Raw genomic sequence first — 127,676 nt, 5'->3', positions numbered from 1 at the left:
AGGTGATAGGGTTGGGTTCAGCTACAATGTTGCCCATGCTTGAATATTCTGGTGACAATGAATGAGAGATGTACAGGATGGCTGGTGGTCGCCTATTCTATAATGTGTCAGTACTTTCAGGAGAGGAGGGCAGATATTAGGAGCATTTTCATTGTAGGATTGTGTGGCCATTGAGATCTTTTGGGGGAGGGGGTAAAATACAAAATATGATATGAAAACTTTAGACAAAAATTACACTCGGGAAAATCCTTCCTCCTGACAATAACTGAACAACAAACGGAGGGCTTAGACTGGTACAGTGTGTAGAGTTTCAGAAGCTGATGATCTGTACCAGGCCATGAGTTGCTTACCTTGATTTTCCTTGTGGGGTCACAAGAAATTCCAAACAGAATAATAGCAGTTGTTTAGAATTTAGATTAGATTAGCCAGAACAGATTATCCAAACTTATATATCTGCCATTAATGTACAAATCCCTCTTGAATGCTGTCAACTCTATTCCTCAATATCCTGTGCGGCTCAGTCTCGGTGCTACCTGGGCCCAGTGCAAAGTTGAAAAATCCATTCGACAGCTGAGAAACAACAAAATGCAGATGGCATCCCTGTAAAAGTTCTGAAACATGGCAGAGATAACCTCCTGGCATTGCTGCACAACCTCACATCGCTCATTTGTGAAGAAGATTGCATACCAGGAGATCTCAGGGACGCTGTGATCATGACTATATTCAAGAAGGGAAACAAGTCTGACTGCGGTAACTACAACAGAGTCTCTGCTGTTGGCCACAGGGAAGATCATCGCAAGGATCCTCCTCAATTGCCTCCCCTCAGTGGCTGAAGAGATCCTTCCAGAGTCACAGTGCGTTTTTTGTCCATCAAGAGGCACCATAGACCTTATCTTCACTGTGCGGCAAATCCAAGAAAAATGTGAGGAATGGCGCCAACCTCACGAAAGCCTATGATTCTTTCAACTATGGAGGCTTTGGAGTATCCTCCTTAAATTTGGATATCCTCAGAAATTTGTCACCATCCTGTGCCTACTGCATAGTGACATGCAAGCTATGATCCTCAACAATGGAACCAGCACAGACACTATCTCAGTGAAGACTGTAGTCAAAGCTGTTTCATTGCACCAATGCTCTTCTCCATCTTCCTTGCTGCAATAATACACCTCATCCCCAGCAAACTACCCATAAGCATGAAGATAATTTATAGAACAGACAAGAAACTGTTCAAACTACGCTGCCTTCAATCCAAAATCAAAATTGCTCCAACCTCAGTCATTGAGCTTCAGTATGCAGATGATGCTTGTGGAGATATTCACTCAGAAATCGAACTCCAAATCACTGTCTACTCCTTCTCTGAAATATATGGGAAAATGGACATTTCATTAAACACCTGGAAAACTAAGGTCTGCTTCCACCCAACTCCCACAGTACAACACCTCCCCCGTTGATTAAGATCAATGGTGAAATCCTGGAAAATTGTGACCCTCCTCTCAACGAAGGCAGACATAGATGATGAAATTCATCATCACTCCAGTGTGCCAGCTCAGCCTTCGGCCAACTGAGGAAAAGATTATTTGAGAACCAGGATCTCAAATCCTAAAGTAAGGTCATGGTTTACTGGGCAATAGTGATCCCCGCACTCCTATATGCTTCGGAGACTTGAACAGCTGACAGAAGGCACCTCAAAGCACTGGAGAAGTATAACCATCGGTGCCTTTGTAAGATCCTGCAAACCCAGTGGGTAGAAGGGTTGGTCCAACAGCAGTGTCCTCTCCCAAGCCAAAATGTCCACCATTGAGGTGCTAATCACTCAAAACCACTGGTCAGAACATATCGCTCGTATGGACATCAGTCCCTGGAAGCAACTTGGTCCGTTGGCCCATTGAGCCCATCCCATCCTGGCATTTCTGTAGGCTGTTACATGCCCTCACCCCCAACAGTGCCACATAATCTTCTGGGGCAGGCAAAAAAAAACCAACATAAGCCTTACAGTAACATAGAAAAAAATTCTCTCTGTCAACTCAAAGGCAATGAACCAAGTTTCAGGGGACCATAGTGTCTGGGTGAAGACCCTTGATAGCCCACATACCTGTTATATGTGGAAATTAATACATGCTTAGAGACATATTCAGCATCCTTCTGAATGCTTGACATGAATCTATAATTCCTGCATGTGTTGACAGGCTTTAGCTGTCGATTTGCAAATGCTGCAGTCTGAACTCAATGTTTAAATGCAGTGCCCAGTGTGGCACTGAGCCATACAGCCTTGGAAAGCACCAGCTTTCTTCCCTGGTCTGAGCTGAGGCAGCTGATCGGCACATGCTGATGCAAGGGCACAGCATTTGCTTTCAGTATCTCAGGTGAGGAAGTGTGGAAAATCAGCCAGGGTTTCTGCTGATCTCTATCCAGTGACCCCCTGCTGGAAAGTACAGGTGTGTAGATGTGAAATGCAAATTTAGATTTGGACCTGGCTGCTATACTTTCACACAATTGAATATCCCATTGACTCTCACTGTCCAGACTCATACATGGAGAACGAACACTGGGATGAAGTATCAAGGATGCCTGTGGAACAAGTGGCCCAGCACAAATCGTATCATCAGATGAAAGAGGAAGAAAACAAGAACAGAATATAAAATAAATTAATAAAATGAAAAATAAAAAAGCAATGGTTGCAATGATATAGAATTAATTTCATGGGGTTTTTGCATGTCTTACAAACCATAATGTTGATGATTTCCAGAGCAAAATGTTACAAAGCAATCGTTTATGCTTTCTACAGACATATCTTAATTCATAGTTCATTCAAAGATTCTAAATCTTTTTGTTCTAAATTATATTGAGAAGGGTCAATGCAGTCTCGGAGTGAAAACTATGTCAGGATAGAAGGATTCAAAGGCATTTAAAACCAGGCCGTTCCTTGTTGCTACGCCTTGTATTAGCATGGCTCCCTCTATGGGTTTGTTGCTGTTATTACTCCACAGACAAGGATAGATGATGAAGACGCTGAAAATCCTTTAGCAGCGGGTTGCAGCACGTAGGTCAAGGTGACTTAACGCACTGCCATCAGCTATGGAATAGAGAATGCGGGGGATGCACAGGGGGTCAAAGTTCAAAGAGCAGAGAGCATTGGACATCAGGCTGAAGAAGGCTACAGAGGTAGGATGGGGAAAATTGGGGAATGTTATGATCCCCATGGGGTAACTATAAATCAACATAACCAAATTTACGGAATGAGCCCCAAATTAAGAAATTATGAACAAGATTCCACTTTTTGTAGCCTTTACTTATCATAACTCAGAACCAACACGATTTAACCATGAGTTAACAGGCAAACAATACTTCAAATAAAAAGGTAATTTGCTCTCTAAATATTTGATATAACAAAGATACATCTTACACAATCACAAGCATTCTCCTTCAATATATATGGCATTACATAGCTACACAGTTCTAAAATAAGCTGTTCTTTATTCATGCAGGGTAGGCCAGGAGTCCTAATTGACAACAGCCTTTACCTCACTGTTTCACGGGTGCAATTATCATCAGCAAGGCACAGTCCTACAAACCCTATCTTCCTCAGGTCACAACCATCCTGATGGTGTAGCTTTCCAGCCAACCCTGGTTCACGTTTGGCCCCTTCTGGAAAACACCCAGCTCTCTAGCATTTCCAAGCTATTCACACAGCTTTCCAGGTTCTAGAGCATTTTTAGCCCGTTTGCACATTGCCTCCAATACCACTGGTCTCCTTTTCTGCCAAGCAGAAAAATTGACCTCTTAATGATTTGCTTCTTCTCCTCACAAAACTTATGTTCCTCTTTCTCTGAATACTTTCTCTTTGTGTCTGCATGTGTGCTGATCACCTTCACCCTCCAGCTCCCCTGCTTGTATATCTGCTTTGTGTCTGCAGTTCTTCTTTGTGCCTGGCCACACAGCTTTTTTGTCTTAACTTCCTTTCTGTTGGTACTGCTTCTAGGTGAAGGGTTCCAGATCACATGGAACAGTATTTCTTATTATCCAAGAAAAGTTGAATTGATCCCTTTACAATTATTGCAAACCCTTAAAAGTCCTTTTCAAACATTCTGAAAAGCAATTACAGATTTCACAGACATTTTAATGAAATTACAAATTTGCCTTACTGTACTGCTTCTGGGTTAAAGGTCATCGCATGTAATAAGGAATTTGAATTCAGTGCGCTATGGAATGAGGAGTCAGTGGATGTTGGGAAAGGCAGGAGTGACAATGATAGGATAGGCTATGCAATAAGCAATTTTGTTGTGAAGGAAATGCAGCATGCAATGTATTTGAAATAATAGTGAATCATCCATTACCAACACTACTAGCCCTCTCCAACAAAAGTAATGTAAAGCATACAGTCAAAAATATTGACATTAATGACCCCTTCCAATCAGAGCTGCAACCATGTCTCAGGACAATTCCATGATTCGACTGCGTGGAGAAGATGCATGGAACTCATGCAAGAGAATTAGGGGAGATAGTTCATGCTCCTGTCCCCTATAAATTGTTTTTATGCCACTGAAACCTCAGGGACTTTGTCCAATGTAATACTGAGCCATACATGTCCAGAAAGGCCCAAATTTAATCTTTTTTTGAAATTCTTTTTCAGTATGTGGGTGTCACTGGCTAGACCAGCATCTACTGCCTATCCCTAATCTCCAGTCTGTCTTAACAACAACAACTTTCATTTTTCAGCACCTTTAACATAGTTCAGAAGAGATTAATGAAACAAAATTTAACACTGAGCCATACGAGGGGACATTAGGACAGGTGATCAAAAGCTTGGCCAAATATGGTAGGTTTTAAGAAGTGCTTCAATGGATGGAAGGGAAATAGAGAGGTAGAGACAATAAGGGAGGGAATTCTTGAATTTAGGGCCAAGACAGCTGAAGACACTTCTTCCAATGGTGAAGTGAGTCTCAAGCGGCCAGAATTGGAAGAGCGCAAATCTCTCAAAGAGTGGGGGGTGCTGGAGGAGATTACAGAGATGGGGAGAAATTTGAAAATGAGGATGACAATTTTTAAATTGAGGCATTGCCAAAGCAGTAATCAGTGTAAGTTACTGAGCACAGGGGTGATGGCTAAGTGGGACTTGGTTAAACTCAGCTTGAATGGCAGTAAGTGGCTTTACCATTGGGCGCAGCCTTTTCTGAGTTAGGGAGTGGGAAATTGGTCAGTGTTTCTGGTCCTAACTATTCAATTACACCCTGCACCACCCACACTACCCTGCAACACCACCGCACCCCCGATGGAAAATTCATGAATGGATAATGGTTGAAGGCAGAGCTGGATTTGGCTGTGATGTTCTGCTACAATTAAATAACCTGCCAGAACTCAAAGTCAAGGATCAGAAGTGAATGTTAAGTTTGGTAGCAAAGGGAGCTTAGTGTCTGTTGAACCCCCAGTAAGCTATCATCAACTTCAGGAAAGAACAAAGGGGAGAAATGGTAATATTTAAAAAATTATATTGAAGTATACAAAGCAGATAGTGAGACAGAGGAAAGAGGGAGTTAAAGAGACAGAACTCTAGAATTCTAAATGTAAATATTCTGAAATACAACAAAGCAAACAGTATATGGGATGTGACAGGAAAAGTATTCAGAAATGTGAAACTGCTTAATAACAAAGGATATTCAATGTGACAGGGTAACATACCTGCTGAGATCACAATCTGCTGCTTATTACATGTTCCATTTATAAACAACACAAAATGTAGCTTTCATTCTTCAAATCATGTGCATTGAACAGCTCTTGGAGCCATTTCAATCATGTGGTTCAATTCATACCTCTACTTCAACCTTGATGCATTTAAACTAAACCATTCACAGGGAGGAATTTGAAGGTTTCGAAGATGAAGAAGCAATTAGACAATCTATTTCTAGTACTACATGTTTAAAGGAAAGCCTCCACAATTAACCATAGGCAAGAACTGAGGCCTTGAGGCTATAACTGGCCCCAGCATGAGGGGAAAACTCAGCCAGGTTTTTCCTGATTGCTGTGCTATGACTCCTTCTAGACTGTGCCGTGTGGAATTGAGGGAGGACAGCATTGGACTCCACTATCATTCTTCCCATGGTTATAAGATCTGGTGATACTGCCATATAAAGAATAGCCAGTTGGATGAAGTATCAGAAAGTGCTCGTTGCCTGTGGAATTGAACTCAGAAATTAGAGAGATTGCAGCACTGGAGGCAGCCATTCAGTCCATCCTATTTTACTGGTTCTAGCTTTTCCACTGGAGCTATCAATGCAAATCCTATCTTCTCCTGACAAAAGCAAACAGAAATGTCGAAATTCATCATCATCTCCATCGTGCCAGCTCAGCCTTTGGCTAAATGAGGAAAACAGTATCTGATGACCAGGATCTCGAACCCGAGACTAAGATCCTGGTTTACTAGGAAACAGTGATCCCCGCGCTCCTATTTGCTTCAGAGACTTGGACAACCTACAACAGACATGTCAAAACACTGGAAAAGTACCACCAGTGATGCCTTTACAAGATCCTCCAAATCCAGTGGCAAGAAAGGTGGTCCAACAACAGCATCCTCTCTCAAGCCAACATGCCAACATCGAGATGCTAACCACTAAATACCAGCTCTTCTGTGAGGGACATGTTGTTTTTACGTGTGACACCAGACTTGCAAAGCAACTGCTCTGCTTGGAACTTGGTCATGGCAGAAGACTCCCAGAATGACAGCAGAAACATGTAGTCAAAGCTTCTATTAAAAAGTCAAACATTTCCACCAACACATGGGATCCTTGGCTTTCGACTGATGAAAATTGAAATGGTACCATCTGAGAAGGTACTGAGCACATTGAGAGATTTTGTCAGGAATGTACAGAGACGAAGTTGAGGTGTCAGACGGAATGCACAAACCTCCAAGCAACCCACCTATCCAACCTTTCAAACACTGTTTGCCCCACATGTGGCAGAGTCTGCAGATTATGCATTGGACTTACCAGCCATCTCAGAACCCATCGAACTGGAGTGGAAGAAAATCATCCTCGATCGCAAGAGACTGCTGAAGGAAGAAGAAGGATTTCCTTGTTTTTATGGATAATCCCCTTTGTCTTTCTACTGCAAACCATCTTCTTAAACCCCGTCTCTCCTGTCCCCTCCAGCCTTGCCTTTAACAATTGAGGCGATGAGATCATGGACTTCTTTGACACTAAGATTGAGAGCATCTGATCAGTTGCCTCTGGAGCTTCCCTTCCTCCCACTAGCCCACCAAGCCAAACTTCCTCTAAAGCTTCCTCCTGCCATAGCCCTGAACTTGCATATTCCTCTAGTTTCTCTACTATCTCCCCTGATGCTCCTTCTGAGCTCATCTTTCCATGAGATCCACTTCCTCCTTCCTCGACCCTATTCCCACAAAACTATTAACCACCCAACTTCTCCCTCTTGTTGTTGTCACAGCTTCAGAGGGCAGCAAGCTTACTACATCAGCTGTGAGTGAATTCTAGTTCATAAATGTTGATAAAATTCATTTGCTGAGAACTTGGTTTGACAAAGCTCATTGCTACAATGTTCGTAGACAGTTCTTGTTGTGCATAGGGATATCTCCAGGCATCCTTTGCACGTGCTACTATTTGATACCTGTCCATAAATCAGGTACAAAAACAGAATTACCTGGAAAAACTCAGCAGGTCTGGCAGCATCGGCGGAGAAGAAAAGAGTTGACGTTTCGAGTCCTCATGACCCTTCGACAGAACAGAGTAAATCAGGTATCTGGCATAAATTGTGATTTCATTCACTTCTGTTTTCTTTCCACTTTCAATTTTCTCACTGAACGTGTTGATCCATACCACAACAACATTAACAATAACTTGCTTTAAAATAACACTTTAATGTAGTAAGATGTCCGAAAGTGCTTAACAGGGCAGCTAGCAGGAAAAACGTGACACTGAGCCACACAAGGAAATATTCAGAAAGATGATCCAAAGTTTGGTCAAGGAGGTAGGTTCTAAGGAGCATCTTAAAGAAGGCTGAGAGATTTAGGGATGGAATGCCAGAACTTAGACCCTCGGCAGTTGAAGGCACTACCGCCAATGGGGGAGTGATTAAAATTGGAGATCAGTGAGAGGCCAGACTTAGATGAATTAGAGTTCTAGGGACGTTCTATGTCTGAAGGAGTTTACAGAAATAGGGTGGAGCAAGGCCATGGTGGGATTTGAACACAAGCTTGAGAATTTTAAATTTAAACTGTTGTTAGACTGGGGGTCAATGTAGATCACAGGAATAATGGGCAAAGGAGACTTGGTGTGAGTTAGTACAGGACATAAAAGTTTTGCATATGGATTCTACATGTGCATTCCACACATCCTGTACCATGCCCAACTGATCATTCTTTACCTATAAGGCCAGACAGTGACTGATCGCAGACTATGTGATCAATGTGTACAACATGATTGATCCCGATGCCATTCTTAATCAAAATTCAAACATGCACTTTTCAGCAAGAGTCCATTGTATAGCAATAAAGAGCAGGGAATACTAAGAGTTAGATAACCTCTTGACATTCACTGTCTAATTTTAAGTACCAAGACGTTGGCTGGCTCTTGGCTAAGTGTACACCAATAAAAAAATCAACACTTTCTGAAGGGGAAAACTGAAACATCAAAGAAGGAAGTAAAAAGAAGAAAATATGGAAAATCCCAGAAGCACACCATGGAGACTAAGTTTTTTTTTAGGTTGGTCCCTTCTTCAGAACAGATTCAATATGTTAACTTGTCTGTTATCTGCATGAACCTCTAGTATACTTCGAAATTTCCTGTTTTTGTTCCAGATTTCCAGCCTCTGCAGGATTTTTTAAATTAAGAAAACAAAAGGATTTGACAAATAAAATATGCATCAAATACTTAACAGCTCAACAAAACATTATAAAATTGATCACAATGTGTGCAATCAGTTGTTACAAAAGAAACTGATTTAACAGTTGAGCAGTAGGTCCCCATCCCCCTACAAAATGTGCTACAAAATGGTGAATAGGGTGACTTCATACTGTTATTAAAGCACTGATAATTACAATGTGTACTCACTAATCTGCAACCTTATTATTAACTCTGGAACTGGCAGGGTTTCCAGAAAATGCAACATACTAGGGATGCTTCTTCAAAGGAAATTCTGGGAAGGTGTTTGAAAATCTATCTGTGAGTTGAAGAGCTAAAATAACAATGCCCAAATGGTTCAGTTTCTTTAGCTGATCTCAGCTGAGACAGCATTGATATGCTACAATTGGCTTAAGTTGGGAGGGGAAAATCTGACAGGTGCAAGGAATTTATAGGGCAGTATTTTCCCGTCAGCGAGCGGGGGGCAGGACCCGCTAGCCAACGCATAAAATGACACGTGGTGATGTCGGGCAGGCATCCCGACGTCAACGTGTATCATCTAGATTTTCAGTTCGGCAGGAGCGCAGCCAACTCGGCTGCACGCCTGCCGAACTGTCAAAGGCCTATTAAGGCCAAAAACTAATTAAAACAATTAAATGAGCTGCTTGTTCAACCTTAAGGTTGGCGGGCAGGTGAAGAGCCCAGACGGCCTTTGGATATTTCATGGAACCTCATCCACGTGTGGGATGAGGTTTCATGAAGCATTTAAAAAAATCCGTAAATTTTTTTCCAAAATTTCATTAACATGTCCCAGCTCATGTGACACTGTCACATGAGGGGACATGTTTCAAAAGTTTAAAAATCCTTTATTTAAAAGTTTAACACAAACAAATCTCCCTGAGGCACAGAGAGGCCTCAGGGAGATCTCTGCACTCGAGCACAGGGAGCCACTCAGGGAGTCCCCCGCCCGCTCACACATTGAGCGCAGAGAGCTTCTGTGTGAGCGTCACGATGGGTGGGCCTTAATTGGCCCGCCCATGTAAAATGGCAGTGCGCCCCCAATCGGGTTTGCGCTTGCCCCCGACTGCCCCCGCACAACCCCTCCAACGGGGGGAAATTTCTGGCCATAGTGAACCTTTATAAAACATTGCGTCGTCCATAACTGGTGTATTATGTCCAGCCCTGGCCACCTCATTTTAGGAAGGACTCCTATTGAGAGATGGGTTGAGAACAAAAGGACACAGATTTAAGGTGATTTCCAAAAGAACTAAAGGTAATATGAGAAAAAACATTTTCACGCAGCGAGTGGCTATGATCTGGAAAGGATCGCCTGGGTATGTGGTGGGGGCAGATTCAATTGTGGCTTTCAAAAATAAATTGGATAAGTACTTGAAAGAAAAATGTTTGCAGGGCTATGGGGAAACTTGGAGAAGATTGGAGCAGAAACAAAGCAAGGAAAATTGGAAAATTTGACTTGAATTTGACTTTGAAAGGTGCCAGCAGGTTGAGTAAGCAGCTTTTAATATTCAAACTTTTGAATTTTCAATTGGCCCACCTACTTCTACAACATTCTCCCCTCCCTTGTCTCTCATCCACCTGACTCTGGCCATCTCTGGATTTCATCTCCTTTTGCTAAACTTTTAGTGGTAGCATCTACAATCATCTTGGGTCCATTTTCTAAAATGTTCTCCTACTACTCTGGTGTCCCAAAGAGCTCCTAACCTTCAAAGAGATCAATATGTACTTCTTTAACCAAACTTTCAGATACCTTTCCCTACTGTCCCACTAAGGCTTGACATCCATTTCCTTCTTCTCTGTAAAACACATTGGGCTGCATTAAAGGCACTATGTAAATGCAAGTTACTGTGGAATGTATCCCCCTTTTTGACAAGGGTTATGTTCCCTCTCCAATCTTGTCATTAGTCTTTTATTGCCTCCCTAACTTCTTCAATGTAATAGTTCTGTCAAGTGGAATGCTATCCCTGCATGAACAAGCACCTCCAGCAAAGACTGTGAAAGTAGTGAAATACAAGTTTCTAAATAACTTCACATGGAAAAGGGCATGACTTTTAACATCAGTGTGAACCAAAGGGTATTCAGATGTCACCTGGAAATATGACAACTGTGGTTGGATGTATTCCTAAAAGTTTCATTGCCTGATGTCCCACATTCCACTGACCTGCCCACGTACTCCAGCCATTGGTCAACCCAATATGTCCATCCTCATGGCATAGTGTCTTACCCAGGCCAACTGGAAACTCAATATACCCTTCATGACTCAATTGGATGATTCAAACACCCTTTCACCTCAATTCTTGTATTTTAAAAATGAATAAATGAATCTTCAAAGAAAATGGGGAAAATAGGACAATTGTTTTTGAATGCTAATCTGAGTTGCTTGCACTGACTCAGGGTGGGAAGATGGTGGTGTAGTGGCAATGTCACTGGTGTAATAATCCAGTGACCTAGGCTAATACTCTGGGTGTATGGGTTCAAATCTCACCATTGAAATTCAATTAATAAAATCTGGAATTGAAAGTTGCTGTCATCAATTGTTTTAAAAACCATTTGGTTCACTAATGCCCTTTAGGGAAGGAAATCTGCTGTCCTTAGCTAGTCTGGCCTACATGTAACTCCAGACCCACAGCAATGTGGTGGACTCTCAACTGCCCTCTCAAATGGTCCAGCAAGCCACTCTGTTCTGAGGGCAATTAGGGATGGGCATTAAATGCTAGCCATGCCAGCAAGGCCCACATCTCAGGGAAAAATAAATAAATTAATCTTCCAATTCCTGGAGGGCCAATGGCAAACCTGGGATATGGACTGTGATGTCATTTACCAGCTCAAAAAAGAATGACGTTATTGGGAAACGAATACCTGAATGCGATGACGCGAGCGATGACGCGATGGGTTTTGGTGCACACAGAGCAGTGACGAGGCGGCCGCGGGCTCTGCTGATGTTTTTGTTGCCGGTGAGAGGAGCCGGGTGGCCGTTACTGAACGGGGGGGGGGGGGGGGGGGGAGAGTGAATGAAGAGCGGCGCCCGTGACAAAGCTCGCGCGCTGGGCACAAACAAACAGTGATTTTTTATTTAAAATAAAAATTGCAATCAGATCCAGTTATTTTTATTTTTTTGGGGGGAATAAATAAATTCTTTCGTTCGCGGAATTCCCCCCCCCCCCATTATTAAATATTAAAACCTGTCGGGGACTGAATGGAACCGGACGGAGCGCCGACGGAGGCTGGAGGGGAGAGTGAAGGGCCGGCGCCTGAGGAGGCGGCAATTGCAGGAGCGGAGGGCGATTTGTGCCCGTTAGGTAAGAGCGGGGTTTTTTTTGGCGGGGGGGGGGGGGGGGGGGTGGAGGGGGGGTGGGGGGTGCGGGTGTTGGTGTTAGAATAATAGATCAGTCAGTCAGGGGTTGTTATCATGGCAGGCTCGGTGCTGGAGCGGACGCTTATCGCATTTAAGGGGGCCAGGTGCTTTGCCCCCAGGACTTGGGCTGCAGCTCCCATCATATCCCCATTAAGGGGGTAAGGGTCGGTGGAAGGTTTGCAGACTCCAGGATCGGAGCAGCCACATTCCCTCTCCTTCCCCCAGATGCATTCAACTACTAGGGGGGTGGGGGTTGATGTGAGGGGGTGGGGTATGTAACCGCATCGTAAGCCTCTTTCTATCGAATGCTCAGCTGACGTGGGGTTTCGCAGCTCCCTCACTCTGCTGCTTGAACGGATACCCTCTGCAGTATTGCCACATAGTGTTAAGACACCTTGCACATTAAAAGTGCTTTAAATATTCGGGGGTGGGGGGGGGGGGGGTGGGGTGGGAATCATGAAATGAACCTGACACTGCCCCGTCTTCTCAAAATGACCAAATTGCACAGAAGGAAATGTCTCAAAAAACAAGTAGGTAGATTAATAAAATGAAAAGGTCAGGACTGCATCAACCATTCCATGTATTTGTGGCATTAGTTACGAACGCACTATGCCGCTGGCACCCTGGTTTGATGTGAAGGGCATTACATTAGGGCAGGTGGAATACTGTTTGCCCATCAGGAATGTTTATAACGTAAACTGGGATCTGTGAAATAATATTCATTCGTCTTTCGGATTGCTTGTGTTAAATGTATGTTTGTTGTCTTGTTATGTTTTTCCGTGGAGCACCCTAAAAGTATCAATACACATTGAGAGACCATTTCTCCTTGTTTTCAAAAGGCAGAATCAGCTTTCTTTTTATTGATTCAATCAATATGTGGGCATCGCTGGCTAGGCCAGCATTTATTGCCCTTGTTCAGGGGACATTTAAGAGCCAACCACATTGCTCTAGTCCTGGAGTCACATGTAGGCCAGACCAGGTAAGGACAGCAGATTTCTTTGCCTAAAGGACATTTGTGAACCAGATGGGTTTTTAGGCTTTTACAGCAATTGACAATGGTCATCATTATCATCCATGGTCATCATTAGACTTTTAATTCCAGATTTTTATTGAATTCAGATTTCACCATCTGCCTTGGTGGGATTTGAACCTGAATCCCCAGAGCATTACCCTAGGTCTACTGGATTACTAGTCCTGTGACAATACCACTGTGCCATTGCAAAATTGGGTTGTTTGTATACAGTAACAAATAATCTGCTAATAAGTCATTCAGTGCAAAACTATAATGACCCAGGAGCCCTGAAGAGCCCATGGATCCCAGTTTGAAAAGCCCCTTAATGTACTGACGTGATTATTTCAAATCAATCTTGCATCAGACTGCTTTTGGAATGATGTATATATTTCATTGGAGAAATGTGCAAATAATTTTTCTCCTAAAATTTGTAACTTCCTGACACTAACCAATTAACGTGATGGGCTCATATAGAATTGTGTGTGAAACTTATTTTATCTCTGTATAGAAATGATTTTGATGTCTTTTGATTTAATAATAATATAGTAGGTAGGTTCTGAAGATTCAAAAAACAATCTACAGTTTTATGCTATGAAAGATAATTGTTTTTATCTTAATAAATATATATCTCAGCTAATGTCCCTGAATTTCAGGAAGAAGCATTATTGCAATAGCAAGAAAAGATAAATGAAGTGACTAAACCAGATATTTCTATAGTAATATATTTTCGGTGCTATAGGGTAGATTTTCTGAGCTTGACAACAATAACATGCTCTTATAAAGCACCTTTAATGTGAACCTCATAGGGTGCTTCAAGGGGGACAAATGGAGAGAGAGATTTTGAGGAGGCTTTTTGAAAATAGGAAGGCAGAATGAAAAGTTTAAAAGTGGTGAGATACATGTAAGTTCTGCTACCAATATTGTAGCAAAGAAAAAAGAGTTCAGTGTCAGAAGACCAGAATGCATGAAGGGACTCAAGGATTTGGGGGGTAGAGATAGGGTAGGACAAGGAGAGCCCTTGGAAGGATTTGTAAACAAGATAGAATATTTTGATATAATTTGGGAACAGGGAGATGGTGAAGGCAAGAGTGATGGCTGAGTGGGGCAGGATGTGGGTGGTGACCTGTTCTCAGCTTTAAAAATATGTAAAGGTTAATATGCATGATGGCAACAGAGGCGGATGTTCTCCTCCTTCATTGTTACTAGCAGTTAAACTAGTTCTTAATGAAGAAAAACAAATCTTTTGAAAAACAAAAGATACTGGAATACGGCTGGCCCTTCAACACCTAAAAGAGAGAGAATATCTTAGTCACATTCTCCCACTCATTCCTAAAACTATACGATGTGATACTTATTTTATCTCTGTATTGAATATTGTGAAAACGAATTGGATAATCCTTATGCTTATAGTATCCTTTTGTTGTGATCTGTAACCCATTGTGACTATCAGAGCGTTATTTGTGAAAGTCTACATAGTCATATGCTACATTGACTTGTCAAATATTATTGGGGTAATGATTCCCTTTTGCTACTGACATAGTGATAACCTGAAGAAAGTGAAAGAAAGATTGATATGTGTTTCTTAATGTTCATTTTTGAGGAGCTTCCAGGAGCATAGGTAGTGTCTGAGGAAGAGACAGTCAACCATTTCCAGGAGAAATGGTGTGAAAGGATGGTGTGTATTAAAATGGCAAGAGGATAAGAAACCTTAAATTCTGAATGTGCATAGCTTATTGCTTATCACCTGGAGGAAAAAAGAAGTTATCATTTCAGGTTTGACCCAACCAATAAAGTTAACCTTTCCTCCTTTCAAATGATGACTGGTTTGGTTTTTATTTTCGATAAGATGAGTGCTGTTGTGTTTTTAACTTTTCTGTAATATGCGACCTGCTCACTAATTCCATTAATTTCATTTGAAAGAAAGTACTTGCATTTATATCATGTGCATGTATTTCTATGATGCCCCAAAGCATTCTACAATTAATTTGTTACTTTTAAAGTGTAGTTAGTTTGAGAAAAAACTGCCCCACAATGCGTAAGGGGATGAATACCCATTTAATATTTTTTGTGGTGTTGATTGAGTGATAAGTATTGGTCAGAAAACCAGGAGAACTCTGCTCTGATTTGAGTAGTGCAATTGGACATTTTGCATCCACCTCTGAGGGCAGGCGAGGCCTCGGTTTAATGTTTCATTGGAATGATGAGACCTCCGACAATGAAGTACGCTCTCAATGGAGTGGGGTTTAATTCTACATCCTCCTGAATTACAGCCAGCAGTGCCATTGTTTGAGCCAAGCCTGACATTTGTACAAATTTTAATTCCAGATCATTTGCAGAAAATTCTGCAGTTGTTGCCTGGTTAGTCTCGACCTGAAGAAGCAGAAAGTGCAGCATTTTTTGCAGTTTTACAGTGGCTCTGACTTGGTGCCAAGATGGAGTGGTTTCAATTTGAGGAACCTGTTTACTGTAACTGAATTTGCTGCTTACCCCATCCATTTCATTATGGCAGTTAGCAACACTTGGCTGACACTTCATTATATAGAACTCTCTTTTCCTGTCAAGTTTATTTAGATTCCATTAAATAGACGTGAGTGTGTGTATGCTCAGGATTTGTAGACCAACTGCATCTGGCTTCATTCAATAGGAGCTCAACTTTAAAATCCTTTCTTATATTAAAATCTCATATTATTTGCATATTTTTTTCTTGTTGCTCTGCATTGATTAAAGCATAACTTAATCCATTGTCAGTAAAATGTAATAGCAGATATGCAAGATAGACATACTCTGTCTAATTGAACTGTGAAAAAACATCTGACAGTACAGATCTAAATATTGTCTCTAATTTGAGGTGCTGACTGAAAAGCATCATGTAAGAACATAGCACAACATTAAAGTGTATTAGTTTATGGCAACAACTAAAGAGCATTTGTATGAATTTGCTGCATCATCCTACTGATGACACTGACAAATCAACAAGGAAACTGTAATGGGGAGCTCTGACTTGATCATTAATTACTAAAATGATGCTTGCTCCATGTTTTTTTGAGGATTTAGTGCAATATTGTGGGTTGAATGTTCCTCAGTGAATTCCAGGAATTAATGATTGATGGCAGCAAGGATCTACGTTTGTTTCTGTTGTTTTGTATTTTAACAATCTTAGTTACCAAAGTCATAGAAGCTTTGAGGTGTGATATTGATTTAGTTCTGCTTCTTGTGAGAATAATACAACTTAATTGTCAACAAAGTCTATATATGTCAAAGGGATTTAGTTGATTTTAATAGTGACTATTGTTCATTTCAATTGTATTTTTTTCCCTAATTTCTTCCCTGGTTTCTTTATTTTAGAATGACCAATGAGGTCATGCATACTCAAATTGCAGTGCCGGGACTAGAGTTCAATCCATGACTGCAAAAGGAATCCAGCTGCTACTGTTTGCTCGGTCTTGTAAGATGATTATGTCTCAGTTGTGGGGGTCATTGTTTGGTTTCTCAAATGTATTGCAAATTCTTCAATCTCTGTTGACTAATGCCATTCCAGTATTTGCTCATGTTGAATGTATTGGCCCAGAGCTTGTGATTATGAAATAATGTGTTTGCAGTGAATTGTGTCAGCAAGTTGATGTTAAATAGTGAAGAATTGGTGCTTTCAAATTACCAAAAAGAACAGAGATGATTGTGGTATTAGAATAAGTTGGAAATGTTGGTCAATCAAGATCCAAAAGAGAATGATAGGTTAATATTTCAGGTTTTAAGAGCTCTAGTTAGTGTTTCAGGTAGAACTGTACATCAGAGAAACCTGATACATTAAGCTTTCTTCCCTTTTGTATATTGATTGACCCATTGTGCATTTCCAACATTTTTTAAATTTTTATTGACTTTTAGCATTGGTAGTTTTTAAAATCATTATTGCTTTGTGGTAGTCATGGTTAATATAGTGGGATGATAGGAATGGATGACTTGTGATAAGGAGCAGCAACAAATTGAGTGGTTTATAGCACAGGATTATGTTTTAATTTGACTCCAATAGTGGAGCTGAAATAAGAATTGTATATATGTAATGTACTTCCTGAATTGTGTAAGGACTGCATTGAAAACATCACCTCTAACATTTCCTAAGAATGGTGTTAATTTGTTTTTTCTCGCCTTGGTGGTACTGCCACACCTCCCTCCCCATAGCTGACTTGCCTCCCTGTACTGCCTGCTTGCTGAGGTACAATTCTATGAGTAACTGTTGCAGATTGACGTTTCACCCAAGTTGCCAAAGCTTGTGAGCTTTGACAGGAAAGGTCAATAGATGGTATATTCGCCTAGTGACATAACCACTATATTAGTAATCTAAAGGCCTGGACTAATGATCCGGAGACACGAGTTCAAATCCTACTGCATTAGATGAGGTATTCAAATTCAGTTAATTAAGTAAATCTGAAATAAAAAAAGCTAGTAACTGTACTAAGTGACCATGAAACTACTGGGTGGTTGTTAAAAACTCATTTGGTTCATTCATGTCCTTTAGGAAAGTATATCTGCTGTCCTTACCCTTTGTGACCTATATGTGACTACTGACCCACAGCAATGTGGTTGGCTCTTAACTGCCCTCCGAATTAGCTTAACAAGCCACTCAATTGTATTTGGATGACAATAAATGCTGGCCTTGCCAGCACCCATTATGAATTTAGAAAAAAGAACCCCTGTTTGGCAGCCAAACAGACATATCACATTGAACCCATCCAGTTTACGTCTGTTGTTCCAGCACTGACTACTGGATAGTGATCAGGAGCAAAGCCTTAGCCAAAGTATTCTGTACTTTACCTGGGCATAAAAATCAATTATTATAGTGCCCTAAATGCAGTCCTAGATCAGTAGCTCAACGCAGACCAGGATTGAAACATGGAATTATCCTACTTTCCATGCTTCTGCTCACACGATAGACTCATTGAATCATCTGAGGGAGAGAAAAACAAGTTCTTTAAATTTTTATAAGATGGTGCTGACAGTTTAATGGAAGAAAATATATATTCATATGCATTTATGAACTTTTGTATAGATAAGTTTGAAGTAGTACATCACAGAATCTTTACAGTGCAGAAGGAGGCCATTCAGCCCATTGAGTCTGCATTGGCTCTCTGAAAGAGCATTCTACCTAGTACCATTCCTGTGCCTTATTCCTGTAACCTTGCACATTCTTTCTTTTCAGATAGCCACCCAATTCCTTTTAAAAATACCTCTATTGAGCCTGCCTTCACCACCCTCAGGAAGTTCATTCCAGACTCCAACCACCCTTTGGGTGAAAAAATTTTACCTCATCACTTTTACTCCTTTTGCCAATTATTTTGAATCTATGCCCTCTAGTTCTTGATACTCCATTAGCAGGAACAGTTTCTCACTATTTATCCTGTCCATATCCCTCAGGATCTTGAATACTTCTATCAAGCCTCTCAGCATCCTTTCCTCTAAGGAAAATAGCCCCAACCCCCTAGAGGGATAAGGACATGCACTTCTAGGGATCTTAAGTGCCTAATGCACACAACATAAAAAGTTGCAAAAAAAAAGTTTATTAAACCATTTTAAAACAAAAACATCTAACACTGGGGTTCATTTCTAGAGGCAAATAATTGAAAAGCAGAGGAAGTTGTGTTAGACTTGTTTACAATCTTGGTTCGATTACACTTGGAAAACTGTGAACAGTTCTGGCCTCCATACTATATATAGGATATAGAGGCACTGGAGAAGTTGCAGGAAGATTTATCAGAATGATGCCAGAACTGAGAGCTTATGCCTATCATGAAAGATTGAACATGCAGGGACTTTTTTTCTCCAGAAAAGGAAGGCTGAGTTGTGACCTGATGGAAATCTTCTAGAATATGAAAATTTTTGATAGGGTAGATGTAGAAGAGGTGTTTCAGCTTTCTGGGATGACTAGATGAGGTGAGGTTGACTGCCCTTGACATCAGGGCAGCATTTGACTGAGTATGGCATCGAAAGGTCCTAGCAAAAATGGAGTCAATGGGAATCAGAGGGAAAACTCTCCACTGGTTGGAGTCATACCTAGCACAAAGGAAGATCATTGTGGTTGTTGGAGGTCAGACATCTCAGTTCCAGGGCATCACTGCAGAAGTTCCTCAGGGTAGTGTCCTAGGCCCAACCATCTTCAACTGCTTCATTAATGACCTACTTTCCATCATAAGGTCAGGAGTGGGGATGTTTGCTGATGATTGCACAATGTTCAGCACCATTCGCAACTCCTTAGATTCTGAAGCAGTCCATGTCCAAATGCAGCAAGGCCTGGACAATAACCAGGCTTGGGCTGACAAGTGGCAAGTAATATCCCACGCCACAGAAGTGCCAGGCAATGAACATCTCCAACAAGAGAGAATTTAACCATCGTCCCATGACTTTCTATGGCACTACCATCGCTGAATCCTCCACTATCAATTCCCTGGGGGTTGCCATTGACCAGAAACTGAACGGGTCTAGCTATGTAAATACTGTGGCTACAAGAGCAGGTCAGAGGCTATGAATCCCATGGGGAGTAACTCACCTCCTGACTCCTCAAAGCCTGTCCACCACCTACAAGGCACAAGTTAGGAATGTGATGGAATATTCTCCACTTGCCTGGATAAATGCAGCTCCGACAACACTCAAGAAGCTTGACTCCATCCAGGACAAAGCAGCTTGCTTGATTGACACCCCATCCACAAACATCCACTTCCTCCACCACCAACACAGTGGCAATAGTGTGTACCTTCTACAAGATGCACTACAGGAACTCACCAAGCTTCCTTAGGCAGCACCTTCCAAACCCAGACGACTGCTACTATCTAGAGGGACAAGGGCAGCAGACAGATGGGGACACCACCACCTGGAAGTTCTCCTCCAAGTCACTCTTCATCCTGACTTGGAAATATATTGCTATTTTTTCAGTGTCACTGAGCCTAAATCCTGGAACCACCTCCTCCCTACGCCACATGGACTGCAGTGGTCCAAGAAGACAGCTCACCACCACCCTCTCAAGGGCAATTAGGGATGAGCAATAAATGCTGGCCTAGCCAGTGGTGCTCACACCCCATGAATGAATTTTAAAAATAACGTAGGGGCCATAAGTATTAGATGGTCACAAATTAATTCTTTATGGAATGCAGGATTTACCCAGAGTAGATAAAACATGGAACTTGCTACCACAGGGAGTAGGTTGACTAGCATAGATGCATTTAATGAGATGCTAGATAAACACATGAGGGAGAAAGGAACAGACAGACATGTTGATGGGATTAGATGACGAGGTCTGGGGCTCGTTAGAAGCATAAACACTGACGTAGACTTGTTGGGCTGAATATCCTGTTTCTGTGCTGAAAATTCCATGTATATAGTGTGTCCATGATCTCAAGATGTCCCAAAGCACTTCACAGCCTATGAAAACTTTGAAATGCAGCCAGTGTAATAAATGCAAAAGCCAAAACTGCGTACAGCAAGTTCCCACAAGCAGCAAGGAACGAATGACCAAATTATCTGTTTTAGTTAGTAGTTGAGGGCTAAATGTTGGCCAGGGTATCAGGGAGCACTTCCCTGCTCTTCTTTGAATTGTGCCATGGGATCTTTTATGTCCATCTTAGAGAGCAGACAATTAACATCAGTTTAACATCCCATTCTAAAGAGGACATCTTTATAGTACTGCACAGAAGTGTTAGACTGAGATATGAATAAGATATATTAAAATTTATCAGGAGACAATCTATTACACTTTTGTGGAAAGTGAAGCTAAAAGCTGTTTATGTTGCACATCCAATTAAAAATAGAGTCCATGTGGATCAAAGTATAATGATGCTTGAAAATATCACCTTGGATTCTGCGGATGTAATTGATTCTTTGTTTCTTGTGGGCTATTTGCAACATCATGAAGATGCTGACAGTGGAGCCTTCAACAATAGAAAACGGATGCTTGTACAAAGCAGTTATGTGTTGAGAGAAAAGTGTAGCTGTTTCTTGATCCATCTGGATAAGAAATTACAAATATGATTATGAAAACACATTAATTCAGAAAAAACATAACTCACTAAAAACTAGATTAGATTGATAAGCTGATTTTGTATTTTGTTTGGTTTACTTATTTTACTACATATTATGTAATTAGGTTTTCTGGATTAGGGGAGAATTTTTGAAAAGACAACTCTTGAAACTGGAGCTTTTCAGGCTTACATCAACATACGATTTATGTTTTAGGACTAATCCAAATAAACAAAATTGTCACTATTCTAGATAATTTCAGATTTGGTTTTCCTTGTTAAATGGATTAGTAGCTTTGAAACTCTGTTTAGAATATTTTTTATTCAATCATACACTCTTAGATTTTATTAAAGGGTGTGTATAACATTTAAAGATAAAGCTATATCATTAATTTGGTATTGTACTCCAATTGAGGCCATTGACAGAGTCATTAAAGTAATTAATGCCTCTTAAGTTTGGCAGACAGGCCAGGCCAGGAGCCCTGGCAAGCATTAGAAAAGACATGAAACCTCATCCATGGGCGGGATGAGGTGTCATGTAAGTTTTAAAAAATGTAATTGAACTGTATTTAAAAGTGATGGACATGACAGTGCCACATGAGGGAACATGTCAGGGAATTTTTTTTTCTCTATTTTTAAGATTTTTTACTGTAGAGCTGATCTCCCTGAGGCAGCATTTGCATGCGCACAAAAAAGCGCACTCTCGGCTCAGGCAATCCCCCCTCCCATGCACAGGGAGCGCATAGCGCTCCCGTGTGGACATCACGCTGGGCAGGCCTTAATTGGCCCACCCATGTAAAATGGTGGCGCGACCCTGATTGGGGGTGCCGATCGGAGATGGCCTCCTTGCGCCCGGTCTTAAACTTCCTCCCCAAAAGTCATTTCATATAGTTCCATGAATGCATGTGAACTTATTGCATAACTGCCTTTCCACCACATCCTGTCCATGAAATGTGGTAAAATTAAAGGTTTATTGGAGGAGAAAGCCTATTTCTTTTGGTCAAGGTACATCAAAAAGAGGCTAGAAATACCCTTTCACAAATCAACTGAAAATTTGGTTAAGAGCCTGTGGTAGAAATTTTATCCTCAAAGGAGGTTATATGTACAGTAATTAAGTACTGATTAGTGAGTGATCTAGGGAAGTATGGTAGACGGAGGTAAGGTTGGAGTTGTAGTGCACAGTATTCAAAACAAGACCTAATTTAGTTTTAGTGACTTTTTCAAACTGGTTTGGACATACATTGAGGTTATGATAGCTCTCATGTCTGAAAGATTCTGACAATTGTAGCAATTTTTTGGTATCCTGGTACTACCAAGTTAAATATATTTTAAAGAAAATTCTGCAGTTTTTTAATTTAAAAAACATAGCATTATGTTCTAATCATTTACAGGACAGTGGACACAGTGCATCTAGTTAGTTCAATTATTGTAAAACTGAGAAATTGATGTAGTATCATAATCCTAGTACTGTGCAATTGAAGTTTGTATCACATTTTTAATGCCTAATTACAAAATAGAAACTGGAATTACTACACCAATACAATTATCATGTGATAGGCTCTTGAAGGATTCCGACTTCACTGGCATATGTCCATCAAAAGCACTTATATAATGGATCGGAATCCTTAGTATAACAAGAATCGTGTGATATTTCCACTCTGAAAGCTTATGGAATCAAAATGATGTGGCGCAGAAGGAGACTGTTGAGCCCATTATGTCTATAGTATCTTTTTGAAAGAGCTACCTAATTAGTCCTACACCTGTCATCCTTCCACATGACCCTGTAATTTTTTTCCCTTCATGTATTTTGAAAGTTTTATTCAGTGCCTTCCAGATCACAACAACTCACGTTAGAAAGAACAATTCTAGCTCTTTGCTCATCACTTTAAATCTTTGACCCCTGTTTACCAACTCTTCTGCCACTGGAAACAGTTTCTCGTTATTTACTCTAGCAAAGTTGTTCATGATTTTGTACACAATTTCCAGCTATTAGTAAGTTTATATAGTAAATGACCCAGGATGTTTCATAGGAGGTGAGGGAGAAACTGAACATCAGGGAAAAGTTAAAATGTGGGTTAAGGGAGATGCATAAAGGCCTGCTTGAAAAAATGGGTTTTGAGGAAGGTTTTGAATGTGGCAGGATTTCAAAAGAGAATTGAAGTTTAGGGTTATGATGGTTGAAAACTATGCCACTGCTAGTAAAATGAAGGGAATATACAATGGAGAAGATTTGGAAGGATTGATAATGCGGCCTTGCATGTGGGGCAGGGAGTGTGGAATAGTGTGCAGTTATCACAAACATCTTCACCTGTGACTTGTGATGGATGATAGGCTACTGAAGAAGCAGTGTAAGATACTTGGGCCTGAGGAACTCTTGCATCGGTGAAATGATTGGCCTCCAATAACGACCGCCATTTTCCTTTGTGTCAGATATGACTCCAGGCACTTAAGAGCGTTCTCCTAGTCCCTACTGACCTCTGGTTTCTTTGTTCAATGCTTAGTTGAATGCTACAATGTCAAGGGTAGTTGCAGTCATCTCTCCTCTAGAATTCAGTTATTGTGCCCATGATACTGTTGCCTTTATATTCATTAGTTCACATGTTTCTTTGCTTTAGAACTGCTGGTTAGAGGCAGCTTAAGAACACTTTTGCAAATGTATGTACACTTTCTGACCATACTCATCATTCATGATGTTGCACGTAGGAAAATGCTGTAGAAAATATCTGTTCTCAGTCTCGCTCACTTTTAAATAAAGGCTGGCAGTCTCTTCATTGATATAAGATTTATTTTCTCTGCTGCAACACATTTGAAACTGTGATAGTAGCATAACATCTGATATAGGGAGATGATTATTTTCAAGACTGTCTGAACCTGTTATATAACTGTCTACAATATGTCCCCCTTGCTTTTCATTTCTGTTTGGAAAATTATGTTCAATAAAATTATTTAACGTGTCCATTTTAAGTGCCTGACTTAATAGGTGTTTTGTGTGTTAACATTTCTCTGATAAAAGGACACTTGTTGCTATCTTGTGCAATGATGCATTGAGCTTTCCTAAATTTAATGTACTTCAGGTATGGCCTGAGTATTGCAGAATATGTTTTTTCGGTGGCCTGTGGATAAAGGTAACATGAGCAGTAGCATTAAATCATACACATCAGAAAATCCTAGTTTAATTTCCTGTTTGCTAATTTTAGCTAGCCAGTAATTGGGATGCTGTGCAATGTCCCTAGACAAGTAAAAAGTCACCAGAATTCACACTCCAGATCACTGTCACCTTTGCTGGAAAGTGTCCATTTCCTGTTGGTATTCATAGTCTAGGCCTAAAAGGGAACAATCACCATTTAGGTGCGGTACCAGAGAAATGTTGTCACCCATGGAACAGTTCAGGCAGTAGCTGAAGGCGGAGTAAAATGGGGAAAACAGTTACCTTCAATAATATGGAGAATAACTTTCATATTGCACAAGTAGCACCTCAGAATCCTGCTTTCACATGTCAATTGTGCCACCTCTTTGTGTAATTGACGATGGACTCTTCCTCATTCCTGTTTTGATTTATTTGTCCTTTGTAGATCCTAAGGAACGATTATTTAAGTTTATAAATGAGAATGTGAGTAGTTGATGGGAAGCAGTTGTAGTATTAGACATTTTCTGCAAAATACAAGTTTCTCTGATTAGACAGGGTAAACCTCTCACCTTCTAATATCTCTCTGTGGTAACCCAGATAGTTTTAATGGGTGTGAAGTGTGGCTTTGTGGTTTAGGAGCAGGATGCCACAACTAATGTTGCCTGCACATTTAAATATAGTGTGATTTTTAAAGTCAAATTTGGAAATAGTAGGGGGTGATGATTTGGAGGTGTAAATTATGGTAAGTATGTGCTAATCTTTAGAGTTTTGAAACTGGTTCTTTAGTAACTTTGCAGCAAGTGCTACTGGTTTAAGAATAACTCAACATGAAGGAGTCTGAGAACAATTTGCTGCTGTGCCTCTTTTGATGGAGCAAGGTCCTAATTTCTGTTTGTTGTTAAAGTTGCTACTTTCTACTTGAAGGTTGGAGACCCAAATCAAAGAAGCCTCCAAATTTTAAATCAGATTGAAATTGAAATTTTGAATAGCATAAGTTTACTTTATGATGCTATTGTGTGTGCATTTTATCAGTTTTCATGATGCCTCAATGTGAAATGCATTTTCCCTGTGTGAACAGGGTTGAGCGTAGAAAATTAAGCCAGCAAAGTCGCAATCTGGCAACTACAATTATGTACAGAAAAAGGTAACTTGTTTCTGTTTACTTTTGCACATGATACTTAATGGGGAATGAATTCATTTTTTTGCTGTGAATGCAGCCTGGATTTTCCTTTGGGCAACTTTTCTGGCATCTAAAACACCTGTCCCTGGACAGGTCAAGGTTGATTTTGGTATAAGTAAAATAACTTCTACAACTCCGTCATTCTCCAGATATTGCTCACTTGTGCAGTGCAAAGTCTGTTTCCAAACGAAGTGTGAGTTTCTGTATCCTGTGTGAAGAAAACCCTGTTTACCATGATGAATATACTGGAATTAGTAAATCTGAAGTTCTCCAACTGATGGACGAATAGTCCTTTTCGACTTTACAAGAACAAAATGCTGCAGATGCCGGAAGTATGAAATAGAAACAAAACCAGAGCTGACAAAGGGTCACTGATATGAAATATTAACTCGGTTTCCGTCTCCGGACCCACTGAGTGTTTCTAGCATTTTTGATTTTTATTTTTGCTGGGTTGCAGTTCAGGTTATAGCTCCAAATCCACTTTATTAAACAGTAAAATCAGTAAGACCTAAATTTGAATAACAACAGATAAATGGATTGCATTGATTCCCTTAACTTACAAAATCATCACACAGGACTAAGTCAGAAATTCTCTAGCAGTCCTCGAAAGAAAGAAAGAAAATTCCTTCCCTAAGTGTCTCTGCCTCTTTCCCCCTTTAGGTGTTGCTTAAATCTGACTTGTTGACCAAATGTTTGGCTATCTGCATAAATATCTCCTTATGTGGCTTGGTACCAAATTTTGTTTGATCGTGCTCCTGTGAAACTCCTTGGGACATTTTACTACAATAAAGGCACTATATAAAAACAGTTGTGGTTTTAATGGTATGGCTATCTGCTAATTCTGCATCCTTTAATTGACTGCCTGACTATGCAGACAACTGACTTGCTTATTGCAAATCACCTTGCCTCTGGCACTCTCTTCCACCACCTATAGCTTATCGATGAGCATTGATTTTTTCTTCAAATGTTAGAAAGAAGAAGCAAAGAAGCAAATGAACACAGTTACACGATTTACATAGGTAGGAGCTATAGATAATGGGAATCATTGTCCAGCTATTCCATCTTGACCTGTTGCCTCCATTTTTGCAGTAGCTAATTTAAATTTATTCTTTCTTTGCTAAGCAGTGTACTCAGTGTTTGTCACTGACTAGGCTATATTTATTGTCCATCACCGCTTGACCAGAGAAAACATTCCAGTGAGGAGGTGATGGTGAGCTTTTTGTTTCATTTCAATTGTTGAACTGAACAGTTTCCTAGCCCACTACACGTCATTAAGAGTCAACCATGTAGTGTGTAACTGGAATCACATGTAGATTAGCCTGGTTAGAGATGGAAGATTCACTTTCCTGAAGAACATTATTGGGTTTTTACAACAGTTCAGCATCTTTTGCAGTAATCACCAAATGCACAAGATACAAACTGCTATGAAACAACGTTGAAAGTGTACAGTCTTTTCTCATTTGTGACAAGCCATATCACTGATCAGTCAAATTTAGTATTTGTACATAGTCTTACTTCAAGGAGAAATGGAACCTTCGGAGCATCTTCCAGTCCTGAGAAAGGGTCTTGGACCTGAAATATTGACCAACTGACTTCTCTTTCTCCACAGATGTTGCCTGACCTGAGCATTTCTGGCTTTTTCTGTTTGTATTTCTAGCACCTAGTGTTTTGCTATTTAAGATGCAGAGTGATAGAATTACTAGTAGTATAGAAGTAATAGCTTTAATCTTTGTTGTTGCATACAATGTGTTCTGAAGTGATTTGAGAATTGTTATTGTAAATTTAGTTTTATTATGTATATTACCCTGATCACAATGTAGCAATTCGCACAGCATTGTACACATTGCTTGCTAGTTCCTGTGAAGCTCTCATGTGTGTCTCATTGGTAATTCAAACTGGTCTGCTGTGTGCCTCTTCAACTCAATAAGGAAAGCATATTGTGTTCTGCACTTATTCTGGCTTTGAAGTGCAGACCCTGACATGCACTGCTGTCTACAATGTATGAACCAAGAATGTTAAAATATGAATGAAAAATGACTTCTTTGAACAGCCACAATCAAAGTGAAAGTCTTGAATCAAAATGTACTTATTTTCTCGCAACGCCTCTAGTACCTCAGTATTCTGGTGTTCCAACCTCAACCTCCATTCCCTGTCCAAGGTCCTTGAATGAGTTGTCGTGCCTGCCACCTCCCCCCACCCCCCCACTAAAATCTGTGCCCATCTCTTCCATAAAGTGCTTCTAATCAGCTTTCTATGACATTTTATGATTGTAATTGCAGTATATTATTCCTCCTCAACCTCGTTGCAGCTTTTGACAGTTAACCACACCATTCTCCTTGAATATCTTCTGTTGTACAGCTCCAAAAGAAAGCTGCCACTCTTTCTTAGCAAGAGCATTGCCTGTAGGACACCTGAGGATCCAACTGTTGGTCCTCCTTCCTCATCCACATGTTGAACGTTACCAACATCAGAAGACATTCAAATCAACTTCCAAGTGTACGCATATCTTGCACAGTTCTACCACTGTGTGCAACCTTGACCAAAAGACAGCATGACTAACATTGAGATTTGGATGAGTCATAACTCCTCTCAGCTGACCATTTTGAAGGCAAAATTATTGTCTTTGATAACCACTATCACTATAAATTATCTTTGTCACACTAACTCCACTTCCCATTTCCACCCACCTCCCCAACCCCCGCCCCCATCCTTCCGGGCCAACATCCATCACAAAGACAACCAATTTTCTCTGTCACAAACTTGTCTGCAAGTAATGTCAATGTGCAACATATGCATAATAGCTTGGATGAGGTGCTAAAGAGTACTATAGGATCATGAGAGATTCTGTTAAACAAGGCACTTCAACTCCTTTATCTCATCCTTTCAAAATGCCAATTATCAAGATAGTTTTGGATGAAGGTTCCTTCAGGAGATGAAAGAAAGGAAAAATATTTCTGAAGTATGAAAATAATTTGTGCAAGAATTCCTGTCATTTTAGCCTTAATTGCCTTTGACATGTAGTCAGGTCCTTAGAGTGGAGGTTAGTGCAGCCTGGAATTCTTTGAAACACCATTGGAACATACAGATTTACTTGTTCCAAAGAAGAGTCATATTGGACTTGAAATGCTAACTCTATTTCTCTCTCCACAGATGCTGCCAGACCTGCTGAGCTTTTTCAGCACTTTCTGTTTTTATTTCAGATCTCCAGCATCCACTGTACTTTTGCTTTTAATACATTATTACTTGTTTCACTTTTTAAGCTTAGTTTCTGGGCTTGAATTTTGCTATGGAATGAAGAATAGGTGGATAATTGAAGCATGAAGCAATAACTTTGGTTAATTAAAAATTCTTACCAATTTTCCATACCCTTCTTTACTCTGGTTTTTTCACCGAAGTGCTTATTGTTCAGCCTTGATGATGAATGTTGATGAGCTAATAGACTTTTGGGGGTATCAAAGCCAAACACAAACCCATTTTACTCTCTGTTCATGCTTGTATACTTCCAGCAGATTTTGCAGGTGTCCTAACAGGTATGGCACTTATCATCCCTCCTTAGCTTACCAATATTGAGGTCACTTTTTCAATCTTAATATTGCTGCAGTGGAGAGTTTAGCTCAGACAGGAAATTCAACCTGTGATTTTCGTCGTTAAGTTAGCTGAGTTTTTGAGGGGAGTGTGCTTTAATTCAATCCCTGGTGCCATTACAGATGGATTCAAATCAATGGTTAAGTGGTGAAGTTGTTTTGCACTGGCATAATTTTGTGCGGTATGAGTTGATATTGTTTCTCACTTGATTCTCAAATCGGGAATGAGCAGAACTCTGCATGCGCATTCTCCAATGCATATAAAAACACTCTGTAGCCAGTGTCCATTGTCTGATATTGGAGGATCCTGCCAGCTCTTAACAAACATCAAGACTTTGAAGTCAGTGTAACTATCAATGTTTGTTTGAGAAGGAAGAACCTTCCCTTCCCCATCTCGTCTCTATGACGATGATGTTGCAGATATCTGTTGGGTTATACTGAGACAATACCAGTTCAGTTGGAAGCAACCAGAAAACTGACCTGCCAAGCACTTCCAAAATGCACATTTTTTAGCCTTTACAGTCCAAATCTAATCATTCTGTACTTGTCCTTGCATTTTGGATCCTCTTAGTGCTCATGTTACAAGAACAAAGATTACAGAAAAATGAATGTGACTGGTTCCCCTTTACGTCCTCCTGTGCAAATTATTTGCACATTGTCGGGATGAAACCGTGCAATACACCAGCTGACTGTTGACTTGCTGGAGTGGCAGAATTTGGCTAGTGAGTAAAATCTGAATGCAATACAAATTCCAAAGATGGATGCAATTTTAAAAATTCTTTCATGGAATGTGAATGCCTCTGGCAAGACCAACATTTATTGTTCATCCCTAATTGCTCTTGAGTAGCAATTGATATTTTTATTGTGCAGTTATCAGTGGAAGTAAATTTTCCATTAATGACATCAAATACAATATTGTTAGTCAGTAATGTCAAATATCTTAAATTCTATTTGATAAACATTCTCCCTTTGGTTTCAATATGGTAAACATATTCTTCTTGTACCGTAATCTTGTTGGGTCTGGTTTTTTTTGGTTAATGGAGTGTGACTATGATAGTTTGGAGTGAAATAACAGATATCACAGAGTAATTTAGTTTTTATAAGATGACACTGAAAAATATCAGGTTGGGGTTGTACTTCAATTGACTGGAAAGCAGTGTTAATAACTCCCTTGCATTTATGTAGAGGATGCAATACTTGGTGGATTTAACGGTCCAAGTTTGTTGGCTTGTGTAGTTGCTGCCTAGGTTGTTCCTGAAGGTCATAAGGGGAAGGGTTAAATGAAAGATCAAACTACTGATAAAATCTGACGCTGTTTAGTCTGTTGCTTAGCTGTCAACAGTAGACTGTGAAAATCTGAATTGAAAATCAAAAAAGGAGGACAACAGTGTCCTTAAGTTTTCATTGTGTGATTTACCAATTTGCTACCACTTTACAAAACATTGCAGCAACTGCATATTTCGATTTGAGCTGGCAAATTTATTAAAAAATTTTGTTTGGTCAAAAGCTATTGCAGTAAAAAAAAACTATTTGTATAATGTCTTCCCCATCTTTCCTAAAGATGCTGTTGTGTTGATGTTTCCTGGATGCTCTATGTACTTTGCTCAATCGCCATTTCATTTATGAGCCCAGACATTGAATGTTAACAGGCTATTCCACTCTCGGGGACAGCACATTCAAGTCTCACCCTGTCCTCTCCTGACTTCCATACTCTCAAAAGTGCTTTTTAACAGTGTGTGACTGGATAACCTCTGCCTTTCTACTACTAATCACCTAAAACTATGCCCCACTGTCCCCTCAACCCTCACCTCCAACTAGTGCAAAGAGATTATGGACATTTTGTCATTAACCTTGAGATCATCCATTCAGCTACTTTGCCCCACCCCTGATAAGGCCAAGGTCGTGGGTTATTTCAGGATTGGGCTGAGTCAACATGGATTTATAGAAGGGAAAATCATATTTGACAAACCTGTTGGAGTTATGTAAGGATGTAACTAGCAGAATAGATAAGGGGGGCCCAGTGGATGTGCATTTGAATTTTCAGAAGGCTTTCGATAAGGTCCCACAGAAAGGGTTAGTAAACAAAAGTAGAATACTTGGGAGTTGAGGTAATATACTGGCATGGATTGAGATTTGGTTAACAGGCAGAAAACAGAGTAGGAATAAACTGGTTGGTAGACTGTGACTAGTGGGGCACCGCAAAGTCAGCGCTTGGGCCCCAATCTGTATCAATGATTTGGATGTGGAGACCAAATGTAATATTTCCAGGTTTGCTGATGACATAAAATTAGTTGGGAATGTGAGTTTTGAGAAGGATGCAAAGAGGATTCAAGGGGATTTAGACATGCTAAGAGAGTGGGCAAGAACATGGAAGATGGAAGAAAATTGAAAAATGTGAAGTTATCCACTTTGGTAGGAAAAACAGAAATGCGGTGTATTTTTTTTTAAATGCTGAGAGATCGGTAAATGTTGATGCCCAAAAAGACCAAGGTGTCCTTGTTCATGACTCACTGAAATCTAACATGTAGGTGCAGCAGGAAGGCAAAGGATATGTTGGCCTTTATTGCAAGAGGATGAGTACAGGAGTAAAGATGTCTTGCTGCAATTGTATAGAGCCTTGGTTTGACCACATCTGGAGTAATGCATACATTTTTGGTCTCCTTACCTAAGGAAGGATGTACTTGCCATAGAGGGACTGTAGTGAAGGTTCACCAGGTTGGTGAAGGAATTTCTTCACTTGGAGGGCAGTAAATCTTTGGAATTCTCTACCACAGAGGGCTGTGGATGCTCAGTTATTGAGTCTGTTCAAGATAGGCATTGATAGATTTCTAAATAGAAAAGACATCAAGGGATATGGAGATAGTGCAGGAAAATGGCAGTGAGGTAGAAAATCAGCCATGGTCTATTTGAATGACTCCTGCTCCCATTTCCTATGTTCCTAGCCCTTCCCCTAGCCCCTAACCTGTCTCTTTCTTCATTTTCTCACCTTCACTGCTCATCTTTTCTATGAGACCAATGTCCTACTTTTCTTGAGCCCTTTCGCGCTAATCTCTTCACCATCCAATTTTCCTGTCTGGGTTCCTTGTCAGTTGATGCGCTTCCCTTTCAAGGTTGTTGTCATCAAACCACTGACCCCCCCCTTCTGAAATCCCACCCTCTGCTTGTGAAAACTGCTCTCCATCTATAAGATCCCTTTCATCTCCAAACATGTTGAACTTTTTGCTTTCCAATTTCAGCTTGTTGCTTTCCAAAGCTGTGACCAACTTTCCTGCAGTTCCGTTTGAATCTCTCCAAATCAGGACCTTGGCCTTGCCACAGGACTGAAACTGGCATAAGCAAAGTCACAAATGATGATCTCTGTGATTGTGGTCTTGGTGCATTAGCCCTCTCCTATCTCATGCATCTTTTGATGTAGTTGATCCACACACCATCCTTGTCGAATACCTCTATACTGTTGACTGAGCAATTGGAACAGCCTTTGCTTGATTCTACTTTTATCTGGCTGATTATAAACCAAGCATCTCCACCCCTACAAGCCCTATGGACCTATCCTTGGTCCTTACCTTTTCCTCATTTATATGTTATCCTACATTTGCAGATATGGGGTCACCTTCCAAGGCATGGTGAGAATACACTTCTACCTTCCTTCCATTTCTTTCATACTGTCCTTGTGCTGTTTGTCTGACATCCAGTTGAACCTTGGGAAAACTGAAAAAATCATCTTTGGTCCCTGCCACAAACTCTCTACCCTTGAAATCATTTCTATTTCCATCCTCAGCCTCATGTTTGCAACCTTGGTGTTTTATTCAACCCCGAGTAAGTGTATGACCTTGTGTTGTCTTCATCAAAAAGACCTTCTTTCTTACACCTCTATAACATCACTTGCCTCCTCAGTCTATCACTGATACCCTAATCCATGCCTTTCTTACCTCCAGTTGACATTTCCAATGCTCTTCAAGCAGCCACTCATCATAAACGCTCTGTAAGCTTCAGTGCATTCAAGTAGTGCCTATCTGGCATCGTTATCTTGCTCGCCAATCAGCATTGTCTTCATCCAATGTAAAATTCACAACCACTTTTTTTTTATTCATTCGTGGGCTAGGCCAGCGTCTATTGCTCATCCCTAATTGCCCTTGAGAAGATGGTGGTGAGCTGTCTTCCTGAACCGCTGCAGCCCATGTGGTGTAGGTACACTCACAGTGCTATAGGGGATGGATTGCCAGGATTTTGACCTAGTGACGGTGAAAGAATGGTGATATATTTTCCAAATCAGGATGGTGAGTGGCTTGGTGGGGAATTTCCAGGTGGTGGTGTTCCCATGTGTCTGCTGCCCTTGTCCTTCCAGATGGTGTGGCCATGGGTTTGGAAGGTGCTGTCTAAGCAGCCTTGGTGAATTACTGCAGTGCATCTTGTAGATGTACACACTGCTATCACTGTGCATCAGTGGAGGAGGGAGTGCATGTTTGTGGATGGGGTGCCAATCAAGTGGGCTGCTTTGTCCTGGATGATGTCCAGCTTCTTGAGTGGCTTTGGAGCTGCACACATCCAGGCAAGTGGAGAGTATTCCATCGCGTTCCTGACTTGTGCTTCGTAGATGGTGCACAGGCTTTGGGGAGTCAGGAGGAGAGTTACCTGCTGCAGGATCCCTAGCCTCTGATCTGCTCACAGTATTTATATGGCTAGTCCAGTTAAGTTTCTGGTCAATGGTAATCCCCAGGGTGTTGATAGAGGGGGATTCAGCGATGGTAATGCCATTGAATGTCAAGGGGTGATGGTTAGATTCTCTCTTGTTGGAGATATTCATTGCCCGGCACTTGTGTGGCGTGAATGTTACTTATCATTTTTCAGCCCAAGCCTGGATATTGTTCAGGTCTTGCTGCATATGGACATGGACTGTTTCAGTATCTGAGGAGTTACGAATGGTGCTGAACATTGTGCAATCATTAATGAACATCCCCGCTTCTGACCTTTATGATGGAAGGAAGATTATTGATGTAGCAGCTGAAGATGGTTGGGCCTAGGACACTACCCTGAGGAACTCCTGCAGCGATGTCCTGGAACTGAGATGACCAACCTCCAACAACCCCAACCATCTTTCTTTGTGCCAACTATGACTCCAACCAGTGGAGAGATTTCTTTCTGATTCCCAATGACTGCAGTTTTGCGAGGGCTCATTGGTGCCACACTTGGTCAAATGCTGCCTTGATGTCAAGGGCAGTCACTGTCACCTCACCTCTGGAGTTCAGCTCTTTTTTCCATGTATTAACCAAGGCTGTAAGAGGTCAGGAGTTGAATAGCCCTGGTGGAACCCAAACTGAGTGTCAGTGAGCAGGTTTTGGTAAGCAAGTTGCACTAGGTAGCAATGTTGATGACCCCCTTCCATCTGATGATTGAGAATAGACTGATGGGGTGGTAATTGGCTGGGTTGGATTTGTCCTGCTTTTTGTGTACAGGACATCTTCTGGGCAATTTTCCACATTGCCAGATCGGTGCCAGTGTTATGTCTATATTGGAACAGCCTGGCTAGGAGTGCGGCAAGTTCTGGAGCACAAGTTGCCAGTACTATCGCTGGAATATTATCTGGGCCAATAGCCTTTGCACTAACCTGTGTCTTCAGCTGTTTCTTGATATCGCGTGGAGCCAATCAAATTGGCTGAAGACTGGCATCTGTGATGCTGGTGACCTCCGGAGGAGGCTGGGATGCATCATCCACTTGTCACTTCTGGCTGAAGGTTGTTGCAAATGCTTCAGCCTTATCTTTTGCACTGATGTGCTGCTCTCCATCATTGAGGATGAGGATATTTGTGAGGCCTTCTCCTCCAGCTAGTTGGTTAATCGTCCAACATGACTAGCGCCCAGTCTTGAGTTGCTAGATCTGTTTGAAATTCAACCCATTTAGCAAAGTGTTAGCACCACACAACATGGAAGGTATCCTCAATGTGAAAACGGGACTTCGTCTCCACAAAGACTATGCAGTAGTCACTCCTACCAATATGTCACGGACAGAAGCATCTGCGGCAGGCAGGTCGGTGAGGATGAGGTCAAGTATTTTTTTCCGTCTTGTTGATTCCCTTACCACCTGCCACAGATCCAGTCTAGCAGCCAAGTCCTTCAGAACTCGGCCAGCTCGGTCAGTAGTGGTGCTACGAAGCCACTCCTGGTGATAGACATTGAAGTACCCCACCCAGAGTACATTCTGTGCCCTTGCCACCTTCAGCGCCTCCTCCAAGTAGTGTTTAACATGGAGGAATATTGATTGGGTCTGGAGTCACATGTAGGCCAGACAGTTAAGGACAGCAATTTCCTTCCCCAAAGGACATTAGTGAACCAGATGGGTTTTTACAGTCAATGGTTTCATTTAACTCCAGATTTTTAATTCAATTCAATTTGAACCCGGGTCCCCAGAACGTTACCTGAGTCTCTGGAATACTAGTGCAGTGACAATACCACAATGCCACTGCCTCCCCTAGTGTTTAATTTTTGTTTCTCTGTCTCTAACCTCTCATGTGTCCATGACTGGCCGCTGACACTTCAGCTGCCTAGCTCTGCAAATGAACCTGCCCCCGCCCCTAGCCCTCCACTGCAAGACCCTTCTTTAAAAAAGCCACGTGTTTTGCCAAACATTTGATCATCCCGGTGAATGTTTTCTTTGCTTCACACATTGTTTTGATTAAACATTTGAATTGCCTTGGGATGTTTTTCTACATTGAAGGAACAGGTACTGTATAACTGCACGTTGTTACAGGGTGATGTTTACTGCCCATTGTGAAAGTATCACTTAGACTAATTGTGGTTTGTGTGCAGAGTACTTATTCATTACTACAATATGTGGATAGCAACAGCAGCAGATTACTAAATGCCTTTTTGTTGATTGATCAAACACAGTGGGTTGTTTAGAATGATAAGGTTACAGTTATTGCCTCATAGACTGTCTTCCTTATTGATTATTTTTGGAAGTAGGATTTATATAATCTTTTTAGAATGTTTATTCTGTAAATATGGACCAAAACTATTGCTAATGAAGTCAGTTGGTTAATTATTTTAAAACCCTTTTGACAGGTTTAGTTCCAGTTCTAGCTCTTCATACTGCAGCACACAGCTGGGAACTGCATAAAGCACTGAGCATGTATGTGAAATAGCTTGTGAAATGAATTAGTTGGCAGTATTGTATGTGGCTGTTCTGCTATCATATGGTTATTCTGGATTAGAGGAATGTTTGATACTCGATGGGCTGAAAAAGATAACTTCAACCTCCTGTCCCTGATAATTTAGCAGAGGAAGTGCTTGGCTTCACAGAGTAAGAGGCTCCAATTTTAAATCTTGGTCTGTGCTAAGAAGCTAGTTTCAGCTAACCATTTGACCATAGTGCTCTTGATTTGAAAAAGAACAACCAGTGACTCTTCCTGCTTGCCAGGTAATGATTCTTGCAGAGAAATGCAAATGCTGAAAACCTGAAACAAAGCAGAAAGTCACAAGAGAGGATGTAAGCAAGGATGTGATATCAACCATCAGGTAAGTTGCTTACCCCTGGTTTAACATCTTGTGGCACCTCGTGAAGAGCTGGGGAGGCCTCCTGGTTTCCTGACCAACATGTAATGCTCAACAAACACCTCCTTAAAAAAAACAAATTAGCCGGTCATTTACTGTTTGTTGGACCTCGCTGTTTTGGGGGAGAATTTAGTTGCTATGCTTATCTTACATTGTAACAATGATTGCGCTTCAAATGTACGTCATTAGCTGTGAAGCACTTTGGAAGCTGCTAATGCGATATATATGCAAGTTCTTTATTTGAATAATGCAGTGGGATTTTTAACACCCACCCAAGCCAGGCAGAAGGGGCATCAATTTAACATCTCTGACAATGCAGCACTCATGTTATTTCTGTATGTGAGCCCTTGCTGTGTACGGATTGGCCAGCTGCAATTTTTTAATATTTGTTCCTGGGATGTGAGCAGCAACACACTCATAAGAAGTAATGGGACAAAGGTCTGCCCCTGTTACTCGCAACAGTAATTTGCTGATTCCACTAATGTTCCTTTGAGCAGTTGCCAAGTGAATAAGATGAATATATAGTCTATAGTTTTAATAGAGCTCTTTCACTCTCCCAAAGCTCTGTCAACTGTCTGCTCTAATAGCAATCAGTTGCTGTTTTTTTTTGCTGGACTGCACAGCATCTCAACTCTCTGAAATCCCAATGTTGGATTGACTATGGTTGGGTGCCCAGACAGTCTTCTAAGGTTTGTCGGTGAAGAATAGGTGACTGCAAGTGCTTCTTGGACATTAATATAAATTATGTATTTCAATAAAGGTATCATTTTGCTTGCCATTAATGGTATTTCCATTACCAATGTCCATTGTACTACAATCAAAACGATCAGTGATTTTTTAAAAAAGGCCAAAAAAACCTTCAGATGCTGGAAACTTAAAACAAAAGAAAAAGTGGAAGCACTAAGCAGAGTAGGCAGCATCAGTGGAGAGAACACAGCCATTGACATTTTCAGTGTGGGCTTTTTGTCAGAGCAGTGCATTAATTATGACCCGTAGTTAGCTGTAATAAGGGCAATGAACAGAGTTCACTGTTAGTTAAACTTGCCCAGTTAACCTCAATGATATTTGCATGGCAGTCAGGGAAAAGTTTAAAAATGCTTATTCTAAATTTCAAGTTTAGAGAAACATCAATTAAATCTTGAAAGAGTGAGACTCCACACTTGTGATCAAGGGATATGGGGCGTGGATGGGAAAGTGGAGTTAAGGCCGGTGATCAGCCATGGTATTGAATGACGGAGGAGGCTTAAGGCGCCGTATGGTCTACTCCTGCTCCTATTTTATATGTTGACATGTGTGGACAGACAACATCCAAAGTGATTTGTTGTTTGGGAAATCTGGGAGGTTGCATTGCTACCGAATGGCGTGTAAGAGCTGGCTGGCATCTAAGTGGATGGGCAGTGGATTAGGTTGCTTCTGAGAAGGGGCAGAACATGGGGCAACAAGGTGAGAAGCAGAGAAGGATAAGTAAGAGAATTAGTGGGGACTGGGGGGTGGGGGGGGTATGGTTTACAGCTAAGGCAGTTTATTGGGTTGTGCTTCTGCATTGAATGAAGACTGAAGGTAATAGTTGGCCTGCATGAGGAAGTCAAGTCTCGGAGAACCATAATGGGACTATAACTTTTTTAATACTTTCAAAGATATTAGCTTACCTTGTTTTACTTACTGATACCAACCACAGCTGCTGGCCCTCACAATGGAACCTTAATAATTTAGGTTACGTAGAATTGCAGCGTGCACAACCAAAGGCTGTTTCACAATATCAAAGTTGTTCATTGGCCTGAACCCAAAGTGCATGCAGGCTATTGTTTTTATATCTTCAGTATAATTTTTCAAGATACTGCTCAACATATTGCTTTGCCAGGTAACATTTTATGATGTCTAAAATTGGAAAATCTGCAGGCTTAATTGTTAACACTGCTTTAAATGTGTTTTTCCATGCATGAGCCTAATGTAGGAGTTTCCAATGTATTTTGAAATAGAATGTGTTATTTCACTTAGTGTTTAAAATGACTTTCAGCAAATTTTCCTAGCACAACTAAACTATTGAAATTTGCCTAACGTTCTGAGCAATAGCATCATGATCTTAGACACTTGGTTTAATTGTGATTTTCCTGGTTTAAAACTTTCAGTACTTTACAGAAAAACTGGCAGAGTGAAAACACTTAGATAATATTTCCAGTGAAAATCTGGATTTCTTTGTAGTTCTCTGTTGCCTCCCTATTTAGTTAGGTGTTTGCAGTCAGAACACTGCTGTTTGTGTCTTGCCTCGTGAGAGATAAGCCGGTTTTACGTGATATAAGGAAGAGGTTTATTATAGTTGAGAGCTGCTTAGAAGTGAGGTAGTAATTTTCTGTGCAGGTCAATTCATAACAAATCTGCCATGCAATCTGCTCACATTTCATGTGGAGAAAGGAGAAGCAGTTCTTCCAGTTTTTGTGCTCATGAAAATGATGGGCAGTATTTAACAGCCATCTGGGCTGCAGCTTTCAGAAACTTACAGATATAGCAAGCTAAGGCTTGTCCTGCTTGTCATGGTTAATGCTAATTAAATTTTGGAGCTTGAATCAGTTGACGCCAAATCTGTGGCTGTCTTAAGGTTGCATTTTGCTTCACATGCCCGTTTGAATTTAATATAATGTAACTTTTTAAGCTTGATCAAAGCAGGCTAATGTAAATGCATTTTGGGTATCAAATGATGCATAAATTCAGCTTGTAATTTCTAAAAGGCTGAATTAACGCACATTCAGGGGATAAAATGTGTTAATGATTTAGTTCTTCAGATTGATGCAGAAAGGCTCCATCACGTCTCCCAGTTAATATCTTGTCTACTTTTGACACCCTCCTTTCCCTCTGCAAGCTTTCTTTTCTTGAAGTTGTCAACTCATTCAGGTGCAACTCCATGGCAGCCAGTTGCTGTTAAATAATTTGCCAAAATGGTCATTATTCATATGAACTTTGACATTTAGCTTTGGCAGAGTATTCATTCCTCAGGGTTATTACAGACGATCCATTCTCATTGAATGTCTGCATATGTTCACTTCACACAGGAGGTTTTGGACACTGATTAGCAGTAGGTGCCTTGGCTGAATATGATCTTCCCAATATTGGGGGGTGGGGGTGGTTGTTCGGGATGGTTGTAGTGCCCCTGCTGCTAACCTGGTTAAGATCAGAGACTGAATTTGAGACCTGCTTGTTCTGCATAGCTGAATTATTAGAGGATAAATCCAAAGAGCTTTTTGTTTGATAGATTTTTTTTCACCAAAGTAAGGAGAACCTGAATTAAGTTATGTATTGGAGATTGAGCAACAGCATTATTTGTTGAAGAATGAATTTTGGTCCTTGGGCAGTTAATTGTTACCACCACTTGTCATAGGTGAGGATGAATATTTTTGAATATTTAGCTAATAAGACCCAGAAGTTGGCCTGTTTGGCCTGGATAGGCTTTTTAAATGGTAATTTCAAAGATCAGCACATAACGGAAAAAACCCTGCGGGACAAAGATGAATAAGTTGTGACCAGCAGCTTTTCAAATTTATAATTTGGTGCTTGATTGAAACTAAAGGAAAGTGGGTGAGCTTCATATGTTTTGCAAAACAATTAAAGGGAAAATAAGATAATACAAAAGCTATGAACCAGGTGTTTATAAATTCAGAACAGGCAATGTTGGTGACACTCACAAACTTTATAGAGTTAATGAAGACTGAATGAAATGTATGTTTGCAATTTGCAGGACATACATTTCCAGTAACTCTGTACACACTATAGTGTAAAAACAGTAGCTTGCCGTGGGTGTTGCCATTGCTAACAATTTTAATGTGGATAGAGGCGTATCCATGAAAGGCCTGTGAATCTGGGTTGCATTTTTTTGGGGAGGGACAAATCACTGTAACAGACCATATGACCAAAACAATTGCTTTTGACTGTGCAGCTCTGTGAAAAGTAGGTTAAAATCTTGAGTATATCTGGGACTTATACATCGAGTAGGAATATAATGTGTGTATTAGGTTTATGACTAGTAAGAATATATGTGTGCTTAATGTTAAAATGTTTTTTCTGTTGTGGCTACTTTTTCTTTCACTTGACTTCCGACAAGAAAGGAGTTTGTTTGGCTTGTTTCCACACCCATCCTTTTTCAATATTGACCTATCTTTTTCGTTGCCTTTCCTGCTGTCTTCAGCCTTTTAAAACCCAAGCCTTATGTCATGTAATCACTACTGCTTGATTTATCTGGCCTTTTCAAATGGTTCTTGCACTCATCTAGATTTTCTTTCAGCTAACATTTGGGGCTAAGTGGAAATTTTGCAAGACCTCACAATGTAGGCTATGCCTGGTAGTGCGCCAAAAGGGTCACCCATTGGTGTGCTATCAGAAACCTACTTGCCAGCTGGGGCGGTTCCAGTTGGGTTCACTGTGTCTGCTGTTTATCTAGTGACCCTTCTGGAAAATAGTCATGTGAAGACTCCAGGAGAGGAGAGAACCAGTTTGGCTCTTTCTATTTTTCTTCCTTGTTCTAGCCGCACCCATCCCTAATCCAGACAGAATACCCGACCAGCATTCACTATCTGGGTTTGAATAATGAACGTGAATCACATAACATAAGCATGACCAACGGTCACTTGGGTAAGATGCTGGAGAATGTCTGATACCATGAACTGTATTTTAGCAAGTCATAAATGCCTTTGAAAAAAGATGAGAAAATTTACAAAGATACTATTAATTCATACACGCAATCATTTTGTCCTGATAATTTAACAAAGCTGATTCCTGGTGTAGAAAAATATGCAAATATCTTGACCATTGAATGTGGGGCATGGTACTGGCAGTTGATGGATCAAAGCAAGTAGAATCTATAGACGTTTATGTCTACATTCTGCTGTCTGCAAAACATTCATTGAGAGGAGCTCTTTTGCTTGCTGAAGTTTGATCCTGAATATTCAGTGCTAAACATCACAAGAAATTGGAATTGGTTTGCTTCCAGATTTCCTGGTTGAAAAGACGTAATAAAAGTTAAATGCTACATTTACCTTTTGAATTTGACCCTGAATACTGCTGCAGTTCTTTGTGCTTAATCTAATTTCCACTTTGACAATTGAACTCCGTTAAATGGCCAAAGTCATTGCCTATTGGGCTAAAGTCACTGAGTTATTCACTGTGAAGATCGACAGTGCAGTAACAGGGAATGTTCTTTAAAAAGTATGTTTCCTGTCTGATACATAGAATCCAAAAAAGCTCCTATCCTGAATTGGCTCATCTGAACTCCAAAGCTGGGGGAAATGCAATTATGCTCAGTGCCCCTGAATTAGTGGAGTCAAAGGTGATCCAGGATTCCGTCTTCCAATCCAGTCATGTTCGCACATTGCATTCATTTAAGTGAGGGCAAGGTCAGGCTGAACTGTGATGGTGTGTCTTGGTACAAAGACCTGCTGGCACGTGACAAATGGCCCCATGGATAAAGCGTCCATGAGGGCTGCCAGAGTTTGTGGAACTTACTGTAGTATGGTTCACTGTCTTCAGGTGAGCAGGAAAATACTTGTGTGTGTTTATATCTGATATAGTTTTTTAATATCAATTATATCAATCTTGATTTAACTTGATGCACAACAGGTTTGAGGGGCTGAATGCCCTACGCATGGAAGAGGTCATCAACAGTGCTATCAGGCAGCACTTGCATAGCAATAATCTGCTCACTGACACCCAGTTTGGATTCCGCCAGGGCCACTCAAGCTCCTGATCTCATTACAGCCTTGGTTCAAACATGGACAAAAGAGCTGAACTCGTGAGGTGAGAGTGACTGCCCTTGAGATCAAGGAGCCCTAACAAAACTGAAGTCAGTGGGAATCAGGGAAAACTCTCCACTGGTTGGAGTCGTACCTAGCACAAAGGAAGAAGGTAGTGATTGTTGGAGGCCAGTCATCTCAGCTCCAGGACATCACTGCAGGAGTTCCTCAGGGTAGTGAACTCAGCCCAGTTATCTTCAGCTGCTTCATCAATGACCGACCTTCCATTGTAAGGTCAGAAGCGGGGATGTTCGCTGACGATTGCACAACGTTCAGCACCATTCGTGACTCCTCAGACACTAAAACAGTCCATGCCCAAATGCGATAAGACCTGGGCAATATGAGGCTTGGGCTGACAAGTAGCAAGTAACATTCGTGCCACATAAATGTCAGGCAACGACCATCTCCAGCAATAGAGAATCTAATCATCGCCCCTTGACATTCAATGGCATTACCGTCATTTAGTGCCCCACTATCAACATCCTGGGGATTGCCATTGACCAGAAGCTGAACTTGACCAGCCATATAAATACTGTGGCTACAAGAGCAGTTCAGAGGCTAGGAATCCTGCGACGAATAACTCACCTGACTCCTCAAATCCTGTCCACCATCTACAAGGCACGAGTCAGGCGTGTGATGGAATACTCTCCACTTGCCTGGATGAGTGCAGCTCCCACAACACTTAAGAAGCTTGACAATGTCCAGAACAAAGCGGCTTGCTTGATTGGCACCACATGCACTAAACATTCATTCCCTCCACCACCGACGCAGAGTAGCAGCAGTGTGTACCATCTACAAAATGCACTGCAGGAATTTACCAAGGCATTGTAAACAGCACCTTCCAAACTCACGACCACTACCATCTAGAAGGACAAGAATAGCAGATAGTTTGGAACTCCACCACATGGAACTTCCCCTCCAAGTCTCACACCCTCCTGACTTGAAATATATCACTGTTCCTTCACTGTTGCTGGGTCAAAATCCTGAACTTCCTTTCTAACAGCACTGTGACTGTACCTACACCATATGGATTGCAGCGGTTCAAGAAAGCAGCTCACCGCCACCTTCTCAAGGGCAATTAAGGATGAGCAATAAATGCTGGCCCAGCCCACAAAGCCCTCATCTCGTGACTGAATTAAAAAAAAACACCTGTTTCTATAATCTTAATTGTTACAGTCTTTATTTACGTTCAGGTCTGATGCTGCAATTTATGTTTTGTCTTTTTCTTCACTTACAGAATCTTTCAGTAGAAAAACATTCTTGGCTGAGGTAAGCAGCATTTACTGCTATACTAATTTCCCAGATAAAATTAGTAACGATCAGTACACATATGTAACTAACATCTTTAATATTTTGCATTCTTTTCAAGATGCCTTCTTCATCTGGAAATATAGATGCACCTGCAGGCAAAAAGATTGGACACAGGGGAGTAGATGCTTCTGGGGAAACTACATACAAAAAGGTATTCGGTCATTGCATTATATATAAATTTAATTAAAATTAAACGGGCTTTTCTAGTCTGTTTTGTTTATTTTTATTATTATTATTGTAGTGTCACAGGCAAATAGAGTTGCTTGCTTACCCAATGTAGCTTTTTAAGGGGGAACACCTTATTACTAAATCTGAGCTATAGTTCAAATTGCCGAGATAAAAAAAAACTTTAAATATCAAATTGCAAACAAAAACTAAAAATTCAGGAAATGTTCCAGGTCCATCAATGTCTGAAAAGAGGAGAGAGATTAATATTCAAATTAAGTTCTTTTGCCAAAACTGAGAAGCTTGTGTTCTAACCTGAAATGTTAAGCCGTGTTACCTGTTGAATCCTTAATGGTCTGTGTGTTTATTTTTTTCCTGGCTGCCTTTTTACATTACAGAAACTGGCTTGAGTAATTTTAACAACTTAATCTTTCCAAGGTAGTGTGGTTAAGTGCTGGACTTTCCCTTTGCATTAATTGAGCCATATTCTGTAGTTACAAGGTTACAAGGATTCACTGAGTACAATTATTTGCAATGCTTTCAGGATATTGTGGAGTAGAGGTTGTACTAAAAACTTTGGCTTTCAGTGGCCATGCCAGTCAGAGACTCAGATCGTTTCAGTAAGCTGGTCCATGTCGGTTACTGTATATTGCGGTTGTTTCGATGCAGTCTATGATCTGGTTGCAAAATATGTAATTTTCTGCAATGAAGTAGCAATTTTTCTTTTTCTGAAGGGTCTTTGTCTGTTGAGACCCAAACCTGTGACTTTTGAGGTGTAAAGTGCATACACTTGAATGTTTAGCAATTTAAGTGGTGCACTGAGTAATTGTTTAAAATAAACCCCATAAATTTTGACACCAATGTATGTCAGTTGTTTTGGTTGAATGGCATAAGGTACGGTAATTAAATTGAATTCAACCTTCCTTTGATTTATATCCTTCATTTTTAACATTAAACCGATGTACAAAATGCCAAAAACATGTTTGACATGTTGCTAAGATATATATTTTTTTACCCGCCTTTATCAGCTTGTTGCATGGTTTCCTGCCTGCTGGTCTCATTACATAATCCAACTAAGCATCTGGGACCAAAACAAAAATACCTGGAAAAACTCAGGTCTGACAGCATCTGCGGAGAGGAACACAGTTAACGTTTCGAGTCTGTATGACTCTTCAACAGAACTAAGGAAAACAGAAAAGAGGTGAAATATAAGCTGGTTTAAGGTGGGTGGGGGGGGGCGGGGGGGGGGTGGAGGAACAGGTAGAGCTGGAAAGAGGACCAGTGATAGGTGGAGATAACCAAAAGATGTCATAGAAAAAAGGACAAAGGGGTGTTGATGGTGGTGATATTATCCAAGGAATGTGATAATAGGTGACATTAGGGGTAGAAATCAGGACGAGCATGATACAGATAGCCCTAGTGGGGGTGGGGGGAAGGGATCAAAATAGGCTAAAAGGTAGAGATAAAACAATGGATGGAAATACATTTAAAAATAATGGAAATAGGTAGGAAAAGAAAAATCTATATAAATTATTGGAAAAAAGGGGGATCAGAAAGGGGGTGGGGATGGAGGAGAGAGTTCATGATCTAAAATTGTTGAACTCAATATTCAGTCCGGAAGGCTGTAAAGTGCCTAGTCGGAAGATGAGGTGCTGTTCCTCCAGTTTGCATTCAGCTTCACTGGAAGAATGCAGCAGGCCAAGCTCGGACAGGTGGGCATGAGACCAGGGTGGAGTCTTGAAATGGCAAGCGACAAAGAGGTCTGGGTCATGTTTGCGGACAGACCGAAAGTGTTCTGCAAAGCGGTCACTCAGTCTGCGTTTGGTCTCTCCAATGTAGAGGAAACTGCATTGGGAGCAGTGAACGCAGTAGACTAAGTTGAGGGAAGTGCAAGTGAAATGCTGCTTCACTTGAAAGGAGTGTTTGGGCCCTTGGATGGTGAGGAGAGGGGAAGGGGGCAAGTGCATCTGGGGTCAAGGCCATCAAATGGTTGAGTTTAACCTTGCCTTCAAAGAGCCGTGTTAATGACTAAAGCAAGATAATTATGGACACCCTGTTTATAAAACAAAAGTCTTATCTATGGAAATGTTCTTTTGTCAATACTTACTTCATTCGTACTAAAGATAATACAGATGTGTGTTCAGTTGAGAAATTTGTGCTAAGCTGATAAGCAGTTTCTGATAAAACTGTCTGCAGTATTTTTGCTTTTGGCTGAAGTTCTCACAGCAGTAAAATCAACTGTTGGTCTTTTTAAATCTTTTATTCCTTGTTGATTTTACTCAAAAGCTAGACAAGCTGTTGAGACTGAAGAATACAGCCTGCTGCGTTGCTTCGTACAGTTAAAGGTTAACCTGACATATGTATGTTGCAGACAACCTCATCCACTCTTAAAGGAGCCATTCAGCTGGGTATTGGATACACAGTAGGAAACCTCAGTTCAAAACCTGAGAGAGATGTACTGATGCAAGACTTTTACGTAGTTGAAAGCATATTCTTTCCCAGGCAAGTCCGTCTTTACTGCAAGTAAAAATTTTTGTGCATGTGACTGATTAAAGCATGCAACTCTTCTCATTCCTTTTTAATTAAGATTGTTTCTGTAACTATTTTAGTTGCTAAGCAATTTGACTACTGACATCTAACCAGAGGTGAAGTCCAATCATTGCAATCTGAAATAAAAGCAGAAAATGCTGGTAAAACTCATTCAGGTGCTGGAAATCTGAAATAAAAGCAGAAAATGCTGGTAAAACTCAGCATGTCTGGCAGCATCTGTGGAGAGAAAAGCAGAGTTCACCTTTTGAGTCCATATAACTCCTCTTCAGAGACTCTTTTGAAAAAGAGTATGCAGACTTGAAGCGTTAACTCTGTGCAGAATTTTTCCATCGGTGAGCTGGGAGTGGGGCCCGCTTGCCGACACGGGATGACGTCGGGGGGAACACCCCACGTCATCCCCATTTAAATATTCAGGAAGGTGGACGGACAGCGCAATCAGCTGTCTGCCCGTTGACCTGTCAATCTTCCTTGGATTTTGTACGCATCTGGTTGGCTACATCTTGCCAGTTTCCAAAACCACAGTCCATCACAGCCTCAAGCAACGCCATTTCCTCCTGAGCTGTCCAGTTTGGATCCAAAATGGGAAAATCAGATGTCATTATTTCATAACTATGGTCACTTTGATGCTTCTTGTACTCAAACCCTCTAGTAAAGCACTGTAAACATATAAGCAGTGGAGGATGTCCATAGTCTGCACACTTTATGTAGGATTCCATCAGGTAGGAAGAGCATCCACGACATGGTGGTTGATCAAAGGGGTCACTGCAAAACGGCGCCAGCCGGTCCATGCTTCACAAAGCGGCGCCGACAGTGGAGGGGGGGGAGGAGAAAATTAAACCAGACCGCGGTGACGATCTGGCCCAACACTGCTTCTCTCCCCCTTTTCTTGTTTTATTTACGGTGCCGGGCGCTGCTGCTCCTCCTCCTCATTGCCCGGCTCGCCGCCGCTGCCCGGTTACTGCCATTTTATTCCCCTCCCCCCCTCCCAACTCCACACACACACACACACACACACACACACACACACACAAAGCCATTGACAGGATAATTAAGCCAATTAAAGTCCAACCTTAAGACTGGCGGGCAGGCCAGGAGCCCCAGCGGGCTTCTGAAAAAATATGAAACCTCATCCACCGGCGGGATGAGGTTTCATGTCTGTTTTAAAAAACTTTAATAAAGTTTATGTGATATTTATTAACATGTCCCATCTCGTGTGACATTGTCATATGAGTGGGATATGTTAATAATTTTTTATTTTTCTATTTTTGAAGTTTATAAAACTTTCCAGCGCCCTCCCTGAGACAGCACTTAGTCTCAGGGAGATGTGCGCTCTTTCGCACACATGCATGAAAGAGCGCACTCTGACAATTGGGGAATCCTTCTCCCCCACCTCGCACAGGAAGTGCATAGCACTTCCCGTCAGGCCTTAATTGGCCTGCCCGCTCAAAATGAAGGCGGGGCCCGTTTCGGCAGCGGCGATTGGCTGCCCGCCCACTGCCGAGCCAGTGGGGCCCGCCCACCTGTCAAGGGCAAAATTCTGCCCTCTGTTTCTCTTTCCATAGATGCTGCCAGACCTGAATTTTACCAGCATTTTCTGTTTTTATTACTTTATAATAAGATTGAGTTTTACTCGCGCTGATGTCTGAATCACTGATCGATATGTTGGAAGCTCCAGAGGCAGTGTTATTAAATTGCTGCATTGAATGAGAAATGAAATGGGAATTCATTATGCTGTAATCATATATTTTAATGCATCTATGTGTATGTAAATTTTTTCGTAGTGTATAAACTAAGATGAGCACTGTTGAGAGTATTGGTATTGTGCACTGCTTTCTGTGTACCACAATTGTCAATGGGTTTAAATGCAGAGAGCCATGTTGATCATTTCACCAGTGCTTTGTTGGACTATGCTACAAACAAGCATTACATTTAGCTATATATGGCAAGTGTCATACAATTTAATTTGATATATCTTGGCACTCAATTTTATTTTTTAAATTTACAGTGAAGGCAGTAACTTGACTCCAGCACATCACTTCCCTGACTTCAGATTCAAGACCTATGCTCCAGTGGCATTTCGTTACTTTAGAGAGCTCTTTGGAATTCGACCAGATGACTATTTGGTGAGTTGGATTATTTTAAATGCTGGGTATTATACATTGTGTGCCATAGCTCCTTTTCAGTCAGATTGTGTTTGGGATGAGAAAACAAGATCATTCTCTCTTCGCAAATTGCATCTGATGTTCTCATGGGATTCAGTGAGGGTAAAAAGAGTGGATGGGTTTGTGATTTTTTTATTTACATCTTCATGTTGTCACGCTCACGTAATTACATGGATTTATGGAAAAAGGGCACTTTACTTTTGAAAACAAAATGGAGAATGGACACACTGCTTTGAAATAACAGGGGGTTGAGAGGTCAGCTGACCTCTTTCTTTTAGTTTTAGGGACCAACAGCGCAGAAAAAGGCCCTTCGGCCCATCGAGTCTGCCTGGTCAAACAAATACCTAACTATTCTAATCCCGTTTTCCAGCACTAGCCCCATAGCCTTGTATGCCTTTTCTACCAATATACATGGAATCAGACCAAGCTGGAAGCTGACCTACTTGTTGGCCTACTTAATGGCTACTGTTACTATTGCCCAAATACCTGCAGAAGATATTTCACGATGGCCTTGCAGGCTTCTTGGCTTCAGAGCAGAATTTCACAGATTGGGCATGAGAAGAAGCACGTCCTATCGTAATGCAATGCAAATGGGTACAATTCAACATTATTGTGTTGCATTGCCGAAGTCGTCAGAGATCATTTTTGTGGACAATCGAAAGCAGGCACTATGATCCCATGACAAAAACCAGGTTGTGATAAAGAACATTTATTAGGAGACGTTTTGAGAGCAGCGGCAGAGAGACCAAGATGGGAACAGATCCAGGCCAGCAAGAGAATGACTCTGTCTAAAATCCAGCAGCAGCAGAGCCTTTGCCTACAGATTTGAGGAACACTACCAGGTTTTTGCTACAGGGGTTCGACTGGAGTGAAGCCAGAAACCTGTTGCTGCAAGCAATAAGTCACTGCAAATCCATCGTCATACACTTCCAATCTCCATTTCTTCGTTGAGCCAAAAGGAAATCCTAGGTCGGCAACATTTCAAGACTGCTTCTCAAAAGAGTCAAGGGTGACAGTAAAATGTTGGACTCTTAAGTTCCTAAGTGCATGTTACTTCTTTTGTAATCCCCTTTTCATGTGTCGGTGTGAGTGGGTGCTGTTGCGAATACATTTGGATGTTGAGTAATAAATATTTATCCTTTTGTTTTAAACTAATGAGAAAACTTCTGCCCTGATCAGTCAAGAGGGGGAACCACCTACCATCTCTCCCCTGTCCGTAACACTTGGACATACAAGATCACAATAGTAGAATTGAAAACTTTGCCCTTTCCAATGTGGACTGTGTCTGAAGAGAGCTGTTTGAATGATATACCCCTAGGATGAGGAGTCTAATTGCACGCCTGTAGCAGATGAAGAGTGAAATTTGAGGAGAAAAAATGAGTACCATACAACTTTATAGTATGTTGGTTTTAAATCTGATTTTTCCTATAGTGTTTGCTATTGGTACCAATGTGTTAAATGAGCTTACCAACCACTCTATATACATACATACATACGTTGGATACATACTTTCCAATGGTGTTGAGTTCTACCCCTATCCCTGACCCCCCAATAAAACTTTGCAGCAATTAAGGTCACGTCTAAAATGTATGAATCCTTTGCAGATCAACTTAATGTGTTGATGGCTGATGGTTCAAGTCTGGCAGGTAATTTTTGTGCCTGCTTTTAAGCTTAACATCAAAGCTGCTCCCTGGTGTCTTTCATAAAATTATGTTCCCATACATCTTGCACATTGGGCAGCATTTTCCTCCTGTTGGGGTAGGGGGGTGGGTGGGCAGATTTTCGAATGGCGCCTCGAGTTGGGGGCGCGCCGCCATTTTACGTGGGCGGGCCAATTAAGGCCTGGAAGCTCTGTGGGTGGGGGGGGGGTGTGGTGGATTTCCTGAGCCAGGAGTGTGCTGTTTCGCGAAAGAGTGCACAGATCTCCCTGAGGCAAAGTGCTGCCTCAGGGAGCTCTGCTCAAGTTTGAAAACTTTAATAAAGAGAGAAAAAAAATATTCCTAGCATGTCCCCTCATGTGATTTACATAAGCAGGGACTTTTCAATTACTTCTAGGTAAACATTTTATACTCATTTTAAATCCCTCATAAAACCTCATCCTGCCCATGGATGAGGTTTCATGTTTTTTTTAAAGGCCGCCTGGGCTCTTCGCCTGCCCGCCAACCTTAAGGTTGGACAGGCAGGTCCATTAATTTGGCTTAATTACTTTTTTAAAGGCCATAAGTGGCCGTTGACATTTCAGCTACACACCCGCTGAGCTGAATATCTAAATGACGCGCGGTGACTTTGGGACGCATGCCTGACGTCACCGCGCGTCATTTTACGTGTTGGCGAGTGGGCCCAGCCCCCCCGCTCGCCGGTGGGAAAATGCTGCCCATTATTTACTTCTCTCATCTCTATACTGGTGCAATCACTATCTTTAAATCAGCTAACAATGGCCATGGAAAATATTTCCATTTATGGATTTCCACATACAAATTAGAAACCATCCTGTGCTGTCCCTAGACAGATGGTCAAATGGAGCAAAACCAGTAAACTAACCTTTAATTTCCAGCTAATAAATCCTGTGAATTTGTGTTTCTTTTTAGAAAGTTTTCAAATCACGATGCTTAAATAACTTGACTGTGGTTAAAGAGAACTTAACTGTTAGCTGTAGCCTTATTACTGCAACAATCTTATAAGCTAAAACAAACACACATTTGAAGGACATCACTTCTGTCTTTCTCCATCTTAACATTCATTTAACTACTGACTAATGTGCTTCTCTAATTATCTTCTAATATCTTCAGACTTATTACTTTTCTAACTTCTGTGTACCTAGGAAAACTGGCTGATCAGGTGTCAAAACTCTTAACAATCGACACAGCTAAGCCTATCTTTAATGTGTTTTTACAGTTAAGTTGCATGAGCATGGGCTAGTAAGGGGAGAAGCAAATCAGTTACATTTGCTTATCACTGTCCATCACCCTATGGAAAATATCAGTGAATGGATGTTGGTTAAGGATATAGGGTACCGTTATGTTTAGCTATGATGCCCTATTGTTTCGCCTGTGGATTTCTCACCTTCTAAGGTCAGATAAAGATGACTACCAGGGTTGGTAGTTGGTGGGCTTATGGGTTCTGTGGAACCCTATCCCAACATAAGTCAGTAGCTCCATGGAGAGATAGTGGGATAATAAGTTGTACCATGTACCTTGTAATCACTGCCAGTTGCTCTGAGAATCTTGATTGGAGTATTTCATTGTGCTTGAAATATCCTGTACTTTCATTGGGAGGATTATTTGAAAATAAGATAAACTGATATTGAGCATTAATTACTAGTTGTGGCCTTTGTGTTCAATTGTGCCATTATATTTATAGCATTAACTTTAAACTGATCGTTTGGTTGACTTGTGTCTGCTTGTGGAAATCTATAAATGGAAATATTTTCCATGGTCATTGTTAGCTTAGGTTGATTTAAAGATAGTGATCGCACCAGTATATTGAGATGAGAGAAGTAAATAATTAAGTTATGTGGGAATTGCGCTGTGCCATGTTATGCCACTATAGTGTCCCTCTGGCACCTTGCTTGTGGCCATTCTTACCGGTTAGCCAAGACTGCGTGTTGGATAGTGTTCCATTTGGGAGGTCATTGCAGTTGACTCAGATCCTAATCTGAACTGGCATGTTCACAGACATACCTTTCACTAAGAGTCACCACAGATATAAGCACTGGGAACAGGAGCCCTGGTAGATTTCCTCTCCCACTCCCACCCAGTAGAGGAGCACTTGAAAGCAGCTATTAGTTTAGAACAGATAACTCAGTACAGACAAGTTTTAAGAGTGGGATTGTCCTGTCCTTTCCTGTATGACTCGGTACTTTTATAGTGCTGAGCTAGTTTTTCACTCTAAAATAATTATGAAGTGTGCATTGGTGTGTTTTCTGTTCAGAGTAACTTTTTTTTGTTAATATTTTCTGATTTCCTTGGAAATGAGTTCCACTTAAAACGCTAGGAAATGCCCTTGGTTAATCTACCCTTTATGTCATATACAACTAGTGTATTATGAATCCTCCCATCCCTGAAATGTCAATCTAAGAAGATCTCAGTGATAATATATGTTACCAATAAATTTGTAATTTATAATGCATAAGAATTTTTTTTAGCCACAATTCTGATGCTTACCGTATGATAACCCTATGGGCTGCCCTGCATATAAATCATACTCAAAATGTGGACCTGCCCTCCATGAGAGAATTTTCACTCCCATGAAGCATTGTTAGCTTAATCTGCTTTGTCTTTTGCTTATCAAAAAGGTGTGGTTTACATGCAATTGTAGACCATGTAACCACCTACCTTGATAATTTCCCAAAAAGAAAAGTGCTTGCAAACACCCAGTCAACTGTTCCAGATGCCACCTAAGGTTTGAAAGCACCATCCACTAATGAAAGCTGCTAGCAGCATTGATGGAACCAAGCTTTGCTTTTTACTTTGGGAGATAATGCAGACATACCATCTCTGACACTATTATATTTTCTACTACCCGAGCTGTTAAAATTATTTCTTAATAGCTTTCGTGGCTCGTTATGCGCTCTGATCTGCTTTTTGAACAAAAGCAAAAAGGCTGGACAGTCAAACTTATTCCTTTGGAAGCTGCTTCAGTTTCATTAACTCCAAGCAAGGGGAAAGAGAACTAACCTGATAAGGAATGTGTTGACCAGTCTGAGTCTCAGGTGATAATTAACCTTTGGTACTTATTCATGATGGTGTGTCACAAATGCGGCTGCACACCTGAAAGTGAGACGGAATTGGGGAAAAAGTAAAATTAATGCGTAAAGCTATTTTAGTACTTGTGACGCAAGGACCTTCATGAATTGAGGCTAACATCAAAGCAAGCAATTTAAATGCAGAGAAAAGCTCCATTGTGCCATGAAACTGATCAAACTAGAGTTACCATATTTTCCAGAATCTTGTTCAACCTTGAAATATGATTGGGAAGAATGTGGATTGAGTCATGGATTCTACTGATGTTTGCTGCGAATGAAAGTCCATTGAAATATTAATAATGTATTCATGAGACACAAGCAAAATGGTAAAAGACATTTTTAAAAAATGAAACAGACATTGGATGTCTGAATGGCAGTTTAGAAATTTTCAGATCGCTCACTCAAATGGTATGTCTCAAATTTGGATAGGTGCTAATAGAAGATCAAACCCGCCATTTGTGATTAATCCTTCAGCAACACAGTTGATAGATTCAAGATTGACATTTGTTATGACCAGTCTCCGGGCGAGGCCCCTCCCCAATTGGTTAATTTCCCGAGTGGCACCCCAATGTTGTTATGCTCCCGGATGAGGAGGAATGAGCTGGCTAGCCTTCTTTATTCAGCTGCCTCCCCCCCCCCCCCCATCGCCCCGGTTGGTCACAACCCCTTTCCCTGTGGATACCTTTTCCCAGTCTAAATGTATTTTCTTTAGAAGGAGCCAATTTAACCAGGCTTTCTTGAGTCAAAGAAAGAGTAAGTTTATTAGGTACTAAAAACCAGAGAAAAATAATAAAAACACAAAACACATACACACTGATCAGAAGTGCGAAGTTAAGAATCCAAATAAAAATTTTAATAGATATACGAATCAGCCTTTGGCTTGTCCATGAGGCGTAGATGCCGAAATGTTGTGACCATTAAGTTGGGTGATTCCAATAGAGCTGACTTGGCAGTTTAACAGTTAGTTTGGAGATACTTGGTTCTGTAAGTTGGCTGAAGAAGCTGCCCTATTTCCTTTTTGATTGTGACTTTGCTGAGCCTTGCCTCCAGCAACAGAGAGAGAGACTTTGCATGCAACTGCAGTGGTGACTAGTTGGTGTTCTTGTGCTGTCACTCTCATAGCATACTAGCACACATTGCACTACTCTACAGCTAGCTTTTTAACCCATTTTCCCCTGTGTATTCTTGTAAGGGAAAAAAAAAGTCTTGCACCCAGAGTCTGTTTTCTTTGACCTCTGACCATTTTACACATTCTAAGATATGGATCAATGAGAGATGGATTTTAGATGCCTGCTGAGACATGGTATTCAGTCTTTTGTCTCTGCAAAAACAGGAGATTAAAGTTCAGTCTTTTGCATCTTTCCTATCTTCTTTTAAGTGTCTCTGCTTGAAGAAAGCCATGACACCTTTTCAAGTGCGACATTTCGTGTTCTATCAAGACAGGTCTGTCAGTATAATCCATGTAGGATTTTTCCAGAAAATGGTCACTTTACATTATTTTTACATTTGCTCAGTGCCTTTGCTTGTATTTCTTTAAAGACACACATGTCTCCCTTAAAAATTTTAAAATGCCTGTAAGTAATTTTTGGTTGTAATCAGCTTTTCCTGACACAGAATAAATTGATTTTTATCATGCCAGCTATTTTAGAGTTTGTCCATATGCTGAAAGTCCAAGATAGTGACCTGAATCAACCTGACATATTTGCATAAAGGGAGGGAAGGTACTTGTCATTAAAATTGGTTAGGCCCTTGGTACAATCTCATTTTGCATTAAGTATATTAAGTATCTAATCAACAAGCAAATTTAGAGCTTTATTTTGAAGGCAAACAAAGCTGAAGACCTGATATCTTGTCTGGAACTGCTTGTGTAATTGACTATCTATAGTTTCCATCGAGGCAACATGGAGACCACTGATAACACACACAATAGATGGACATCAGGCAGTAGGAAACCATACTTCGTGGGATTCTCTGGAGATGGACATTTGAGCTTTTTACAAAACAAACTTTTCTGAACATGTGTTTTCTTTGGTCAACACTAAATGAGGGAATGCCTTGAAAAAGTGTTTTTCAGGCCATTAATAAAAATAATTTGGGTGGGAGACTTTGTGGTAAATGTATTGACAAAAATTGACATGTAAAGCTGGGCCCTAGATAAGAGTTTGCTTTTTGATGTGTTCCCTCACAGTATTCATTGTGCAATGAACCTTTGATTGAACTCTCCAATCCTGGTGCCAGTGGTTCTCTCTTTTATGTGACTAGCGATGATGAGTTTATTATAAAGACCGTTGTAAACAAAGAAGCAGAATTTCTGCAGAAGTTGCTTCCAGGTTATTATATGGTGAGTGAATTTTCTCCCTATCACCTCCCCCTTTCCCCTCTCTTGAAGGCATTGACTGTTGCCCGAATATAACTCCACAGGTTCTATCTGCTGTCTGGCACGTCAGCCAAGTAGCTCATCCATGTTCACATGAGGGCTGAGTGATGAGAAAGTTTTATCCTATTTGTACGTGAGAGCTGATACATTGAGTGCCACTGGCTGCCTAACTGTGGGGAGGAAATGCAATCTCTGATGTCCACAGACTTTTCCATTTAGGGTCACCTGTAGATGTAAACATAACTAATGTTAAATATAAAAATGAAATGACATCCAATTGACTTGGTGGGAATGATTTTGGAAATGCTCCAGAAGCTGGAGCAGAGGTTGGCGGCCTGTAATTTGGTGCTGCTGGCTGGCTTGTTCCTGCCTTAGGACGATTTTTGGTGAGACTAGCTTTGGGGGGGTGGGAGTGTGGTATTGGTGGGGGCTGGCGGTGGTTGTCGCTACCTACCTGTAAGCGGCAGGTAGCCACTTATGCCTTTAATGGGCCTCTTAAGGCTATTATGCAGATGGCCACTGGAATTTTGCAGTCAGGCCCCCAGCTGAGGCCAAATCCTGCCTGACAAATGGATGCTGCAGACCAGGGGTGTAGTGCTCCATCTACCATTTCACCTCCATCTTGAGGCACCCTCTCTCACCTGTATACATCTGCTATACCCATTTCCGATGGGCTGCCAATTTTTCAGTGCTGGAGGATCTCCTGTTGGCCTTCCAGCCTCGGGAGCCCATCCACCATCCTTAATTAGAAAGCGAGTGTGCACCCTGGCCACTAATTAGCCCGCTCATTAAAAACGTTGGACATCAGACACCAATGTGATGTGGAATTGGGACCCCATAATGAAAATTTAGCCCAGTGTCTTGGCATGTGTAGAGCATTATACTGTTGTCATTTGAAGGATAATATTGGTTCATTCATTACACTGATGCATTGAAAATAGTTTCTCTATTTTGCTCCAGAACCTGAATCAAAACCCAAGGACTCTCTTGCCAAAGTTTTATGGACTGTATTGCGTCCAGTCTGGTGGTAAAAACATCCGAGTGGCAGTGATGAATAATGTGTTGCCACGAGTGGTGAAGATGCACTTGAAGTATGATTTAAAAGGTTCAACCTACAAACGAAGAGCTTCAAGGAAAGAACGTGAGAAATGCAGGCCAACATTCAAAGACCTGGACTTCATGCAGGACTTCTCAGAAGGGTTGTTACTGGACACAGATACTAACAGTGCTCTGGTTAAAACCCTACAGAGAGATTGTCTGGTAAGACTAGAGTCAGGGTTATACAGCTAGACGGGGAAAAATGATTACCAATGATAATACCAGTAGTAATATGACTCAACAATAATGTTCTGGCGAAGGCTCAAGGAATTGATTTGGACAATTATTGATTTTGTACTTGCAAGTAATACTCAGCAAGGATGAAGAACAAGAATATTAAAAGGTACAGGAGGCAAAAAAAGCAAGAAAGTGAGATTAGAGAAGATAATTCCTGAGAAGAGCTGGCACCACTACTGAAATTATGATCTGATTGTGTGTTACTATCTGGAATGCGTTTCAGTGATTCTTTCAGGGTGGGGGATGTTAAGAAAGGAAATTGGAAGAAGTATTTTTCCAACACATTTTCAAGCTTTTTGTGATTGTCCTGTGAACAGTTTGTCTGGCCAATGTGTTTCTCCAGGCGATATGGTGTGGGTGCGATACAGCCACTGCTGGCCCAGACATCAACCAATGGGTAATATTGTGCATGCTTCCAATTTAATGTAATTAACCTGAGATTGGATGGAATATTGCAATTTTACAGCATGTCTCTTATTTTAGGTTCAATATGTTTTTATAATATTTTTAAAATTTTGTTCAGTTTAATCTATTGGAATATTTTAATTCTAGTTGTTGAATTTTGTGCTATCAGACAAGTTCTCATCTTGAATTATTTGATTTCCTCTCATTCCTGCTTTATTGAAGACTAATTTTTCTGTGACTTCTCTCCTGCAATTTCAACAGGTTCTGGAGAGCTTTAAAATCATGGATTACAGCTTGTTGTTAGGAGTTCATAATTTGGACCAAGCAGAACGTGAGAGACAGTCTGAGGGGTCACTAAGCACCTCTGATGAGAAGCGACCCATTGCACAGAAAGCACTCTATTCCACAGCCATGGAATCTATTCAAGGTGGAACTTCACGGGGCGAGTCCATTGACACAGATGATACGTACGTGGCATGTTTTTATTTAAAAATCTTCATTTTAATTTTTGTTTTTAAATGGCGGTGCATGGTGTGCTTGACATTGATCATGTAGTGTTTTTATCAACTGCCCTGAGTAAATACAGCATGAATCAAACTTAAAGCTATGCTGTTTAATTTAGGTACTTCATTCTGAACCTTTCAAGAAGACCCTCACCCTGCACCAGCTGCACCAGTGAGAATTTCTCTTTGTCTTCCCAGCTATTCTTGTGGTCCCTGAGCCTGCCAATTAAGTTGTTAGATAGTTTGATTCCGTATCCTGCCTAAACTCATTTTGAAAAAGATCCCTTATAACTCTGGCATGACCTTCATCCAAAATTACCTCTTGCAGTCAAACAAACGCCCCAGCATACTGTTATGATCTTGATCATGTTGGAGACAGTAAACGCTTAAAGAAGAAATCCGGACACCCAGCAATTAACTGACAGAACTACGCTGCAAAATTTCATGTTTTTAAACAAAAACAATCTTTGTGTATATATGAAGAGAAATTAAACCACGCGAACACCATTAACTTAACACTATTGCTTCTAAAGACTTATGCTGTAAACTGAGTTCTACCCCCCGCGCCCGCCCGCCCACCTCCCCCCCCCCCACCCCCACAACCCTCAAAGAGTTCCCTTTTCTTAAGAAACCTTGAAGGTTCATTCACTTTTCCTGGGACCATCCCAAAAGGTATGTCTCAGCCCTTTTGGAATTTACTTTAATTCACATCGTATTCCAACTACTTCTCTGAAGTAATTCTATGGGAGGGACATTCCATTAGATTTTTTGCTACACAACTCTCCACCTTTTTCTTTACTAACCTCATGACTTAGGCTGCTGCAGCTCCTTGTTCAAGTTGCCGACTGATATATAACTGCTTTCCCACAGCTTTCCAAACTAACTCTACTGACTGTTTTCTGTCACAAGGCTCCATGAAGATCACTGTAGATTTCTTCCAGTAGCTGAAAACTAGAGCTAATGTTCTGGCTACATTTTCTTCATGAAACCCAAACTGAACTGCCTCTTATCTGTTCCCAAACTGAGCTGCTTTCTTTTGCCAGCAAATATACACAAATTAAACGAAAGAACCTTGTAACCAAGGCTGCACCTTGAATCACTGTCTCTGCGGAAATGTGACACACAAGGCCTGTTCCCAGGTAGAAATGCCAATAAACTTTGGAATTAAAAGGTAGTTATTCTTCATTCTGGGAAATCATATAAATAAATAACTTATATACAAAGACAGGACAATTGCTTTTGAAACTTATTGGCACCATTACGAGGCTAAGAGTAAACTCCCTGCTTTTTATGATTCTAGCTGTTAACCTCTTAAGTCAAATGGCCCCAAACTTTTAAGTGTAATAGCTCCAAGCTTGTTTGAATTGCATTTGCTTCAAGGTTGCTGATCAGTTTCACAATCAGATGCCTCAATTTCTTACAATTAAAACTTAATTCCTAAAACTAGAAGTCATATTCTAAAATAGGTAAACCATGAACTAGATTTTCATAACAGCTTAAAAAAATCGATGCTGTTCACAATCCATTGCAGTTTGTACCAATGTGAGGCATTGATATCATGATGTCTGAACATTCAAGTCTTGAACCATGATGATGCTGCTGGGAATTATAACTTAATATGTTTAATTTAGTGACACTGTGTTGGGAGAAGAGCAGGAGGAACACAATAGTGTTTGGTAGCCTGTCTCAGCCAAGTCCTGAATGAGGTGATCACTGCTTTCATGTTCAAGAAATTTCTCATTGTGGAAAGTGACTGAAAGTTAGGTTCAAGTGTTGAAACATCATTAAAAAAATTCTTGGAAGAAATGCTCCTTGTTCCTGTGAGAAATTTGTTTTTCATTACTGTAGAATGTCATGTTATTAGGTTATGAAATAGCATTTACATTTTCTCCTCTCTTTGTTAGGATGGGGGGTATACCAGCCGTTAACGGTAAAGGAGAGAGACTTCTCTTGTATATTGGTATCATTGACATTTTACAGTCTTACAGGTAGGCTTTCATTTCTACTTATATTCACTGAATAAAACCAAGTGCTTGGGCGGTATTTCATTTTAACATCGATGTATGGGAAAGAATTATAATGCAAAACGCTATTTTTCAAATTTGATTTTCTCCCTTAGATCTTGACTGATTTTTGTGTACAGTTCTATGGGTGGCCCCTGGTACCTCACCAACTGGCCATTCATGTGAGCGCAGTGATTGAATGTCATGCAGAAGGTTTGGCGAATAGATGACATGGCAGCTAAGCTTAATTCTGTCCTTATGATGATACTGGTACACTTCAAGCAGGAGCTGTTGGGCAGCAATCAGGAGCTGGAAACTTGCAAGATTTTTGTTTGCTTAACCCAGATGTGCTAAGACCAATTGTAGGAGCCCAGCTGCTAACTTGACTGAGTTTCGCTAGCTCCAATGATGGAATCTGAGACCTTTCTGACCTATGTAAATTGGATCCTCACTGATTTTGTATTGTGAGTCACTGAGGGCTCATTACAATTTTTAATATTTTTGCTGTTAATATTCTTTTTAGTCCTGAACCTGTTCCATTAGTACACTTGATGTCTGGAAGTCAGACTTAACACTGAAGAAAGCCCAAAGGTTTCTAGCACACACGATGCACTGAGAAGGTATTGGAAAATAAGCAATCATAGCAGTAAATTTGTACACAGCATGGTTTCACAAATAGAAATTAGATTAATGACCAGAAATTCTGCTTTAGTAATACTGCTTGAGGGTCAAGAGAGCAGTCCACTACTCTTCAAACAGAGATATGGGATCTACTACATTCACCTTGGAGGGCAGCAGAAGTTGTGTCACTCAAAAGGTGACATTTCCTCAGTGCTGCAGTGAAGTTTTAGCCTAGATTATGTGCTCAAGTCTCTAGAGTGCTTAAAACTGCAACCTTTTTATTCCTGTGAGAGCGTTAAAGTTTATTGTATTGAAAGGATGCTTTCAGTCTTGACTTAACTAGATGATATCAGGTTTAATTGGAACTGACAGTAATCTCATTACATAGATATTTGCTTTCAGGTTAATCAAGAAACTGGAACACACTTGGAAAGCACTTGTTCATGATGGTGTAAGTTTTCATTTTAAAATGATACAACAGATAAATATTTTCTATCAATTTTATCATATATGTTAACATTTAAACAAACAAACCTAATATTACTTATAAGCTGATTTAATATTGCACGCTTCCTGTTTCCCACTATTGTAGCTTTCAATTGAGGCTCTGGTTTTTCATCTAGGATTTCGCTTTTAGCTTATCTTCCATTTTTTAAGGAGAATGAAGCAAGTAAATTACTGAAAGCCTTTTAACACAAGATGTAGCAAAATGAAAAGGCACTGGGACAGATGAGTTTGTTTATCCTGAATTGGTGTGCAGCATGGCCTGTATGGTTTGTGGGGTCCAGCTGTTATGAAGTGTATAATGTGTCTACTATATCACATATTGCAGCCAGCCTTGACTCTGGTGACATTGCTGTAATGTCAAGGTTGTACTAGTGTCCTCAGTGATACAAAGCCCACCTGTTTTGATGATGGTGCAGCACTATCTATGCATATCTTTTTTAATTCATTCACGGGATGTGGGCTTCACTGGCTGGGCCAGTGGCTATTGCCTGTCCCTAGTTGCCCTTGAGAAGGTGGTGATGAGCTGCTTTCTTGAAACACTGCAATCCAAGTGGGTACACCCACAGTGCTATTAGGAAGGGAGTTCCAGGATTTTGACCCAGTGACAGTGAAGGAATGGCGATATATTTCCATGTCAGGATGGTGAGTGACTTTGAGGAGGACTTCGAAGCGTGGGTGCTCCCAGCTATCTGCTGCCCTTGTCCTTCTAGGTGGTAGTGGTCGTGGGTATGGAAGGTGCTGTCTAAGGAGCCTTGGTTAATCCCTGCAGTGCATCTTGTAGATGGTACACACTGCTGCTACTGTGTGTCGGTGGTGGAGGGAGTGAATGTTTGTGGAGGTGGTGCCAATCAAGCGGACTGCTTTGTCCTGGATGGTGTCCAGCTCCTTTAGTGTTGTAGGAGCTGCACTTATCCAGGCAAGTGGGGAGAATTCCATCACACTCCTGACCTATGCCTTGTAGATGGTGGACAGGCTTTGGGGAGCCAGGAGGTGAGTTCCTCATCACACAGTTCCTAGCTTCTGACCTGCTCTTATAGCCACAGTATGTTGCAGCCAGGTTGAATGACAGGAATTCTGGAGTAGGAATTGAAAAAATTATTCCATGAATTGGTGAGGCATCTTAATTGAGTGGAGTAAATTTTGTGTTTTAAATAATGACTTTCAAATGAAATATTGAATTCTGCTAATGAGAGATTATGTGGAGCAAATGTATCTGGGCACTCAAAAAAAAAAGGGTAATGGAAAATAAGGGAAAAGGTCTGATACCATCTCATAGAAAGCAGGTTTGGAGTTTTGATCTTTCTTTAGAACACTTGATGTAGAACAGATCTCCTTGTATAATGTTCCTTAGCAAAACATTTTGGAGCTTTACTTAATTGGAACACTAAGGAAGAATTTTGTAGTGGTCCATTCAAATGGTAATTCCTCAACTAATGTAAAATGAATAAAGTAAAATTAACAATATTTTGATATCATGGAATACAATGTTAACTGATATTTTGGAAGGTTAGAAATGCCAGAGCTTGTTACAGCTGTCCAATAGTTAAGTCCTTCTAGTAAATTTTAAATTGGTAGAACTGCATGCTGCTAAAAAGGTTGTTATGTATGCAGAATTCAGAGTTCTGACTCATGTTACATTGACACAGTGCAGCCAGACTGGAGTTCTTGATTCTCCCTTAGTGTTTTTCCCCCTTTTCTCTGCATAGTTCCTGTGGCAGCTGTTGGTCTGTAACACCTCATCAAAGAGGCCATTCTTAATTTGTGTTCCTAGACAGCAAATATGAGTAGACTATTTGACTGTAAAGGGCATCACTTGATCTGGACCTTTCCTTGCCTGATGTTTACACAGTAAAGATCACTTGATCAGGAGCAGGAGTCGCCTCCATAGCTCAGGAATATTGAGGCCAGTTGTTGCCCTGGCAGAGATCATCTTTCTAACTCAACACCAAGCTAATTTTAGAAACCAACTTCTTAGTTCTATCATGCTTCCCTTTACCTGGAGTATGTATTGTCAGATAGCCTTTACTGTTTTGCCCCATGAGTCAACTGTCACTAACCACTTTACTGAGCGTACAAAGTGTTCATGCCTTCTGCGTACCTTGGTGCCTGATAATGAACTATTTTGATGATTGATTGTATGTAGCTACAGTAGTTAGTTCTGACTGCTCTAGGTTTGCTAAATTAGCTGCTCTTTTACAAAATGTAACAATTGAGTAATATTATCCTTCCTGTTTGCATTTATAGGACACTGTCTCAGTGCACAGGCCAAACTTCTATGCTGAAAGATTTTATAAATTCATGAGCAACACTGTCTTCAGAAAAACTTCATGTACGTAAGAATTGTGTTCTAGTTAGAAATTAAATCTTACACTGTAGTACTTCACATTGATTACCACATGAGCTGAATTAGAAAATCCAAAAAAAAAACGTTTTTTTGGAACATTCCTGTGGAGTCTACATGTAGCAGCACCCTACAGTTCTTCGCCCAAGTAACCATTCATCCTCGGTGAGTTTGGACAGAGAAACAATAAGTTGTTCTACTGTATGGATATTCCAGCTGAGTTTGATCCTATCCAAATGCATCAATTTCCAGTAGAGGGTGGGTATCAGTGACCCATCCTTGCTCAGGATGGGTGGTGGATTCATTGGAGCTGATTTAATATCCCTTTGACTGCAGTACTGACATCAGCTAGTTCAGCACAGGTTAAAGATTGAACTTGTTGTTTGAATGGTTTAGTTCCCCAGGCTGGGTGCATTTATCCAGTGAAAAATAAACAATTTTGTTTATGTAGATCATATCCCATCCCTCAGAAATGTGTGAACATGCAGGATTAATTACCTTTTCTGAATGCAGTGACTATTATGCATTGCAAATGTCTCAGCTATTTTGTGTGTAGCAAGATCCTGCAAGTAACACAGTGGAATAGCTTGTTACTCTCTTTTTTCTTGAAGGAATAATGTTGCCGACTATGACATGCCCCTGTGCAAATAGTACTATAGGATCTTTAACCGTGATTTATGTTAACCTTAATGTCTGATACGTCTCATTCATTGATGTTCATTTAGCATTTCAATTTCATAATACGACAGCCCTGAAGTCATCCCCATCCAAGAAAGGACGTGCCTCTCTACCAGTTCCTAAATATATTGGTCCTGGACAAGCCTTTTCAGCCAGTCAGATTCCTACAGAAGATGAAGATAAGCGGTATGACCTGCGGGGAGCCAGGAGCTTCCCAACTCTTGAAGATGAAGGTAATTGCCCTGCAAGAAATTACTTCCCTTTTTTGGGATCCCCTTTTCATCAATAATCTTTTACTTTAAAAATATAGGAAATAGGAGCAGGCCATACAACCCATTGGCCAGAATTTTCCCGTCAGCGATTTGGGGGCGGGGCCCGCTCGCCGACGGGAAAATGACGCAGGATGATGTCAGGAGGAACCCCTGATGTCATCCCGGTCCCTTTAAATTTTCAGGAAGGCGGGCGGACAGCGAAATCAGCTGTCCGCCCACTGACCTGTCGGTGGCCAATAGAGGACATTGACAGGGTTATTAAAGTAATTAAAGGCCCTGCCCGTCCAACCTTAAGGCTGGCGGGCAGGCCAGGAGCCCCAGCGGGCTTCTGATAATACACGAAACCTCATCCACTGGTGGGATGAGGTTTCATGTTCCTTTTTAAAAACTTTAATAAATGTAATGTTATATTTATTAACATGTCCCATCTCGTGTGACATTGTCACATGATTGACATATTAATAATGTTATTATTCTATTTTTTAAGTTTTTTTAGACTGTCACTAATCTTCCTGAGACAGCACTTAGTCTCAGGGTATAGTGCGCTCTTTCGCGTGCATGCGCGAAAGAGAGCACTTTCACAGCTGGGGATCTCTCTCCCCCCCGCCCCCCCCCACCAGCACAGGAAGCACATAGCATTTCCTGTCAGGTAGGCTGCTGGGCGGGCCTTAATTGGCCCGCCCACTCAAAATTGCGGCAGGCCTCATTTCGGTGGCGGGGGTTGGCTGTCTGCCCACCGCTGAGCCGGTGAGGCCCGCACGCCCACCAAAGGCAAAATTCTGCCCATTGAGTCTTCTTTGCCATTCATTAAGATCATGCTGATCTTTGACCTCAACTCCATTTTCATGCCTGATCCCAATATCCCTTGACTCTTTAAAATTAAAAAATCTATCAACTTATCTCTTCAGTTGAGCCCTGAGCATCTACTCAATTGCTGAGTATCCAAAGCCCTCTGGGGACTTCCAAAGATTCACAACCCTATTCAGTCAAGAAATTTTTCCTCATCTCAGACTTAAATGATTGATCACTTTATCCTGAGACTATGCCCCCCCTGCTCTAGACACTCCAGTCAGGGGAAATAACCTGTCAACTTCCCTCAGAATTTGACTAAACTATATCTTTTGACGTACTGTTTGTGACAAAAATGAAACCTTTTTGTCTGTAATGTATCATGTTATTGGTTTCCCTTTTTCTATTGTGATACATATGGAGTTAAGAACCATATGGTACAGCTTTTCTTTTATACAAAAGCCTCTGTATATAGAGTTTTTATGTCTGGCCAGATGGCTGAGGAAGAGGGTAAGACATTTAATTCAAGTAGAAGCATCTTATGAAAGTAACATAAGTTTGATATGAACTTACAAAGCGACAGGCAGGAAAAATACCCATCTGATCCACCAAGCCATCCCCAAAGCTGAGATGCTGAAACATGAATATCAGACACCCCCTATCCAATAGTAACTATATAAAGCACTGGGAGAGTTAATTTTGGGAGTGGGGGGGGCATAATATGTGGAAAATTCCTTTCTGATCTCTTTTGGCAATCAAAATGGTTCAAGAGATCACATCGCGAAGCTTTTACTGCATCTCCCATTTTTCTAAGGTATGATCTCTTCCTCATTCAGGAACTGAACCAGCTATTGCTTGAAGGTGTGCAGAATGCTAATATTCGCCAGCGTGAGATAGAAGCTTGTTTCATCATTTACAGTTCCCTGGAAAAAGAACTGCTTAACAATTAACTTAGACTTGCCCTTGTGTAACTTATCCCACTGGCCTTCTCCAATCTATCAGTGCAGTCTTGCCCATTAGCTATTTTATGTACCCCTATCAAATCACTCCAAAGATTTCTGAATTGAATGGACCCAGCGTTCTAAGTCTATCTTATTATCTAAGTTTCTTTGTGTGGGAATCATTCTTGTGCCCCTTCCCTGAACCTCTTCCAGTCAAGAACCTTTAAAGAATTATAAACTAAAGTACCAAAGTTTTCTCTTTTGACCAATTTCAGGTTTATTCCATATAAAGTATAAGTATATTTGGTGTTGGCCCTGTCCAAATGAATACTACTGTACTTAAAGTTAAATGCCATTTACTGATTTGACCCATTCTGCCACGCATCTAAATCTTTTTGCAGAAATTTGTTCTCCTCTGCTCCCAACACTTGCACAAATTATTTTATCCACAATCTTGCAAACCATTACCAAAATGCCTGTATCCAGGTAATTGATGAAGATAGTAAACAGCAATGGCTCTAACACTGATCCCTGAGGGACAGTTCTGGTAAATGGCATCTAAGCAGATTCACAGCCTTCGTTTTGCCTAGCGGAATGTAGTAAAATTTTAATGCATTGTAGCAACTTTCCAAAGCTGTACAACTGTACAAATTTCTGGCTTGCAGAGTTGCTTATTGTGAGGGGCCTGAAAATCCAAGAAGACAATGTCATCCAGTAACTTAGTAAAAACAATTCTAGCAAGTTTGTGGGATGCAAACTTCTTTTCTAGAATCTCTGTTAAGTGTTTCTGATGACTCCCTAATCCAAGAGATCTTAAAACGCATCTCTTGTGATCTATTCAAACATTTTACTTACAACTGACAGACTGATGGGCCTATAATTCTCTGGTTCTGATTTCTCTCACTTCTTGAAAATTAGAACTATATGAGCACCCTTCCGATTCAAGGAAACAATCCCAGATTTTGGTAAGGTGTTGGTAATGCAAGTGTCCTATATCTTTAACCATCATTGGGTTCATGTCATCTGGACCCAGCAGCCTAATCTATTTTAAAGTTTTGTATTCTGAGTAATATGTAAAGAATAACTAATACATTGTTAAAAGCAGTTAGGTGAGCAAAACATTAAGCTGAACAGAGTTCCTCATCACTCATTTTTAATTTAGATAGTTCTGTTTCATGCTGTGGTAGTTTTTAAATTTGTCAACTTTTGTAGGACTGTTAGGCCGGCCAGACCTCCTTCCTTGCACTCCCCCTTCATTTGAAGAAGCAACTACAGCTTCAATAGCAACAACCCTGTCATCAACAACATCCTTGTCAATAACAGAACAGTCACCGTCAGAAAGCTCAGAGCATCATCACCGCTACAGGTATGTAGAGTGGTTTTTATATCCTTTGCATAAACTTATCTTCATTAACCAACCTGTCTGTCAGCCTCCCTTACTCTTCAAAAAATCTTGATCAAATTTTTGACCACCGCTGTTAATTATTGCATGACAGTTCAGTGTCTGTTCCTTTCTTCATTTCTGTCAACAGGGACCTTGGTAGTTTGTTATCTCCTCTCTATTCTGCTGTCATTCTTCCTGTTACCAGACTGGAGGGAAATCTGGATTCTTAATCTGACTGTTAGATGCTGCCTTTATAAACTGTGCATTGGGAAGCACACTTTATATATAACCCTCCATTTAAAGAAAAGTAAATCGTATTCCTTTTCCTCTTTAGGCCTCTTAACCTGTGAACATCAGCAAAAATGAAAAGTTCCTGTTACGTGTCTCCTATTGCATATGCAATGACTAGAAATGTGCTTGTTGCTACTATAAGTTTCAGTACCAGACTATACAGTTATATTCAGGTGACTCTTGTAAGATTTACCAAATGAAGTGTCGAAGTTATAATCCGCATAAGTTTTGGAAGATGATCTTGGTTCAGGAGATCAGGATGTAAAATCTATTTGGGTGGTGATGAGGAATAGTAGGGGAAAGAAGTCATTAATGGGAGTGATCTGCAGGCCCCCTAACAGTACCACAGTTTAGGATAAAGCTTACAAGAAGAAATAGTGGGTGCTTGTGATAAAAGGACCGCAACAATCATGGGTAAGTTTAATCTACATATAAACTGGAAAAATCAAATTCATAGAGTTCATAGAATACTTTTGAGATAGTTTCTTAGAGTGGCGTGTTTTGGAACTGACCAGAGAGCAGGTTATATTAGATTTGGTATTGTATAATGTGATTAAATAATGACCTCAGTAAAGGTGCCCCTAGGGTACAGTGACCACAATATGATTGAATTTTACATCCAGTTTGAAAGGGAGAAGAGTTGATCTAAGACTAGTATTTTAAACTTAAATAAAGGCAGCTATTTGGGCATGAAAGCTGAGCTAGCTGAAGTGAACTGGGATACTGGGCTAGGGGCTAGACCAATAGAGAAGCAATAGCAGACATTTAAGGGGATATTTCAGAATAAGTATATTCCTACTATAAAGAAACTCACTAAAGGGAGGACCCACCATCCGTGGTTAACTAAAGAAGTTAAGGAAAGCATCAAAATTAAGGAAAAAGCATATAACTGCTCAAAGGTATGGCAGGTCAGATGATTGGCCAGATTATAAAGAGCAACCAAGAATGACAATAATGTTAATGAGGAGTAAGAAATTAGAGTATGAGAGGAAGCTAGCTACAGATAATTAAAAAAAAGAGTAAGTAAAGTGAGCATTGGTCCTCTGGAGAGTGACAGTGGGAAGTTAATAGTAGATAAGGAGGAAATGATTTATGAAATGAATAAATCTTTTGCTTCTGTCTTCTTCATAGAGGATACAAAAGCATCCAGTAATAGCTGCAATTCAGGAGGTGGAAGGGAGAGGGGAACTTGGTGAAGTTACAATCACTAGGGAATTGGTACTGAGCAAACTGATAGAGCTGTGGGCTGACAATTCTCTGGGCTCTGATGGATTTCATCCTAGGACCTTAAAAGAGGTGGCTAATGAAATAGTAGATGCATTGGTGTTAATTTTACAAAATTCGCTAGATTCTGGAAAGGTTCCATCAGACTGGAAAATAGCAAATATAACTCCCCTTCAAGAAGGGAAGGAGGCAGGAAACGAGAGGCGAGTTAATTTGACGCCTGTAATAGGGAAGGCGTTAGAATCGATCATTAAGGAGGTTATAGCTGGGTACTTACAGAAACTCAAGGTAATTGGGAAGAGTCAGCATGGCTTTGTGAAAGGGAAATCATGTTTAACCAATTTATTAGAGTTTGAAGGAGTAACATGCGCTGTGGATAAAGGAGAGCCTTTAGACTTGCTGTACTCGGATTTTCAGAAGGTATTTGATAAGGTGCCATATCAAAGGTTATTGCGGAAAATAAAAGCTTCTTGGTGTAGGGGTTAATGTATTAGCATGGATAGAAGATTGGCTGGCTGGCAAAAAACAGAATATGCATAAATGGGTCTTTTTCTAATTGGCAGATGTGACAAGTGGAGTCCTGCAGGAGCCTGTACTGGGGCCTCAACTTATTTACAATTTATATCAGTGACTTAGATGAGGGAGTGAAGGCATAGTAGCTAAATGTGCAGATGACACCAAGATAAGTAGGAAAGTATGTTGTGAAGAGGACATGAGGTTGCAGACGGATATAGATGGTTTGAGTGAGTGGGAAAAATCTGGCAGGTGGAGTATAATATGGGAAAATGTGAAGTTGTTCACTTTGGCAGGAAGAATAAAAAAGCAGAGTATTACCTAAATGGAGAACGGCTGCAGAATTCCGAGCTGCAGAGGGATCTAGGTGTTCTCGTGCATGAGTCACAAAATGTTAGTATGCAGGCGCAGCAAATAATTAAGAAGGCTAATGGAATGCTATTCTTTATTACAAGAGGTATTGAACATAAAGGTGAGGTTGTTATACTTCAGTTTTACAATACATTGGTGAGACTACATCTCGAATATTGTGTGCAGTTTTGGTCTCCTTATTTAAGGAAGGATGTAAATGCATTGGAAGCAGTTCAGAGGAGGTTTACTAGATTGCCACTGGAATGAGCAGCTGTCTTATGAGGAAAGGTTGGACAGACTGGGCTTGTTTCCACTGGTGTTTAGATTGTGGGGTGACTTGATTGAAGTATATAAGATCCTGAATGGTCTTGACAAGGTGGACGTAGAAAGGATGTTTCCTCTTGTGGGTGTGTCCAGAACTAGGGGGCACTGTTTGAAAATTAGGGGTTGCCCTTTTGGACAGAAATGAGAATTTTTTTTCTCAGAGGGTTGTGCAACTTTGGAATTCTCTGCCTCTGGAGGCAGGGTCATTGAATATTTTGAAGGCGAGGTAGGTAGATTCTTGTTAGACAAGGGAATCTACTGTGGGCAGATGGGAATGTGAAATTCGAAACACAAGCAGGTCAGCCATGATCTTATTGAATGGCGGAGCAGGCCCGAGGGGTCGAATAGTCTTTTTCTGCTGTTTTGTATGTTCATATGCCTCTGAATGGGAAGTCAGCCAAGGTCGTTGCTCCTGACTAATATTCAGTGACTCCTGCAGAGAAGTGTTTGTATGGGAATGTTGTCTGAGGACTAAATTGACATCAGCTGTGAGGTGGCCCATGCTTGATTAGCTTGTCAAGATCCGCTGTACCAAAGGAGTTTTGGCATCTGTGAAACCATATTCCAACAAGTTTCTGAAATAAAAACCAAAAATGCTGGAAATACTCAGCAGCTCTAGCAGACCTGACACTCTTTTTCTCTTTGTACAGATGCTGATGGACCTGTTAAATATATCTAGCATTGTCTGTTTTTATTTCACATCTACAGTATCTGCTGTATTTTGCTTTTGTTCCAGCAAGAGTTGATGACTCTGCAAGAGAGGAGGAGAGAGAAAGCAGGCTAATCCGTAAAATTCAAGTCTGACGACTCTTCTAACAAAATAAAATGCTGAACTCATAAAATTGAGCACTGCTCAATTATTTAGAATTCTAGCTTCTAACTGATGCCAGATGCTACAAAATCAAACTTTCTTTAATTTGACAGTTTTTGTAAAACATCTACATAAATCAAAAGGTATGAGGCTTGTCTTGGATTATGTGTACAGGGCAACTGTATGTGTCATATTAGCATAATACAGGAATCCCCATGTTTTTCTGAACTCAACAAAATTAGAGTTTCAGTGGATTGAATTGCTGTATTATAAATACAAAGAGCTACTTGATATTGTAAGGCTTACTGTTCTGGCAAGTTCCCTAATGGATTCATGTTTTTGATTTGCTGCTAAAGAAACTGCATTTTGTTCTTGATAGGTTCAGCAATCTGACTAGTTTACTGCATGAACCATTGTTTTTAAAAACTATTTCTGTACTGATTTTATCCCGTTCTCTCCTAAAGATGCTGACTCTTGTTATAAATGAAACTATACCCCAACAAAAAGTTCCTGGTGCCTTGTCAACTGGCCACTCCGTGTGTAAGCCTGTTCAGAGTGCCTGCAGGCTATTCATCATGGAGGCATCATACTCATGCTCATGCTTTCCATAGCTGTTACATTGTAGCAGTTGGCAGCAGGAACACTGACTATCTACCTCCTTTCTTTTTGTGCTGAGGAGTAATGATCAATAACAGGACAATGTGGTTGCTCCAGTTGAGAAGTAATAATAACCCTAGGGATGGAATCTGGAAGATTCTGGTCTGTATAATTCAGTACCATACTGTATTGGCCAGTGTCTCCCACTACAAATTTATTGGAGCCTAATCATCGTATTTGAAAGTTGGTGTATTATTGGTTTATAATAAGCATCTCTAGTTTTAGCAGCCTTTGCGTTGTAGGTTAAGTTTAATTTTGAGACCAATTCATTGTGCGCATTTTACAGCATTTATCCTTAATGTAATTGTATTTTTCCATATGCCCAAGCCAAAAGTTAACAACTTTTAGTGCTTGTAAAGTTGTATGTCTCTCAAAGTCAAACTTAAATTACTTCCACCCCCACCCCCCCAACTCTTCCATGCACTTGTGTAAATCACTGCAGGTTTGATATTTTCTCTTCTGCCTGATGAAGTTTTACTTGCACAGTAAGATCGGACTAAAAATATGTTCTTGGCTGCCCATCAGTTTGCTCATGGTAATTTGTTGGCCTGTCGTCTTTAGGAATGATTTAATATTGTTTTCCCATCTTTACTGCAGTAAAGACCGAGCTTTGGGAAGCAGGAAGTGCCTTGTGTGTTTTAAGGGGCTGTAGAAAGTTTACAGATAAATTTCAGTCATATCCATCTATAAAGGCTTAGGTCCTGGCCATCAGCCTGATACCTGGTTATTCATTATTTGAGTGAGTGGTACTAAATTATTACCTAACATTATATGTAATTTATTTATGCTCACTGCTGCATTACTTTGATTTTGTATTTTGTTTGAAATAAAACAGCAACTTGCATTTATATAGCACCTTTAACATCCCAAAGTTCCTCATAGGAGCATTATCAAACAAAATTTAGCACCAAACCACACATGGAGATGGTAGGAAAAGTAGCTTGGTCAAAGAGATTTTAAGGAATGTCTTAAAGGAGGACAGAGGCTGAGAGCAGGAATTTGATAACTTGGGGCCGATTTTGTTCTTTATCTCTTTGATGTTTGTATTTTATTAGGTTTAAATTGCCCATCTTCCCCTTTTTTGCTCCACTCCAAAATGGTCATGTCCGATGTACCATTCATGAATATAATTTCTAAAATGCTAGGTCTCAAAGTGTAACTGTGGGAAAGATGCACTTCTTCACTATGGCTGTCCAATCCCTCTACACCTCCATCCCCTACCAGGACGGTTTGGGGGCACTCCACTTCTTCCTTGAAAGGAGGTGTGAACGATCCCCATCCTGCCAGCACCCTCCTCTGCCTGGCTGAAATTGTTCTCTCAGTGAACTATTTCTCCTTTAACTTGTCTCACTTCCTCCATATTAAAGGTGTGGCTATGAGTACCTGCATGGGCCCAAGTTATGCCTATCTTTTTGTGGGGTGTGTCGAACATTCCTTGTTCCGGTCCTACTCAGGAACCCCCACAACTGTATTTTTCAGTACATCAATGACTGTATCGGTGTCGCTTCGTGCTCTCATCTGGAACTGGAAAAATGAATCAATTTGTTTCCAATTTCCACCCTTCTCTCACCTTCAAATTGCCCATCTCCAATGCTTCCCTTCCTTGACTTCTCAGTCTCCGTTTCTGGGGACAGATTGTCTGCCAATATTCCTTACAAGCCCACTGACTCCCACTGCTACCTTGGCCACACATTCTCACACCCTGTTTTCTGTAAGGACTCCATTCCATTCTGTCAGTTTCTCAGTCCCCGTCATCTACTTTAATAATGTTGCATTCCACAACGGCACTTACGACATGTATTCCTTTTTCCTCAGCCGAAGTTTCCTTCCCACCCCACTGTGGTTGACAGGGCCCTCAACCCTGTCCTACCCATTTCTCGCACTTCTGCCATCACGCTTCCCCTCCCTCCCAGAACCGTGATAAGGTTCCTCATCATCACTTTCCACACCACCAGCCTCTTTATTCAAAGTATTATCTTCCACAGTTTCCACCAACTCCAGCATGATGACTTCTTCCCCTCCCCTCCTATGTCAGCATTCTGAATGGACTATTCCCTGTGCGATAACTTAATCCACTCCTCTATCACCCCAAACCTCATCCCCTTCCCACAGCACCTTCCCATGCAAATGTAGGAAGTGTAACACCTGCCCCTTTACCTCCTCCCTCCTCATTGTTCAAGGCCCCAAACATTCCTAGGTGAAGCAACGATTTACTTGGATTTCTTTCAATTTAGCCTACTGCATTCACTACTCAGAGTGCAATCTCCTGTATATTGGGGACATCAAACACAGACTGGGTGACCGCTTTATGGAGCACCTTTGCTTAGCCCACAAGCATGATCCTGACTACCGGTCGCTTGCCATTTCACCATCTTGCTGTAATGCTCATGTGTCTTTCATTGGCCTGCTACCATGTTCCAGTGAAGCCCAATGCAAGCTGGAGGATCAGCATCTTAGGAACTTTATGGCCTTGTCAACTCAACATTGATGTTCAACAATTTCAGACCATGAAGCCTGTCCTCTATTTTGAACTTTTCCCCCCCTCCCCAAGTGCCAGCCTGTATCTTGTCATGTTTTTTGGTTCAGACAGTGCTGATATTTATTCTGCTATTAATATGTTCTGCTATTTTGCTTTCAGACAGTGCTGACATTTATTCTGATATTAACACTGACGCTGGACCAATGCTTTGTGTCTTTAATACTATCATTACCACTCCCCTTGCCTTGTGTTCCATGACATCTTTGTCATTTAATCTCCCCTGCTCTCTAACCTATCCCTGACCTTCTCTTTTGTTCCACCTGCCACCACCACTCACCCTGCTTTTCAACAGCATAAGACCCATCACATCTCTACCTCTTCAGTTCTGAAGAATCATATTGGACTTGAAACATTAACTCTGTTTCTCTCTTCACATCCACAGATGCTGCCTGACTGGCTGAGTTTTTCCAGCACTTATTGTTTTTATTTCAGATATCCAGCATCCACAATATTTTGTAGGGAAGATTGGTTGTCCAATTTAACATTCTGTAACAATGTTATATTATAAAAGAAAAGAAAGACTTGCATTTGTATAGTGCTTTTGATGACCACTAGAAGTTAGGTACTTTTGAAGTGTAGTGATTCTTGTAATGTGGGAAATGTGGCAGCCAAGTTGTGCTCAGCAAGTTCCCACAAATAGTAACGTAATAATGTCCAGATAATCTGTTTTTTTGTGATGCTGATTGAGGTTTAAATATTGACCAGGACACTGGGGTTAACTCCCCTGCTCTTCTTTGAAATAGTGGCACAGGATTTTTTTCATGTACATGAGTAGGGGGCCTTGGTTTAACGCCTCAGCCAAAAGACAGCACCTACAACAGTGCACTACTCACTCAATACGGCACTGAGTGTCAGTCTTAATTTCTATGTCTAAGCCCCAGAATGGGACTTAAACTCAGAACCTTATAACTCAGAAACAAGTGTCTATCAACTGAGCCATGGCTCATATACATGCAAAATGACTTGATCATTTTGCATGTAGATGAACGTATCTTCTCAGAAGGAGACTGTTACATATTTAAGTTGAGGTCTCATCCTTCTACTTTGACAAATATTAATTTTCTAATGTTCGTGGCAAACTAATCTCTATTGTTACTGTTTGTTCCATTTATTTTGTATCTGTTTAGGAAAACTACGCTTTCATCAGCACAGGATGTTGGGTGAGAATCAAACTTGCTCATTTTCCTTTCGTATTGTATTTTTTTTCTTGTTGCCTTTTAAGCTGAGGGTTGTGCTGATGAATGGAACACTTGGCTGGATATTGTATAGCTAGATATCACCAGGTCCAAGCTGAGTATTATCAAATTGGGCACAATATGGACCAGTTTCGGTGTTGGGCTGGGTATAATACAAACGATGGGTATTTTGTAATTGTGTTTAGTATAGCCAGTCTGGGCATTGTATAGTTCTGTACTGCATGCTTAGCTTGGATATTGTCAATAAATTATGCAACACGAAAGGAGGCCTTTTGGTCCATCCTGCCTGTGCCAACAGTTTCAGAGTGCTGACTAATAGTCTTTCTCCACACTCGTGGCTTGAGAAAGTTTTTTTTCTCACCTCACTTTTTTGCTTATTTTGCCAATTACTTTAAATCCATTAATTTAAATCCCCCTCATTCTTGATCCTTTCATGAGTGGGAATAGTTTCTCCCTGTCTCTGTCTACTCTGTCCAGACCCCTCTTGCTTTTGAATACCTCTATCAGATCTCCTTTCAGCTTTCTCTTTCCAAGGAAAACAGTCCACACTTCCCCAGACTATCTACGTATCTGAAGTTCCTCATCCCTGGAACCATTCTCGTGAATTTTCTCTGCATTCTCTTGAATGTCTTCACATCCTTCCTAAAGTGTGGCGGCCAGGACTGGATGCAGTACTCCAGCTGAGGCCGAACTAGTGTCTTATACAAGTACAACATACCCTACTTGCTCTTGGACTCTGTCCCTATTCATTAAGCCTAGGATACTGTATGCTTTATTAACTGCGCGCTCAATCTGACCTACCACCTTCAATGACTTATGCACATATACACCCTGATCCCTCTGCTCCAGCACTCCCTTTAGAGATATACCCTTTATGTTATCAATCCATGTTCAAAATGAATCACTTCGCATTTCTCTGCCTTCATCTGCCATCTTTCTGCCCATTCCACCAACTTGCCTACATCCTTTTGAAGTTCTACACTATCCTCTTCACGGTTCACAATGTTTCCAAGTTTCACATCGTCCCCAAATTTTGAAATTGTGTCCTGTGCATCAAGGTCTAATTCATTATATATTATATATTTGTATACAAAAATATATATCCTATATAAGTATTTATATATACTCTGATCCCTGGGAAATTCCACTACAAAACTTCCTCCAGCCTGAAAAACATCTGTTAACCACTACTCTGTTTCCTGTCACTCAGCCTATTTATATCCTTGTTGCTACTGCCTCTTTTATTCCCTGAGCTGTAACTTGCTCACAAGTCTGTTGTATGGCACTCTATCTTTTGCATTGTCCTCATCAACTCCTTCTGTTACTTCTTGAAAAAACTCCAAGTTAGGTAAACATGATTTTCCCTTGAAGAAAGCCAGCATGGATTTCTTAATTATCCCGCATTTGTGCGTGTGACCTATTTGTCCCGAACTGTTGTTTTTGTTGTTTTCCACCACCGAAGTTAAACCGACTGACCTGCAGTTGCTGGGCTTATCTGTACACCCTTTTTGAACGAGGGTGAAATGTTTGCAATTCTCCAGTCCTCTGGCACTACTTATGAGTCTAAGGAAGACTGAAGAATTATAGCCTCTGCAATTTCCACTTTCTCATACCTCACTATCTTTTAGTGCATCTCATTCGGTCCTGGCGTCTTATCAATTTTAAGTACAGACAGCCTATCCAATACCTCTTTGTGGATTTTGGACCCATCTAGTGTCTGAAGTACCTCCTCTTTCACCATAGCTTGGGTAGCACCTTCTTCCTTGGTAAAGACAAATACAAAGCATTCATTTAATACCTCAGCTGTGCCCTTGCCTGTTTGTGTAAATCCCCTAATTGGCCCTGCTTCTGCTTTTACCCCACCCTTTTACAATTTATATGCCTGTAGAAAACTTTGGTATTGCCTTTTATGTTGGCTGCCGGTCTCTTTTCATTCTCTCTCTTTGCTCCTCTTATTTGCTGTTTCAATTCCTCTCTGAATGTTCTATATTCAGCTTGGTTCTCCATTGTATTATCCACCTGTCATGAGCACAGTTTTTCTCCTCCCTCTCTCTTGTCATCCAGGGAGCTCTGGATTTGTTTGCCCTATGTACCTCCATATACCTTGATTGTGCCTGAGCTATCTCTTCTTTGAAGGTAGCCCATTGTTCAAGAACAGCATTTGTTGCCCATCCCTAATTGCCCTTGAATTGAGTGGCTTGCCACATGATTTCAGAGGGCAGTTAAGAGTCAACCACATTGCTGTGAGTCTGAGGATGTCAGATTTCCTTCCTTAAGGGAAGTGAACCAGATGGGTTTTTTACAACTGATAATGATTTCATGGAGTTGAATTTTCCCCCCGTTAGGGAGCGAGCATCTGACCAGGTCTGCGCCGCCAATTTAGGCCCACCCAACATGACGCTTGCCCAGAAGCACTGAGCTCTCCCTGTGCGAGCCTCAGGGAGATTTGTTTAACTTTTTAAACATCTGAATAAAGTAATTAAAAACTTTTAAAACATGTCCCGTCACGTGATAGCGTCACATGAGCTGAGACATATCAGTGAATTTTTAAAATAATTTTTATTGACCACTATACTACATTACCACAGCCTCTGGATTGTTCTTTGTCCTTTTCCATAGCCAGCCTAAGCCATATGATACAATGATCACCATTCTCTATATTTTCTCCCAGTGACACTTGATCCACTTGGCCCATCCCATTCCAAAAGAACCAGGCCAACAATGCTTTCTATCTCATTGGACTGGAAACATACCGCTGTAGAAAATACTCCTGAAGACATTCTAGGAACTCTTGCCCTCTGACAATTACACTACTACTACTATCCCAGTCTATCTTTGCGTAATTAATGTCCCCCCATTATGACTACTCAATTTTTGCACCCCTAATCTCCTTGCAAATTTGTTCCTCTACATCCTTCCCATTAATTGGTGGCCTATAGACTACATCGAGCAATGTAACTGCACTTTTTTTGTTCCTTAGCTCTAGCCAAATAGATTCTGCCCTTGACTTCTCTGGGATATCCTCTTTCTTCAGCGCTGTAAATGCTCTCCTTAATCAATAACCTTTTCTTCCTCTCCTATCTTCCCTAAACACCTTGTATCCAGGAATATTTAACACCCTCCTTTGAGCCAGGTCTCTGTTTTAGCCACAACATGATATTTCCACTTGGAAATCTGTAACTCAACAATCTTATTTGTCACACTTTGTGCATTCATGTAATGCACAGTAAGCCTGATTTAAACTTTATTTATTTAACCTACAACTATTAACTTACAATTCACTATTCTTGCACTTTATGTCTCTCCCAGTTTTCTGTGCACCTTGGTGTTCCCCTTTGATATTACCTGGTTCCAGCACCCCTGCTAAGTTAGTTTAAATCCTCCCCAGCTGTACTGGCAAAACGCCCTGCAGGGAAGTAATTCCCAGCTCTATTTAAGTGCATCCATACAGCTTGTACAGGTCCCATCTCCCACAGATCTGGTCCCAGTGTCCCAAGAATTTAAAGCCTTCCTTCCCTGCATCATCTTTCCAGCCATGCATTCATGTGCTTTATTCTCCTATTTCTATATTCACTTGGGGATAATCTGGAGATTATTACCTTTTGAGGTCCTGATTGCTAATTTTCTGCCTAGCTCCCCAAATTCTAACTGCAGGACCACATTCCTCTTTCCGCCTGTGTTGTTTGAACCAATGTGGGTTAGGACTGCTAGCTGTTCAGCCTCCCACCCTCAGGTGCTCTGCAGCCGCTCAGTGATGTCTTTGATCCTGGCATTAGAGAAGCAAAACACCATCCTGGCCTCATGTCTGCGGTTGCCTATCTATTCCTCTATCGAATCACCTATCACTATTGCTTTTCCAGTCTTCCTTGTACCTCCCTGTACAGCTGAGCCACCCGTGGTGCCATGGACTTGGCTCTGGCTGCACTCCTCAGATGAACCATCGCTCTTATCAGTATTCAGAAGTGAATACTGGTTGGTGAATGGGATGCACTCAGGGGACTCCTCCATTACCTGCTGATTCAGGAGGATACAGTGGTGTTGTGGTAATGCTGCTGGACTTGTAATCCAGAGACCTAGGCTAATGCCCTGGGGACATGGGTTCAAATCCCACCATGGCAGCTGGTGCAACTTGAATTCAGTTAATAAATCTAGAATATTTAAAAAAAAAAACTAGTCTCAGTAATGGTGACCATGAAACTATCATCGATTGAATTTAAAACCCATCTGGTTCACCAATGTTCTTTAGGGAAGGAAATCTGTCATCCTTAGCTCTGACTCTCAGACCTACAGCAATATGGTTGACTCTTAACTGCTCTCTGAAATGACTTAGCAAGGTCAGTTCAAGGGCAATTAGGGATGAGCAACAAAATGCCCACATCCCATGAAAGAATAAAGACGTTCCTTTTTGGCTGTCTGGTGGTCACTCATTCCCTTCATACTCTTAAGTTGTGGGTGACCACATATATAAATGCACTATCCACGAAGCCCTCGATCTCATAGATGCACCGCAGTAACCCCAGCTGCTGCTCAAGTTCTGAAACCCGGAACTCAAGCTGCTGCAACTGACAACGCATCCTGCACAAATAACTATCCAGTACACAGGAAGTGTCCTGGAGTTCCCACACAGCACAGGATATACATGCTAGAGGTTAGAGCACCCCTGCCATTCCTTTATTTATTAATTAGTAACCTTGTTACTGCTAATAAACCTCACTACTGGAAATAAACTTTACCAATACTAATAAACCTTACCAATGCTAATAAACCTTACTACTATTAATAAACCTTGCTAATACTGATATACCCTAACCCTTAATACGCCTTACTAGTGATAATAAACCTTACTTAAGAATAGAAGATAAGACTCACCAGTTAACTAGTGAGTACGCTATCCTGAAGCTGTCCTCAACCAACATTCAGATGTGCACTTCCAGCAGCCATTGTTGGTTAGTGATCAAAAATAGAGCTTGAGCTGTTCGAGCCAACCAATGCACTGGACCCCCAACTCCCACCCAACCTTCTGGTTTGTATAGCTTTGTTCCACACTGATTTTGCCACCTGAGCAAATGGGGAAGTGAGAATTAGAATGCAAGAATACAGTCTTAATCAACAATGCCTTTGTAAAGGTATTGATTAATTTCTCTAATACAGAAGCCAGCAAAATAGTATAATCTGTCAGGATTTTTTTCTGTTTAAATTTTCTGTCTGCTCCTAGGTCTGATGAGATAGTCACAGAAGCTGACTTGCAGCAGGTCACTGTTGAGCTGGAAGCAAAGTGCAGCATCGAGACTGAGATTACAGCTGAGGAGGAAGCAGCAGAGGAGGAGGAGGATAAAACGTTAGTGTGTGTGTTTACTGGGGATATCCCATTGTTATTAATTGTGTTATGTATAACAAAATTCACTTTAATTTCTAACCTCCAATATTATTTGAGTATTTTCCCATGGAATAGCTAATGTTGAACCACCTCCTAGTTCATTGACATCTTCATTAGCGAACCAGATAAACATCTTTTGAAAGTTAAATTAATGAATGTATTTGATTCGTACAAGGTTAGGAAGGAAATACAGATTTTTAAAAAAAAATATGGACAGGAGCAAAGACAAGTTAGTCAAGAATGTTTGTTGAAAAAGAATCCTTTTTCTCAATATTGGTCAAAGCAAAAATGAGCCTGTCATTTACTTTTTCTGAATTCAGGTCAGGGCAGTGCACCTGCTCCACCATGAAACAAGGAAATGCCTCCTAAAATGACAAAGGCAAGTGCCTTGACCCCCTCACATAAACACAAAACATTCAAGCACACTCAGATCTTCAAATATCCAAAGGTTGAATTTCCTTTTATCTTTACACATTCTTGTGCTGGTTTTAGCTCAACTTTTTTTAACTTATGTGAACAGGAGATCATTTGGAACAAAGCTATTTTAAGGCACCACAGTTCAAATTACATTACTGCGTTAAAATTAATTTATTGACATTTCAATTTCCTGAAGATAAAGCTGCCTTTTAATGGCTTCCAAATGCAGGCACAAGGCATGTCTATTGGGTAAATAATATCTTTTATAATGAAATGCAGGTTTTGTCTTCAGTACTGAACAGATCACAGCTGTTAACCTGTCATTCTAGACAGTATCATTGGGGTAACATCTTGACAGTACCCATCAAAACACTGCATCCCTCCCACCATCATGCCTACAATTCTGGTCACATTCTAAACATGAGACATCTCTTGATTGAAATAGGTAGTTAGGGCTTCAGATGGTTAAAGTCATGTTTTCTTTATTAGTTGATGGGATTTGGCACCACTGGCAAGTCCAGCATTTGTTGCTCACCCATTGTGTTACGTAGGGAATTCAAGGATTTTCACCCAGGAATGCTAAAGGAATGTTGGTATAGTTCCAAGTCAGGAGTGTAACTTGGAGAGGAACTTGAAGGTGGTGGCCCCATGTACCTGCTGCTCTTGTTCTTCAAGGCGGTAGATGCCGCAGATTTGGAATATGCTGTTGAAGAAGCCTTGGTGATTTTCTGCATTGCATCTTTTAGATGCTACACACTGTAGCCATGGTGTGCCGGTGGTGGAAGGAATGAATGTTTAAGGTGGTGGAAGGGATAACACTCAAGGAGACTGCTTTGACCTGGATGGCATTGAGCTTCCTGATATTGTTGGAGCTGCATTCATCCAGGCAAGTGGGGAGTATTCCATCACACTCGTGACTTCTGCTTTGTAGATGGTGAACAGGTTTTGGGAATCCGGACTTGAGTTACTCACTGCAGAATATCCAGCTTCTGACTAGCTTTAGTAACCATGATATTTATGCGGCCAGTTAAGTTTCTTGCCAGTGGGGGGCCCCAGGATGTTGATGGTGGGGTTTCAATGATGGTAATGCGATTGAATGTCAAGGGAGGTGGTTAGATCCTCTTTTGTTGGAGACAGTCATTGCTTGGCACTTGTATGCTGTGAGTGTTACCACATATCAGCCCAAACCTGGATTTTGTCCATGTTTTGTTGCATGAGCGCATGGACTGCTTTATTAACTGAGCAGTTGCAAATGGAACTGAATACTGCAATCATCAGCGAGCATCCCCAATTCTGGCCTTATAATGGAGGGAAGGTCATTGATAAAGAAACTGAATATGGTAGGGGCTCAGATACTGTGCTGAGAAACTCCTGCAATGAATACAACCATACCCATCTTCCATGGTGCTAGTTGTGGCTCAAGCCTAAGGAGCTTTTTCCTCCAATTCTCGTTGATTTCAGTGCTACTAGGGCTCCTTGATGCCATACTCAATTAAACGCTGCCTTGATGTCAAAGATAGTCACTCTCACCTCACCTCTTGAGTTCAGCTCTTTGTCTATGTTTGGACTAAGGTAGTAATGAGATTTAGAGCCAAGTGGAACTCAAACTGAGCATTGGTGTGTAATTGCTGCTTGTTGGCAATACTTTTCGTCACTTCTCTGATGATTGAGTGTAGACTGATGGGGTGGTAATTGGCTAGGTTAGGTTTGTCTTGCTTTTTGCTGGCAGGGCCTTCCTGGACAATTTTCCACTTTGTTGGGTAGATGCCTGTGTTATGGCTGTACCAGAGCAACTTGGCTAGAAGTTTGGCTAGTTCTGAAGCACAAGTGTTCAACACTATAAACAGCTTGTTGTCAGGGTCCATAGCCTTTGCTGTATACAATGCCTTCAGCCATTTCTTGATATCATGTGGCATGAATCAGCTTGGCTGAAGACTGACATCGATGATGCCAAGGACCTTGGGAAGAGATGGCAATGAATCATCCACTTGGCACTTCTGAATAAAGGTGGGTGCAAATACCATTATTTTTCCTTCTCTTATGCTAGGCTTTACCATCATTGGTGATGGGGGTGTTCTTGAACCTCTTCCTCATCCTCTTAATTATTTCATTGTCCACCACCATTCACAACTTGACCTGACGGGACTACAGAACCTAGATCTAACCTTTTGGTTGTGGGATTACTTAGCTTTGTTTATTGCATGCTGTTTGGCATGCATGTAGTCCTCTGTTAGATTGGATAGAGTAGAGGATTGGTAAATGGACAGGAAGCAAAGAGTGGGCATAAATGGGGCATTTTCAAGTTGGCAGGCTGTGACTAATGGAGTGCCGCAAGGATCAGTGCTGTGGCCTCAACTTTTTACAATCTATATTACTTACCTGGATGAAGAGGCTGAAAGTAATGTATCTAGGTTTGCTGATGATACAACGCTGGGTGGAAAGGTAAGCTGTGGGAAGGACACAGAGGCTGCAAAGAGATATAGACAGGTTAACTGAGTTGTCAACAAGATGGCAGATGCAGTATAATGTAGGCAAGTGCGAAGTTATTCACTTTGGTTGTAAGAATAGTAGAGCAAAATAATATGTCTAAGCGTTGATGTTCGGAGAGACTTGAGTGTGCTCGTACAAGAAACGTAGAAAGTAAGCGTGCAGGTACAGCAAGTAATTAGGAAGGCAAATGGCATGATGGCCTTTATTGCAAGGGGATTGGAGTACAGGAATAAAGAAGCCTTGCTACAGTTGTACAGGGTTTTAATGAAACCACATCTGGAATACTATGTGCAATTTTGGTCTCCATATTTAAGGGAGGATTTACATGCTATGAAGGTGGCACAGTGAAGGTTCACTAAATTGGTCCCTGGATGGAGTTGCCCAGTGTTGAGAAGCTGAGTAAATTGGGCCTATATTCTCTGGCGTTTTGAAGAATGAGAGGTGATCTCATTGAAACATACAAGATTCATACAATGAAACAAGAAGGGGCTTGATAAAGTAGAGGTTGAGAGATTTCCATTGGTCAGAGAATATAAAGCATGGGGGCACAGTCTCAGGCTAAGGGACAATCATTTAGGACTGAGATGGGGAGAAATTACTTCACTCAAAGGGTTGTGAATCTTTGGAATTCTCTACCCTAGATGGTTGTGGATGCTCCATCGTTGAATACATTTAAGGCTGGAAAAGACAGACTTTTGGTGTCTTGGAGTGAAGGGATATGGGGAGCAGGCAGGGAAAGTAAAGTTGAAACCCAGGATCAGCCATAATTGTATTGAATGGCGGAGCAGGCTCAACAGGCCATCTGGTCTACTCCTGCTCCTGTTTCTTGTGTTCTTGTGTTGTAACTTCAAGTTGGCACCTCTTTTTTTCAAATTATACTTGCTGTTCCTGGCATGCTTTCCAACATTCCTCATTGAATCAGGGCTGATCCCCTGGCTTAATGGTCACGGTGGAGCATAGGACATGCCAGGCCATGCGGTTACAGATTGTGATAGAACAGATTGTGATAGAATACAATTCTGCTGCTGCTAATGGCTCTGCACCTCATGGATGTCCAGTTCTGGGCTGTTAGATCTGTTCTGAATCTGTTCTATTTAACATGGTGTTAGTGTTACACAGTACTATAGACAGTCCTCAATGTGAGGACACTATAGTATTGTGTGACACCAACAAAACTTTGTCTTCACAGGACCTGTGTGATGGTCACTTGTACTAATACTATTATGAATCGATTGGTGAGGATAAGGTCAGATAGGTTTTTTTGTCTTGTGTTGCTTGTTTAACCACTTGCTGCAGGTTCATTTTGGCAGAAAAGACCTTATGGATGGCCAACATGGTCAATAATGAGGCTACTGAGCCACTCTTGACCCCGGACATGTAAGGGCCCCATCAGAGTACATTCTGTGCCCTGTTATCCTCAGTGTTTTCTTCCAAGTGATGTACAACATACTGGTTCCATCAGCTGAAGGGAAGTCTGGTGGTAATCAGCAGGTGGTTTATTTGGCCATGTTTGAACTGATGCCATAAAACTTCATTGGATCTGAAGTTAATATTGCAGACTCCCAGGGACACCCCTTCCAGACTATATACCACTCTGCTGCCATCTTTGTTGAGTCTGTCCTGCCAGTGGGAAAGGGCATGCCCAGGGATGGTGACAGAGGTGCCTGGGACATTACTGAAAGATACGGTCCTGTGAGTATGACTATGTCAGGCTGTTAGTTGACTAGTCTATGGACAGCTCTCCCAATTTTGGCACAAATCCCCAGATGTTAATGAGAAGGACTTTGCAAGGTTGACTGGTCTGAGTGTGCCATTTTGTGTCAGAAGCATCAGAGGATGCTGAGTGGCCCATCCAGTTTTGTTCGTAGATGTTTTTGTAGTGGTTTGATACAAGCAAGTGGCTTGCTAGTCCATTTCATAAGAGTTAACCACATTGCTGTGGGTCTGGAGTCACACACAGGTCAGACAGGTAAGAGTGGTAGATATCCTTTCCTAAAGATCGTTAGGGAACTAGATGGGTTTTTGTGACAATCTGTTAGTTTCAAAGCCACATGGTTCGTATTAGCCTTTTACTTTAGATTTTTTTATTTAATTAATTGAATTTGAATTTAAATTTAAATTTCCCAGCTGGGATTTGAACTCGTGTCTCTGGATCATTAGTCCAAGTCAGCTTCACATGATTTGAGTATTGTGATGTACTACAAACATCTGAAAGTGATGGACAGAGAAAGGTCAACTGGTCCATCATTGCTGCCCCACAGTCATGATGCCTGGAGCAGCACACACCACATAAGCTAGCATTGAATTGCAAAGGCTCACTACTTGTGGGGGATGGGGGTGCGACTGTTGCATAGTTTAAATGCATGTTCCCTAGTCACCCACAATCTAAATGTAGCCATACAATGCAATCCTTTTGTTATCTTATGAACCTCTATCTGGTCACCCTTAAATATGTTACTATGAAGCAATTTGACTCAGCTCTTTAAGCATATCTGAGGTTGTTTCAACCATGAATCATTCTCATAGCTCCCCTCTGGCCGTTTGCCAGGCCAATATACTACCTACCATTTGAGGGTACCAAAACTGAGCCTAGTACTCCAGACACAGTTGTTAAGAAAGCAAGACATTGTAATATTTTTCTTCTGTTAAGAACCCTGTCATATTTCTTATGTACTGGAAGACAGGCTGTTGGGGATCTAAATATGGTAATTGGAATAAGAGCCAGTGACTGCCAGAGTCTAAAGCCAACAGTAAGAAGTGGTTTTGATATCCTAAGAACCAAGAGGAACCTCAATCAGTTTTACATAAACCAATAACAGGAGTAGTTTTGAATTGGGTTGTTTTAGTTCAAAGGGGGATATTTGCAGGTTGTAAAAAGGTGCAAGTAAATAAGGTAAAAATTGGATAAGTTTTTTTATTAAAAAACCCAAGAGCTAAAATAGAGTCTAATCAAGTCTGAGAAGAAAGCATTTCTAAAGAGACTAGTTGAAACAATAGATCAAAGAGAAGAAATGGTTTTAGGGAAATACTGAAGCTTATGTGAGAGGGTAGCTGTTTATTTCTCCCAGGAGACAGCAGGATAGCTGGTCAGAACTCCCAGAAGACAGCGTGAACAGGCAGACCGGGAGAACCAGTTGTTGTCAGCCTCAGAGGATACCCCAAGGAAAAAAGGCATTTGTGGTAAAAATTACTAGAATTCTATAGATTTTAAAATCTATAAGGATAGTTGCTGAACAGTAAAGAGGAAGGTTAACTCTGAGGGTAGTTATGTTAAGACCTTGAGGGACTGTTTTAAAATACTGTTTACTGTATGAAGCCATTCTTGTATTTAAGTGTAATTGTGTTTTTTCCCCCTTATTCTTTTAATAAACAGTTAGTCCACTATAAAATCATCACATGTAGTCCGGGACATGATTTCCTGATTTCAGAACCTCTCCTCATACTGTACAAATTGCAAAAACCATTTTCGCAGCTGTTTCAAGTTTCCCTTTGGGAATTGGGAAGCTCGGCATTTACCATTAGTCGTGCCATAACACGGTCTAATTAACAACCTGTATAATAATATAATATGTCCTTTGATTTGTATTGATTGGTTCCATTAATACAGCCCTGTTTGCTTTGTCTGTGGCTTTTCTGCATTGGTTGTTCAGTCATCTGTGCACAATAACATATAGATCTTTTTCTCTCAACTGCCTTCAAGTCATTCTCTGTAGATGATGGGTGTATTCAATGTTGGCCCTATCTAGATGTATTATACAACTTTTATCTAGATTAAAAGCCATTTGCGATTACTTGGCCCATTCTTGTAGTATTAATAAATCTTTTTGCAGAGGATCATAGTCCTCTACTGTCTTAACACGTGCATAAATGTTATCATCTGCAAACCTACTGGCCAGTGTAAGGCCCACAGCTCACTGTCCACTAATATAAATCCCCGAGGAATGCCACGAGTTATTTAAGTAACCTTGAAGAATCTGCTTGGATATCCATTATATATCTTTTTATGCTGATAATTGCCAAGACAACAGTTATAGGAAATAGGTTATGGAGCTTTATATGTTACTGTTGCAGAAAGAAGAAAATCTTGATTTTTGTGTGATCCTGTTTGCTTTCTGATGGGTCTGATTTAAGCATGTGCTATAATGTGCCACATACTTTGGGCCAAATCAGATCCCAGAATCATAAAGTGCAATGAAGATCTGCCCAAACTTGGAACCATAGAAGGATTACAACCCAGAAGAACGCCAATTCCCTGGAAGATCTTAGTCCCACTATCCCTTCTTTTGCCTCGTAGCCCTGCAAAATGAAAGCTATTTCCCTTTTTGGCACATAGGATTTTTTCTTTTTACTCAGGATCTTCTCCCCATTGGGGAATTGAACCCCCAGTATCTTGCACGACAATTAGGGATTAAAAAACCCAGTATACTCATGAATAAGTCAATTTATGCACTCCACTCTCATTTTGTTGCTGCTCAGTTTACACACTATCCAATTAAAAGCTCCTCCACCTGACTAAACTTGACTCTTCAACTTCCTTTACTGAACTAACTTTTCAGCCTCCTTGCTAGCTGCCAACTCTGCATTCTTGCCATGTGCACACCAACCCAACTCTAAATCTGCTTCTCTCATCATCTATGAGCAACACCATGGGAAAGATGATATTGTGTTTATAATTTGTTCAAAATAACAAAAAGCAAGACTTCACTGAGCAGAGCAGGGCTGTAAAGAGCGAGGCTTCAGTGGGCAGAGCTTAAATTTAAGGAAGTAGTCTTTTAGTTAAAAGCAAACAAAAAGCATGGCAAGGGAGCTCAGTCCTGTGTGTTATACGGCCTGCAACATGTGGGAATTCTCAGACTCTCCTTGCAGTCTGAATGGCCACATATACAGGAAGTGCCACCGGCTTGACCAGCTGGAGCAACGGGTTTCAGAGCTTTAGCTTCAGCTGGAGACACAGCGGTGCATCTGTGAGGCTGAGGATAGCACGTTTATAGATGTGGTCACTCTACAGCTTAAGGAAGAGCAGTCAGAGAGGGAATGGGTGACCATCAGTCAGAACAAGGGAGGCAGGCAGGTAGTCAGGAAAGCCCCAGACTGCATCTCACTCAAGAACCGTTTTTCTGTGCTAGAAAACGATGAGGGTGCAGGTTCCTCTGGAGTGTGCAGCCAGAGCCAAGCTCACGGCACTGGTTGGCTCAGCTGCACAAGAGGGGAGGAGTAAGAGTGCAAGAGTAATAGTGATAGGAGATTCAATAATGAAGGATGCAGACAGGCACTTCTGTGGCCATAGATGTGACTCCAGAATTGTGTGTTGCCTGCCTGGTGCCAGGGTCAAGGATGTCACGGAATGGCGGCAGGGCATTCTGAAGGGGGGGGGAAAACAGTTAGAGGCAGTGATTCACATTGGTACCATTGACATAGGTAGGAAGAAGGATGAGGTCCTGCAACAAGAATTTAGGCAGCTAGGTAGCAGATTAAAAAGCAGGACCTCAAAGGTTGTAATCTCTGGATTACTCCCTGTGCCATGTGCTAGTGAGTATAGGAATAGGAGGATAAAGAGGATGAAGACATAGCTGAAGAGATGGTGCAGGAGGGAGGGCTTTATTTTCCTGGATCACTAGGTCTGTTTCAGGCGAAGGTGGTGCCTGTACAAGTCGGACGGGTTGCACCTGAACCGGAACGTGACCAACACCCTTGCGGGGAGGGTTGTTAGTGCTATTGGAGATGTATAAACTAATTTGGCAGGGAGATGGGATACAGGGTGGAGGTACAATAGGGGGTGACACACAGCCAAATATAGAAGAGAAACTAAATCAGTCTGGAAGACACAGCAAATATAGATGTGTTAAGGCACAAGGGAATAATGCAAAGCTGGATTGCATCTATTTTAATGCAAGGAGTCTTACAAGTTAGACAAATGAATTGAGGGCATTGATTAACACATGGGATTATGATATTGTTGCTATTACAGAGACATGGTTGAGGGAAGGGCAGGTCTGGCAGCTCAGTATTCCACGGTATAGAATCTTCAGGTGTGACAGATAAAGTGTAAAAGAGGAGGTGGCATTGCACTATTGATCAAGGAATCAATTACTGTAGTAAGGAGGGATGGAGGGAAGGTTCCTCAAATGAGGCCATATGGGTAGAACATAAAAACAAAAAGGGGGCAATCACTTTGCTGGGAGTGTACTACAGGCCTCCAAACAGTCAGGGGGAGATAGAGGAGCAGATATGTAGGCAAATCTCAGAGAAGTGTAAAAATAATAGGATAATAGTAGGGGATTTCAACTTCCCTAATATTAACTGGGATAGTCTTAGTGTGAAAGACTTAGAGGGGGAGGAATTCTTAAAGTGCATCCAGGAGAGCTTTTTGAGCCAGCATGTAGAAAGTCCTACAAGAGAAGAGGTGGTACTGGACCTAATCTTAGGGAATGAAATCAGGGAAGTAGTAGAAGTGTCAATGGAGGAGCATTTCAGGGACAGTGACCATAACTCTGTAAGATTTAAGGTAGTTATGGAAAAGGATAAGGATGGACTGGAAAAAAAGGTCCTGAATTGGGAGGCCAATTTCAAGATGATAAGACAGGATCTGGCCAAAGTGGATTGGGAGCAGCTACTTGTAGGAAAGTGTACATCAGACTAGTGGGAGTCATTCAAAAAGGAAATAGAGTGTGTTCAGGGCCAACATGTTCCCGTAAAGGTGAAGGGTAGGACCAATAAGTCCAGGGAACCCTGGATGTCAAGGGATATAGGAGTCTGGATAAGGGAAAAAAAGGAGGTTTATGGCAGATAGAGGGCTGAAAACAGCTGAAGCCCTAGAGGAGTATAAAAAGTGTAGGGGAGGGGTACTTAAAAAAACAGTAATTAGGAGAGCAAAAAGGGGGCATGTTAAAACACTGGCAGACAAGATAAAGGAAAATCCCAAGGTGTTATATAAATAAGATAAGGGAAAGAGGATAACCAACAAAAGAATAAGGCCCATTAAGGACCAAAGTGGCAATCTGTGCATTGAGACGGAGGACATAGGTGAGATTTTGAATGATTACTTATCATCAGTGTTCACTTTGGAGAAGGATGATGTAGGTGTAGAAATCAGGGAAGGGGACTGTGATATACTTGAACAAATTAGCATTGAAAGGGAGGGAGTATTAGTGGTTTTAGCAGGCTTAAAAGTGGATAAATCCCTAGGCCCAGATGAGATGTATCCCAGGCTCCTATATAAGGCAAGGGAAGAGATTGCAGGGGCTCTGACACTAATTTTCAAATCCTCTCTGGCCATGGGAGAAGTGCCAGAGGACTGGAGGACAGCGAATGTGGTACCATTATTCAAGAAGGGTAGTAGGGATAAACCAGGCAATTACAGGCCAGTGAGTCTAACATCAGTGATAGGGAAACTATTGGAAAAAAAACCTGAGGGACAGGATTAATCTCCACTTAGAGAAGCAGGGATTGATCAGGGATAATCAGCATGGTTTTGTCAGGGGGAGATCATGTCTAACAAATTTGATTTAATTTTTCGAGGAGGCGACTCGCTGTTTAGATGAGTGTGGTGCAGTTGATGTAGTCTACGTGGACTTCAGTAAGGCTTTTGATAAGGTCCCGCATGGGACAATGGTCAAGATAGTAAGAGCCCATGGGATCCAGGGCAATTAGGCAAATTGGATCCAAAATTGGCTTAGTGGCAGGAGGCAGAGGGTGATGGTCAAAGGTTGTATTTGCAATTGGAAGCCTGTGACAAGTGGGTGTGCCACAGGGATCAGTGCTGGGACCCTTGCTGTTTGTAGTGTACATTACTGATTTAGACGTGAATGTAGGAGATATGATCAGTAAGTTCGCAGATGGAGTACTGTGTGCACTTCTGGTCGCCACACTATAGGGAGGATGTGATTGGACTGGAGAGGGTGCAGAGAAGATTCACCAGGATGTTGCCTGGGCTGGAGCATTTCAGCCATGAAGAGAGACTGGATAGACTATGGTTGTTTTCCTTAGAGCAGAGAAGGCTGAGGGGGGACCTGACAGAGATATGCACAATTATGAGAGGCATAGATAAGGTGGATAGGCAGAAACTTTTTCCCGTAACGGAAGTGTCAGTAACCAGGGGGCATAGATTTACAGTAAGGGGCAGAAGATTTCAAGGGGATTTGAGGAAAAATTTTTTCACCCAGAGGGTGATTGGAATCTGGAATATGCAGCCTAAGTAGATGGTAGAGGCAGGAACCCTCACAACATTTAAGAAATATTTAGATGAGCACTTGAAACACCATAGCATACAGGCCTACAGGCCAAGTGCTGGAAAACGGGATTAGAATAGATGGGTGCCTGATGGTTGGCACGGACAAGATGGGCCAAAGGGCCTGTTTGTGTGCTGTATAACTCCATGACTCTATAATATTAACTCAAATTTTGTGATATGAGAGGGCCTGAAGTCCTTTTTCCCTGTTGTATCCATTTGAAAGACTCAAAAATCTGATCCAATTAGAATTTTCCAGCACACTAGTAAACTTTACATCTGCAGGACAAACTATAATGCAAACTGTTGATGAGCCATTGGGTACGTTTAAAGCATTGGAACTAATTGCACTCATATCAATAAATATGCAAACAAGGATTAGCATTTGAGATTTGTGGTTCATTCCACCACCTGTCTTTGGTTATGCTTCACATCTGTCAGCTTACTCATTTACACGCCTCTTTATGATGAACCTAACATTACATTTTGGATTGAAAAAAATTTATTTTAAAGGGTAGACCATGAGACCTTTTCTTATCTGGTTCAGTATTCAAACTTGGTGTGTTTGTGAAATACAAAGTTTAACTGTGAGCACAAATGCAACCATGACCAGTATTTAAGAACAATGTAGTTGTGCATCTTTTAGAAATAAGCAGAATATGGACATTTCTCTAAAGTTGACTGAAGTTTTCTGAGTGTGATAGTGTTTCAGAAATTGAAACAAGCTAATTTGACCACAAAGCTAAATTTTGGAAATTCAATTTTCCTGCTTGTGTAGTTTCTTGGTTACACTATAATGTAACTGTGTGTTTGCTAGTATGCTGTCTTTTTGTTATACCTGTATGTGCGTAAGCATGCTGTACCATTACTATACTTGAATGAGTTTTAGCATACTGACCCTAGTACTATATCCAGGTATGTATCCATTGTCTGTCCACGATACTGTCCCCAGTATATTCCAGTGCATATTGGCACTCTGTCCGCAGCATTATAACTGTGTATGTATGTTTGTCTATTAGCACATTATGCGTGTGTACAAACAGAATACGTATCCAAACTGTTGCTTCGAGGTCACTTACATTACTAGTAATGTTATCCAGGGATTGATGTTAGTCCCAATACTGTTCACTATCTTTGTAGGTCAATAGGTTTGTTGATGATCAAATTTTAAGTGTGTAATTGCATGCATGCATGTGTGTCCACAGTGGGTCTCTTCTGAACCTTAAATAACAATTTTTTTTTAGGGAAGTCCCTTCAGCATCTGCACGAACAAGTTCCACTGTAACATTAGAAGCAGACACTGTGAGCCAGATCTCTGAGGCAGCTAGCCATGCCTCTGAGGAGGCAGAAGAAGATGAGGAGGAGGAGGTTCCAGTAACAGACATATATTTTGTGAGTATAACAACCCTTCAGCTTGCTGAAACGAACATTTTTGACTGATTTCATATGTAGGCGAAACGTCTTCAGTCAATAAGATGGTGTACAAAGGAATTTGAACATATTGAGCAGTCCTCTACCAGAGGAAATTAACATTTTTGATTAAAAAAATGTTTTAAGAATGAAGTGCCCAATGTTGTAGGTGTTTTTAAAGGATTCAATTAAATTTCTACCTACATGAAGTATTTTTGCATATATTAATGCAAAAATAGAAGTATAACTCAGGAAACAACCAAAGCCAGCAATGCCCTGATGTGGGAGACACCTCCAGGGAGACGTCTCACTTAGATTTGTGCCAGGTACATAACTCCAGCCTAAGAGCTGGTTTTCCCTAGCCTTTCCTTCTAATTACAATGATATCAGCTGTATTTGAATCAGTGAATCACTTTCCTTAAGCTACATCATGCATGAGAGTTTTGTCAAGTCTATCTCAATTCGTCACCTTCAGTAGTGGGATATTTTAGAATCATTTGGAATTGGGTGGGCTATACAAAATTAAAACTTATTTGGAAGCTTCTAAATGTTTTAAACTTGGCAAAACTGCACACCTTTGAATATCAGCTGTTATGGAGTATGAGATTCTACCCTGTGAAATTACATTAATTTTTATTTAGGGTCTTCATCTTTCACATTCTTTACTCGTATCACAGTTGCTAATCTAGCAGCATGGTGCCCAGATAGGCTGACATTTGACGGTATTTATGGTATCTGTTGACCCCCAAGTGAAGGCTCAAACTGTGCATGTCTATTGTTTGATGACCAACTTCTGACTGTCATTACATTAGTAATCTAATGTCTGAGCTAGGCAGCTGTGTGCTAGGCACAAAGGCACTTATGATTGACTGGCCAGTTTAGCTTGTTATTGAGACCTAGAAAGATAGACCTGTCATTCAGTACAAGGATTTTTCTCACTAATATCTTCACAATAACACTTTTCTACGTCCTAGGCCACTCACTTGAAAGATTAATTGTTTGTGCAAAACCATTAATTACCATGGATTACATTTTTCTACATCAAAAAAACCAATTGTTCCATGTGTGAATGCTGTATTGTGACTCTTCTTTGCAGTGGTCATAGTTGAAGATATATTAATTCCTTCCATCTTATGCCTTCACCCTTTACCATTTGTCAACTGGCTTGATCCAATTTCCGCACTACCCTTAACCTTCTGTAGGCCTCAATTCCTCCTAGAATCTTGTTTATGTCCATCTTTAAGTGTTAAGTAAGCTTGCTGGACAATTGGGAGAGACTGGCAATCACATTTTTGAAGGAGCATTGCAAAGAGTGCCACTCGAATGAGGCGCACCCTGTTCTTTCCCAGAATGCCATATTTCGTAGACCTCAGGACTGCAAATAGGTTAAAAATTAAGAGTTTTGTGAAGGTTAATGTTATAACTAGGCATCTAGGACATTTTTGTATTCTCGCTTTACTTTTTGTTGACATCACTTTACATTTTCTTTCTTTTCTTTGTTTTCCTCATTTACATTGTTTTAATTCTTTCTTTCCACCATTGCTTTCTCCTTTCCTGTTTGTGCATCGTGTTTTTCCTCACACCATCCAGTTTACGGATGGAAAGTACTGGATTTACTCTCCACAACGCAGTTGTTCCCGAGCCACTTCAATTTCTGATGAGAGTGTAAGTTAGTTCTTTTTAATTTAAAAATCTTCCTGAGTGTTGCCGAATTGATCTACCAGCACCCCTGTTTTATGCTCAGCATTTATGTGTTCCTAATTTTAGTTTTAACCTGTTCACTATATCATCTTTATGAAAGCTTGAAACTTGTTTTCAGACCATAATGGTTGGTAGTGGAAACCTAGAACAGTGCTAAATCAGTGTCGAAACTTGGGGTGCATTTCCATTGCAGAAAATCAGTTTCTGCTTCTCCACACCAAAGTTGGTGTGTCGATGGAGTTAGATTAGCAAAATTCTGCCGCTGACATCTAGAGGTGAAAAGAGAGATTTTCCCAAAAGTTCATATTTGTACAATACCATTTAGGGTTTTTCCACACAGCTAGATTTTGTCAGGACAATAGCAGGCCCAAAAGCTAGGGGCAACTGCCACTTCGGCTGTTTCAGGGAGCCCTGATTGGATTTTGTAGCAATTAGGCAGCTAATGAGCTGTCGTTAGGGCTCCTGCCCCTTTAGGAAATGCGATCCCTCCTCCAAAAGTTGCCAGCCGTCAGAGGGCTGACAGCTGTTGGGGCCCAGCAATGATATTGGCAGTGGAGGTCACTCTGCACTCACCCTAGATAGGCAGCATGGATGCTGAATCAGGATGACCAGGCAGACCCTGTCAAAGGGAAGGAAAGGGGGTGTGGTCGGTGAAGGAAGATGGTCCTGTGGGGGGGGGCATTCATTGTCCCCTTTTCATTGCCCTCTCCCCTGGACCTGCAGGAGGGCTGCCAGCGTTTAACAGTCACCCTCCCCTTATGGCGGAGAGCCACCCACCACTGATAAAATATCAATGGCGGTGGGAAAAGGCCCTTGAGTGGCCTCTTTTTGCCCATTTTAAGGGCTCAATTGGCTGCTGGGCGGGAAAGCCATCCTTCACCGTCCCAGAGTTCCATGGTGTCACGAAAGCGTGGGGCTCAACCCCCACCTTCTTTCATCATTTTAGCCTAAGGGTGACATTAAATTTTAACCTTAATTCTTTGTTTTTCTGCATTTATTTGAATTATTATATAAATATTGCAAACAGATAGAGTTTTGTGATATAAAAGCAAACATTGTTGGATTGGACTTGAATTCAATCCTTAGCCAGTTTGAAACATGTAATTGGAGTTCTCAATCCAGTGTTTCAGCTAGAAGCATTATTTCTGGTAAGATACATGGGCTCATAGTTTTCATTACTTATTACATTGTCCTCTTTAGCAATTCCTAACTGGTTCAGGGAATAGAAATTAGGGGCTAGCAAAGTGACAACCTTTCTGAAAAGGGTTAACATTCAGAGTTTTCTTCAAACGGAAGCCCTTAGTATAAGGGCTAATTAGTTATGTTATTAAAAGACTTTTTAAGTGGTGGACAAAATATCCTATATATTGATAAAAAGGTTAATTAGCTATTTCCTTAAAAAGACATTACAAATGAAGAGCAGTATCTCTGAAGTTATTTTTCCCCCACAGTGTTTGTGCATGTTATTATTAATCAGAGAGCAGAAATTGAACAATTTTGGAATAAATGCTGGAATAGTCTCGTTTCTCTTTCTTTCTGCTAGTATGTGGTGCCTTTATCATCCATTTAAAACATCAGTAAAAAGTAATAATGGGTGATGCACTCAGTTGTTAAAGTGTCTTTTCAATGCTTAGGTTTGGTTTGAAACTTGATAACGTTTGATGGAATTAAAATTTCCCCTTCTCCTGTCCACAGGCATCCTCTATGAGATGAGTTTGTCCAGTCTCAACTTGGTTGCTAGTGCCCATGCGCCAATAGTGCAAGAATCTATTTTGACACTTAATTGGTTATCTCTTAGGATGCTGTTATCAGAAAAAGGAATTTTTTTTTTATTCATTCATGGGATGTAGGCTTCGCTGGCTGGGCCAACATTTATTGCCCATCCCTAGTTGCCCTTGAGAAGGTGGTGGTGAGCTGCCTTCTTGAACCGCTGCAATCCACATGGTGTAGGTACACCCATGGTGCTATTAGAAAGGAGTTCCAGGATTTTGACCCAGTGACAGTAAAGGAGCGGTGATATATTTCCAAGTCAGCATGATGAGTGACTTGGAGGGGAACTTCCAGTTGGTGGCATTCCCATCTATCTGCTGCCCTTGCCCTTCTAGATGGCAGTGGTCATGGGTTTGGAAGGTGCTGTCTAGGGAGCCTTGGTGAATTCCTGCAGTGCAACTTGTAGATGGTACACACTGCTGCTACTGTTCGTCGGTGGTTGAGGGAGTGAATGTTTGTGGACGTGGTGCCAATCAAGCGGGCTGCTTTGTCCTGGATGGTGCCAAGCTTCTTGAGTGTTATGGGAACTGCACTCATCCAAGCAAGTGAGGAGTATTCCATCACTCTTGATTTGCGCCTTGTAGATGGACAGGCTTTGGGGAGTCAAGAGGTGAGTTACTCGACGCAGGATTCCTCGCCTCTGACCTGCCCTTGTTGCCACAGTATTTATATGACTAGTCCAGTTCAGTTTCTGATCAATGGTAACCCCCAGGATGTTGATGCTGCATTTGGACATGAACTGCTTCAGTATCTGAGGCATCATGAATGGTGCTGAACATTGTGCAATCATCAGTGAACATCCCCAATTCTGACCTTATGATGGAAGGAAGGTCATTATGAACTAACTGAGGATGGTTGGGCCAAGGACACTACCCTGAGGAACTCCTGCAGTGATGCCCTGGAGCTGAGATGACTGACCTCCAACAACCACAACCATCTTCTTTTGTGCTAGGTATGACTCCAACCAGCGGAGAGTTTTCCCCCTGGTTTCCATTGACTCCAGTTTTGCTAGGGCCACTTGATGCCACACACTGTCAAATGCAGCCATGGTGTTAAGGGCATTCACTCTCACCTCACCTATGGAGTTCAGCTCTTTTGTCCATGATTTTACCAAGGTCATACTTGCAGCGGAGGGTGGTTTGAGTGAGATTGGAATTGGGGCATGTTGCTGGGGAAGTGTAGAGGAAGCTTTATTTTGTACCTAACCTGAGCTGTACCTGACTTTGGAGCACTGGATTGGACAGTATTGTAGAAGCTTTACACTATCGCACCTATGTTCTACTGGCCTTAACACTTGGTGCTAACACTGTGTTTCCTAAATTTACTAAAATAAAATACAAGTTCTGTGGTTACATCTCAGTTGAGTTTAAGTTGATTGTGATTAAAGCCTGGTCAATGCTCATTCATTTATATTCATGAAGGGACTGTAACACGCACAACTTTGACTTGATGAGGATTTCTGTTTCATTTGAATTTCTCCAAATATTTCATATACAATAATGAGTGAATTCTATCAAAATGTGAAGTACAATATCTGAGAAAAGTCTTGTTGCCAAACAGTTGCACAGTTTCTCTTCTAAATATCATTAATAATTGCTCCACTGAATAAAGGGGTGCTCCTTCCCAGACAGCTGTGTTAACAAAATACCATGAAAGGCGTGCAAGCACAAAACAAAATATACAGCCAGTTATTTTTTTAAAATTCTCGCCTATTTTCTTCACCCCTGAAGATATTGACAGCCCCTTTCTGAGCTATCATGCCATTGGAGAAATCCTCCAAGCATGTGAATGTTGATGCTACGTATCAGCAGGCTTTTAGACCACACTGTCCAATTCTATTATTGCATGGGGTTTGCATGCACACTGGACATGTATGCTTACACACACACTTTCCACTCCTGACTTAAGTACTCAGTCACCTCACTCGCTTCATCCCTCCCATCAGAAGTCACAAGTTAGTGATGAGAATCAGATTTATTCTAATCCACATCTATCCCAAGTCTAAGCACACCTGGACCAGTGTAGTTCCCTTACCAGCTTGGCTGAGATCAGCTAACAGAACATAGCCTATAGATTGAGTCTGTTTGCTAACAAGAAACTATATGAATTTATTGATCCTTTCTAAGCAAGTATAGATATAATAGTGATGTATCCTGTTACATGAGAAAGAGGTACCATATTGCAAAAAATTTAGTAGCCTGCAGTGAGTTGCAATGATATCTGCTCACAATTCCTGTGTGCAATAATTTACTTTTGAAGGAATATTTCCTAGGAGGTACTGTTGATTTCCATTGAAGCAACGTTAGTAGGCTAGAATGGAAGGAGTAGTAACTGTTAAGTCTCTTGATTGGAAAAGATAGAATATTAGTAGCAACTTGAACATAAATTGGACTTAGTGTTAATGGTTATGTATCATTTTACTTAAATATCGAAATAAGACTGAATATACAATTTTTTTCTGAAGATAAATCTACACTTGCTAGGATTCAACATTTTGTGGGGATAATGATGCATGCAAGCCACTGCACCACAAAACAGTTTCATTGCTATTAGTGCTGCTGACATGTTCTTTTTAGCCTTCCTGTATTCATACTCTAGATATACATGTAACATATGACCGTTTTTTCACCTGTTACTGCCTTTCTTCTTTCTCCTTTTTGTTGCTTTCCATTATTTCTGTTCTTCTTGTGTCTTCTTGATTCCGGCTATTCAGTGTGCAGAAGAGAGGGTCTGGATTTACTCTCCTCTTCACTATGGCTCTCACGTACGTTCAGTTTCAGATGGAGAAAGTGAAACTGTAAGTGTAATGTCCCATATCCTTCAAAAACTTATGTTAAGAGTAGGTACCTAAGCAGGTGTGGTGATATGTAGGATTAGTACTGAGTCGAATATAAACTGCAAATGGTATTCAATTTATTCCTTTTTTTCTCCCTTTGTCTTTGTCTATGTATAAGCTAATATTTATTGAGTGAACAATACTTGGTGTGATATATGCTCAACTTTGAAATAACCCTTGTACCCTTGGTCAGTGTTTGTCAAATGTCTTTTTCCAAAGAGAGAAAATATATAAATGTTACATTTGGTTTACAATGAACATTCAACTCAGCACTAACGCAGGGTGCATGACTTTAGGTATGGTGACATTAAAAGATATTTTAATAATGGTATTTTACTATGCCATTATTATTGTATGGTAAGATATTCAAAGGCTTCATGATCTCAATTTTTATCATTTTTAAATCAACAGGGCTTCCTACTTAAAGTAATCTTCTGAAACTTATTGTAGATTCAGAATTTCCCTATCAGAAAGATGCAGTCTGCCATGTTATTTTCTGTTGCAAGGTCAAATCAGTGGTTGCTGTATTTTTAAACTGGTGCGTTAGTTACTGTAGTTGTTGACCAGTTTTATTGCAAAATAAAATCTGTTGTCCGATGAAGCTTCCATATCCATAATACTTGTGTTGTCCTAACCTGTACACACTTGCAGTGTCCCCTAGAAAATGGATTGGGCAGGATTAATCAGCAGCAAAATGAATAGAACATTGCAGATAAACTGCAAAATGATAACTTAAGAATTTTTAAGAAGGGTAAGGTCATTAAACTCCAAAATTCCCATTTCATAAATTAATCTCTATAGTCTTTCTTACCATGCACCTCAATCTCTTGTTTCCTCTCCATAAATGTACCTAATTGACTTCCCAATCCATTTATACCAGGGGTGTCCAACCTTTTTGCGTTCGGGGCCAAGTTTCAAATTTTTTCTCTCACACAGCTTTTGGAAAGAAAAGGCATTGGAAATTTATCTTACTATTATCAAAACAACAAGAAACGTGCATTTTAATGTACAAACTTCAAATGAGAAAAAAGCAAAATACTGCAAATGCTGGAAATCTGAAACAAAATCAGAAAATGCTGGAAAAACTCAGCAGGCCTAGCAACATCTGTGGAGAGAGAAACAGAGTTAACGTTTTGAGTCCATATGACTGCTCTGAAGAAGGGTCATAGGGACTTGAAATGTTAACTCTGTTTCTCTCTCTACAGATGCTGCTAGACCTTCAGATGAGAAAACTAATGTTTAGCTTACTTTCTCATCGCAATGTTGAAAACTGATTTAGTGAGATATTGGTCATTGTAGTCGCGACACCAAGGTGGTAGGTGATTCCTAAATAACTTGACACTTCTAATACAATTGACCATCATGCTTTTGATCACCTATACAGAACATCATAGAGGGCACTATCAACTTCCTGACTGTTCCCATCCCCCCAACAGACAGCCTCTCCCTTGAAACCTCTCTCCTTGCCCCCCACCTCATTCCTTGGCAGGCAGTCTCTCCCTTGCAATCTCTCTTCCACCTTTTCCACCTCCAACAAGCAGCCTCTCCTTGCAACCTTACCACCTTCGCCCCCACACCCCCCCACCCCCCACCCCATGCTGCCCCACCTTCCCTCAGCAACCTCTCCCTCACAACCTCTCCTTCCACCCCCCCACCACCACACACCCAGCAGGTAGCCTCTCTTCCCCCACCTGCAGACTTGCAGCCAGTCCAGTGATCCGGCCTCAGGCTGAAAAAATGGAGCTCTGATTCAAAAAGCAGACTTCTTTTTGGCTAGTTTCGATCTCTGGGTACACTGTTCAAAAACTAGCATATTCAACCCAGAACTGGATAGGGTCTAAGTGTATGACCTACCTGAGGGAGGGTCTGTTTCTGAGATGTGGCTTCGGGATATGGCTGAGCTGAATGTTGCTATTTTTGGCTGCAAAGCTTTTAGTTCTGAAAAGCAACTCTAATGAGTAAGAAATTGTGGATAAGCTCAGGCCTTATGCTGAGCACCATCACTTGCCTTCCCACTGCTCATTGCTCCTCCAATCACGGACTGTTTTTCTCCCACATTTTCTGTTGATAGGGTAATTGATGAGCTTGTCAGCAGCAAATGCTGGAGAGAGAGAAACTGCCTGTGCTTGGAGGAGCAGCCCCCCGCAGAATCTGTCACTACCACTTACCTGTATTTTGAACACTGGCCCGCGTGCCGTGTGTTGGACAACCCTGATTTATACCATCCACAGCAATTCGATTACCATAGTGAAAATTCTATTTTTTATTCCTAACTTCCCTCCATCTTGAACTGATATTTAAATTCTTCACAATAGTGAACAATTTTCCTAGGTCAGTTCTACCATAATTTTGAAAGTTCTAGAGTCGATAAGGGGAAACTGTTCCCACTCATGAAAGGATTGAGTAGGAGGGGGCACAGATTTAAAATTATTTGCAAAAGAAGCCAATTATTTGTGAAGGGTAATTGGGACATTGGGGTAATGTCACTGAACTACTAATCCAGAGTCCCTAGCTAATGATCTGGGGACATGGGTTCATATATCACCATGGCAGCTGGTGGAATTTGAATTTAATTAAGAAAATCTGGAATATAAAGCTAGTCTCAGTAATAGTGACCATGATACTATCATTGATTGCCATAAAAGCCCATTTGGTTCACTATTGTCCTTTTAGAGAAGGAAATCTGCCACCCTTAGCTGGTCTAGCCTACATGTAACTCCAGATCCACAGCAAAGTGGTTGACTTTTAACTGCCCCCTGAAATGACCTAGCAAGCCACCCAGTTCAAGAGCAATTAGAAATGGTTAACAAATGATGGCCTTGCTGACACCCACAACCCCTGAAAGAATACATTTTAAAAAAGCAAAAGCGATATGAGAAAAAACTTTTTTGTGCAACGAGTAGCTAAAGTCTGGAATGCACTGCCTGAGAAGCAGGTTCAATTGAAGCATTCGAAATAGAATTAGACTGTTATCTGAAAAGGAATAATGTGCAGGGTCATGGGGAGATAGTGGGAGAATGGCACTAAGTGAATTGCTCATTTGGGGAGTTGTTGCAGACACAATGGGCCGAATGGCTCCATCTGCGCACTTCAACAATTCTGTGATCTAATTAGGACACCTTGAAGCCACCTCTTTTCCCAGAAAGCAAACTCAACATTCCTAACCTAATACAACTGTGTTCCAGGCTCATAAATGGTAATTTTCTCCCAATTTTGGAACTTAAAGCACTATTTTGCAGCCAGAGTATATAGATGGTCTCACTCTCAGTGCTAATCCAATTCCAATTGGTGGTAGCTACATGTGCTGTGCATTCATGATTAGACGTTTTCCCTATGTTATGACCACTTGAATGTTTGTGTTAGAAAATTTGAGATCATGCAGCTTTGAAATGCCTAGTGCATGCATTGTAATAATGAGTAAAGCAAGTGGTTGGTAGCCTGATCTGAAACATTGGATGTAGTTTAAAGCTTTAGTAACAAACTTATTTTTAATACTCTCTAAAACAATATTGTCACAAGTTCCCAGGTTTCACTGAAACCCTTAATCTCATTGGGCCAAATGGGGTCATAGAGTTAACGGAAATCTATAAAAAATGACTAGCAGTATTTACACAATTGTCCTTTTTTACAAATTCAAGCAAACTTGTGTATTCAACCAATGCATTGGTATTTAGCCAAATATGTAAACACATATTCTGGCAATTTGAGTTATTTTAGGGTTGGTTGCTTGTGAAATTCTATTGTTTTGTAATTCGCTATGTGCATGGCTGTGAGTTTTCTACCAATATATTAATTTTTCCTCCCTATGGTGACTAATTTTTGTCTATTGCCTTTGTAGAGCATGAAAAATATGATGCAAACCAAATTTGAGTTGGCCTATGGTTAGACATATTGATATCTATGTGTTTGCAGAGAAATTGACATTGGTGATACCATACCCCTGCCAGCTGTTTTTGAAGCATTTACCTCTTAAATATGTTGGTGTTATTACCATACTCTGTTGGCATTATTATCCACACAGGTCAGCAGGTCATAAATACGGTGGAATTAAATGACCAAGTTACTTTAACCATGTGATAAGCTTATGAAAGCAGCTCATTATCACTGAGATTTGGGAGGCGCGCTGGGTGTTGCAGTGGATTAAACAGCCCTGGGGTGTGATCTAGCCCAGGCTGGTGGGAATGAAAGTCCCCTTTGTCTCAACTGTGTAGAAGTTATGCGAAATTAGTTTGGATAATTTTGACCCTAGTTAGCATGGGTTGCCAAAGTTTACCCCATTTTCATTACTAACTGATACTCCCAAATGGTGTGAGAAATGGAAAGATGTTGCACTGGTGCAGGAGGGGGCACTTTTTGAGGGCTGAGGTGCATAATTGGAAGAGCATAGAGGAACTTTTATTCTCTACCTAACCTATGCCTGACCTTGGTATGCTCAGTGGGCAGGGAATGTGTTTGTCTTACAGGGAGTCTGTCTTACACCACCTTAGATATGTTTTATGTTATGCGGACCAAGGTGGAAAGTGTTCAGCTTCCCTGGATTGGTGTTTTTTTCTTGTGCAACTACTTTGTAAAAGAGCTGCAAATAATACCAAGTAGTTTGCAACATAAGTAAATAGAAACATACTTTTACGTTTTTAATTGCAGCCCTAAATAAGCCATTGCACTTAAAAACCAGCACTGCCAGTGAGTTTATAATGTGGCGATGGACCAATACTCGAGAACAGCCCTGATTTCTTGTGGATATTTAATGGAAATTGTGGAGTGAGCTGTCATAATATTCATACCCCAAACCAGCACAATAGGCAAGATGTCATGAAAGCACCTGCACTTAAACGAATTGCTGCATTGATTTCATCGGCTTCATGTAGTTGCACCAAGTTCTCTTATTGATATAGTAGATAATGGTATCAGGCTAGTCCTAGGCTGACCCCAACTTAGGCTGAGGTAGAGGTGCTGCAATTGACCACAATGCCCTTTAGCTGAGAAGGGGAAAGATCAGTCAGGGTTTCCTCTGTTTTTAGCTGTTCAGTGATTACCATTTGAAAAACACGTGTTTTATATCTAGGTTATGACAGAATCAGTCCACTTATGTTGGTATCCATAATTATGTAGCCTGCTGGCACTCACCAACTTAACTAGTGTGACAAGCACCTATAGAACCAAGAGTCAACATCCAAAACCATAAAAGGACACATGCTGATATTGGCATTTAGCCTAAAATTGATCAATTTTCTAACTCTGTATTTTGTTTTTCATCAGTAAATCTTACCCAGATCATTTTTGAAGAATGAAGAGGAAAGTTCTTCCAGAAGAACAACTTACTTTGGTCAGAAACTGCCTCATTCCATTGGATTCGAGTGATATGACATCATCGCTCGCGGCTGGGCCTTATGTGTTACAACATGTAGTATGTGAACCCTGGGCAAAGAAAACAGCTGGAACAGAATTCATGGGGGAATGGGATCTATGACACTTTGTTGGGGGTGGGGGTGGTGGGCCAGCAGTTGAACTTGTTTTAGTGTTAACAAAGTTTCTGCCCAACTCTCTTTGCACAGCAACCATATCATGTGATTCTATGTGGTCGATACTTGTCAGTGACAAATCACTGCTCAGCAGTCTGTGTCCAGTCAAAACCTGTTCAATTAGATTTTGTCCTCACAAATCAATTGCAGAGTGCCATGATCAAACTCACAATGAATATGTATGTTTTTGTTTATCCAAGTCTATGCAGCTTTTGGCAATTTGATTCCAGTTTTGTAAATCATGTGTGAGCAATCAAGCTCTTCATTTTGTGCTGAGATTATTTTTGCACAAGTGTTCGTCAACATAAATTTGTTTGTGAATATAGGTACAAATCTGAGTTATACCGAAACACTGATAGCTATAAACTTGGAAGCACAATACAAAACTGAACATGCCTCAGATGGCAGAAGTGCATTTTTCTTAATGATGTTGAATATGCAGTTCTCAGCCATTTTATTTATTTTTCATGGGGAGAGGGGTGTAGAAAGCAGAGCATTATTGTGATTTTGGCAATCATTCAGAAATATATATATATAAAAAAACTGCATGTCTTTCTATGACTTTAGTGTTTATTTTATGTGTTGATCAAAATGAGGAATATTCTATGGGATGGAACATCTTTTCCAAATCAGACCCCAGGATTAGAATCAGGCATGTCACAAGTCAGGTACAACACACACTAGATGCAAAGTAAAGCATCCTCTATATTGTCTGATCAAGCACTAGGCTCAGGTGCAGCATGGGTTAGATGCAGAATAAAGTTTCCCCTATATTGTCCTGACAACGTATCTCAGCCCCAACACCCGGAAAGCACTCCTTTGCTTCTGTGACACATACATGTTTCTGAAGTGCATGTGTATTCCTAACAAACTATACTCTTCTAGACATCTTCTCAGTTGCAATACAGAATTTCTGGTTATATATGAATAGTTTAATATTTTGAATTTTGTAATGTCTAGAAATTTATAAGTTGTTGCAACCCAAAAAGTTAATGTGTATTGTATGATAAATTCCAAAATGTATATGATGAATTCTCTTACAGCTATGAACGTTGCACTGAAGTAGCTATGAAATGAGCTGCCAGATCAGTCAGTTTTGCAAACTTTGCATGTTCATTCTCTATTAACGCAATTGTGTCAAGGACATTACATTCCTAATCCATATTACAAAATAGGTAGAGGTGAGCAATGCGAGTTGCTCTTCCCAGCTCATGCATTACAAAAGAACTTATAGTTTTCCCCCTCCACCCCAATTTCATCACTGAACTATTAATTTAAGGATACCCAAACTGCAGCCCCATTACGCCTGACAATTTGGCCCTTCATACACTGGCAACTCAGTCCTATTTCTGCATATACCTTTTACTTGTTTATTCTGTTTGAAGTTTAATTTGGAATTGCCTATTCTTCTGCCTTATTGGTGGACAAATTTTAACCAAGAGTCATAGATTTAAACTTTATACAGCAAAATCCCTATTAACTGGCATATGTGGGGAATGGGTGGTGCTGCTTAATCAAAAATGCCGGTTAACAGAGAGCTCCATTTAACAATGGAATACAGCACAACACTTATAGCATGAACTAATATGCAAGTACTCAGGAAGTAAAGAACAATATTCTTTTTACTTCTAAAATTCAACAGTACATTAAAACATAAAAGTATAAAATAATACAGTATACAGGTACGGGTTCTGGATAACTTCGTGATTGCTTCTGGTTGGTAAAGTATCAATTTGTATTAGGGGAACACCAGAAACCCTGATTAGTAGAGAATTCCAGTTGGTAGAATGCCAGATAACACTAAGTTTATTGTATATGGTCCTGACATTTCTTGGTACACATAGGTAAAAAGTTCTGACTTCATGTCTTAAATGGCTTGAATATTTTTACACCCCCTATCCAGTGGATTCCTAGGCCTCTGAGGCTAGCAACTGGAAGTATACAGGTGTTAAATGGCCATTGCAGTGCATCATTTGTAATAACGGTGCATTCTATTTCATGCTTTGTGAGCAAGTTAATTCATGCTTTCGACATGCTGTTGAAGCTTCGTCTTGCTCTCAACAGGACAGTTTCGCAAAAATGCCAATTGTGAAGAGAGCAATTTATACTGCAAGGGAAGAGCATGCTGATTGGTTGGCAAGTGACTTTGATTGGTAGAGGCGTTGCCATGGAGAATACACTAGGGAACAGTTAACTGCCAAGCTTTTGTTTAAGTTTAAACCAGACTGGTCAACTCTGGTCAAGATGTTGCCCTGGGGAATGAACCGACTGGCGGATCATGTCAAACAGCAAACCCCTTCAGTTGTTTGCAGCAGACAAAATACTGATTATACCCAACCAGCCCATGCTTGTAAAATTCAAAACATAGTGTCCATCATTAGATGTGATTCCAAACTTGCTCAACAATCCTGATTGTGCTAAGAATTGCACTGGCAAACAATTTAAGATTATAAGTCGGGCTCACACTGTGACTCACTTACGCATGCTAGCAGCTACATATATTCAGACAGAAGGAGCATGTCAACACATTGCACCCTTTTCAACTAAAGAAAGCTTGTGGGACAGCCATTCCCTGGTTCATTCCCTAGGGCAATGCCTTGACCAATCAGTGTCGACCTACCTGGTTTGAATTTAAACAAAAGCTTGGTAGTGAACTGTTCCCTGGTGCAATCTCCATGGCAATGCCTCTACCAATCAGAATCCACTTGCCAATCAATCAGCACTCTCTTATCATGCAGTATAAATTGTCGTTCCCTTTAAAATTGGTATTCTTGCGAATCTGCCCTGATGAGTGAAAGACAAAAAGCTTCAGCAGCACGTCTCTCTTTTTCAGTAATACTGAAGTTCTGTACAACCAAACAACTAACTGTCACGGAAATGTTATGGCACAGGAGGAGACCATTTGGCCCATTGTGTTTGCACCAGCTCTCTGAGCAATTCACGTAGTACCATTTCCCTGCCTTCTCCCCTTGATGCTACACATTATTCCTTTTCAGATAATAGTCTGATTCCCTTTTGAATGCTTCAGTTAAATCTGCTTCCACCACACTATCAGGCAGTGCATTCCAAATCCTAACCACTCACTGCATAAAAAAAGTTTCTCCACGTATCACTTTTTCTTCTTTTACAATTACTTTAAGTTTGTGCCCTCTCGTTATCCATCCTTCCATCATGAGTAGGAACATCTTCATCCTGTCTACTCTGTCCACTCCGCTCATGATTTTGAATACTTCTATCAAATCTTCTCTGTTGTCTTTTCTCGAAGGAAATCTGTCCTAACTTCTCCAGCCTATCTTCATAACTGAAGTTCCTCGTCCCTGGAACCATTCTTGTGAATCTTTCCTGCACTCACTCTAATGCTTTCAAGTCCTTCGTAAAGTGCGGTGCCCAGAAATGGACACTACTCTAGCTGAGGCCTAATTAGTGATTTATACAAATTCAACATAACCTCCTTGCTGTTGTACTCTATGCCCCTATTGATAAAGCCAAGGATACTGTATGCTTTATTAACTGCTTTCTCAATCTGTCCTGCTGCCTTTGATGATTTATGTACATATACACCCAGGTCCCTCTGCACCCGCTTTAGAGTTTTGTACCCTTTATTTTGTGTTGTCCCTCCATAGTCTTCCTACAAAAATGAATCGTTTTACACTTCTCTGCATTGAAGTTTGTCTGCCCATTCCACCAACCTGTCTATGTCCTTTTGAAGTTCTATACTATCCTCCTCTCAGTTAGTAATGCTTCCAAGTTTTGTATCGTCTGCAAATTTCAAAATTGTGCCCTGTTCAACAAAGTCTAGGTCATTAATATACGTAAGGAAAAGCAAGGGTCCCAACACTGTCCCCTGGGGAACCCCGCTACAAACTTTCCAGGTTTGTATAGACCCTTGGAGTTAATTTTATTGCAGTATTGGCCCTTCACAAGACTAAGACAGGAAGCCTGTCTGTACCTAGTTTCCAAATTTTAAATGCAGCCTGATAGAATTTTTAATCTAAAAGTTGGGCTACAATGGTTACATTAGCACACAACTCCCCTGTACAGCTACGTATAGCAGTGCATTGTTGCAAATTCCAGCATAAGGGAGAAAAACGTTTGACAGGAAGATGTGTAGAGATATACTAAGCTAAGTTGGCTGGACGGCTGGTTTGTGATGCAGAGTGACGCCAACAGCACAGGCTGAATTCCCGTACTGGCTGAGGTCGTCCATGAATAGCCCATCTTCTCAACCTCGCCCCTCAACTGAGGTGTGGTGACCGTCAGGTTAAACTCATCACCAGTCATCTCTATCTAATGAGAAAGCAGCCTATGATCCTCTGGGACTACAGCAACTTTCATTTCAGGCTTAACCAAGTTTTTATGGAAGCATTAACTGAATCATGGAGTATGATTTCCAAAATATTGGTTAAAACAAATTTTGGAATGCCTTGTGATCGAGAGGAAATTTGATTCAAGTCACTATAAACTAACGACCCTTGATATAGCATAGTATTCTTGCTTTTTGGCAGTTTTGGTCCAGTGACTCATTCTTTTCTCTAAGTCAGAATGTTATGGATACAAAGCCCATTCCAGTAGTTGAACATCTGATCAAGGCTGAACATTCGACTAAGGGAAAGCTGTGTTGTCTGAGGTGCTGTCTTTGAGATGAAATGTTATGGCTCCTTAGGTGTACGTAAAAGGTCTGATGGGCATTATCTGAATAAGAGCAGGGGTGTTTCCCTTCTATCCTGATCAGCATCACCAAAAACAAGTGAACAGTTCATTTGTCTCATTGCTGTTTGTGGGATCCCTGACTGGTAAACTGTTTACATAACAGTGATTACAATTCAAAAAGTATTTCATTAGATTGTGAAGTGCTTTCGGACATCCTGAGGATTTGAATCTTAAAATCTAACAGCACAGATGGACCGTTCCGTCCGTCATTCCTGTGCTATTTTTTTGAGACCTGTCCTTATTAGTCCCACACTCGTTCTTTCTTCATATCCCTGAAAATGTTTCCTTTTCAGGCATATATGCAATTCCCTTTTGGGAATTACTATTGAATTTTCTTTCAACACCCATTCTGGGGGCTCTTGGCTGGTCCATCAGATTTTCTGCCCCGACCGTGATGATTCCAGCTGTGGACGGGACCGGAAAATACTGGCCTCTTTATGTACAACAAAAATCTGCTCATCTCACTCTTGGTTCTTTTGTCAATTATCTTAAATCTTTGTTTTCTGTTACCGAACAAGCTGTCAATGGAAAGATTTCCTCCTTATTTACTCTTGATAAAGCTTCTCATAATTTGAACTCTTAGATCTCGTGCTAACTTTCTCTGCTTTAAGGAGAACAATCCCAGCTTCTCCAGTCTCTCCACATTCTGAAGTCTCTCATCCCTCGAAAGATGCTATATAAATGCATAGTTGCTTTATTTTTCTCTGATTTATTACAAGTGCAGAGTTCCATTAATTGGGCTCTTGGAACTTTTTATGTATGTGAATATAGTAACTGCAATCATACTTCAATGTTCCATTAGATGAGGAGTTCCATCCACAAGAGCACTGATGGTCAATGGAAAGTCCCACTAATATTGTATGAGTGGTGTTGTGAAGTTAATGGTAGAGGTATACTGTTAGTGCAACGCATAGGAGTGTCCAACTTCATTGTTTGAATTTCTGGTGCCTTAAATAGACTTAAAATCGAGTAAACTTTACCCTGCTGTAAACTTGCAAAATTTTTACATAACCAACCTGACTGGATCCCTGCTAACTAGTATATATCAGCTGTAAAGTGTTCACTGTGTCCAATACTAATTATTGTTTGCCTTGTATTTAAAAACCTTTCTGATAGTCGCTTATGTTGGACATGTGTGTTTGTATGGAGATAAGAGGTATGAGAGTAATAATGAAATAGTAACCCAAGAAGTTCTGATGTCCTAACACTACAACAGTGACTATGCTTCAAAACTGCTGCATTGATTGTAAAGTGCTTTGGGACATCCTGAGGTCATGAAAAGCGTTATCTAAATACAAGTCTTTCTTTCTAAACAGAAATAGCAAAGCCTCTTTTGGCTTTTAACAGCTACCTGAACTGCTGCTACTTAATCATTCCAGAGTTTGTAAGATATATGCTGCTGATATTATTTCCATCCATTTTAGTGCTGATTGTGGTACTTGGCTGCCAACTTACTCTGTGCTGTTGATTCGCAGCGTTGATCACATTGAAGGATTAACAATTAAAATGACATTACCAAAAATTTATTGAGATACTATCGGCATGTAGTATGAGAGTTGGATATGATTAGTAGCTTTTGATCATTTATAATGTTCGCGTTGAGCAATATTATAATGATTGAACATTAGTTCTCACATAGAATCCTGAAACATTTTCTAAACTAAACTTAAAAAGATTAATTACTTGCAAGTTTATTTCTTTTCCCTGTGTATCTCTTCCTGACTACAACTTTGTCACTTTTGTTTGAGTTCTGGTGCCCTAAATTGATTTAAAATTTGAAAGTGGTTTACATTGCTCTGAATTTTCTCTTGTAAAATTTTCTGGTGTTATATCCTGGGCCTTTATTGCTGAATCATTGCTTTCTCCAGCTGTGAGTTTGGTCACCTTCTGACTATTAATGCATTGAATTTGGGAGAATCTTGATTGTGGAGGCTTGGGTGTAATGTGTGGACCCAGTACTAATGTCTTTCACATCATCCAGAGGCTAGGAATTGGGAAAAAGTGCATTTTCACAATGATTTAAGGACGTGTGCTGTTGCAACTTACCTGCACCCTGTCTGTTCAGTGGTGCCAGTGCAACATTTAAATGTCTTGTTAAATTTTTCAGATGTTAAATAATCAGATCTGTTGACTGTTTGATTTCAAAATAATTAAAAGGGAAATGAGTCAGTGCTGGAGGGCAAGGTGTTGCTGCCCAGTGTTTTGGTATAAACCATGTGAACCCAGGATAAAAACTAATCCAGTGTAATGTAAGGTTATTTGTTTTAATGTGGAATTATCCAGTACATAAAATTCCTTGGTCCATTACAATGTTAAGGCATTAGAAATTGGATCTCCACAATGTAAACCCAGGGGTGGGAGGGGAGATTTTCATTTTGATGCTTGCACATGAATTGTGTTCTTCCATCTTTTACTGAAATGATTAGTACACTGGAGTAGTTTTTATCATGTTTTTTCCCCACCTGTGTATCTACTGAAAAGGTAATCTATTTTAAAAGGCTAATATGTATATAATTGATTTTCATAACTATTTCTATGTTCCCTAATTTCCCCCACATCCCCTGGCTTCCTCAAATTTAAGCTTCCTTCAGGGTAAAATGATCCATCGTTGATTTCCTCCTTAAATCAATGCCAATCCATGGTTGAACGATTGACAGTTGTAATTAAGCAGTGGAACTGTTTTGTTTCCTGGCCTGCATCTGCCCGACCACATCCGCCACAGTCCAAAAAAAATCTGATGAAGCAAATAGTGTGAATGGCCCTGTTCAGGGGAACTTAAAAATGCTGTAAATTGTATAGCTCAACTTCTGCAATACTTGCAATCAACTCTCCTATGTCCATAAGATGTAGGAGCGGAAGCAGGCCATTCGGCCCATCGAGTCTGCTCCGCCATTCAATGAGATCATAGCTGATATGGTAATCCTCAATTCCACTTTCCTGCTTTTTCCCCATAATCCTTCATTCCCTTACTGATTAAATGTCAGTATATTCCACTGATGTGTGAAGTTTCCAAACAGAATGGTGAAATGCGGTGGCAATCACAAACCTCGTGTTATTTTCTCTTTTTTCACACAGTTGATAGCAATATTATTAATATTTTGGCATAAAATGCTGAAAATACAAGGAGGGATATGCTCTTTCAGTTAATCTGTCTTTTCAGATACTAGGGGAGTTGCTGCACATTTCCTGCATTATTTGTTATTTCCGATATTTCAATATTTGCATCTTTACTTAATAACTGCTGAATAAAAATGAAGGTAATCTTTGCCACATAATTAGAATAACAACCCATCTATATTAATTTTGATTATTTATCACAGTGCTCAAGTCATCCTGAGCCTTGGCGGTATTGAGATTCACAGCGTTTTCTGGTCCAGTATTAAAATATTGATTATTGTAACAGCCCTATATAACACAAACCTTGTTTCTAATAGTGACGGAGGTTAAAATGCATCTCCCAAGAACCTGGGAATTATTTAATTTATGCTCCTTGGCTGGGAATTTATTGCAGATATAAAAGTTAGACTAGCTGCCATTTTCTCCCATGTAAAGTGAGATTGTTTTTGTATCCACACAGGTTGCAGAGCTGCAATAATAATGGTCTGCTCATGTAGCTAGAGAAAAGTAATAATAATAGCTGAGTCAGCAGATACAGAATGGAGGTTTTAGCATTTGGTTCAAATTTAATTTAAAAATGCCTTTAATTTTCATATCACTACTTTGAGTAGACAGTGAAATTTAGTCAGGAATGGGAAACAGCTAATGGCTAACAGGTTCATTGTCAGCGATCATTTTAAATGATTTTCATGTCTGGAATGAAAAAGTAGTGGAAGTATTAGGTATCTGATTTTGTTTTCACTGTGCAGAGCACCTTAGTCCAGTCTAAACATGAATTTTCCCTCTTTACAATAAACTATAAGCTATTAGTGGCAGCTTGCTGTGTACTAAATGGCTTCACATTTACTCTCACTGCATTTCAAGATAATTCATTGAACATGATGCACTTTGGGATATTTGAGATGTGATAATGCGCTATATAAATGCAAATCTTTCTATCTGTTTTGGAATTGTTTCATTTTAAAAACAAAAGCTCATGGTCAAAATCTTAAAATGTCAGAAATGCACAGTGTAAGTCAACAGTTAAAAGAAGAAAAAGCATGTGAAAATTTCAGTGGAGACCTTTCACTGGTTCTAAAGCTCTCCACCGAAATATCATCCAGTCCCTCTTTGTTTTAGGTGCTGAGGAGCTGCTGTAACTTTCTGATGTTTTCTGCTCAGTGGATCTTTTCAAAATTACTTGACACAGACAAGCTATTTCAGACTGATCATTGGCAGCACCTCATACAAGTGTTCTACCAGTGGCTGTCAACACAGGTGGTTTTAGTGATGTTGGCACCAAGTTTTTGGTGATTGAAAGGATGAGAAATTTTATGTGGATTAATGGCCATTCTGTACCTGAGAGAGAATGGTGGAGGGAGGAATATTAATTGAGAAAAAGTAAAAACTTCATATTTCCAATAGCCTATTTGTATCTGGTAATATTTCAATATTTGTCCATATAAGGAGCTGTTTTGTATAGTTTATAAGCTTAGACAATAGATTTATCTCCTTGGACGTCTATATTAGACCTCGTACTCAATGTGCATATCATTGCTTTGTTTTCTTTGCTGAAATTTAAATAGTGATCTATGATTTCTGTTAAATAACGTGAAGAAAATCTTTTCAAGTGTGTTTTATCTTTATAAAATCAGTGTTACTGTAAGTATGCAGGATGGGTAAATAGATAATTTAAAAGAAATATTACGTGGTAGTGTCTATTTAATTTAATTCCTTTTTTTAAGTTGCGGCTTAAAATTGCAGACATCGGTACTTATATTTAACAGGCATTTCTTAGATTGGAAATTTTGAGGACAGCAGAAGTTTCTTTTTGCATTTTCCAAGATTTCTGAATAAGAATCAAACAGAACTATATCTCAATTGTACTCCAGTAATGTATTTTTAAAATATATAATTAAGGATCTGTCTCCATCTCCCAGATCCATTTTATCTGCCTTTTATTCAATTTGTGGTGTGTTCTTGCTACTGGCTTCAGATGTGCCTGCGTACCACAAGGAGCCTGCCACTGACCACCTCTGGGCAAATTTTGCTTTGGTATTGCCACTATTTGCACACTATCAGCATACCAGGAGCTGGTAACATTAACACAGCACAAGAAGCAATAGGAAAATATCGATTTCAGGGTCCAGTAGCTATAACTAAGCTACTCAGTTTTGCCATGCACTGAGGTTATTCACTAACTGTTGACCGTTGCCTGTTATCCTAATTGGTAACTTTTTGAGACCACATTCTCAGACTGACCTCACAGAAAATCCACTGCTTCTCTGTCTTTCTTTCTCAGTACAAGTGATTTGGAACAAATGAGTAGACACTGGTTTAACCCTGCTAATTGTTTCCTCAGCTATAGGTATCAGTAAGATTGCTTATTATTCTGAGACTGGTGTAAAATATGTAATTTATTCAGCCGACTAGTTAATCTAGTTAGGTTTCAGCACATATCAAAGTTGTCACTAGAATTTCAGTGAAGTGTGAATGTTTTGGCTGTGCTTGAAAGGTGGTGAGCACCCAACAGTACAATTAGATCTAGGCCCCTCAAATATAGCTGTGTTTCAAGAGTTTTGAACTGTAACTCTAGGGTGAAGTATGGCTTGTGGGAGCAGTTTGAGGGATTGGATTATGAGCATCAAACTGTATTGGATTTAAGTACAATTTTTCCTGTAGTACAATTCCACCAATACACTAAGTAAATCCAGTGACAAAACTATTTTGTTAATTGTTAACTGTGTTTTATGTTTTATCAGGTGTTTAGATTTCTCTAGTTGGAATGTTGGCTGGATGTACCAAATGTACAGCAAAGTACCTTTTTAAATATTAATGATCAAATCAGGCTCAATTTGTTTTTATTGATCTTAACCAGTGATTATATTGAACAATAGGTAGTTGGGAGAAAAATAGTTTAGGAATTTTTGATAACTGAAATTGTAATTGTTCTGAATGTTGAGTGATCCAGGAAACATGATATTTTATCAATCACAAACTTGTTTTTTCAAAAAAAACTTTTCAGTAATGCACAAAAAGCAGAACCCAGGAAGCAAAGCCTTCTGCTTAAGTTTCGAATTCTGGTTGAGTTAAAACTGATTTAAACTTACTGTTTACCCATTTCTGCCTGTAACTCATCCCTGCCCCACTCCCCTTCTTCTGGTTCTATCCAGGGTAATGGGAATATTAATAGTCTCAGAGAATAATCTGAACCCAGTAAGCAGCGAGCATCATTTTACAGTAGTGCCCCTTATTTGAGGGGTTTTATGCAGGTGCCCTGTTGCTGCCCCTTTTAATTTCAGAGTGAAACATCTTCCAGAAAAATATGATTCCATTCCTGTACAATGTAAAAAGACTTAAAAGAAAGTAAGTGGTTTTTTTTATGTTTATAGCATCCCATATAACTTAATGGGTTTAATACAATTTCAAAAGGTTTGATACTTTAACTGGTTTGAAATTGAATACAGGAGATAGTAAGACCAGATGATGGCCATTAGGTTAAATGAGCCAATTGTCAAATCAACCCCACCTTCTCATCACAACGCTCGATCTCTTTAGAAAGACAGTGTCTTAACTCCATTTGTACTGTTTATTTCGGCCTCCTTCCCTAGTAACTTGCACCTAATCTGATTATCCTTAAGATCCCCTGTTTTGTCTTTTTATTGCTAACCTAATTTGTCAGTTCTGTCCCATTAGATTTGAGTAATGTGCCCCTTCAGTTCTCACCTTATCATTCAATTCTCAGCAGGATCATTGAACTCAGGTACCTGAGCTCATGTATTACAAATCCACAGACTGAAACTTTTTGCAATAAATTTAGTATTTTTTCAGTGTTTATTGCTCTGCATTTCTACATTAACTTTTATTCTGGAAACCTAATGTTTTTAACGTCATTGATTGGTCTGAAAGTGCAATGAGACTCCCTCCAGTGGCTTAAACAGGAAAAGCAATGCAAAGGTAAACAATATGAACCAGGAGGTAAAAGCAAAAAACTGTGGATGCTGGAAATCCAAAACAAAAACAAAAATAAAAATACCTGGAAAAACTCAGGTCTGACAGCATCTATGGAGAGGAGGTCCTAACTTCAAACCTAGGTCTGTGCTGATTGGTGCAAGGGCATAATAATTGATGCTGTACTCCAAGGCCAGGGGCGGGATTATTGGCTAATATCCATAGCTACTTTGACTTCTGCAAAGTGTGGATGTTGGGTGAGGATAGCATTTAGCTCAATGCTATGCCTCCAATAGTCACATAATTTGCATTGTTCTGATTTGACTATATGGAGCATCCACATGGACGAGCTACCAGACAGCTGCTGTGGAACTGTGTTTCCTACATTAATAAGCACTTTTAAGAGGAGGTAAGAATTTTGGCAAAAAGCAAGCTTTTTAGTGATGCTACAAACTTCAAAGCACCATGGCTTTAATGGACCATTTGATTAGTTTTTGTTAAATATTCTAATTCTGATATTAGCACAGAATATTATGTATTTCAGTGCTCCTGACACTTTTAATCAAATGTCTCAGCAAAATTAAGTTTGAATTATCTGTGAAGATTGTGGGTATTTGGAGATGTTGTGGTGTAACTATTCTCACTCATTGCGATAGCATTTAGCAGACATACAATAGCAGCAGATGCCATCTGCAAAAGCAGGCACATAGGCCAATTTCTAAACAGTTTTGCACCTTGTCCAGAATGATTGAATGCATTCACAATTTAAACAGCGTGAAATGAAGAGCTGCTCTTGTTTTACAGTGTGACAGTGTATGATACCAGTGTTTTGCTTCAATGGGAAGGATAAGATTGCTACCAAGAAATGTCACTGCCTCTGATTTATTCAGGCATTGTCAGAGCACTGCAGAAAAATATTTAGTATTTGTAAATTTAAATGATAGAATATAGTTAGTTTTAAGTTTGCAGGAATACGGTCCTGCATAAATATCATGAAGTTTGTTTGACAGCAAGTTTCCTGATTTATAAGGTATCTGTGATTTGTTATTGTCCCTTTGTTCCTGATAGTATTGTTATTAAAACTGAGGCCAGTGGCACAAATAACTTCTTTTCTGTACATATGCTGTTATTTTGTATATATTTGTTAATGATTGTACATAAAAAAAGACATGGAAATATTTCCCCCCTTTGGTGTATTTCTAAATCAAAAACTTATTTGATATTGATTAGTGTATTAGTGCCTGGCAGCTGGCAAGTAGTACACAAGGGGTTAACTCACGTTCCCCGTTATAAGTAGTGAGCAACGTGAACCTGCTTCATACTGTGACCCAGCGATAAGTCTTACTTTCAGTTAATGAATTTCCAGGTAGTGTGTTTAAGCCGTCCTGTTGTTGCACAGGGGTGTTCTTTTTGTATCTTTGTCTTTATTAACATTCAGAATCGCCCTCTACTCCTGAGTTCAGTCGTAGTCTGCTCTGAAAGCTCAAGGCATTTATTCTTTTTTCAACTCCAAGTCATTTACATTTGGCAAATGACTAGGCATCTGAACATAAACTTGTGTTAAAATGGAGCGTGTGTGTTGCTCATGCATATTTTTAATCCTGATTTAAACAATTAGGTTTGTGAAGTTAGATGAAATTCGTTTGATAGTTCTTTTGTTCTTGCTGCTGGTTTTTCTTATGAAATGTCAACATTATAATAAAACACTACATTGCTGAATGTCTGCTGTTTGGTTTTTAAAATGCCTTTTAATTGATGTTTGAATTCAATATTTTTTCAAGTTTCTCACAAATCAACCTGCGAACTTAGTATATGGTAATTCAAAAATAATCCTCGATTATATAGGCTTGTACAGAAACCAGATTCCCATCGTGTTAATCTAGCAATCCCTCTATTTGATGCACCTTTTTTTTGAGTTTGCTAATACTATACCACCCTGAGCAGTTACTTCCATATGATCACCATGCTCTGTATTTTAAAATCGGTGCCCTTGTGCTGTTGATTCCTGACATTCTAGTCTTGTGTGGCTGGCAGCAACACCAGGTAAACTTGTAAAATTGTTTAGGTTGGTGGTCTCAGTTAATCTGGCAAGTTTACTTTGGTGTTATGAGATCTGCATGTCAGGAGTCGACAGCACTGAAGCTACATAAAAGCATCAGTTTCATTTAGGTTGAGTCTGTGCTACCTTGCAGAAGTATGACTGCAGAACATGTTAGGATTGAAGGCCCCCATTTTCTCCAGCCTTGAATTTATAACAAAAATTGTGGCCTGAGTGGTAGGCTTTTCAGTTATGCTGCATCTCTTAAGTTTCAAAGTATGTGGCAGGCATCATCATCTAATACACCCTCATCATTTAACAGCTCAGTGTGTCCCACCAGCAAAGGCCTTGGTCTAATCTGTGACTGGTAAGCACAGAAGTGTATAAAATATTCCATGAGGATACGATTTTGAAACAAAAAAATGAGGAAAAGGCCAGTGAATGGGAGTAGATTAGAATAGAAGAGATGGTGCTGGCAAATGGCCTCCTATATTGTACTTCCTATCATTTATCTCATCACCATTTCTTTAAACTTTGGTGTGCACATTGCATTGTTTTTCAAGTTTCATGATTAAAACAAAAATGGCAAATATTGTTATGATCCCAGCTGATGTTACTACTGGACAAGCCAGATCTCAGGGTGGAACCCAGCTAGATAGATCCTAACTTCTATTTTTTGTTTAGATATGTGGAGAATGGCTACTGAACAGAGTTGCAGGAGTCAACTGATGAACTCTTAACAAAAGAATAAAGCATTTATTAAACAAGTAGATATCAACTGTATTATAATACTCCTTCACCCACAACTAACCTTTACAGATATAGACAGATTTGCAAGACTAGCACAAATTATGAAAGCTATCTTGTGCTCTAATGTTCACAATAAGTACACAGCCCACGTAAACCAATAGGCAATCTATGGTCAGGCACACCACACTCTGAAACTAAGTGACAGATGCCACCTCAAACAGATTTGCAAGACTAGCACAAATTATGAAAGCTATCTTGTGCTCTAATGTTCACAATAAGTACACAGCCCACGTAAACCAATAGGCAATCTATGGTCAGGCACACCACACTCTGAAACTAAGTGACAGATGCCACCTCAAACAAATGCTATGGATCTCTCATCAACTCTTGGCACCTCCCCTCCCCCCCCCCCACCCTGGCACTCCAGATGCTTGTCACACTGAACTCTTGTCTTTCACACAAGGGTTTCCAATCTCCACTCCCAAAGAACTTGCTTTGGAATCTTCTCCCAACCCATGCTTTCTCTCAGATGCCTTCCACAAGGGTCCATCTCCAGGGTTTTGAACTCTTCTTCCGATGCTCCTTTCTTCTGGATTGCCGAGCGCATTCAAGCTTTCTTCCATGCCCTCTCTCTCATTGACACAGCTGTGATAGCAGGACACCATTGCTTCACATACCCATAGCAAAGAGTTACAGACCTTCGGCTGCCCCCTTGCATCTGCTGGCTTCTCCCAAGCCTATATTACTTTAAACCTACCTCCTGTGGCTTTCTCCCTTTAAGCTTGGGGCCTTTTTCTACTCCTCACTCTTCACTTAACAGGACCTTTTCCAGGTTCCTCTCCTTGTCCTTTGACTTAACTGTCCCCTTGGGACCTTTCCTGTTCTGGTCCCTGGTTTGGGGGACTTTCTTCTTTGGTTTTTGGAACCTGCTTCTTGCAGTTCCCTCTCTTGTCCTGCTTCTGCTGGCCAATGCCTTCAACTTTACTTTGGGATTTGCTGCCTGTCTCTCTTTTATGCTGCTTCTGCTGACAACTTTTTTACAGCTTGGAGCCCACTGACCAACTGCACTCAAACTGACATCTTTTGATGATCTGCTTCTATCACTGCTTGTTTGTCGCTACAACCACACCAACCCCCTCCACCTCTCTGTCTCTCTATCTCTCCGCCCCCCACACACACACCTTAAACCAGCTTATATTTCAGCTCTTTCCTGGACTCGAACTCAAGTTCTGTCGAAGGGTCATGAAGACTCGAAACGTCAACTCTTTTCTTCTCCGCCGATGCTGCCAGACCTGCTGAGTTTTTCCAGGTAATTCTGTTTTTGTTTTGCACTCAAACTGAACTGAAACTACTTTTCTGCCTCTGTGGGGCCTCCTGTTGCTAGGCAACAGCATAGTTTTTTTCTACCTTGTGTTTGCTTTACCTTCCCTTCAAGAATTGTAAAACATTCATTAAAATGTAGGCACAGAAATAAAGCCTTAGACCTGCTGTCACCACTCTAAAATGAAACTAGGTCCTAGGTTTCACTATTTTAACTCACAACTAGGAAAATATACGATTAAACTTGAAACTAAAACTTAAACTCAAATCTATAGCTTATTCCTGACACCCACAAATACAACTTACTTAAACTATCTACTTTCCTAACAATACTTAAAGGTTGTAATTTGGAAACCCTTGACCAGAAAGAGACTACACAATGATCAGATATACATTTCTGTCAAGTAGATAACACTTATATCAGCTAATTTCACATTTGCCAGATTCATCTATTTGAGAAGGTGACCCTTAACAAAAAATATACAATGGTGAGCTAGGAGGAAAACTCTCTCAACTCTCACTACACAAATCATTAAAAGCATCAGTTTTACAGAACTGCAAGCCATTTTGGCAAACTACAACTGTACAGCTCTCTGAAAGAGCTATCCACTTAGTCATACTGCCATGAATTAAAAAAGCTTTTTTAAATATACATTTTTAAAAAAATATCCACTTTAATCCTTTTAAAAGCTATTATGGATTTTGTTGACATCTCTGTATCTGGTAGGGCATTCCATATCTTTGCCAGTGATAAACTGAAATTTATGTCTTTGTTACTGACTCACCAACTATTGGAAATAATCATCTAATTTTGAACAACTCTTGGTTCTCCCTTTTTATTCTCATGAAAAGAATCTTAGTTTGTCTAGGCTGTCCTCATTAATGAAGCTTCTAATCCACAGTGAACTTCTCTCCACAGCCTGGATTTCTGTTGTAAACTGGTACTCGTGCATTATTTCAAAAACTGTTCTTCAAATAACTGGTCTTGAATCTGTTTACATTTTACGAGTCTAACCACGTTGCTGTGGGTCTGGAGTTATATGTAGGCCAGAAGGCATTGGTGAACCAGATGGGTTTTTATGACAATTACTGGATGTTACTTAAATTTAAAATTGCACCAGCTGTCGAGGTGGAATTTTTGTTCATGGCAACTATTTGCTTCTTTAACCTAACGGTTTTGGATTTCCAGCATCCACAGTTTTTTGCTTTTATCCTTAAATATGAGTCTGGATGGTTAGTGGTGGTGTGTTGCAGTTCACTCTTCGGGCCATATTATACACCTCGCACCTCCTATTAAGTTCGGGGTGGGTCTTGAACCTGAAGCTTCTGATTGAGGCAGGGACGCTACAGCACAAGAACTCGAGTGGTGAATAGGGAGAAGCTAATTTCTTGCAAGGGACATCATTTCATGTCCACACATGCTTGCACAGTATAATTTACTGGATTATAAATAAGATCAGGAATCCTGGGTGCTTTTAGAAAGGCAATATTTTAATATTTACATTGGGAAACTTTGAAGGCAAATGACTCTTGCAGTGCTTTATGTTCCCTACAAGCCTCTGATCCCAGTTTGTTTAAGCTTGGTATAAGGTGCCTCCATCAAACATAGATTCCTGCAATGGGGGGGCGCTGCAACCCTGTAAATTGCCGATTGGTTGCAGCCGTGGTTATGTCACGAGTGGGTGTGGTCTGATGACGCTAGGCCTGTGATTGACAGGTGGGGGTTGGGGGGGTCAGTGATGGCGGCTCGGAGTGGCTGGTTAATTACCTGCCTCTCGGTGAGGGGTGCATTGCTGCAGTGTGGCCGAGTCCGCAGAGTTGCTGCCAACGGATATGCCAAGAAAGCCAGTGAGTACAATGAGCAGAAATCCCGCTTCATGCTGCGGAAGGCCGCTGCGGCCTGGATCCGAGCTCCCGGGGAAGGCTTGTACCTCCTGAGGCCGCAGATTGTCCCCCAGCCTGGGCAGTACCGGGGTACACAGTCCCCCCACCCCCCCAGTCTGGGCAGTACCGGGGTACACAGTCGCCCCACCCTCCGGTCTGGGCAATGCCGGGGTACATAGCCCCCCTTCTCGTCTGGGCAGTACAGGGTACGCAGTACCAGGGTACACAGCCCCCAACCCCCCTCCTCCCCCAGTCTGGGCAGTACCAGGGTACACAGCCACCACCCCCCCACCTCCCCCAGTCTGGGCAGTAACGGGGTACACAGCCACCACCCCTTCCTCCTTCCCCAGTCTGAGCAGTAACAGGGTACACAGCCCCCACCCCCACCTCCTCCCCCCAGTCTGGGCAGTACCAGGGTTCACAGCCCCCACCTCCCCTCCTCCCCCAGTCTGGGCAGTACCGAGTTACACAGCCCCCACCGCCCTTCCTCCCCCAGTCTGGGCAATGCCGGGGTACACAGACCCCCCACCCCGACTGGGCAGTACCGGGGTACAACCTCCTCTCCAGCCTGGCCAGTACCTGGATACACAGCTTCAAGAAAGGAGGAAGGGATAGACCAGGGAACTACAGGCTAGTCAGTCTAACCTCAGTGATGGGGAAACTATTGGAAGCAATTCTGAGGGACAGAATTAATCTACACTTGAAGAGACAGGCATTAATCAAGGACAGTCAGCATGATTTTGTTAAGGGGGGGTCATGTCTGGCCAGCTTGATTGAATTTTTTGAAGAGGTGACCAAGTGTGTAGATGAGGGCAATGCATTTGATGTAGTCTACTTGGACTTCAGCAAGGCTTTTGATAAGGTCCTGCATGGAAGACTGATAACGAAGGTAAGAGCCCATGGGATCCAAGGCAATTTGGCAAATTGGATCCAGAATTGGCTGAACGGCAGGAAGTAGAGGGTGATGGTTGAGAGGTGTTTTTTGTGTCTGGATGCTTGTGTCCAGTGGGGTTCCACAGGGATTGGTGTTGTGTTCCTTGCTGTTTGTGGTATATATAAACAATTTAGACTTGAATGTAGGAGGATTGATCAGTAAGTTCGCGGATGACACGAAAATTGGTGGGATGGTAAATAGTGAGGAGGATAGCCTTAGATTACAGGAGGCTATAGACGGGCTGGTCAGATGAGCTGAACAGTGGCAAATGGAATTTAATCTGGATAAGTGTGAGATGATGCACTTGGGTAGGACAGACAAGGCACGGGAATACACAATGAATACACGATGAACCTGGGAAGCACCGAGGATCGGAGAGACCTTGGTGTATATGTCCATCGGTCCCTTAAGGTAGTGGGACAGGTGGATAAGGTGGTTAAGAAGGCATATGGGATACTTGCCTTTATTAGCCGAGGCATAGAATAAGAGCAGGGAGATTATGCCGGAACTGTATAAAACACTGGTTAGGCCACAGCTAGAGTGTTGCATGCAGTTCTGGAATCCACATTATAGGAAGGATATGATTGCACTAGAGAGAGTGCAGAGGAGATTTACCAGGATGTTGCCTGGACTGGGCTGGAGAGCTTTAGTTATGAGGAGAGATTGGATAGACTGAGGTTATTTTCCTTGGAGCAGGGGAGATTGAGGGGGGACATGATTGAGGTGTATAAAATGATGAAGGGCATAGATAGGGTAGACAGGAAGGAACTTGTCCCCTTGGTGGAGGGATCAACCAGGGGGCATAGATTTAAGGTAAGGGGCAGGAAATTTAGAGGGGATGTGAGGAAGAATTTTTTCACCCAGAGGGTGGTGGAAATCTGGAACTCTCTACCTGAAAGAGTGGTAGAGGCAGAAACCCTCATAGCATTTAAGAAGTATTTGGATGTGCACTTGCTATGCCATGGCATACAAGGCTATGGGCCTAGTGCTGAAAAATGAAATTAGAATAATTAGGTACTTGATAGACCAGCGCAGACTCGATGGTCCGAAGGGCCTTTTTCTGTGCTGTAGACCTCTATGACTGACCCCTGCCATCACCCCTCCCCCCAGTCTGGGCAGCACTAAAATACACAGCTCTCCGGGCTGTACCGGGGTACACAGCCCCACTTACTAAGTTTTTCCAGCATTTTCTGTTTTTGTTTGTGAATGAGGTACACAGCTCCCGCCCCCCCCACCCCAACCAGTCTGGGCAGTACTGAGGTGCACAGCCTCTTCTTTTCCCCCACCCCTAGTCCGGGCAGTATTTGGGTACACAGCTCCACTGGGGTAAACAGCCCCCTCCCAGCCCCAGACCAAGCAGTGCCAGTGCACACGGCACTACCCCAACTTCCAGACGGAGCAGTGCTGGGGGACACTGCAGCCACCGCCCCCTGCATCCCGGTCTGTACCGTTAGTGTGCCCTAGGCAGCTCCCTTCCATTTCCCAGGGTTTGAATTCACAGCCTTCTTTACAACAGTGACTACAGCTCAATGCATTGGCTGTGAGGCACTTCAGGAGGTCCTCATGGTGCTGATACATTGCCTTCACTCCTGAAAATTTCTTCATATAATTTCAGCTGTCAAAGGGAAAGGTAAGATGGGAGTCAAAGAGGCCCTGCAAGGCCCAGAAGTTTGTAAGGATCCTGTCATTCTGACCACACATGCTGTGGGAGTCAATATCTACAAGCAAGGCAAAGACCCAGAACTGCGGCCAGATACTGAATACCCTGAATGGTGAATATTCCCCCTTACCTGGATACTTTTTTGTTGCCTGTTTGCTTCCTTTGACTCCCTCTTGATTGGGTATGGATGTCGACTCCTGGCTGTAGTAAATGTTTGGTGGAAGATGGTGGCTGTCCTCTGGCCCTAAAGTCATCTATAGAGGTTATCCATTGTTACTTGCCGTCATAACTTTATTTTTTTAATCCAATTCATGTTCTTTCTCCATATGCCTAGTACCCTTATTTCCCAAATACGTTTAACAAAATTGGAAGGATAGCATATTGATTGTCTTTGTGGACTTATAATCCACAGGTCTGAACTAATGATTCAAGGACATGAGTTCAAATCAACCCCCCCCGCCTGCCCATGTCCACCAGAGAAATTAAATTGTTAATTTTTATAATCTGAAATTAAAATGCTAAAATCGGTAATCATGACCATAAAACTACTGATAGTTGTAAAAACCGGTCTGGGTCATTAATGTCTTTCAGGGAAGGAAATCTGCCATCCTCAGCTGATCTGGCCTATATATGACTCCAGAGCCAATAATCTTGACAAGGGTGGTGCTGTTGTTGTCTGGCGCACTGACCTCTACTTCGCAGAGGCTGCGTGTCAACTCGCAGAAACTTCCTCCTACCTCCCCCTGGACTATGACCCCACCACTGAACATCACGCCATTGTTTCCAAGACTGTCACTGACTTCATCTCCTCTGGAGATCTTCCCTCTACAGCTTCCAACCTCATAGTCTCCCAACCTCGGATGGCCCGCTTCTACCTCCTATCCAAAATCCACAAACAGGACTGTCCCTGCAGACCAATCATGTCAGCCTGTTCCTGCCCCACGGAACTCATTTCTTGCTATCTTGACTCCATTCTCTCTCCCTTTGTCCAGTCTCTCCCCACCTACATCCGCGGTTCCTCTCATGCCCTACGTCATATCAACAATTTCCAGTTCCCTGGTCCCAACTGCCTCCTCTTTACCATGGACGTCCAAACCCTCTACACCTCCATCCCCCACCAGGATGGTCTGAGGACTCTCTGCTTCTTCCTCGAACAGAGGCCCGAACAATCCCCATCCACCACTATTCTCCTCCGTCTGGCTGAATTTGTGTTCTCACTGAACAATTTCTCCTTAAACTCGTCTCACTTCCTCCAAATAAAAGGTGTGGCTATGGGTACCCGCATGGGTATGCCTGTCTCTTTATGGGCTATGTGGAACATTCCTTGTTCCAGTCCCACTCAGGCCCCATGGGTATGGGGTATACATGGGTATGCCTGTCTCTTTATGGGCTATGTGGAACATTCCTTGTTCCAGTCCCACTCAGGCCCCCTACCACAACACTTTCTCCGGTACATCGATGACTGTTTCGGTGCCGCTTCATGCTCTCATCTGGATCTGGAAAAATTTATTAATTTTGCTTCCAATTTCCACCCCTCCATCATTTTCACATGGTCCATCGCTGACATTTCCCTTCCCTTCCTTGACCTCTCAGTCTCAGTGATAGACTGTCCACCAATATCCACCAATAAGCCAACCGACTCCCACAGCTACCTCGACTACAGCTCCTCACACTCCACTTCTTGTAAGGACTCCATCCCATACTGTCAGATCCTTCGCCTCTGTCACATCTGTTCTGATGATGCCACTTTCCATAACAGTTCCGCTGACATGTCTTCCTCCTTCCTTAACTGAGGTTTTCCACTCACAGTGGTTGACAGGGCCCTCAACCGTGTCCGGCCCATCTCCCGAGCATCCGCCCTCACCTTCCTCTCCCTCCCAGAACCATGATAGAGTCCCCCTTGTCCTCACTTATCACCCCACCAGCCTCCGCGTTCAAAGGATCATCCTTCGCCATATCCACCAACTCCAGCATGATGCCACTACCAAACACATCTCCCCTTCACAGCCCCCCCCTGGCAGCTTTCCGCAGGTATCGTTCCCTCCGGGACACCCTGGTCCACTCCTCCATCACCCCCTACTCCTCAACCCCTTCCCACGGCACCTTCCCATGCGACCGCAGAAGATGCAACACCTGCCC

The 127,676-nt window shown here is 40.9% G+C and overlaps 2 protein-coding genes across 8 annotated transcripts in view; both read left to right on the top strand.

The window, feature by feature from the left end:
* The first annotated feature begins 11,896 nt into the window (after positions 1-11,896).
* On the top strand, positions 11,897-105,755 carry LOC121287624 (phosphatidylinositol 4-phosphate 5-kinase type-1 gamma-like). 7 transcript variants are annotated; one of them, XM_041205552.1, is made up of 19 exons: positions 11,897-12,166; positions 43,688-43,719; positions 43,820-43,912; positions 46,298-46,428; positions 48,482-48,599; positions 55,571-55,723; positions 56,720-57,019; positions 57,761-57,966; positions 59,907-59,990; positions 61,029-61,077; positions 63,378-63,462; positions 64,224-64,385; positions 67,367-67,520; positions 75,376-75,408; positions 80,660-80,782; positions 93,200-93,347; positions 94,956-95,030; positions 99,550-99,633; positions 104,932-105,755. In XM_041205552.1, exons 1-19 carry the CDS (start codon positions 12,064-12,066, stop codon positions 104,932-104,934), a joined length of 2,136 nt encoding a protein of 711 aa, XP_041061486.1. In that variant the 5' UTR covers positions 11,897-12,063; the 3' UTR covers positions 104,935-105,755. The 7 variants fall into 7 exon arrangements, with proteins under 7 accessions (XP_041061486.1, XP_041061485.1, XP_041061487.1 ...); XM_041205551.1 differs by having other exon boundaries at positions 64,200-64,385; XM_041205555.1 differs by lacking the exon at positions 11,897-12,166 and adding an exon at positions 16,578-16,679 and having other exon boundaries at positions 64,200-64,385.
* Positions 105,756-122,751: 16,996 nt separating this feature from the next.
* mrpl54 (mitochondrial ribosomal protein L54) overlaps positions 122,752-127,676 on the top strand; it is an 8,213-nt gene continuing 3,288 nt past the window's right edge. The window contains exons 1-2 of the mRNA XM_041204734.1: positions 122,752-122,907; positions 125,493-125,649. Coding sequence (XP_041060668.1) covers positions 122,799-122,907; positions 125,493-125,649 — 266 coding nt within the window. The 5' untranslated portion in view covers positions 122,752-122,798. The remainder of the gene's footprint in view (positions 122,908-125,492; positions 125,650-127,676) is intronic.

This window comes from Carcharodon carcharias, chromosome 14 (assembly GCF_017639515.1).
Source record: "Carcharodon carcharias isolate sCarCar2 chromosome 14, sCarCar2.pri, whole genome shotgun sequence".
In the NCBI taxonomy this organism is placed as follows: domain Eukaryota; kingdom Metazoa; phylum Chordata; class Chondrichthyes; order Lamniformes; family Lamnidae; genus Carcharodon; species Carcharodon carcharias.
The sequence above is the reverse complement of the archived record's forward strand: the minus strand, read 5'-3'. Positions and strand labels throughout refer to the sequence as shown.

What these genes read in the sequence shown, in the direction of transcription:
- LOC121287624 (XM_041205551.1), top strand. Translation starts at nt 12,064, where the DNA reads ATGGAACCGGACGGAGCGCCGACGGAGGCTGGAGGGGAGAGTGAAGGG. An exon ending in TGCTTCCAGGTTATTATATG is followed by an intron (nt 55,724 to 56,719) that starts GTGAGTGAATTT and finishes ATTTTGCTCCAG; the next exon opens with AACCTGAATCAAAACCCAAG. An exon ending in GAGGAGGAGGAGGATAAAAC is followed by an intron (nt 80,783 to 93,199) that starts GTTAGTGTGTGT and finishes ATTTTTTTTTAG; the next exon opens with GGAAGTCCCTTCAGCATCTG.